The following is a 144,179-nucleotide window of genomic DNA, read 5'->3' as shown; positions in this document are numbered from 1 at the left end:
TTTAAATATCTCATCTGATGAATGCTTGTGAAGGCAGGGAAGCTTAATAAAGTTTGCTAATGTGAATAAACTTTTTATTCCACTCAAACAGATAAGGGTAGAACAGAATTTGTGAATGTTGTGTATTAGATCCCAGGATTGGATTTGGCTCTGATGCTGAACAGCCTGGTGATGACTTTTCACCTTCAGAAACAACAACAATGCGCACTTATATAGCGCCCTCCATTGCAGGGTAGTGTCTCAGAGCGCTTAACAGTGGTGGAGCCTGACTCCGAGCCGGGGGGAGGGGGCAAGTGGCCGTAAGCACAGTCGAAGAGGAAAGTTTATAGGTGGGACTTGAAAGAGGAGAGAGAGGGGGCAAGGTGGGGGTATTGAGGAAGACTGTTCCAGAGTTTTGGGGCGTAGTGGCTGAAAGTGCGACCTGCGATGGGTAGGCGGAGGGTGAGAAGGATGAGCAGGAGGCCAGTTCCGGTCGAGCGGAGGCGCCGGGTGGTGGATTGGGGAGTGAGGAGGTCAGAGAGGTAGGGAGGTGCCAGAGAGTGAATGGATTTGAACATGAGAGTGTGGATCTTGAAATCGAGGTAGATGAAAGACTGACAGCCTTGTGGAAACTTTAATTTGTGAAAGCATCTGAAAATGTCCCCGGGACTCATCCACTGCAAAAGCAGTGCATTTTCTGAGGTAGCTCAGTCAGGCTGGGTTATCAGATTGCACGTGTTCAACAATCTTGTTCAATTGGTTGAAGCAGTCGGAAGGAATTTGTTTACAAAATACGATGCAGGTTGCAAGGAGGTCTGAAAATTATAGGAATTTTTTTGCTGTTGGAATTGTATTAGCTATATGTACAGATATATACAGTAAGCTTGTTTTATATCCAATGCACCAGACGATTTGATAGTTGATAGTGCGGTAAACTCTTTAGCACTGTTTCAAACCGTAATCCACAACAATAATAATATAATAATCCTTGCATTTGACATAGCACCTCATAGTGTTAGCCTGGCTTGGTTGGTAGCACTCTTGTCTCTTGAGTCAGAAGATTTTGGGTTCAAGCCCCACATTGGGACTTTGAACTCACATATTGTAAGGCTGTGTTAAGGCTGCATTGTTGGAGATGGCAGTCTGACTTTACACCTCACTGCTCTGTGGTACCTGATGAAATTCAATCAACAACTGGCACTTAAGATTTATGATGGAACAACTTAGTAACTATGCTTCTCCCCTCTTCGGAAAGAACAGCTGAGATCCATTGTTTTTAATATGATAGCTGCTTTACAGCAGCTTTGTTTGTGTCAGAAAAGGTGTTGAAACAAACTATAATGCGGACTTCAGTAGTCGCAAGCAGAATAACTGTCTCTGTTTGCATGTGCCTTGATTGATTAGTTCTATGTGTATTTGATAACAGATCACTTGGAACACTATAAATAGAAAGGCAAAAGAACTGGATTATGTTCAATCCCCACGGTACCGGTGGAAATTCTAAAGTCATGGGACTATCTTTTATATATTTCATTCTGTAGTTTTAGGTTATTCACTCTTATGTTGTATTCCCCAGTTAACCGAGTCTGCTTTCCATGTACCCTATGTTCTCTTCCTCCCTATGTTCCCTCCCTCCTTCACTGCGCTCCCATCTTTTTACCTACCTTTTTCTCCCTCTCTGCCTTTATCTCTCCGAAAGCAACACAAGTCTGTGCACTCTGTGGATTGGTTGCTTATTCCATCAGAGTAGCGTATGATTTAACGATCTTAAGTCTAAGAAACCTCCGGACATTATCAGACCTAGGCTATAAATTTGGATGAATGTGGTTAGTTGTTGACATCTTTGATATTCTGTGACATTTTGAGCATCAGTGCATTCAGGAGGAAACAATGCCAACATTACAAGATTGGTTCAGATGAAGAAGGCCCTCCAGGCCCATTTGATCTCATGCTTACAGAATGCCCACCCCACCATCTTTCCATCACAGCACAAAGCTGTTTTTCTTTTTTTAAATGAGTCCAGAGCTTAGCCTCAACCAGCCTGTCTGGTAATCTGTTGTACTTGTTAATTATCCTCTGGGTAATTTAAAATGTTTTTCTTGTCTAAGGTCCCCACTGAGATATCTCCTTTCAAACTGAACAGAGCCAGCTTTTCTAATTGTCACTCATAACTCATTCCTCTAACACATCATCTGTGTTGCTCTCCTCTGCACTGCCTCTAGGGCCAAGGCAGCCCCTTTTGTCATGGTGACCAGAACTGCGTGAAGTGCTTTAGGTGCCCAGATATCATGCTCAAGCTATAGAACTTGGTTCTCTAGCTCTGTGCTCAATTGGCTGCTTTGTTTCACGTACAAAATACACAACTAATTCACTTTACGGTGCTTTCTATGAAACGCTTTGAGACATCTCAAAGACAGGATAAAGCACTATATCAAATGCAAGGATTATTATTAACAGTAATAATATAATAATCCTTGAATTTGATATAGCGCTTTTCACGCCTTCTAGATGTCTCAAAGCGCTTCACAGAATATACTGTAAAGTGAATTGACTGCATTTTTGTGGGCGAAACGCGGCAGCCAATTGTGCACAGCAGTGTCCCACAAACAGTCGTGGATTGAAGTGACCAAATTATTATTTTTTTTTCTTGAAGGATTATTATCAGGCGTGTGGAATAAGGAAACTTGCCCAAGATTTCGCCCTGCCGGGAATCAAACCCAGATCTCTCGCTTGTGAGGCGAGTGCTCTAACCACTGAGCCACAGGACTCCACAATTATTATTATTGAGTATAACTTCTGAGGATCTGAACTAAACTGATTTGGCCACAAAGGCAACATCCTGTTTGCTTTAAGTTTTTTTTTTCTCTGTCACACTATTTTGGCATGGTAAGCAATGAGCCAACTAACACTCCGAGATCTCTTTGAGTTTCGCTCTTGTAAATTCTATCCAATGCTTGTTTCATGAAGGAGAAAGGAATTGTGGGGTAAGGAGGGATGCTAGGGAAGAGTTGGGAGTTAGGATTGGTGAAAGATTTAATTTCGACACTGCTATGGACTGTAGTTGGGTAAAATTATGTTGTATGGTCAACATAATTTATGTGCCTAATAAACTAGAATCCTCTTTAGTCGATTCCATGTAATTGTATGTAAATATAACTCACAACAAAAACTATGCAAATAATGAAGTCAATTTTTTTTAATTAAACTAATCTTAGTCTCAACTTTTTCTAAAAGTGTTCAAACAGTGGGGTGAAAATGAACATAATCATTTATGCATTAAAGTGCTCATAGAAACTGAGTGAGAGTTAGTGCTGTACATATTTAATAACAAGCTGATGACACAATACATTGTAATTTTTACCGGCTATATCTGAGCCTGTGTGTGCAGCTCTTTACTTGAATTGTTATGTAATGAAAGCATGTACGAAACCTTCACACACGCTTTCATTACATCGAGGCTTGACTCTGCAAACTCCTTGCTTGTTGGCCTCCCCAACTCCTCCCTCCATAAGCTGCAGATCATCCAGAACTCTGGAGCCCGTGCCCTCTCGCACAGCGGGCTCCATGACCCTATCACCCCCATCCGACTCCAGTGGCTTCCCATCACACAGAGGTTACAGTTCAAGATCCTAGTCCTCACCTTCAAACCCCTCCATGGTCTTGCTCCCCACTACCTCTGTGACCTCCTAACCCCCTACCATTCTGCTCGCTCCCTCCGCTCAGCGGGTTCTGGCCTGCTTCATGTCCCCCGCGTCGCTCACCCCACCATTGGCAGGTGGGCCTTCAACCACTTTGCTCCCACCCTTTGGAACTCCATCCCGCATCCTCCGCCTTTTCCCTCTCTTGCCACCTTCAAGACCCATCTCAAGACCTTACTCTTCAACCGTGCTTTCGATCTCCCTGCTTCCCCCCCATCCCCTCCACCCTCCCCAATCCTGATACCTAGCTCAGGTCCGAAACTCTGACTGACCAGCGCCTTGGGATGTCCTCCTGACGTGAAGGGCGCTATACAAATGTAATTTTGTTGTTGTATAAGATGATGGATGCTGAAGTTTGTTGTATTGTAGAACTGATTAAATATATTCAGTTTCTTGAATGCTAATTTTGTTTTCAGATTTTTTAACCCAAGTTGTTATTTCTAGAGGCCATACATTGATTGTGTTTACTGGGAAATTCAGTCCTACAACTTGTTGAAGGCATTGTGATATTGTTTCCAGGTCAAATCCCTGACCCTGTTTGTAACGCACTATCCTCCTCTGTGTGAGCTGGAGAGACTGTATCCAGAGAATGTCCGGAACTATCACATGGCCTTCCTGCTGAATGAGGAGGAGGATGAACAAAAAGGTATGAAAGTTTCATGTCTGATAAACTGAACTCTGATGCTTAAGATAATAATAAGAGTCCTTATATTTAATGCAGTCTTTTTGATATAATAATGCAAGAAATATGGAGACAGACACATTAAGCAAGTGGACAGAACTGTGGCACAGGAATTTAATAATAATACAACAGATTTCGATTTGCATAGCACCTTTAATGTCGGGAGGATGCCCCAAGGCATGGTCAAAGAGAAAGGGTTTGAGCTGCACCTTGATGGAGATGAGGGAAAGGGCAAGTTGTAGGGACTCTGGAATGGAATAATTTGCACACAGCAATGTCCCACAAACAGCCTTGAAGTGTACATTGTCCTCTCTTCTATCTAGCCTCTAAACTGTCATTCTGACCATTGAAACCTTCATCAATAATACTATGTTGCTTTTCTCAGAACATTTTTGTCTTGCTCCTCCTCAGGACCAAGTACACATCCTTATATTCTCCTGATGTTCCCTTGAATACTCACTGTTGAAATTAAAACCTGTAGCAACTTTCTTATCCTGAGACCCTCAAAATTGTGAAACTCTCCCCACAATTTTCCCATCTTCCTGCAACCCACAGGCATCTAAATGTAAAACAACAACAAGATTCCATTTATAGAGCGCCTTTCACATCAGGAGGACGTCCCAAGGCGACATTACAAAACAAATCACCCAACCATCACTACATGAGTATTCTCATTGTTTCACCTATTCTTCTCAATCTTTGCTCTTCGCATAGGCTTAGCAATTGTTTTTCTTTTTAACTAATGTGAAAAACAATTAAACCAAGCAGTTTGGTGTTTTGACTCAAATATATCTGGTGATAGTGGTGTCTTCCTAAAGCACAATACATTTTCAGTTGTAGTTGCACATTGTCTAGACATTTTACCCTAGGCAGTAGTCATTCCTCTACATGCACATAACGTCAGACTTGTCATCTGAAACTAGATTTTGCTGCTTTGCTTGGCAAAGCCAAGCCAAACAGTTCAATAGCACAGGCCAGTATAAATTCGTAAATGCTGCTTTGATTACACAGTACATCCTTACTTACTTCACAGTATGACAAGGAAAGCTTTCACGCTTTCTTGTTATGTACTCATTATTGACAGATACCGGAATAAAAAGCTATTCAACTGTTGATATTAAAGCTGCCTGTGCAGACTCTGAATCGGATTTATAAGAATAGAGGCAAGCAAAGTAACAGAGGGATTTGGGTACAAGTCCTGCAAGTTGTAGGACCAGGAAACAGACAGTTAACTACCAATACCAAACTCGCCCCATTATGCACGGGGCAATTTGATGCATACCTAACACCATTAAACCACAGTGCGTATCAGTGATACCTACTTTATACAGCAGGACATTGGAGAAAGCTTTCCCAGTTCTTTGAATACCCAAACAGAACAGCCGAAAAAAACTTTCAAATTATAGTGAAACTCTGTCACTCCAAGCGAAATACAGTGGTTCAAATTACTACTTTAATGGAGTTGACAAGTTTTCCAAAGTACTCTTATCTCGAAAAGTACAAAGTATTTGAATAGCCGGGATAAAGAGTGAGTGCAGATATTGAGACACACACACTCAATGAATTGCTATCTCACATGTAGACAGCGTTTTGGACCACAGAGTGAGCGGTGGGAAAAAATGAAGGCACATGGTTTTGCAGTTGCAAGAGAGCATGACTGAGGGGAAGGGAGAGATGGTGTGTAGGGTGATAGAGGAGTAAATGAAAGTGTCACCAAGGGATTGGCTCTTCCTGAAAGGGAAGGGAGTTGGTGTCTGGGGTTGGAATTGTGATGTTGGTGGAAAAAATCCTGAGTATTAACCTGGATGGTCAGGAGGCTGGTGAAATGAGAGAAAGGAATCTGTCACTGTTGAGAGAAGAGGAAAGAGAATAAGAGTTGAGGGGTGAAACCAGGACCAGACAGCCGTTGTGATCACTGACGTTGGAAGTGAAGCTTCGTGATTAGTGACTAGGGAAACCCTCTCGAAGGATAAAAAATGCCCTTTTTGAAGCTCTGGTGCAGGAAGTGGAGTGATTAAAGCTGATGGGTCAGAGACGGAGAAGCTGAAAGGAATGGAACCTTTGCAGGAGAATGAGTGGGAAGAATGAAAATCTAAGTAGCTGTGGGAGTCTGTGGAATTGTAATGTATGTCAGTTGTAAGAACATTATCTGAGAGAGAGAAAAACGTCAGGGAATAGTTAGGGATAAACTCAGTTAGGGATGAGTGAGGGCTTGGTGGAAATGACAGGCATAGTCTTTGAGGCAGTTCCAGATCAGAGCAAGAGGAGAAAGCAGCACTAAGTCAGTCATCAGAGCAGTAAAGGAAGAGGTTAGGAGCTAGCCTGAGTAGTGCTGGAACAAAGGGGTGTTCCACCTAACCTACCGAAAGCACAGGTTCCCACGGAGCTCAATTAATCTGGAGGATATGTTTGGAATAGAAAAAGATTATTGCAGCTCAGGCAACTGTAGCTAATGGAAAAGGCCAGTCAGGGAGTTGGGTAGTGGGGAGGGGGTGGTTGGTCAAGGAAAACGCCTTCTGTTCAGCTTTCCGGTCTAATCTACTGTTTTGCTGATAGCGGTACATGGAGACATTTCCACTTGCATGGTCAGACCGAATTGTTCTCGCTTTATCTAAGTCCTCTCATGTTTCAGGCACTCAGCACAGCTCACAGTAGCAGCATACAATATATATTAATGCCAGTAAACAGAAAGGATGTCCACTTGTTGTGCTAACTTAACAGCTTCCATTTAACACGAACCATAATGTGCATTTTTAATATTCCAGTCTTGAACACAACATAGTTGTGTCAGAAGGCAAAATACTGCAGATGCTGGAAATCTGAAGTAAAGAAGTCGCTGGGAACACTCAGTAGGTCAGGCAGTATCTATGGAGAGAGGGAAGTGAGATAATATTTCAGGTTGATGATCTTTCGTCAGACGCTGCATTGTATTCACTACCGCCTGACTTGTTGAGCGTTCCCAGCAACTTCTGTTAATTATTATAGTTGTGTCAGAGTCGTTGATGGGGAAATGTATACGCAATTTCCATACTGCTTCTAAAGAGTTAAAGAAAATAAAATCTCTAGTTTCTTTTGTTGAAGTGACAGGAGCGATGAGAATTTCTTCAGACTTGATTTCCTTTTGGCCCAGTGTACTTTTTGGATACTCTGGGGGTGAAGATTGTGTTTTATTCTTGAATTTTTAAAGCAAGTTTCCTCCATCAGCAATTCTAACACAACTATGTTGGGTTCATGATTGGAATATAAAAAACAATCAGATCAATCTCTTGAACTGCACTTTTTTCAACATCTCCCTCCCACTACCCCCCACCCAAACCTCCAGTGCGGGTACTCAGTCAGTTGTATGAGGTGCTTTGAGACGTCTTCCCTAAGTGAAAGCTGCTGTTTAAATGTAAATTGTTTTTATTAGCAGTCTTACCTGTACTTTCACGTAGAGAAGACGTGAAAAGCGCTATAGCAAATGCAAGGATTATTATTATTATATTCTACTTGTGCTGAGATTCCAGTTTCCCATCTTATCTTTAACAGCTGGAAATCCACATGCAATTGATGCCAAGCATTAAGAAACTATTCCTTCCTTAAAACAGTCTCTTATCATCATGGATTATGTATTAGAAGATAAAGATAACGATTGAGGTTCATTGTGTGCATTTCTAATTTATTATTATTCTAATAACAGGAAGCTGTTATTTTCTGCATTGAATACAATAACTAATATGCCACCTTTATATACAGAATAATGAAAAAGCAGCAACTAACTACAATACTTCAACCTAATCAAAGGGCTCCAGAGATGGTGTGGATTCTGAATACGTTCTGAACTTTTAGATTTCATCCTTATACCACAACTTTTTATCTGTTGTACCTGACAGGGATATCACAGCCATGGAGGTGATTCAGCAGTAATGCACTTGGGTGATACAAGGTTATAGTTCAATGGACATGCATTCTTGCTGGAACAGAGAAGATTGAGGATGAAATACAAGTTGTCAAAATTAATGTTTTTATAGACCAGATGGAAAATCCACTCATCGTTGCAAGGGAAGATAAACAAAGAATTAACACTGGAAGATATTTTGCTCTTATTATTTTACTCATTTCTGTTCCAGCAAGAAAACCCCTCCACAGAACCATAAATGACTTGGACCTAAAGTTCTGCTAAACCTTTATAAGTCACTGGTTAATCCTCAGCTGGAGTATTGTATCCAATTCTGGGCATCACACTTTAGGAAGGATATCAAGGCCTTGGAGAGGGTGCAGAGGAGATTTACCAGAATGGTACCAGGGATGAGGGACTTTCGTTATGTGGAGAGACTAGAGCAACTAGGGATTGTTCTCCTTAGAGCAGAGAAGGTTAAGGGAGATTTAATAGAGGTGTTTAAAATTATGAGGGGTTTTGACAGAATATATAGGGAGAAACTGTTTCCACTGGCAGGTGGGTCGGTAACCAGGGAGATAGATTTAAGATAATTGGCAAAAGAACCAGAGGGGAGATGAGGAGACATTTTGCAGTTCTTGTATTGGATAAAAAGCACCTTCATTTCTTCTCTACTTTTCTTTAATAAAGCAAAGCAAGAGAGGGCGATTCAAGAAAAGATAGAAATGTTCTGCATGAAAGAGGCCCATTTGGTCCACCACATCTGTGCTTTTGCTACTTATATCTCCTAAATCCCCTTTTTATTAATCCCTTTTTCCTAATCTCCCCATAGCCCTTAATGTTTTATATAGGTGTTTTGTTTAATCCGGTATTTTTACTGTCAAATGATGGTCAGCTTTTTGAAATATCTCCTTAATTGGGTTTCTTCAATACGATAAATTATGCTGGGGAAAACAAGCTGAAATGTTCATGGATTTGGGATCCAGATTTTCCTTATAATAACTTGCTGGGAACTATAAATGGATAATTCAAGAACGATGTAGGGTTGGGAGCTGACAAGGAAACAGTGTTCTGGTGAGCCTGATCTGTACAGACTATGTTTTGGAAGATGTTACTTCCTGCTCTGTCTAGGATTAGCTGGGTTTTTTCAGTTTCACTTTAGTGTAGTGTTGAACTTCTGTCCAGCACGGAAAATGATAATTCGGCCCAACTAGTCTTGTTTATAATAATAATCCTTATAGTTTATAATTATACTGCACATGAGTCCCCACTTTCTCCTTACCACCTCCCTTTCCCTTCTATTCCTTCTCTCTCATCTGTTCCTTTCTCCTTGACAATTGTGATGCTATCTATACTGACAGTCCACATACCTATTCCCCTTTTATAATAATAATTAATAATCCTTGCATTTAGTATAGCGCTTTTCACATCTTCTAGATGTCTCAAAGCGCTTCACAGCATATACTGTAAAGTGAATTGACTACATTTGTGGGCGAAACGCAGCAGCCAAGTGCGCACAGCAGTGTCCCACAAACAGTCGTGGATTGAGTGATCAAATTATTTTTATTTACTAAAAGTGCTGAACTTTACACGTAAGTGAACCTTTTTTTTGGTACGTTTCATCAAACCGTTTTCTGCGTGGTGTGCAGTTTAAATCCTGCCTGCGCTTTGTTACACTGTGGGAACAGCTGTATTCACTTTCCGACACCAGCCATCTGGTTTAATTGTTTGCCTGAAAGAAGATTGACTGACACACCTGCCCTTTTAATCCGCACAGGATTGGTGGAGAAATTGCAGCCGGAGTTCATCACTTTCCTCTATCAGATGACTGAGGGGGCTGCAGCTTGCAGCTATGGCTTAAACGTGGCCAAACTGGCCCACATGCCTGATGAAGTACTAAAGAAAGCTGCTCAGAAATCCAAGGCACTGGAAGGCTTAGTGAACATGAAAAGGTATGAACGCCCGTGATCCTGATTTAAGAATTACAGGAATTTTTTTTGTTCTTAAAAAGCGTCTTGCTGATTTTTCTCAAACTTTTAAGCATCTTGAAAGATAAAAAAAAAACATTTAATTCTACTTTTTTTTGGCTCGCCTGGCTTTTATAAAGCTTTGTGCATTAAGATTTTACATCTGTTACCAATATTAAAATGTCAACCTGCCAGCAGCAAGGTTGAGGTTAAGCAAACTTCGAGTATTCTTACTGTATCTGATAAGAATGTTCTACTTAAGCAGGGATGATATTTGCCAAGACTTGAACGCTGATTTATGAAGTCCAGAAGGCATATTGTTCAAACTGATATATTATTTTCTTCCAGTGTGATGGCTAAACATGCACAGACAGATGCTCCATATTTCTTGTGTTTGTCCTGACCCTTTTGCATATTTATTTGGCAACCTGCTGCTTGCTGACCCATTTCTGTGGTGTAACATTGAACTTCGAGACAATTTTTTCAAGATTTCTCGTGCAATAATTTATAAGTCATAGCAAACACACAGGTGCTTCATCCAGGGAAACTGATAAACAGTTCAGTGCTGTGTTTACCCTGTGGTGCAGCTGTCAGCAGATGGGGAACTGCCAGATGCTGTGACCTCTGGAGACTGGATGCCTATCAGGACACTCGGAAGCAGCGAGTCCAGTCCCGACGTCTCCAGTCCAGCTCTTTGCCGCTTCTCAATGTCTCTGGGCTATGGGTGGATCTGAGCTTTCGGTTCAGGCCGGCGTTGTGGTTTCCCACCGCTATTCTGCTGGATCTTCCCCAGTCAATGGTGATAGACCATAGGAACAGTAATAGGCATTCAGTCCCTCGAGTCTGTTCCGCCATTCTATTACAACAACAACTTGCCCTTATATAGCACCCTTCACGCTGGGCGGCGTCTCAGAACGCTTAACAATGGTGAAGCCCAAGGTTGAGCCCGGGGGAGGGAGAAGGTGACCGTAGGCGCAGTCGAAAAGGAAGGTCTTCAGGCACAACTTGAAGATGGCGAAGGGATTGAGGGAAGGGGAAAAGGGTTGAGGGAGCGATTAGATCATGGCTGATCTGTACCTCAACTCCTATTACCCACCTTTGCCCACGTCCCTTGATACCCATACCCAACAAAAATCTACTCACCTCAGCCTTGAAAATTTGAATAGATCTAGCACCACAGCCTTTTGGGGGAGAGAGTTCCAGATTTCCACTACTCCTTGTGTGAAAAAGGATAGTGGAAAGTACCCGAGAATTACCAAGATAATAAGCGTATGCTGAGGTGACAGTGCTGTAGTGTGTATGGTTGAATTATTGGCATTCTCTTCTCTGGGTCAGAAGATGTTTAGAATATTGTGTTAGTATTGGTCAGCCCACTTTAGGAGGACAACAAGGCAATAGAAAGGGTAAATTTACTAGGTGATATCGGGGATGAGTGGTTTAGGCCTAAGATCAGAACCTGGAGGAACTTGTTAGTGAACCAGTGACTAGAAGGCATCAATTCAAGCGAACAAATGGGGAGGTTGGGAGAATTTGTTTCACACACAATGTAGTTAGGATATGGAATGCCCTGCTGGGAGCAGTGGTTGTGGCAGAATCCATATTAGCTTTCAAAAGGAATCTAGATGGATACCTAAAATAAAAGGGAGGTAAATGGGACTGAAAAGATTGCTCTGTAAAAGAGCCAGCGCAGACATAATGAGCTGAAAGATCTTCTTCTGGGATGGAACTTTCTATGATTTTTTGATGGGGAGTATAGCCTAGGCTGATGTTCCAGATGCAGAACTTGAGGGATCGCTGAATTATTGTGGTGTGGTCCTTTGGATGAGACATACAATCAAGGTCCCATCTCCCATTTTCCTGCTCTGATGATTCAGGTTTATGTTAACAGTCAATTGGTCCTTGCCAGTATTTCTTTCTCATTCATATTCAGCAAAAATACAATCTCATTCATTTCGTTGATATTTATACAATGAGGAGGTTAAAAAACTATGTGCTGTAGCAGTGATGTTTGATTGCAGGAAAATATGCCTCTCAACGTCAATTATTTTGAGCAGAGAATCCCCTGTACATCACAAGATCTCAGATTTCATCAGAGCCAGAGTTTTGTGATTCTGTCTAATGTCTAATTATGGGGAGTTTTGATAAAAGTCGATAGAAATTATTATAATAAGAAATTATTTCCACTGGTCAGAGAGTCATTGACCAGAGGCATCACTTTCACATAATTAGCAAAGGGAGAGGAGGGAGATTTTTATACACACCAAGGTATTTGTCTGTGGAATGCCCTGTCTGGTACAGTGGTCGAGGTAGGATCCACGTTAGATTGTAAAAGGGAACTGGATAGATATCTCAAAAGTAGTAATTTGCAGTGGTATGGGGAAATGGTAGATCAGTGAGATCTTTCTGTACATATATGATGGGCTTATGATTTTCTTCTGTGCTGTAATTTTCTATGGATCTATGGTAGAGGTGATCCATGTAGCAGACGGAGGTTTTGTTTCCAGCGGTCATTTACACTTTTTCAGTCTTGTTCTTGATGCAGATTAGTTGTTACATTTGCCTGTATATCAACAGTCACTACACATCAGAACAAGCAATTATGTGAAGTGTTTTTTTGATGGGAATGAGCTGCATTTGCAAATGTTTCTTTGAAAAAGCACAATTTTTCAGAACAATGGAAAAGCTAATCATCAGTGAAGAATACCATTTACCTTGTTGGAGTGAATAGTCCAGGGAGTCATAACACAACTTTTAAATTGTATATTCGTGTCTATAGATCATTATAACACGCTATATCAAACACAAGTATTATTATGATATAGTTCCTTTCACGTTGGAAAGAAGTCTCAAAGTGCTTCATAGAATTTACTTATATGGTAATAAATATAAGTATTTGCTTTAAATTTTCTCTTCTGGTGAACTGCCAGTTTACTGCTTAGTGTATGTTGCCATAGAATAAAATGTCCTAGTTTCAGAGATACAATGGTACAAAATAAGTGTACTGCGACTATTGCCTTGTTCTATATGATTATAGGTTCAGTTTTGTAGGTAAACAGAATGAATCTGAAGCAAATAGGATGCTTAGTTTATTACAGAAAGTCCAATTATTTGCGATTCATCTGATGATCCCCAGTGTTAGAGGAATGAGCTATGAGAACAATTAAACAAGCTAGGGCTCTTTATTTTTGAGAGAAGGTCACTCAGAGGAGCCACATAGAGATGTCTAACATTTTAAATGGAATTGAAAAAGTAAACCCAGACCAATATTTCAGAATGCACCAGGAAAGTAGCACAAGAGGACATGGGTTTGGAGTTATGAAGGGCAATTTCAGGAGAGAGGCCGGAATGTTTTTCTTTAATCAAAAGTGTAATTGCTGTACAAATATAAATTTGTTGTTGTTGTAAACACTGTAGCTGGTCGCCAGAAAGGGTGATTGAGGCTAGGAGTTTGATGCCATGATGAGAGGGTGGTAAGAATGCGTCTTTTGGAAGGGATGAGATCAGAAGAACCATCTTCATCTGAAAACCGATCTTATGGCCTTATTAGGTACAAATCTGGCTCAGTTGGAGTTGAGTCAGAAAGTTGTGAATTCAAGGCCCATATTGGGACTTACAGCTCATACTGTAGTCTGACACTTGAGTGTAGTGCTATTTCAGATGAGATGTTAAACCAAGGCTCTGTCTGCTTTTCAACAACAACAACTTGTATTTATATAGTGACCTTCATGCGAATAACATCACGGAGCACTTAACAGCAGTGTGGCTCGATCCCGATCCAGAAAGGGGATGGAGGTGGTTGAAGGCATGGTTGAAGAGGTGGGATTTGAAGATGGGCAGAGGGGCCAAGGCAGAGGGATCGAGGGAAGGAGTTCGAGACATTTGGGGCATAGTGGCTGCCGTCTAACGGGTAGGGTGGTCCCAGCTGGACAAGAAGTGGGAAAGCTTGCCTGACAGCGATATCAATGGTTTTAGCTGGTTAGACTCCAGCAGTTCCCCAGTGCACACTCTGAGGTCCTCAAGCTTTGGCCTCCCGCACCTAATACTTTTCGGAATTAGTCCAGCAGAAGGCATCCCTCCAGGAAGAGAGTGTGCCTTCCATTCCAACAATCTATCTCTGGAATTCTCAGCCTGGATTGAATACTCTTAAGCATGGTAATGGGTTTCCGCATGTTTCTTAGACACCTGGCTGGCCCCCAACCCCCCAAAATGCTGGTTTTAGCTGGTTAGACAACCGCAAAGCACACATCAGGGTCCCCAAGCTCTTGCCACCCTGTGCCTAATACTCTCCGGAATTAGGTAAGCAGGGTTCATCCCTCCAGGGGTAGAGTGCACATTCCATTCTAAACACGGAAATTTCATACATGTGCAAGTGACAGGCATGTAGCTCTGTTTGGTTTAGATAAATACGCAAAACAAAAAAAATAAGCAAACAAAAAAAATAAGCAAAGCTCAAAACAAATAACACGACAAACCTACAAACCTGAGCCCTTTGAAGTCTCCCTTTTAGTATCGTGCCTGTGATAAAGCGATACAAATATTCACATTTTTCTAACACCTCGTCTAAAAGGACAGTGTTTCGAACCCACAACCATATGTTGTGTTCATCCATTTTGAACACCTCCTAGGCTCTGACGATTTGTGCCCAGATTTAGTGGCTGCTTGCAAATGCTCTTTATGTGGGATTGATCGTTACAAAGAATGTAATTAGATTTTTCTTGTTTTTCTGTTATGTAAACCCATTTGATTTTGCAGAACAAGCTGCACTATGACAAAAATAGTTTGCCATCTGGTTGTGTGTTTTTCTTTCTCCTAAGATCACATCATAGTGACACTCAGGAGGGCAGTTGAGAGTCAAAGCAAGAGCATGACAAGGAGAATTATCGTGAATTAACTGTTGTAAAGCTGCTGTGTTTAGTAAATAGGTTTGGACATTTTTGTGTGCGAGTTAATAGCACGGTAGTATTTATTGATGATAAATGGATGCAGAGCCCACTTGTACACAACTGTAAGAACATTGTCACTGTTGTGCCTTTTCACACACTGTGTGAGCACAGAGCAGGAGACATGGCTTTCAACAGATCGTGAACCTTTGTAATAAGATCTGAAGCACACAACCTTGTTAACTGTTTTAATTCCATGCTAACCTTTTTCTTGTATATTGTTTTCTTTTCAAGAGCTCAAACTGTCATTTAATATGTTCTGCCAAAGCCTATTTCAGTTGTTGAAACACTGTCTTTTAATAGATGTAGGTGCATTGAGACTGTCAAGGACCTTGGCTTCTCTTTCAACCCAATAAATTCCAATAAAACCTATCACTTATCCTTTTAAAGTGGAGCACTATCACATTTCGGACAGAAGGTTGTGGGTTCACTTAAGCTCATCTCGTCTGATATTTCAGTGCAGTATTGGGGAAACACTGCATTGTCAGGTGCCACCTCTCAGATAAGATGTTAAACTGAAGTCCCATCTGCTTGCTGAAGTGGACATGAAACACTAGGCTTTTTTTTCAAAGTACTCCAACTACAACGTGCCTAAGTGTAAAAATAAAGTGTCACCAAAAACGTAACTTGTATATTTTGGTTATGATGCCCAGATATTAAGTAAACCACATGAACAAATGTTCTGGAGATAATTTCATTGATTGTATATTTTATTTCACCCACAAAATTCACTTTACAATATATTGTCAATTCACTTTACAATATATTCTGCGAAGCGCTTTGAGATGTTTTAAAGACGTGATAAGACACTATATCAAATGCAAGGTTTATTATTATTATTGTTCTGGTTGTACCATGAGTTTAATTAGGAACTGAAGGTAGAAGTTGGAAAACTAATTTCAACAGATCTTTGAACTTGTGAAAGTGCAGTACAGAGAACTCTAGATTACAAGAGACTCAAATTGATCTAATCTAATCAGTATAGATACTAGCTTCCGATAACAGCATCAATCTTTTTCTGAAATGAGTCTAGTGTCCAGGCCTTCCTTGCAATCTATACATATTGTTAATTACCTTCTGTATGAAGAAATACTTTGTGGTATCTGTTGTGAACTTGTCTTTCATGAACCTGAACCTGTGCCCGCTTGTTTTTCTACCTTGTCACTAAAAACAAAATATTCCAGGCTGTCGATCAACCTCTAGCTCATGTGCTGCAGGTCTTCTGCTGCAGCACGGGGTAAACACAGAGATTAAGGAGGTAATTCCCAATTGTTAGTATATTTACTGATCTTGGCTAGTAAGAATATTGTATTCTCCACTGATTTGTAGGTTATGGACCTTATAATGGGAAATTATAAGATAAGTTCAAAATTGAACTGTAAACTCACCACCAAAGTCTGTAAATTTACTGAGGATCAAAGAATTGCCTCTTAAGAGTCCTTGTTGACAAACTAACAGTAACTGTGATGGATTGATTGACAATTTGTCTGACATTAAAACATTAAAACAGTGGCCTTAAAATTAAGATTGTGCAGAACTTTGGAGGGTTCTTAAATGCACTCATAATTCGGAAGTCAGTTTTAGACAGTTCTCACCAGCCTGCTTCAAATTTCTCAAACTTCTTAACTAGATGAATTTAAATCCTGTGCAATCTTGCATTTTATGATAAATGGTCTTAAGGTGTGATTCCCAGGTCGATAGTTTGAGTAAACTATCCATGTTTACTCTGTGAATATTTCAACATATTTATGGTTCTGAAACCATTAAGACAATCAGACATTCTTCCCACTTTATTGTCAGCTTTGAAGTTTGGTCGCAAGGAATGATATATAATTAGATATGAAAAACTTGGCACTTCAATTGTGCTTGTCATATAAATTACAGCCAACTCTTCATGCTGTGTGTATCATGTGTCACCCTATTATTATTCTTTCTTTTTAGGAAGAAAATTAAATCCTTCATTGAAGTCTGGAACATAGACAAAGGAAAAAAATTGAGAGGCTGGGTGGCGGACAATGAATAAATGTTACCTTTTATTTAAACAAATGCAATTATGTGATACTTTGATTTTATGTTTAGCTGTGGGAGAACGGTAATGTCCTGCTGGCTGTAATTGAATGCCAATGATGGTGTTTTACTTGCACTGTTTATTAGGGTGATGGTGATGTGCTTTTACACTTTAGCCTCTGCTTTTGCTGGTTTCCCTCCTTTATGCATTTTGCAAGGAAGTTCTGAATCATGTAATCATTGATCATTTTGCACAGCATTCAGCCTGGTTTGTAAAATACTGTAGTCACTCAATACTGAACGCGATCACTACTGAATTTAGTCAATGAGTTGAGAAATTGCATTTTGCACGTTTTTTTGAAAAAAATGCAGAGGTTTTTTGCAGTGGCTTATATGCCTAAGCCATTTCTAAATGTCTTGACATTGGACAAGGGTGTACTTTTTTCTCCCCCTGAAATTAATTATTGACAAAAACTTAGAGCATTGTCCAAATATATCACTGTATTTTGTAAAACAAATGATGGCTAGTCTTTTAACTGAGAGCAAGCTGTTTTTTAAATAAACATTTCACATCATTTGTTCTGTATGGAACCCGCCATCAGTGAGAAAATTCCTATGACTACTTGAAAGCTGTTCCTCTTGAAAATGTAACCTAATGCATAAAAACAGTTCAGAACTTATGAGATGTTTTGTAAACCAAACAAAATAAATTGTAAAAAATTTTCTTTGTGCTTTGTAATTTATTTCTTGTGCAGTCACAAACTATAGTTTCCGTATGTCTTTTATTGCTGTTTCCCCCTCTGCCTTTTGTGCCAGCAGTATTGAATGCTGGGTGGGCTTTGTGCAGCGTTCCATCAGTGGCAACCACTCTCTCGTATCTCACCCTGTCAAATGTGCTTTGTGTGAGCACAACTATTTTGGTCTATTTGGTCACCGGGGTCATCCTAGCACAACTTGTCTTCACCCCAGACCTGAAGTTCCACTTCGTCAGAGCCTATTTTGTCTTAAAACTTGAGGCTAAACTTGATGCTGACTTTGAGAATTTCCTACAATTCTACGATATCTTAAGTTTTAAGATCAAATGGTCTTACAAGCTAAGACCAGGTGAAATTTTAGGCTTCTGCTACTGAAAATCAGACATGAAGCGCTTTGGGACATTCTGCTGACATGAAAGGCGCTTTATCAAATTCAAGGATTATTATAACAAAAATGCTTCTTAGCATTAAACCTCTACAGTTTTAAGGTGTATTTGAGCCTGGCTCCGCAAAAAGTACATTTTACCCTCTTAAGTTAGGCTTCTTATTGGCTGGTCCAGTCATTATGGTCAGTTGCCTCCCTCACCACAAAATGGCACCAGCCTTGGCCCAGAACCAAAGTACATAACCTGATTCCTGCTGTTGAATGGCAAGAGACTTGTTAAATGTGTTGGTCAGTGATGTCTGATGAGAATGTCCATGTTAAACTGCAGAAGAAGGACTTGTAGCAGTGAGAACAACCAGTAAGCAAACTTGCATAGGGTCTCTGTCGGAACCTCCCCTCCTTTAGATCCTGCAGGGCTTGTGACCTTTCCAAAGGAGGGAAGCAAGGGGAAAAAAAACACAAAGGGCTGTCATGTTGTTTATCTTGTAATATAACAGAAACTTGAGAGTTATTATCACAAGTAAGAGAAAATGATTGAAATCCCTCTGTAACTACAATAAGTAATGCCCACAATCACAGATGGACATTGTAATGCACTAGTGTCTATTTTCACAGAATTCTCTCCCTTGTGACAAATCATCGGGTGTTGTACAAGGATGAGGCTGTTCTGTTTGATGCAGTTCAATTAGCCCTGACATGTCTGTTGGTTAAATCCCATCCTACATACACATGAATCTGCTGACTGCGCGAACCTGGACCATGTTCATTAACAGGCTTGCCTTCAGGCACCTTGGTACAGTGATGGGGTAAGAAATCATTTCAGTCTTATGTATGGTGTAAAAAAAAAAGGTGTTCCAGAGAATGTTTCTCAGGTTGTAATACGTAAAGAAGGTACGAATGGTAAACCGTAGGAGGGTTTATAACATTATCTCAACCCCTCCATATGTTGCTTCCTTGAGACACGCTCTAGACTGTATTATCCATTATAAGCCGGTTTAAACATACACTTATCTGTTCATTACTGTCCACAGAAAATGTGCTTCAGTCCATAATCCATCTTTTAACACAGTTTAAAGAGACATTGTCTGCTAATCCTGTGCAGAAAGGCTGAAGAAATATGTATTATTTTTATCATCGTAACATCACTTAGAAGTCCTGGGATGATACATTTCACTGTAATTTATGTCGGATTGTATGCTAATGAGCAAAGGTAAAAAGGTTTGACAGCCCTTCTTCATGAAGGTTGTGGTTCATGCTGCTGAATTTAGCCCACATGTCAGCCTGAGTGGCAGTCTCATTGATAAACCAGCAAACTATTGAGGTCTGGTTGGAAACCTCTGATAGCTTTGATGATAATAAAAATAATTCTCGCATTTGATATAGCGCCTTATGTCTTCAAGATAAGCATGTACTATAAAGTGTAGTCACTGTATTTTGTATTTGTGATCCAAGTAAACAGCAAGTGAAGTAGCCATTCTGCTAACCAAGTATCTATCTAGATTCCTTTTAAAAGCTAATATGAATTCTGTCTTAACCACTCCTCCCTACAGGACATTGTGGGTGAAACGCGGCAGCCAATTGCTCACTGCAGTGTCCCACAAAGAGTCGTGGATTGAGTGACCAAATTGTTATTGCTTTTTTTTCTTGAGGGATTATTATCAGGTGTGTGGAGTAAGGAAACTTGCTCAAGGTTTCGCCCTACCGGGAATTGAACCCAGATCTCTGGTTTGCGAAGCGAGTGCTCTAACCACTGAGCTACAGGACTTCAAAACAGGATGGGGGCGAAAGGGCCACGAAGCCTAGTGCAGGAGAAGACATGGGCTGCAGAGACGTACCCCCAAATTGAAAGGTGCTACAGTAAACACATGTGAGTTGCTGTTGTTGTATCATAATGTTAATTAGTGCAGCAATTGTGCGATTGTGTGAATCACAATATTGTGATTGTGTGTATATTACTCTAATATTTATTTGAATCTCCTTGCCCTTGTGATAATATCTGCCTTACCAATAAGCATGGATAGAATATAAGTATTAAGGTTTATCAGAGTGAAAAGACAATAATAATATATTGATAATAATCCTTGCATTTGATATAGCGCCTTATCACATCTTCGAGACGTCTCAAAGTGCTTCACAGAATATACTGTAAAGTGAATTAACTGTATATTTTGTGGGCGAAAAGCAGCGGCCAATTGTGCACAGCAGCGTCCCACAAACAGTCATGGATTGAGTGACCAATTTATTATATTTTTGAAGGAATTATTACCCCTGGAAAAGCGATACACCAATTGACTAACAAGCGGGTTCCTAGGGTTACAGGATATATCAAGTAGGAACAAGTGGGGGATGGGCAGATAAACATATTTTTATGCGTGTTTTTAACTTAGATTCTCTTTGCCTTAGGATGCAGAAGAACCTAAAATTATCATGTCACAAATGGAAATAAAATTGATACCACATGTCAAAGAAATGTTAAGTCTTTCTCCCAGTTATCCTGTTTTATATTCCCTTCCTAATCCAGATTCAAATGAATTAGCGACTCATCATGTTTTTGAGGCAATTGATGTTTCGTTTGTCCTACACCATATATTTTCATTTCTAATCCTTTATGTTTTTTACAGCAGCTTCAAGATGTTTATTTTTACGTGAAAGGTGTCATATAAATGCAAGTTGTTTTTATTATATAACCAGATTACAACAACACAAAATTGCATTTGCATAGCGCCTTTCACGTTGGGAGGACGTCCCAAGGCGCTGGACAATCAGAATTTCGGACCCGAGCTGGGGGTTGGGAATCAGGATGATTGAAAGCAAGGTCGAAGAGGAGGTTTCTTGAGATGGGTCTTGAAGGAGGCAAGGGAGGGGGTGAGGGATTACAGGATGGAGTTCCAGAGAGTGGGGGCAGAGTGGCAGAAGGCCCGGCCGCCAAAGATGAAGCAGGCCAAAGCCCGCTAAGTGGAGGGAGCGGGTAGGATGATAGGGAGGTTGCAGAGCTAGGGAGGAGCAAGACCATGGAGAGCTTTGAAGGTGAGGACTAGGATCTTGAACTGTATCCTCTGTGTGATGAGAAGCCAATGGAGTCAGGCGAGGATGGGCATGATAGGACCACGGAGCCTGGAACCCGAGAGGACATGGGCTGCAGAGTTCTGGATGATCTGCAGCCTGTGGAGGGAGGAGTTGGGGAGACCGACAAGCAAGGAGTTGGCATAGTTAAGCCTCAATGTAATGAACCCGTCGTGTATGAGGGTTTCGGTGGCCTGCCGTGTGAGACAGTGGCAGAACTGGGTGATGTTGCGGAGGTGGGAAAAGGCAAAGTGGGTCATGGCGCAGACATGGGGTAGAAAGGTTAGTTGAGGGTCAAACAAGACACCAAGGTTCTGGCTTAGTAAGGTGGAGTGTGCATCCAAAACTAATGTAAAGAACAAGAAAGGCTATGTATGGAATCACCTGAAACACTGTTGCAAGAGAGGAGGGACTATAATAATCCTTACATTTAATATAACCCCCTATCATGTCAGCAAGACAACTCAATGTTTCATAGGATTTTTCTGTAAAGTGTATTGGTTAGGTATTTTGCAAGCAAATGAGGAGCCTATTTGCTTAGTGCGATGTCCCACAAATAGCCATGAAGTGAAAGACCCAATTTTATTTGGGGGATTGTTAGCCAGGACAGCAGGAGAAACTCCCACTTCTTTCAAATAGTGTCATTGGGATCTTTAACACCCACTTCATGGCTCTTTGTGCATACATTGGATGCTGCAGTTGCCTAAAAGGTAAATCCTGTGAAGCATTTTGAGATGTCCTTAGTGATGTGAAAAGCACTACATCAATTGGAAGGTCTGTTTTCGTTTTCTACCTTTCTCATCACTGCAGTTCATGCCCAATCCCATAAGGAGAAATGTTGTCTACAATTCCTCCAAATCTCATTCACCCTAGTTTGTGTGGCTCAGCAAAGAGCTCCACACTCCTGCAACTCCTCCCTATATCCATTCCCAATAAACCACCTCAGCACCTCACTGATGAGATCAAGTGGATTAACTATGCCACCTCCTGCAGGGTGATGGAGTAGAAGTCCTTTCCAGCTTCACTATGGTATTAATAATTATCCTTGCATTTGCCTTTCACATCGGAAGGACGTCTCAAAGCATTTCACGGGGTTTACTGTAAAGTGTAGTGGCTGTGTATTTTGTAGATGATTGAAAAGTAAACCTCCAGAGCCATTTTGCTTTTTGTACAGACTGTTCCAATTAATTATATTTTTAATATCATTTTATCTGTTTGAAATCCTCATTTAGGTTTTGTTTTCCAAAATGCCCCAGGGAGGATGAGTCTAAAAATCAATGCAAATTTTTGAACTTTTTTTTTAAAAGACCAGGCCCATTGTGGGAGTTGGGGTGATCTTGCCTGGCCTTATTTTTAAGGAGTTTCTGCAAAACATGATGAAGAATAACAGAATAACATCTAAGTGTATTAACCCTGCTGCCCGGCAATGAAACTGGTTATGTAAAAGGAAGATTCCAATTTGATTTACACAACTTAACATAGATCATAAGAACTTGCTAGGCGAAACAAGACCAAGGTCCATCCAGTTTGCCTTCCCCCATCCTAACAGTCATGTGCACATGTCATGTCCCAAACTGTATACTGTATCCCAAGATATTGTTTCTTAACAGAAATCTTATTAATAATAATATTATTATTATTATTATTATTATCTGTCTTGAAAGAAACTACATTTTCTGCTTCCACCGTTTCCCGAGGGAGCCTGTTCCATATGTTTACTACTCACTCACTGAAGTAGTGTTTCCTAAGAATAAGAACTTCAAAACCAGGCATGATGTTCTGCTGCAGTGCAGGACCAGGGGACAAATCTGCCCTTTGGATTTGAAATGCTCCAAAACAATCATTGGAAAAAATTCCCTTAGGTTTAGCGATAGACCATGGGATGAGATCATGAAGGCATGTAGGGAATGGTTAAACTTGATAAAAATGACAAGAAAATATTCAACATAAACAGCCAGAGGTAAAAATGCTGGTGGTATATTCTTCACTCCACAATTGTAAAGCTTCTTTGCTCTATTGCTTCTCAGTATTTTGGAGCTGCCTTCTCAATGATTCCCAAACCATTTCTAGCAACACTGCCAGAGGATATTCTGTCAGAATTACTTGTTTTTCTAGTTAATTGACTCTCAAAACAAAATCAATTTTGCAATAGAAATATATTTATCTTTCTATAGACTAAGCTTACAATGCAGTTACAAAATTGGCACGTATTGGTTTTTAAACTGCAGGGAAGAATAATTGATGCTTTTTTGTTTCATTAAAATCAAATCATAGACGAGTACAAACATTTCCATAAAACAGAAAAGGCAGATCAATTAAGAGTAATAATGTGTGCTTTCCGCTATGAAATTATCTTTATATTGTTGACTGCCTTTCTAACGTGTTTACCCCTGTGATTGGTTGGCATTGTATGTGTGTTTCATTGTTATTTGCCTATTGTTATGTTATGTATAAAACCCATCACCATGCTTAAGAGTATCCATACTAAACAGAGTTCCACATATCCCATCTACACATGAAAATTTCCATGAATTGGAATGATACTCTTCCTTGTATTAGGCACTGATTGTCAGGAGCCAAGGCTCATAGAATCATAGTCGTACAGTACAAAAAGAGGCCATTCGGCCCATCAAGTTTGTGCCGGCTCTTTGAATAGAGCAATTAATGTCAATCCCACTCCCCAGCCCTTTCCCATAACCCTGCGAACCTGTCCTCCTCAAATACCCGTCCACCGCGTTTTTAAAAGTAGTTATCGAATCGGCCTCGACCACCCTTTCAGGCAATGCATTCCAGATTCGAACAACTCACTGCGTGAAAACATTTCTTCTCACCTCCCCTCTGCTTCTTTTAGAGACTATTTTGAATCTGTGACCTCGAGTCACCGACACACCCACCAGTGGAAACAGTTTTTCCCTTTCTAACCTATCAAATCCCCTCATGATTTGAAGACCTCTATTAGGTCTCCTCTTAACCTTCTCTGTTCCAATGAGAATAATCCTAACATCTCCAGCCTTTCCTCATAATCAAGATCCCTCATTCCTGGTACCATCCTCGTAAATCTCCTCTGCACCCTTTCCAATGCCTTAACATCCTTCCTATAGTGTGGTGCCCAGAACTGGGCGCAGTATTCTAACTGAGGCCTAACCAGTGTTTTATATAGGTTAATCATAACCTCCTGACTCTTGTACTCTATGCCCCTATTTATAAAGCCTAGAATCCCATATGCCCTTTTTACAGCTTTATCTACCTGTTCTGCCACCTTCGAGGATTCATTTACCTGAACCCCCAGGTCTCTCTGTTCTTTTAGCCCCCCTTAAGATTGTATTACCTATCCTATATTGCCTCCCCTCATTCTTTCTACCAAAATTCATTACCTCGTATTTCTCCACATTGAAACTCATCTGCCATGTGTCTGCCCGTTTTATCATTCTGTCTATGTCTTCCTGCAGTTGGCTACTATCATTCTCACTGTCTACTACCCTACCTTGGGGACACCAGAGTATGTTCTGGGTACTCTTGGAGTTTGATTAGTTAAAACCACATAACTCGCCATTTGCAAGCACTGCCAGGTAAGCTTTCCCACTGCTTGTTTAGATCAGACCACCCTACCAAATAGAACTTCGGCTTGCAGGGTTAACAGTAGCTGTGAGTGGGAAGAATCTATATCTCCAGTGACTGGTCTCCCTCTCCAAATCCTAGAGATGCGCCAGGATGGCTGGACTGTCATGAACCGTAGAGTACTGCAGACTCAACTGATAAGCGAGACTGCCACAGAGGGTTGGCTTGAATTCACCATTCCTTTGCCATGCCTGACACCCTAGAGCCAGTTAACAACCACTTACCTCCTCCCATCCTTCCAGGAGCATAATCACCAGTTGGTCATTTAACATCCTTCAATGTGGATTACCTGTTGTTTAATACGTAGCAATCTTTTGGCTTCAAGTTACGTAGCAAAAAATATTCCGGAAATTTTCTTGTTATTAAATCTAATTTCCTTCCATCCCCCTCTCCTCTCTTCCCTTAATCTCTCTGTCAAGCGGAACCATGGCTGTGTGGGAATGCCCCTGCTTTGCCACCCACTCAAGTGATGGCCTCACAGAGGGTGACCGAGAAAATGGCTGCGATAAAGATAAAATAAATCACAAGCTCCCAATTTTTTTTCCCCCAAAAAAACTTTTTTTGGGCGATTTTTCTAAATTCATCACTCAATCCATAACTGTTTGTGGAACACTTCTGTGCGCATTTGGCTGCCGCATTTCACCCACAAAATATAGTCAATTCACTTTACAGTATATTCTTTGAGATGTCTCGCTGACGCGAAGCTCCTTGGGACATCCTCCCGACGTGAAAGGCGCTCTATATATATAATTTTGTTGTTGTTGTAGTTCTTATTCACTGACATACCATACAAAATTACATTTGTAAAGCGCCTATCATGTCGGGAGGATGTCCCAAGGTGCTGAACAGTCAAAGATTAGGACCCGAGTGGGGGGAGGAGGGGGGTTTGGAATCAGGGACGGTGGAAGGCGGAGAAGGTAGGGGGTGGCCGAGGGCACAGTCGAAGAGGAGGGTCTTGAGGCACATCTTGAAGGAGGCAAGAGAGGGAGTGAGGCGAAGAGAATGTGAGATTGAGTTCCAGAGGGTGGGGGCAGAGAGGCTGATGGTCTGACTGCCGATTGTGGGGTGGGCCCAGGGGGACATGGATCAGAGGAGGGAGCAGACAGGTTGTCAAGGGGTTAACAGGTTAGAGAGGTAGGAGGGGTCAAGGCCATGGAGAGTCTTGAAGGTGAGAACGAGAATTTTGAACTCCATCCTCTAAGGGATGGGGAACCAGTGGAGCTGAGCGAGGGTGGGTTTGATGGGGTCATGGAGCCTGGTGCGGGAGAGTTCTGGATGACCTGCAGCTTGTGGAGGGAAGAGTTGGGAAGGCAGACAAGCAGGGCATTGGTGGAGTGTGCATCCTTGGATGCTGATGCTGGTAGGCTCTATGGAACATAGGGGAGCTGTTAACTAATAATAAAGCCTTAATAATAAAATGGACTATGATTTTTTAAGTAAAGGTATATGACATGACATTTTAATCTTTTCACTTCAGATGGTATTTGATCTCTAAATATCTAATATCTGTTTATTTTCCAGATTTAATAAAATCATAGTATCTTACAGCGCAGAAGAAGGCCATTCGGCCCATCATGCCTGTGCTGGCTCTTTGACAGAGCTGTCCAGTTAGTCCCACTTCTCCGCTCTTTCCCCATAGCCTTGCAATTTTTTCCTTTTCAAGTATATATACCAATTATACTTACTTATATATTCCAAAAGCTGCAGTTTTCTATTTATTTATTTGCAACTTTCAGTGTAACAAGCAATAAAATTAATATTATACCATTCAAAATTATAACCTTGCTTGCTTCTTTTCACTTGTAAGCAACCCTGATGTACAGGATAACACAGTGAGGAAGAGTATTATACATTGTGGCAATGCAGGTAATGCTTTGGATGGTTCTAATGCCTGCAACGACAGCCCATTATTTAAACACTATTTTCATTACCTGAACATCTCAGGCTGTTGTTTCAGACAATCACACAACGTTGGTGTTACAATTTGAAAGATGTTACAGAACTCTCTTCTATTAAGTCATGCACACATTTCATATAATTATTTTTGGTCAGCTGGGTGTCTTTCACATGCAGAAACTCATCACCATAAGAGGTTAAGAGCATCCTAAACCAGACTGAGCATTCCACATGTTCATGTAAGCAGACTCTTGTGATCTGGGAATATCTCACACATTCCCTTTAGCAATATTACTTTTAGAACCACGGCCAATCTTTTGTGTTTATGGGAATTTGTGCTTCAGGCCGAAGTATTGAAGAGTGAAGTATTACGGCTTAATGCAAACTTGTGCCAAGGAAAGAAAATAATAAACACAATCAAGCACAAACTATAGATTACATTTTACGAGGTTAATTTGTTTTGAAGCGTAGAATGTATTCAAAATGATAGAGAGTGTCAGCCTGGCTCAGTCAGTAACACTCTCACCTCTGACTCAGAAGATTATAGGTTCAAGCCCCACATCAGGACTTTGAAGTCACAGTCTAAGCTGACACTCTAGTACGATGCTTGGGTTGCACTACATGGTCAGAGGTGCAGAGATGTTAAACACAGGCCCCATCTGCCTGTTCACATGGACGTTAACCCGATCCACCCGCCCCACTATTGGTGGGAGAGCCTTCAGCCACTCTGCCCCCAACCTCTGGAATTCCATCCCCCAATCACTCTGCCTCGCCCCCTCCTTAGCCTCTTTCAAATCCTGCCTCAAAACCCTCCTCTTCGACCATGCCATCGGTCACTCCCCTCCCTTCTCCCCCCCTGACCCCAGCTTGAGTCTGAAACACTGTACACTGTCCAGCGCCTTGGGATGTCCTCCCGACATGAAAGGCGCAACAAATGTAATCTTGTTGTTGTTGTTAAAGATTCAACAGCAGTATTCAAAAGAGAAGGGAGTTTCTCCTCGTGTCCGGCCATTAACCCTCCATTTAAAATTTGTCATTCACTTTGTTCTGTTTGAGGGATATTGTTGTATTCATGTTGGCTGTTACATTTGCAACGGTCACAAAAGTAAATCCTGTGTAATGCTTTGAGATGTTTCGACAACATAAGACACTATATCAAATACAAGGATTATTATTATAGATTTCATCCTCAACCCACATTGTCATGTGATTTATTTATTTATTTAACTAAAATTAATGAATTCCGGAAGCCCATCTCTTTCTTGTTCTTTCTAATAGTATGAAAGTTAGTAATAATTTCCAATAAGGAAAACCTTTTTACAACGTCTTGAGTCCTGTGGTTGTCATTGCATTTATGTTCCCTGAAAGTTACAAAGCTGGCAAATAATGGCGATCATCCTTATAACAATAGTTATCAGACCGGTCCTCCCAATCTATGGTGTATTGTCATCCAATGTATTTTAAGAATGACTGAACTGTATGTCTAACAAATGTCCATAGTTCTAGCTGTAACATTTAAAAAATCTATTTTATAATTAAATTACAAAGCAGGTCACTTCACTATTAAATGTAAGTTCTTCACACAGTGCACTGTGTTTCTGCCCCATAATAAACCATAAGATTCTCAATTTGGGTTAAAATGTCCCTATTCGAGCTATGAACTTTCTGTTGTGGCTTTTCACCATTTCATTTCTGAATCAAAAATGGCAGAACAGGAGATGTAGAAAAGTCTGAAATCAAGAAAAATATTGAACACAATATTGAAAATATGTTTTAACTTTCTTCATATCCTTTCTGCACAAAGGTACATGTTTTTGTTGGGGTGTGGCTCCATGGGCAACCTTATCTAATGTGCTCATCAGTCATGTGCACAGATAGTGATATTAAATATTAACAAACAGGAGAGTTTTTATAATTTTCATACCTTGTTAAATTTATTTGCACTGAACCAGCTTTACAAAATGACATGATAAACACTGTAAGGCAATACACTAGTATACAGAAAAGAAGGCCATTCCCCTCAGCTTCTATCTGTCATAAAATATCAGTCCACAATGCAAGGAAATTCTTGTTTTGATGTCTAAAACATGAAAACCTTTCTTTGATAGCACAATCCGACTATTCTATAAGGACTGTCCTTTTCAGAGACTATTCTACAGTGGGGGAATGCTGAACTTTGAAGTGCTTTGGTAGCATCAGTGTGCAACTTGCATTCATCAATGTCATTCAGAAAAAGAAGAAATACTTGATTATGATTTTAAAAGTTGCCTTTAATGGTGCCCACATTGAATGTTTAATTGGAGCAAACGGTTAAAAATAGAAAATAAAGGAAAAGGTTTGGCTTGCAGGTTGCCAAACACTGCTCTCAAAGTCAAGCTTTGTGGTGTTAGCTGGTTGAATTCCAGCAGTACCCCAATGTATACTTTGGGGTCCCCAAGCCTTAACTCTCAACTATCTGTGCCTAATACTCTCTAGAATTAGGTAAGCAGAGTGCATCCCTCCAGGGAGACAGTACATGTTGTATTTCAGACACAAGGATATTCCTTTTAAGACAGTCTTAAGCATAGGTTTCCACATGTATGAAACATGAAGAATGACTACTTGAAATAGTTACCAAAGAACTCCTAACAAGGTTATTACAATAGCAATTTACATTTATATAGTGCTGTTCACACAGCTCAAAGCAATTCATACAGCTCAACATTAAGTGGCTATTAGATAATTAAGTGTCCTGCTAAAATGATTGTTGAAGCAGAATCCATATTAGCTTTCGAAAGTGAATTTCACAAATACTTGATAAAGAAAAATATCATATGACATGGGGAAAGGGCAGGAGAGTTGGACTTAATGCAAAAGTATGTTCAAGAGTTGACACAGGCACAGGCAAGATGGGCTGAATCCTTCTGTACTTTAAAATGTTGTGAATCTATGACTGTTAACTGGTTGAACAAAGGCCATCAACCATAGGAACATAAGAAAAGGAGTAGGCCATTCAACTGCTCAAGCCTGTTCTGCCATTCTTTTAAATCATTGCTGATCTGTACCTCAACTCGAAACACCCACCTTTTGCTCCAATATCCCTTGATATCCTTACCTAACAAAAATCTATCCACCTCAGTCTTGAAAATGTGAATGGATCCACAGCCTTTTGGGGAGAGAGAGTTCCAGATTTCCACTACCCATTGTGTGAAAAAATTCTTTCTGATTTCACTCCTAAATGGTTTCACTCTAATTTTAAGATGAAGCCCCCATGTTCTATCGAATCCCTTTATCATTTTAAACACCTCAATCAGATCACCCCTCAACCTTATAAACTCAAGGGAATACAGACCTGGTTTATGCAATATGTCTTTTTATTGGATGGGGTCATCAAACCCACCCTCGCGAGGCTCCACTAGCTCCCCATCCCTCAGAGGATGGAGTTCAAAATCCTTGTCCTCACCTTCAAGGCCCTCCATGGCGTTACCCCCTCCTACCTCTCTGACCTGCTGACCCCTTATCAGCCTGTCTGCTCCCTCTGCTCAGCAGGCTCCAGCTTGCTACATCACCCCGCCCAACCCACTCCACCATCGGTGGTTGGACCTTCAGCCTCTCTGCCCCACACTCTGGAACTCCATCCCACATTACCTTCGCCTCGCTCCTTCCCTTGCCTCCTTCAAGGCACGCCTCAAGACCCTTTTCTTCAACCATGCCCTCGACCACCCTCCTACCCTCTATGACTTCCATCCTCCCTGATCCCAACCCCCACCCCCCCATCACCCTACTGTTCGGGTCCTAATAATCCCTGACTATTCAGCACTTTGGGATGCCCTCCTAATGTGAAAGGCGCTTTACAAATCTAATTTTGTATTGTATTGTATCTATGTCCTGGAGGTGAAAGGCCAATGTTCCATCCAATTCCCCCATAGAATATCCAATTAAAGCAAAGCTCCAGATTTTTTTTATATAGCTGTAGCAAAGTGCCACTGTTTTTATTCCAGTCAAAATGTCCCTCAGAGTCTTTTGTTTTTCACAATACCTGATTGATCACAAGGTCATTTTATTTATTAAATCCTTAAATAGCACAAGCCATGTACGCCACAATCCTCAGGAGGTAGTTCTATACTTCTCTCGGTTGTATACCTAGTTATTATGATGGGTTATTGTGTGAACAAACAGAGTCAGGTGTTACTAGAGGACGCTGAAGGAAACTGTGGGTATATTTCATACAACAGCATATAAACTAGATTGTTGGTCATCAATGGAAGCACATTGCTAAGTGTCCAAAAATGACAAAATCAAATGCTTTGAGCATTTCATTGTTATTCAAAGAATTTACGATAGTTTCACAACTGATCAGTTTTCAGATTTTTTGGGTTAGCCAAGTATCTGACATGCGGAAACCTTTCTCTGTGCTTAAGCGTATCCTAACCAAACTGAGATTGCCTTGCATCCCAAGCACTGTCTGAAGAGCTTTCCTACTGTTTGTCCAGCTATAACTAACCTGCCTGTTAGGACTTTGACGTGCAAGTTAACAGGAGCTGAGTGGAAAGAGTCCCACCCCTGCATCTGCCCCTTCAAGTCCTACTGATGATCAAGTCTCGCTGGACAGTCATCAGCAGTGCCCTGGATTACTACGAGACTTCCCCAGAGGGCTGAGTTAATTCTGCCATTTTATTGCCAAGCATATCACCTTGGAGCTAGTTCAGCAACAAGTAGACCCATCTCACCCTACATGCCAGGAGGATAGTCACTAATTCAGTGGGACCTTGAAGAGCGACCAGATGGACCAAAGTACACGTCACGCCTTCTCAGCACGATCCCAGTGTCCAAACAAAATTTGCGTCCACCACAACCCCTAGTGACTGATAAGAATCAACAATTGGGACCGATGCCCGTTATTTTCAGTTTATAATCTAGCATCATTTTAGCAAATCATTTATTTTCTTCGCTTCTTATCCTTAAGTTGGTGACCTCCTGTCAGGCCTCTGGCGATTTTGATTTGACACTGACTGCAAACAAACACGCTGAAATTACTTCCCCCCTGCTTGTTAGGGAAGTTCTTTCTACAAACCGCATGGCTGAAAGGGGGAGAATTTAGAGAGTGCAGCATCACAGGGTGACTCAGTATATTGCAACAGCAACTTGTTGCTTGTTCTGTCTGCTTTCTGTTGATGTGGCAGCTTGTTACATAGATCCTGTGCCATGTTCCCAACTGCCATCTGCAGTCATAGGTTTTCATGCTGACTAAGAAAGGGATTAACAGTGCAATCAAACATACAATGGGTTTATCAGGGCTGGGATAGTGAGTAGGACTCAGCTGTGATCAAAGAAACAACTCTGTGGAACGGAACCCACGATTTTTTAAAATTGTTCTGACTGATTCATGGTTGGGATTCAGGAAAAGGAGAGGGTGGGGGTGATAATGTGAAGGGGTACAAAGACTTTAATGAGTCAAATGACATACAAGAATGAATGACTGTGTCAACATCTTCAAACGTTTAATTATGCAATTAGGAATTAATTGAGTTTTAAACTGTTGGGAACAAATTTGTTCAGTAATTAACTGCTGGGTTGTCTGGATAGTTCCCCATTAACTAATAGCCACAGAAGGTTGTCTCTGCATTAGCAATTTTTGTCATTTTCATGTTCTGCCCACAAACATACAATCACTACATTTCATAGTGAATCCTGTGAAGCGCTTGAGATATCCTTTCGACATGAAAAGGCGCTATACCAAATGCAAGGAATAATATTATTATTGATGCATAGTTGCCTCTGTAATTTTCAAACAATATTGTATTCAGGAAATAGTACTTTCTACACTAAAGTGTGACTAGGACTAGATAGAAGGACATTATTGCATTTGCAATAATGATCATTAAATTTGTAAAGCTATCATAGCATTTATTGATCCCAATCATATTTTATTTTCCTATAAAAATTAGGCTAATGTGAAAGTACAATTTATAGACTTATTATTTTGTTTAGAAGGGAACTGATGGGAATCAATTGGGAGTCAATGCAAGTTAGTGTTGGGATCTGAACACTTGTTTATCTCCTCTTATTCTTATTACTATAATGTCCAATATTTTTCCAAAACAGATTAGGAGGATGTCCATTTGAGGGGAAATGATAGCGAGTACACCACCTGTTGGTTGAGCCAGAACATTACATTTATCTTGATACTATTTGCCTGGTCTTGTCTGACAGTAGAAGAGAGAATAAATGCAACAAATGTTTTGCCCCAAATGGCTATTTGAAGAAACTCCCTTCTTTTAAATATAGAGAAAAGGCAGGGTACTGGGAGTAGAAGACAATTTTAGACTTGAAGGGCCGCATCTGATGCTATAATTTCTGTGATTCTGAAGCAATTTGCAAAAGTCACAAATAGATTTGCAATGTATGAATTCTGAATGTGTCTGTGTTTGACCCACTGACCCACAGAACACATCAGAGCCCTGGGCTGAAGACAATCTAAATGTTTAACTTTTGTGAAGTTGAATTGTGGATCAGTGTGAGAGTTCTAGCTGGTTTGCCCAACTACTAGCAGGATTCACCCAGCAGAGATGTCATCTTGACTCATTTGATATCACTCACCTTTAGATCAAAAGGTTACGGATTCAAGCACCACAACAGGACTGGAGTCCACCATAACCAAGGCTGACCTTTCAGGACTGGATTGGGGCAGTGCTGCATTGCTGGAGGTGCCATCTTTCAGATGAGAAGTTCAAGATCGCTTCCCATGACACTATTTAGAAAAGGAAGGGAATTTCTCCCAACAATCCTCCAGATAAATTGGGCATTTGTCGCCTTGCTGTTTCTGGGACTTTGATGTGCACAAATGATTGCTGATTGCAATGTTTGCCTGCAGTCACTACACTTGACAGTAATTCCTGGAAAGTGCTTTCAGATGTTTCGACCTGATACGCTGTTATAAACCAGCAACTTCCTTCTTTCTCGTGAAACAATCATTTCGCAACCTTTGCGAATTTGACGCCTCTACATTAATATTCCTAATAAGCATTTCTACTTCAGTAATGTCCACAGTAGCCAAGTTTGGATACCCGTACAGTTTGAAAATTAAATGTTAAATAAGTTCAAATGGAATTTAAACGTAGATCGGTATGAATGTTTAATAATTGACTATTTCTGGCCTCTTCCACAACACACACTTGGCATTCTCCGCGTGTTATTCAACAATAATACCTTTTGGGAAATAAGAAAAAAAAATGCAATAAAATAAAGAGGCAATTCTTCCCAGTTTGGTGGAGTGGCTTCGATTTCCACTCCTTTGCATTTCACGTGGCAAAAGCCCAAAATATAACAGCGCAGTACTTAAAAAGGAAATTAAAACGAGAGAAACCCCAAGAGATGTGTCAGCACTGAATACTAAAGCTGCACTTGTACCAATGGTACACAGTGTGGTGGCAGTTACATGTCGCCTGTTGCGACCGATGCAGAAAGACTGTAGGGATAAGGGAAACATAAAGGTACCGGTACCAGAAAATTTTAATGTGTACAGTACTGTGTATGTGTGTGTGTGTATATGGTCCATATACCCGCACTGTGAGCTGCTGAGCAGTTGTGGGCGCGCACTTTTTTTGTGCAACAAATTGCAGAGCCCAGAAGTTGTTGTTTAAAGGTTAGTGTGAGCACCGGCACCGGGGGGGGGCGGGGGGGGGGGGGGGGGGGGGGCGGGGCGGGGGGGGGCTACAGCCACACACACACACACACACACACACACGGTCAAGCGCCCACGGGCTGCACTGCGCGGATCGCACGGGGTCGCTTTGAAATAAAGTGCGGACAGCGATCTTCAGCAACTTGTACAGTGCACTATCTCTGCTGCTCCGCCTGTCCTGCCCTGCCCTCCCTGCCTGTCCTGCCCTCCCTGCCTGTCCTGCCCTCCCTGCCTGTCCTGCCCTCCCTGCCTGTCCTGCCCTCCCTGCCTGTCCTGCCCCCCCGCCTGTCCTGCCCTCCCTGCCTGCCCCCCCCTGCCTGTCCTGCCCCCCCCTGCCTGTCCTGCCCCCCCCCTGCCTGTCCTGCCCCCCCCCCCGCCTGTCCTGCCCCCCCCCCTGCCTGTCCTGCCCCCCCCCCCTGCCTGTCCTGCCCTCCCTGCCTGTCCTGCCCTCCCTGCCTGCCCCCCCCCCCTGCCTGTCCTGCCCTCCCTGCCTGCCCCCCCCCCCCTGCCTGTCCTGCCCCCCCCCCTCCCTGCCTGCCCCCCCCTGCCTGTCCTGCCTGCCCCCCCCCTGCCTGTCCTGCCTGCCCCCCCCCCCCGCCTGCCCCCCCCCCCCCGCCTGCCCCCCCCCCTGCCTGTCCTGCCTGCCCCCCCCCGCCTGTCCTGCCTGCCCCCCCCCCCTGCCTGTCCTGCCCCCCCCCCCGCCTGCCCCGCCTGCCCCCCCCCTGCCTGTCCTGCCCCCCCCCCCCCTGCCTGTCCTGCCTGCCCCCCCCCCCACCTGCCCCCCCCCCGCCTGTCCTGCCTGCCCCCCCCCCCGCCTGCCCCCCCCCCCTGCCTGTCCTGCCTGCCTCCGAGGGCTGCCTGTTTGCACTTGGAGATCCTCAGAGCAACTGTGTGTGTGTGTGTCAGTAACCTGAGCCACACAGGGGAAGAGGGAGGGGGGGAGAGAGAGAGAGAGAGAGAGGGAGGGGGAGAGAGAGAGAGGGGGGGAGAGAGAGAGAGGGAGGGAGGGGGGAGAGAGAGAGGGGGGGGGGGGGGGGAGAGAGGGAGGGGGGGGGAGGGAGGAGAGGGAGAGAGGGAGGGAGGAGGGGGGAGAGAGAGGGAGGGGGGAGATCTGTCGCTTTAAATTGGTGTCAAAGCCGATTACAGCTGATCTCCCACGTGATTCCCTTTTACCTTCTGTTCCCCACACACACACAGACAGGATTTTCCTTCAGTCTTCCTGTCTTTCTCATGTGTGAGTGAGTGAGTGAGTGCTCACCACACTCTGTGTGTCAGTGTGTGTCAGTGTGTGGCTGTGGGTAGGAGTTTATAACCAGACTTCTCTCTGTCTCTCTCTCACATCACATCTCATCCCTCGGAGTTGGCTCTGGATGTCTTCCCCCTGTGTGAGTGTGTGAGTGAGAGTGTGAGAGTGTGTGAGTGTGTGTGTGAGAGTGAGTGTGTGAGTGAGTGTGTGAGAGTGAGTGTGTGTGAGAGTGTGTGAGTGTGTGTGTGAGAGTGAGTGTGTGAGTGAGTGTGTGAGTGTGAGTGTGTGAGTGAGTGTGTGAGTGTGAGTGTGTGAGTGAGAGTGTGAGTGTGAGTGTGTGAGTGAGAGTGTGAGAGTGTGTGAGTGAGTGTGTGGAGTGTGTGTGTGAGAGTGAGTGTGAGTGAGTGTGAGTTTGGAGAGAGAGATCACTGCACTTTCTGGAGATGCAGAAGCCCTTCCACAGCGCAGTAACCGTGAGTGAGTGAGTGAGTGAGTGCTCTCTCTCTCTCTCTCCATTCATTCCACACTCCGGAGGAACCAATTTACAACTGAACGATGGTGGAAAGGAAATAGTTCTTTATATATATATATATATATATATATACATACATATAAGAAAAAAAACTCCCCCCTTTTTTTTCCCCCCCAATTCCCCCCCTCCCCCCCCCTCCCCCGAAGTGACCCGCGGACGGAAGATGCAGAAGAGCGTCAGATACAATGAAGGACACGCTCTGCACTTGGCGCTCGTTGCGCGCAAAGAGGGGACGAAGCGCGGGTTCCTGAGCAAGAAGACGGCGGAGAACAGCCGGTGGCACGACAAGTGGTTCGCCCTCTACCAGAATGTGCTCTTCTACTTTGACAACGACCAGAGTCACAGACCCGCCGGGATCTACCTGATCGAGGGCTGCACCTGCGAGCAGGTACCCGCACCCAAACCCCCCGCTGTGGGCAAAGAGACCCCGCACAAGCAGGTACGGCTCTCACACTCACACTCACTGCCTGTCCTCTCTCTCTCTCTCTCTCTCTCTCGGTCTCTGTCTGTCTAAACTGCCCGTGGGATCAGCTACTGGTTACTTACTGTACGGTATTTGTCTATGAAGCACATCTCTCTCTCTCTCTCTCTCTCTCTGTGTGTCTGTACCTGTGTACCAACCCACCCACCTGTCCTATCCATCCATCCATCCATCTACCTGCCCATCTGCCTATCCAGCTCGGGATTTCTAGTGAGTATATTCTGTGAAGCGCTTTGAGACGTCTACAAGACGTGAAAAGCGCTATATCAAATGCAAGGATTATTATTATTATTATTATTGCTATGTCTCTGTCCAGCTATCTTCCTGTGTTATGTCCCAGTGTTTTATCTATATGCCTCTCAGTTTATCTGCCTGAACATCTGTCTGTCCAGTTGATCTCTTTTCTGACTGTAACTGTCTGATGCTTCGGTCTTACAACTGTTCCAACTAAAAGGATATTTGCCTTGGAAGCAATTCTTAAGAAAATGTTTACCACTGAAGTAAAGCCATAACATGTAATGTTTGACTCGGTTCAGTTAATTCCAGAATGGGGCAGATTGAATCATTCTAACATATTGGATGAAATTTCACCTGCTTTCATTAAGTTTTTCTTTACATTGGTAGTAAAGTCCCAGACATGTCACCCAGAGAAGGACTCCTATTTAAGTAGAGTTAACAGTAGAAATCGGCTGGTAATTCTGTTCACACTTGTGTGACTTCTGCAGCAGAAGTGAGCATGTGAGACAAGTTACACAACACGCCTTTTTGTATTGAGCAACGTTCCTTGACCCGATGTGCAGTCGCTTAGCTGTGGAGCTTGAGTAAAGAACCATAAAGATAAGCTTCGGCTTTACTCGTAAACTGGGGAAAACAATTACTCGTGCAATAGCGTGTAGGGATTTAAAGGCACAATTCCCAGCCCGACTGTACAGTAAACTGCAAAGCCCCAATGTGTTTTCTTTGTCACAGTATTAAAGTAACCAATAATGTATCCTATCAGGGTAGGGGTGTGATTTACAGCCTATGTATTTATTAGCGGTCAGATCTGAGTGCAACCCTTCAAATATTGAAAGTAAATAAGTGAACAGTAAATAACATTGCTAACTAACATAAAACAACAACAACAACGTGCATTTATTTGTGTCCTTCACACCAGATGGGGTCTCGGAGCGCTTGACGGGGTCTCGGAGCGCTTGACGGGGTCTCAGAGCGCTTGACGGGGTCTCGGAGCGCTTGACGGGGTCTCGGAGCGCTTGACGGGGTCTCGGAGCACTTGACGGGGTCTCGGAGCGCTTGACGGGGTCTCGGTGCGCTTGACGGGGTCTCGGAGCGCTTGACGGGGTCTCGGAGCGCTTAACGAGGTCTCGGAGCGCTTGACAGGGTCTCGGAGCGCTTGATGGGGTCTCGGAGCGCTTGACGGGGTCTCACAGTACTTGACGGGGTCTCGGAGCTCTTGACAGGGTCTCGGAGCGCTTGACGGGGTCCGGAGCGCTTGACGGGGTCTCGGAGCGCTTGACAGGGTCCGGAGCGCTTGAACAATCATCAATACAGTAGCTCAGTTTCCAGAGTGATTGGGTGAGGTTAGCCCAAAGTGTTGAGCAAGACTGGCAAATAGTGAACCTTTCACTCCAGCCCTCTGAGGGAATTCTCAGTCACAAGGTTTTTTTTGTGTAACGCTGCTTCTGTTTACTGTGAGACTTAATTTGTATTTTGCCGCCCAACGTAAAACGTGTGTCCAAAGCAATTTGAAACGAGCCATATATCCCTCTACTCAGATCATAATGTGAATTGTTCAGTTGCCATCTGATTTGTTTTCTTAGAAACATGTCATAGTGGGTCATCATGACACGGTATGTCATAGTATGTCAACAAGGCATTATATGTCAGAGTATCTCACAAGACAGAGTATGTCAACAATATGTCATAGGATGTTGACGTTACACTGCATATCATAGCATCTCGATATTACACTATTTTATAGTATGTTAACATGGCTCTATGTTATAGAACGTCAACCTTAGATTACTACATCAATATTAGACTATATGGCATAGTATGTGAGCTTTACACTATGTTATAGGATGTCAACATCGCACTGTGGTGTAGCATGTCAATATTATGTATATCATAGCATGCTAATGTTACACTGTATGCCAACATTGCACTGTGTAGGCTTTGCATACTGTAAACACGATAATATATTTAACGAAATTGAGCAAATAAAATAATCCACCTGTTATTACAAAATATTGAATACGTTTTAGGAATGATTCACCAATCCAGCAACTAAATGTTGAAAAGCAATGTCACTTTTAATGTGTCTATCAGAAGCTTGCACTCAATGCCCTGAGTATTACAGCAAGATTGTGGTTTTCAGTTTCGTGACCTGAAGGACAACACATGTGGTTGCTTCCATGTCCGCTGTTGTATTAAAAAAAAACAAAATGTTGCAAAGTTATGTCATTTGCCCTACAGTCAAATACCATGTATAAATAGAAATGTATACACCACGTGATCTATCTTTAGTGCCAGGGAGGAGAAAACACTTGTAAAAATAATCAGCCTCTATGATTTTCCAGTAATTATTGTATTTACAGTTATGTTACTGTGCCAGAGGCACAGTTAAAGGTGTCCGCAACATTGCATAATGATGTGTTAATCACCATTTGATCTTGCTTTCCACACCACTGATGGTTACGTAATGGAATTATAGATAAATACAGTTGCAGCAGTATTTATCTAGTGTAATAATATTGAAAACAAACCTTAGCAAGATAAAATGTGATACATGTCGCCTTTATTTAAAAACAAATGCTGCCTACATTCATGTAACACACATATCACCTTTTCCAAAAAGGAATGAGTGTTGTGTGCTTGCATTATTGTTTATTGAAGTGTCAGTGTACTGAGTTTAATATCCACCATCTCTGAAAAAAATACAGTTCAGTCAACAGGAAAACAGTGGAAACCTAGCAGTCAGGTAGCTGTATAATTGAATTCATTCAACCAAGAGACACTTCTATGATAAAAGGACTGTGATATGTAAAACCTTTCACAGCATTTAGTGAGGGTCTCCTACAGCTTTCCTTTCTGACTTGGGAAACTGCATAGCATTTAAAGGCAGTTGTTGCTGCAATTCTTTGGGTAAAATATTGTAATAGAAGGCTGGGTGGCCCAGGAGTAGTCGAATTATACATCAGTAACCCCCAAATGAACAAAGGAGTTAATGTTTTTATATTGTGCTTAACACGTCAAATTTCTTAAAGTAATTACCGTCAAGTGTAGTAACTGTATTTATAGATTACCTATGCAGCTGCTGTTGTACCAACAAGGTCCTTTAGAGAGCCATTGGGGTAAATGATCAATTAATCCAGAGGCTTGTTAGTTAGGACAGAGGAAGAAATTCTCTTCTCTTTTCAAATAATCTCGCAGGATCGTTACAGTCTTCAGGATGGTCCAGTTGGCGGCTTGTGGGCCGATTTCATTTTCCCCTTCCCTCCATTTCATCTGGACCACCCACTGTCTCCATAACCCGTAAATGTTAAGTTATGTTTCTGGAAGGGAAACACAAAAATAATGCCTATGCGACCCACAGACGTTTGTCAAATAGGGCATCCAACCCTCAGCAGCCAAAAGGTTGGACCACCCTTGCCTACCTGAATAGAGGCAGAGGTGACCTTGTTTTAACACCTCATCTGAAAGATGACATTTCCAAAACCATGGGACTCCCCAACACTGCACTGTAATGGCAGCCTAGACAATGAACTCTCAAGTCCGAAGTAAGGGTTTAACTGATAACATCTCTGCATCTTCTGATGCAGAGATGCTATCAACTAAATCAAATTCACACCAAAATAATATTAACTATAAGATTAGCAATACTTTTATAATATTGCACACCGATATATAATACCTTTTGGATAAGATAATATTGTTATCATCTAGATTTTCTTTTCAGTTTATTTTTAATTATCTGCTTTTGAGATAGGTGTAATTCTCTGCAGCATATCCATTATTTTCTGACGGGTGGTACAGTGGGCAGCACAGTCTGGTGGTTGTTCCATGAGTGTCCATTCTGGGTTCCAGGTAATGATGAGAAGTGTGATATCATGTGGCCAGGGCTCTGTGTGGAGTTTGTGGACTAATCCAGATATGTTCCAACTGCAGCAGCTCTTGTGTTCCTTGCACAAACCTGTCATAAGAACCGACAATGCCTGTGGTGCTGTTTCTAAAACTGGGATATAATTTGTAGTATTTTTTAATGCTACTTTGGTCTGAATCACTCCAAAAGGGCTCCTCCTGACAACTGGAGAAATGTCATATTGACCCTTAGGAACATCTGACTTGATTTACCTCTGGAGCGGAGTTCCTGCAGTCACTTAAATTCACAGTAAATTAAATTCAAATGTACTCGGGAGAACTGACAAACAGGCACATCCCTTCACTGCTGGAGAGGGTGGACTCTACCGTTTCACTTTGCTTGCCTTGGGATTGATTCCAGGAAGAGCTTTATTTTGCAGCCTGTCAGAAGAGATACCGACTTCATCATTGTATATGTGTGTTGGGGATGGGGTGGAATGCAGTTGGAGAGTGTGTTAATATTGTGAAGAATACTGAAGTTTCCTAAGGTGATGCGGAGCTTTCTTGAAGGTTACATGCTCTTGAGCTTTACCAGCCATGTTAAACACTTTATGCCCATTGTAGAACATGTGGTTACTAATAATCCTTAATAATTCTTGCATCTAATATAGCACTTTAGAGTTTTCTGTAAAAATTAATAATTGTGTTTTTGTAGGCAAATGCCAATGTTCACATCAGCATTCACAGCCACAAAGTGAATGGCCAGTTTTTTATCTGTGGGATTGTTAACCAGGAGACTGGGAGAAACGCACTTCTCTTTTCAGATAATACAATAGGTTATTGAACGCCCACCTAAACAGACAAATTGAACCTCAGTTTATCCTCTGGACAATACCTTGGACAATGCAATACTCCTTCTGACATTGCAATGAAGTGTTAGTCTGCCCGAGACTATGAGCTCAAAATTCCAATGTGGGGCTTAAACCCACAACCTTTTGATTCATAGGCGAGAATGTTACTGATTGAGCTTGTTTGGTACCTGATTGAGCTTGTTAAGTCAAAGATCTCCTTCATGTTTATAACCCAAGAGTTTGCAGCTCTTGTTGAGGGTAGCAGGCAGTATAAATTCCTAATATATCACTTTTCCACTCAGTGGGCTCACCCTTGTTTGTGGTGGTATCGTAGAAGTATGAAGTGTTAGCCTGCCTTAGTTGCTAGGGACCCTAGGCTTTGGGATAGATGGTGGTGTGTCAAGCCCCACATCAAAACTTTCAGTTACATAGTTAAGCTGATCTTCCAGTGCAGTTCTGGGAGATTACTGCATTGTTAGAGGGTGGCTGTGATATCCATTCTAAAGGATGTAAAGGATGCAATTCTGATACAAAATGTACCACTTGCATTTCTGAGGTTTTTTTTTAACCACAAGAACTTACACTAATAGAATCTGGTGAGGTATAGATAATAGAGTATACTGAAACTGGGCGAAACCTTAGGCAAATTTCCTTACTACACACACACAAGTGCCACTGTTTACCCAGCAGTAAGTAGGAACCCGCTTGTTAGTTGATTGGTGGATTGCTTTCCAGGGGTAATAATCCCTTCAAAATAATAATAATAAATTGGTCACTTAATCCACGACTGTTTGTGGGACACTGCTGTGTGCAATTAGCTGCCGTGTTTCGCCCACAAAACACACAATCGCTACACTTTACAGTATATATTGTGAAGCGCTTTGAGACGTCTCGAAGACGTGAAAAGGTGCTATATCAAATGCAAGGATTGTTTATTTTTAAAACTGAGGTACAGGAGATATACAGAAGCTGGATGAATTAAGACAGGCATTACTGATCATAACTGCAAGTGAATTTCAGGCAATGCTTGATATTTTCCATGTTAACAGAAATGGGAAACAGTCGGCAGGTTTGCCAGAAAAATTCACAATTGATAAACACATTACAAAAAATCTCATCTTCAAATCTTCTCAAATGAACATTATGGAACATTGTGGAGTCCTGTAGCTCAGTGGTTAGAGCACTCGCTTTGCAAGCGAGAGACCTGAGTTCAATTCCAGTCAGAGGGCGAAACCTTGGGCAAGTTTCCTTACTCCACACGCCTCCAAAACCAAAACCAATAATAAGTTGGTCATTTTCAATCTACGACTGTTTGTGGGACATTGCTGTGCGCAATTTGGCTGCCGCGTTCGCCCACAAATGTACAGTCAATTCACTTTACAATATGTTCTGTGAAGCGCTTTGGGATGTCCTCCCGACGTGAAAAGCGCTATATCAAATGCAAGGATTATTATTATTATTATTATGTTAAGATTCAATTGTGGTGCACATCAGCATTAGATGGTTGAATGAGTGAGCTTTACCAAGGCAAATAGAAAGCAACTCATAGATCTTTTTCTTTTTACACGCACATTGCATTTTATAGGTAATCGATCGTTCACTGGCGCTTCACTATTGACACTGATAATTATTCTCCTGCTACTTCTGCACATTCTTCTCATGCTCATTTTGTGAGAAATGAACACGAGAAGAATGTGCCTCACCTTACCCAACCTCCTGCAATTCTCACCCATACTTCCTGCAACTCCCCTCTTACTCGCCCAAGCTCTTTTAAATTTGCATTTATTGCCTGGATTTCCTCTTTTATCTCCCACACAGATAGTTATTATTTGTTTCCATTCGGAGGTGAAGTGATCTAGATTCTAGACCATTTTGTCCTCTACCTCCTCTACCTCCTCCTCCTCCTCCCAAGATCAAGCACCCAACACCTATTATATGGAATTTTATGAAATACTCTACCCTCAGCAGTAGTGTGCACACTTGGCAGGTTGGGCACCTGTGAGAATTTCAACTCTTAGTCATTGTATCGTATTGTGTTACCATGTGTTACCATGCTATTTCTGAATTTTGGTTGTAAAAATATTTTGAATTTCCCAAGCAAAATTTGCCTAATAGTTACAAGACAAATATATTGAATTTAATAGTCAAATTAAAACAAATTAGATGGACTGTGTGTGGTCCTACCTTAGTATGTAATAAGTGTCAGCCTTGTTCAGTTGGTAGCACTCTTGCCTGCGAGTCAGAAGCTTGTAGGTTCAAGCCCCAGGTCAATGAGTCTCATAGACTTGACTGACACGCCAGAGCAGTGCTGGGTTGTTCTGTATTATTGGTGCTGCAATCCTTCAGATGAGATATCAAACCAAGGACTTATCTGCCTGTTCTGGTTGATGTTAAAGATCCCATGGTACTATTTGAAAAGAGAAGGGAGTTTCACCTGTTGCCCTAACCAAATAAAATTCATTACTCACTTCATGGCTATTTGTGGGGCATCGCTGTGTGCTAATTGGCTGTCATGTCCACCTACAAATACACAGTCACTTTACAGTACGCTTTGCAGTAATTCATGTGAAGCACTTTGATATGTCTCAATGATGTAAATGGTGCTATTTCAAATGTAAGGATTATTATAGTTCAGTCTGTATAAGCCAGAGGTAATTCAGTCATTGTTTTTTTTCTCCCCCAGATAAAGTTATAGAATACTTACAACATAAGAGGCAACTCACTGTGTTTGAAAGTGTTATCTCACACTGGAGCTATTGTATCCACTCCATTCTCAGCCCCCTGCTCTTTCCTCATATACTTTTCCTCACATATTTATCCTAGTTCCTTTTTGAATCCAGTTAGGAACATAAAGACAGATTGTAAAAGTTCTTACAAGTACATAAAAAGAAAGAGACTATCAAAAGTGAATGTGGATCCATTGCAGGCAGAGACAGGAGAAATTATAATGGGGAATAAAGAAATGGCAGAGTCATTAAACAATTATTTTGCTTCTGACCTCACGTTAGAGGGCACTGAAAACCTACCGAAAATAGAAGGGAACCTGGAGGCTAATGTTAGTGAGGAACTTAAAGAAATGAACACCAGTAAAGCATTAGTACTAGAGAAATTGATAGGATTAAAAACCGATAAATCCCCTGGACCTGATGGCCTGCATCCTAGGGTTTTAAAAGAGGTGACTGCAGAGATAGTGGATGCTTTGTTTTTGATCTTCCAAAATTCTCTGAATTCTGGAATGGTTCCCAGTGATTGAAAGGTCGCAAAGTAATGACGATATTTAAGAAGGGTAGGAGACAAAAAATGGGGAACTATAGACCAGTTAGTCTGACATCGGTGGTAGGGACATCGTCATGGGACACTTAGAAAATCAGAACATGATTAGGCAGAGTCAACATGGCTTTACGAAAGGGAAGTCATGTTTAACAAATCTTATAGAGTTTTTTGAGGATGTAACTAGCAGGTTAGATAGGGAGGAACCAGTAGATGTGGTGTATTTGGATTTCCAGAAGGCATTCCACAAGGTGCCACATAAAAGGCTGTTGCATAAGATAAGAGCACATGGACTTAAAGACAATATATTAGCATGGATTGGAGAATGGCTAACAGGAAGAAAACAGAGAGTAGGGATAAAATGGTCCTTCTCAGATTGGCAGGATGTGACTAGTGGAGTACCACAAGGATCAGTGCTTGGTCCTCAATTATTTACAGTCTATATCAATGATTTAGGTTAGGAAATAGAACTTATATCTAAATTCGCGGACGATACGAAGATAGGTGGGAGAATAAGCTGTGAGGATGATGAAGAATGCAAAGGGGAATAGACAGGCTTGGTGAGTGGGCAAGAAGGTGGCAGATGGAGTATAACATGGGGAAGTGTGAAGTTATTCACCTAGGTAGTAAAAATAGAAAAGCGGATTATTTCTAGAGGGGGAGTGACTAGGCAGTGTTAGTGTTCAGAGGGATTTACATGTCCTTGTACACCAGTCACAAAAAGTTAATATGCAGGTACAGCAAGCAACTAGGAAGGCTAATGGAATTCTCTACCGCAAAAGGCTGTGGATGCTCAGTCCTTGAACATATTCAAGATTTCTAAAGGATAGAGGGATTAAGGGATATGGGGATAGGGCAGGTAAATGGAATTAGGTTAGAAGATCAGCCATGATCTTATTGAATGGCGGGGCAGGCTCGAGGGGTCGAATGGCCTACTCCTGCTCCTATGTCTTATGGTCTTATAGTAACGGACTTAGTGTCACCAGCTATTTTAAAACCAATACCTGTCAATTTTCTTGTAAAAAATATTTGTTCTACCCTCTCCTTTATTCTTGTGATAATCCTCAATTATACAGTTAATCCTCAACTGTTACTGATTCACCGATCAGGAGAAATAGATTTCCTTTACTTACCCTATCAAAGTCATTAATAAATTTGAAAATCTCTGTTAGAATAAACAAGGCAAACCGCTATATTGCCAAATCAGTTAAGATCATATCCCAGAAGTTATACTCAAGCTGTCCAGTGCTGTGATCAGGCCATATATAGAGTACTGCGTACAATTCTGGTCAGCATGGCATAGGGGAGGTGCCCTCACGATGAAGACAGTGAAGAGAAGAACAATAAGGATGATTCCTAGTGTTAGAGGAATGAGCTTGGAACAATAATTAGACAAGCTACACTTCTGCAGTCTTGAAAAAAAGGCTTCTCAGAAGGTATGTTAGAGGTATATAAGATTTTAAATGAGATTGAGAAAATAAACGCAGGATAAGATAGTATCTAAATACAGATTAGGTCGTTTTCTTTTAGGAAATAACATTATGGGATATAGTACATAGGTAGTTTGGGACATATGTGCATGCGATGGCCAGGAAGTTGGAAGGCGAACTAGATGGACCTTGGTCTTTTTACTTCTAGCATTTCTTAAGTTCTTATGATAATACTTTCGGATGCACTGAGACAGCAGAACAAGAAGATTTAGATTTAGATTTGCAATTTAGATTTAGATTTAGATTTGCAATGGACAAATTCAGGACAGACACTGGGAAGTATTCATTTTATCCAGAAGGTAATTCTGGGAACAGGTTACTAGGTAGGATCGTTGAGACCTGAAAACTGGATTTAATTTAAGAACATCTTATAATCCTTGCATTTAATGCTATGATGAGAGAATGGTAGGGTGGGTATCTGTAAGGATGAGATCAAATTGATTGAAGGGCATTATTCATCCTAATCAATCTTGTGAGATGTAATTTTAACATCTGCTCCACAGAAACCAGCCCTAATATTTTAAGACTCACCACATAAAAATGGCTGAGATAAGGAAATTGCTGAGATACAGCAGATGTAGAGAAACTGGATAACAGGCATCACTGATCAGAACTGCAAGTGGATTTCAACTATACTTGATATTTTCTATTTTAAAATAAATAAGAACACATTAGAGAAATTCACATTTAATGACCCCAAAAATATACACCTCTAACACAGATTATGTTAAGATTGAATTTATTGGTCCAGTATTAGATGATTGAGTGAATTGAGATTTTCCAAGGTTTATAGAAAGCAATGGATAGATCTTGTTTTTACATTCTTGAGTTTGCACCATAGCACATTGTAAAGATAATCATTGAACACATCTAGATACTCGCATTCAAATCCCTCCACACCTCATCCTTCCCAACCTCTGTGACTTCCTGCAACTCTATTGACCTGGCTGTTCCTTCCACTCAATGAACTCAGCCTGCTTCAAGACCTCTGCTTGATCTTCCCCACCATTGATGTGTGAGCTTGAGCCATGGGTGGTGATTTGTGCACAAATGGGCTGCCATTTTTGCCGACAAGTAAGGTCACAGCACTTCATAGTAAAATCCTCTGAAGAGATTTGTGACATTTTGATGATGTGATACCGTGCTATATCAAATGCAAGGATTATTTCAGATGTTTGGGGAAGAACAACTGGGTTTATAGTGTAATTTTAAAAATACAGATTGACTTGTAGAATTGATTGGATCTACATTGATTTGAGTCTGCTGAATCCTACCAATTCTTCGGGAACACTACTGTTCTGGGCACTAGGTTTACCGCACTGAGATTTATCTAATCTGGAGCAGGGATTATTTACTACTTAATCCCATTTAACAAACTTTGGAATAGAGACTTTCCAATATTTTAACATGGGATTACTCTCAGGAACAGCNTTTTTTTCAAACTCAGAATGTCAAAATTTTGGAATACAATTTCCTATTAAAATAAAACCGGTTAGATTTTACTCGGACAGTTAGTAATATTTCTTTACACATTACTTCTTTCCCTGAATCTTTTAAATTCTTTAGCAGCCTACAAATAAATCAAATAAACAAATATACCAAATGCAATGATTATTATTTATTCTTATAAATAATATCTTACTGTTATACTCAAAGAATGTGTTCAAATATACCTTTCTAAACAGTTAACAATTCGTGATTCTAGTCTCAGGAAAATGGGCGCTTGAAATGTACTGTAAGTAATCAATCTATTGTTTAAAGTGTAGGCATGTGTCATGTGTAAATCATTACAAGAGAAAGGCACAGAACTGGAAGACTGAGTCCATGTTGCAGAGTAACTGAATGGCTCAAAAAATTTAGAGGAGGTGCAAGTCGCTTAATTGAAATAATTTGAATAGATAAGAGACAAAAGAACAGGATCTTGTTGATAGCAACAAGAGGAATCAAAATAATATTTCACAGCGATCTGCAAACATTTCAGGTACTGCTCTTCCACCCTACCTTCCACCCTTCACACCCTACTTAACTCCCTATCTCTGCCCCCCCCGCCCCCCAGCTATCTCACACACTCCATCCAGCTATTCACCCTCCCCCTGCTCCCCCCACCCATCTCACCGCCCCCCCCACGACCCCGCCTCCAAGTGAGCTATGTGAAGTGCACTCTCCAGACATGAAAGGCGTTGTATAAATGCAAATTGTTGTTGTAACACAGTCAAAATAATTGGAGTCTGGGTCTTTGCTGTAGGATATGTCCACAGGGTGCACTGTTTTGCATAATAATATGATTCACTCCTATTCTTGTTTTGAAATGAATTTTTTTTCATTTATGATGTAAATCAATTTATGTTTCAAGAAGATATAATTCACATGTTTATTAATATATACATAAAGCTGTGGAATATTAACTTAGACCCAGGAGGCCCAATGAAACTAAAAATAATGATAATTATTCTAATCCTTGCATCTGATATAAAGCCTTATCGCGTCATTGAGACATCTCAAAGTGCTTCACAGAATATACTGTAAAGTGAATTGACTGTATTTTGTGGGAGAAACGTGGCAGCCAATTGCGCACAGCAGTGTCCCACAAACAGTCATGGATTGAATGATTATTATTAGGGATAGTTATCCCTGGAAAGTGATCTACCAATCGACTAACAACCAGGTTCCTACTTACTGCTAGGTAGATAGAGGTGTGTGGAGTAAGGAAACTTGCCTCAGGTTTTGTCTCGCCCGGGAATTGAAAATGCGCGCAAAAACCTGCATTCGTTTTAATGCACAGAGGAGTTGCCACTGAGACCCCATTGAATGAGATTGAAGGCAGTCAGAAGTCAGTTGTGATCTTTGCTCTTTGCAGTCCCAGGTCTAGCAGGTAGAACATTGTATCATTTCCACCTCAGGTGGCGCTTATTCCTGTGTTGAGCTGCAAAGCATAAACACTGTTTTCACACATAGCTCTTGCTAGCATGAATTGTTGCTGAATCAGATGGCAGTGCAGAAACAAAGCATTTGCTTTGGTTATATAAGAAAATGTAGAACAGGAAAAGATCCTTGGACCCATCCATATCGCTGCTTCCATCAGCCCGGATGCAGCAACAACAACAACAACAACAAGTTTCCATTTATAAAGCGCCTTTCACGTCAGGAGGACGTCCCAAGGCGCTGCACAGTTGGCTCATGACCCGAGCAGGGGGGAAATGGTCAGGGTGAGGGGAGGGAAGGGAGGGAGCGAGGAGGGGGAAGAGAGTCGAGAGGGGAGCTGAAGGCTCGGTCAAAGAGAAAGGTTTTGAGACCGGCCTTGAAGGAGGAAAGGGAGGAAGCAAGGCGAAGGCACTGGGGAATGGAGTTCCAGAGCCTGGGGCTGAGAGGCTGAAGGCCCGACCACCGATGGTAGAGCGATTGGGGCGGGGGACGTGGAGCAGACCGGAGCCGGAGGAACGGAGGGTACGGGCAGGTAGGTAGGGGTTGGAGAGGTAGGAGGGAGCAAGGCCGTGAATGGCCTTGTAGGTGAGGATGAGGATCTTGAAATCAATCCTCTGGGGGATGGGGAGCCAGTGGAGGCGAGCGAGGGTGGGAGTGATGTGGTCCCGAAGCCTGGTGCGGGACAGTACACGAGCTGCAGAGTTCTGAATGACCTGCAGCTTGTGGAGGGAGGTGGCGGGAAGGCCGGCGAGGAGAGAGTTCCCATAGTCCAGCCTTGAGGTGACAAAGGCGTGAACCAGGGTTTCAGCAGCGTGAGGGGTGAGGTAGTGCCGTAGTCTGGCGATGTTCCGGAGGTGATGGAAGGCGGTGCCAGTTGTGGTGCGGATGTGAGGGAGAAAGGACAGCTCAAAACGCCGAGGTTCCTGACTGGCTTTGAGAGGTGGAGAGTGCAGCCTTGGATGCTGATGGTGTCAGCGCCTGAGGTGCGGAGGCGCTGACGTGAGCCAATCAGGAGGGCCTCGGTTTTTCGCACGTTGAGCTGAAGAAAGTTGTCTCTCGTCCAGGACTCGATGTCGGACAGGCAGCTGTCAGGACATCGGTGGTCGTGGAGTTGAGAGTAGAGGAGGAAAGGTAGAGTTGGGTGTCATCCGCATACATGTGGAAGTTAACTCCATGTCTGCGGATGATGTCACCGAGGGGGAGCATATAGAGGGTGAAGAGGAGGGGACCGAGGACAGAGCCCTGAGGGACACCACATGAGACAGTGCGGGGGGTGGAGGAGAAGCCATTCGTCGAGACAAAGTGAAGACGGTGAGAAAGGTACGACCTAAACCACTCAAGGACAGTGCCTTGAAGGTTGAGGTGGGAGGACAAGCGGTGGAGTAGGATAGCGTGGTCGACCGTATCGAATGCTGCCGATAGGTCGAGGAGGACGAGGAAGCAGAGGGAGCCCTGGTCACAGATGGTCAGGATATCATTGGTGACCTTGACCAGGGCAGTTTCTGTGCTATGGGCAGCACGGAAACCTGACTGAAGGGGTTCGAAAAGTGAATGGGTGGAAAGGAAAGAGCGCAGTTGGGAGGCGACAACTCTTTCCAGGACCTTGGAGAGAAAGGGGAGGTTGGAGATGGGCCGGTAGCTTGATAGCTGCGACGCATCAAGGGAGGGTTTTTTCAGGGTGGGCGTGATGGTGGCAGTTTTTAAGGGAATGGGGACAGAGCCAGAGGAGAGGGACAGGTTGATGATGTCGGTGATATGTGGGGCAAGAAAGTGGAGCTGGGAGATAAGGAGTGGAGTGGGGATGGGGTCAAGGGAGCAGGTGGTTGGTTTTAGGGATAGGATGAGTTTGGTGACAGAGGGTGGGGAAACGGGTACAAAAGTGAGTAGGGGAGGATGGGTAGCAGTCGGAGTGTGGGAGTGAGGGGGTGGGGTGTTGGTGGATGTTGGAGGGGAAGTGACCGCGGAGCGAATTCCCTTGATCTTGGATTCAAGGAAATCCAGCATCTCCTCGCAGTGAAGGTTGGAGGAGATGACCTGCGCGGGGTGGCGGGGGGGACGGAGGAGTCGGGTTGTGGTGGAAAACAGTAGCCTGGGGTTGTTCTTCGCCTCCAGGATTATCCAATTATGCAATATACATTGTCATGTATCCTCACTCACTTCAAGATCCTCAATCTCGTATTCAAATCCCTTCACTCTCTGGCACCTCCCTACCTCTCTGACCTCCTCACTCCCCAATCCACCACCCGGTGCCTCCGCCCAACTTGCACCGGCCTCCTGCCTTTTCCCTTGCAACCCCTGCCCCACCATCGGAGGTTGTGCTTTCAGCCACTACGCCTCAAAACTCTGGAACACTCTCCCTCAATCCCTCCGCCTTGTCCCCCCTCTCCCCTCTTTCAAGTCCCACCTGAAAACCTTTCTCTTCAAGTGTGCTTACGGCCACCTTCCACTTCCCTGGCTCGGAGTCAGGCTCCGCCACTGTAAAGCGCTCTGAGACGCTACCCTGCGTGGAGGGTGCTATATAAGTGCAAGTTGTTGTTGTTTTTGTTGTCATGAATTCTCTAAATTTAGTTCCTCTTCTGAGGCATGACTAATTACAACTAAGTGACAAAGGTAATATCTATACTTCACATAGTTTCCTCCCACATTGAATTATTCCTCCTCCCTCCCCTCCCATCTCATTCAAACTTGTGCCCCCCCTCTCCTTGCTTTCCACTCCGACTTGTTCCCCTCTCTACCCTTCCTTTTTACTCACCTCTGTTCCCCCTCTTTACCCTGCCCTCTCACTCATACGTATTCCCCTTCCTTCTCCCTCCCCGTCTGGGCCTTCAACAGAACCTTGGTTCAGGTGTGCCAGGATCAATGGCCATCAAAGTATCGCTCAGCTCCCTAAAAAAATCCAACAACTCCCACGCACCCTGCAGGAGGCTTGATTGATAAGTGTTCTGCAGGTATTTTTGTTTTTTTTCAAAAAACTGAAATGCTTCATATTGGCTCTCACTCCTTATAAGATGGGTTATGTTCAGTAATTTATACATTTTTACCTATTTTTAGTGCAGCAGTCTTGGTAGTCCAGTTCTTGAGCCAGGCAGGTCTGCAGTGCTCTTCGAGTAGCATCATTGGATTTATAATGTTCACCTGAAGAGGACACAAGAACTCAGATTAACATGCCTTTTGAAAGATGGCACCTTTAACAATGTAGCATTCCCACAGTCAGCGGCAGCAATAGGACTGTGTAACCTATGCTATTATAAGAGGCTCCAAGCCAGTCAGGATCTCCGAGCGGCTCCAGTGATAAGATTTGGTTTTCTTTGTCTCGTAAAATGCAGGGGCCCCGTGTAAAGGTTCAATTTGGGGCAACCGCATCCCCAGTAGAGGGCCTTGGGACGTCCTCACGACGTGAAAGGCGCTATACAAATTTAATCTTGTTGTTGTAGAGCACTGGAGTGGTAGCTTGAACTGTGAACTCAAATCTCAACATGAGGCTTGAAGCCACAGTCACCTGACCCAGTGGAGAGTACTACCAATACCGGTGTTAATTAATGCATCGCATGTCACAACTTTCACTCCATTCCTGCTAGAAATGAATAGGAAAAATATATTCTTTCTAATGAAAGAAATATCAATATGTTCCAAAAGTACTGCAGTATTCTTTTAAAGAAGGAGACTCGCACCAGGTAAAGGTCATTCAGAAGAATTATTTAGTAATGGATACAAAACATAATAACAATTCTTGAATTTGTTCAGGTGAACATTAAAGATCCCAGTCATTCACTTTGTGGCTATTTGTGGGACATTGCTGTGTGCAAATTGGCTGCCGCGTTTTTCCACAAAATACACAGTCACTGTTATATTATAATAATAAAAATAATAATCCTTGCATTTGGTATAGTGCCTTACATGGGAGGATGTGCCAAAGTGCTTCATAGGATTTACCCTATTTGTGTATCTGTGGGTAACATGGCAGCTAATTTGCACACAGCAGCGTCTCATCTGAAGGATGGCAGCTCCAACACCGGAACACACATTCTAAAATTTCACTGGAGCCTCAAAGTCCCGATATAAGGCTTGAATCCACAGCCTTCTGACTCAGAAGCAAGGGTATTACCAACTGAGTCAGGCTGACACAATACAGTCGAACTGAAGTAAAATTATAATTATTTCATTTGGGATCTTGTGAGTGTTGATATATGTTTCAGATTCCTGCTGCTGCAATGTATTCATTAAACTCACTGATTATTCAAGGTTCACACAAGGCAATGGTACATTTCACTAATGGAAATTGTGCACTGCAAGTCAGGTAATGGGGTGTAACCGAAATTAGATACAGTACTGTGAAGTCCTTTAGCAGCCAAAAGCAAGGTTTGAATCATATAGCTTGGATTTTTTTCACAACAAATTTTATTTTAAAAATTCTGGCACAAACGATAGATTTTCATGAAATTGAAAGAGCAATGATTGCAGATCATATTTGAAATAAATGGGAGAAAGGGTGTTTGCGTGAATAGAGTTTTTGGAAAAAGATATTAGAGATCTTCAAATCCTTCATGATTTTCCCTGTAAATAAAATAATATACGTACCTGTGTGTTATCTGTGCAAACATGCGTTTCAGTTTGTAATATTCTGCTCGTTTTATTTTCAGCATTACTTCACGATAATCTTTGGCCATGAAGGACAGAGGCCACTGGAGCTTCGGATTGAGGAAGAAGGTGACTGTGAGGCGTGGGTAGATGCTATTCAACAGGCCAGGTATAGCCATTTTATCTTGCCTGCTTGGGTTCTGTTAAATGGTTTTATTAGCAATGGCCTTGGTGGCTTTACTGATTCAAAAAAACACATGTTCAACTGAACTGGGAACGTCATTGAATCTTGGCAGACCACTAAGGCTCCTTCTGAATGAGAAAATGAGAGTGAACAAGTGGAATTGATGCCCTCCTGATGTGAAATGTGCTACACAAATGTAATTTTTTGTTGTTGGAATTGAACCTAAGTGAACCCAACTCTATCTCTCTGTCTCCATCCTCGACTCCAGGACCATTGCTGTTCTAACAAAATGTCTGTCAGACATCAAGTCCTGGATGAGAGCTAACTTTCTACAGTTGAACTTCAACAAGACTGAGGCCCTGCTGATTGGTTCTTGTCAGCACCTCCACATCTCAGATGCTAACAGCATCACCATACAGGGATCCACATTCCATCTCACTGAGCCAGTCTGGAACCTTTGCATCTTGTTTAACCCTCAACTGTTCTTTCTACCCCACCTCCATGCCATGACCCACTCAGCCTTCTCCCACCTCCGCCATTGCCTCGCACCTCAGGCCGCCAAAACCCTCATCCACACAATTCTTACACCTAGGCTCGACTAAACCAACTCCTTGCTTGTCGGCCTGCCCAACTCTTCCTTCCACAAGCTGCAGATCATCCAGAAGCTTGGGTCGAAGAGAAAGGTTTTCAGGCGGGACTTGAAAAGGAGAGCGAGGGCACAAGGCAGAGGGATTGAGGGAGAGTGTTACACAGTTTGGGGGCATAGTGGTTGAAAATGCAACCTCTGATGGAGGAGCGGAGGGTGCGAGGGACAATCAGCAGGCCAGTTGAGCGGAGGCGCCGGGTGGTGGATTGGGGAGTGAGGAGGTTGGAGAGGTAGGGAAGTGCCAGAGTGTGAATGAATTTGAACACGAGCGTGAGGATCTTGAAGTCGATCGGTTTGGTGATGGGGAGCCAGTGGAGCCTGGCCAGAACTGGTGAAATGTGGGTACGGAGTTTGGTCCAGGCAAATATGCAGGAGGCAGGGTTCTGAATGAGCTGGATCTTGTGAATAGTAGAGCTGGGGAGACCGGCGAAGAGTGCATTTGAGTAATTGGGTTTTGACTGCATTGGTTGAACTCCAGCAGTACTCCAACAGACACTCCACATAGTGGCCCACAAGCCTTGTCCAACACATACTGTTGAGAAGTAGATGAGCAATTAGATAAGCAGGGTGTGTCTCTCATAGTGGGGAGAGAAGGGGGAAAGAGAGACAGAGGTGACTCACATGCCAATTTTCCATGTTTTTGCTTTGCTTATCATTACCAGCAGTGGTCAGCAGGAAGCTGCTCTTATCTATGGCTTTCCTGAAGAAGTGTTTTCTATGTGCCAGTGTAGTCACAACTGTGGGCCTGGAAACGTACCATTGGTGGTCCCAGAATTTCAGCTGCATAGAAAGATTTGTATAACTGCAAACATCCACTCTCTCCTCCCCAAAATAGTTATCCTTATGACTCCATGGATTCCTATTGGCCAAATATATGATTGACATTTACAATGGGGTTGAATTTAATGATAATAACAATAGTCCTTGCATTTGGTTTAACGCCTCATCACGTCAGAAGGGTGTCTCTATTTGTGACTGTGTATTTGTCGGCAAAGGTGGCAGCACAATTGCGCACAGTAATGTCACACAACAGCCATGAAACGAGTGACCAATTTTAATTGGGGGATTGTTGGCCAGGACACCCTTCTCTTTTGGAATAGTGCCATGGGATCTTTAGCGTCACTTAAACAGGCAGACTGGATCTCACATCTGAAGGACAGGATCTCCTACAATGCAGAACACCCATAGTGCTGCATTGCAGTATCATCTTAGACTATGTGAGTTCCCGATGTAAGATTTGTGGTACTTCTTAATGGATTCCTTAAAGTAGATGGAAGTCCATCGAATTTTGCTCCAACTCATATCTATTTTTGGAGTGAGATTTTCTCAACCTGGTTTGATGTTCCCTTGACCTGAAGTGATATAACTGACCTAGTCTCAATAACTAGCAGAGATCACAATCACATTTCTTAATTTAGAAATCCATTAAGAAAGGAGAAAAATTGATCCCTGATATTTCCATTAACTTTTAATAAAATCAGCTTTGAATAGAGCTTTTTGCAAATAGATTATGCAGACTATTTTGACTCATCCACACAATATACATTTCTATCCATTTATTGCAGTGCAAATTTTTCAAAATGATTTCCAACCCTGTTAATCAATATTAATTTCATGTGCTGCATTGAATGCTCATTCACTGAAAATTGAATTTAAAATTGTTCTTTAAAAGAGCCAATACAGATACCATGGGCCGAATGACCTTCTTCTGTGCTGTAATTTTTTATGGTTCTATGATCTTTATGACTTCTTACAGAAGTACTAAATGAAAACTTTAGCTTAGGCTTTCTCACTTGAAACTGACTGTGCTCACTCAGAGATAGTTCAGCAAGATGTAAACAGGAGCGGCAGGGAGTGAGGTAAAGGTTCACCATCCTGTAAAAGACAGCAGAGCTGGGACTAGCCCACCCTGTTATTGCTCCCTGTAGGAGCAGTTACACAGGCGACAGGGGTGGGACTGGTTGGCTATATAGTGTATGTGTATGGGTTTGTGTTTGCAAGGTTTCCGGGCATGTGTTTGGGTAAACGTGTGCGTACGGTGCACATCGGGGTGCCATTCGATAGCGGCAAGTGTGCCTTATTAGGGTGTGCGCGGGTGCACACATGGATGTTGTGCACACTGGGGCGAGTCCTGACTGTCTTAAAGGGAGCTTCCCAAAAAATGTGTGCACATCCTATGTGCTGTGAACCTGTCCGCACTTCCCACTAAGAGGGTGAGGATAGGGAGGGGGGTACACGACCCCATTTGTAACTGCGCTCTACAAAGGGCAGCAGAACCCCGAGGTGGGGATGCCTTGGTCCCTCTACCAAAGTGAAGTGCGCAGAGGCCCACCCCCCCACACGTCCCCCGCCACAAGGGGTTGGGTCTGCTGCGTCCTGTAACGGGATAATAACATGTTGCATCTTTTTTTTTCGGGTTTGATATTATCTGAGATAAGCGTAAATATATATCAACAAATAAATATATATTTTGTAAAAAAAGGGATATAAACAGTCAACTCTCTCACATCATTTTTTCACCACTCTCAAGACCAATATTTATTTCTGCCACGGTACCCAATGCAGTGTGAGGTTTGTTCAAGCACATGGTAAAACCGAGGTCAGAGTTTGGGTGAAATTGAAATCAAGAAGATCAGAACTTCTTTTTATAGCTATCTAGGTTAAGTTGGACAGACTCAGGAAACCTTTCTCTCTTTTCTGTAAACTACGTGGAGTACAGATAACCAAAGGAGAAGGCCTGAGATTCTGATATTTGTATCAATTAGATTCAGGCAAAGCTCCAGTGGAGTCAGTACGCAAACATGTCACTATATTAATCACAAATGCAACTGAATTAAACGACTTTCAATTTTATTTTGTGTTGCAGTTTAATCTGCATTTGTGCTTTTAACATAAAGATCAAGCCTTAAATCAAAATATGTATTGAGTTGGAAAAGGAAAGGTCTCCCCACTGCAATCTAGTTTAATTGTCATACACAGAGAAGTGGAGGCACTATATAAATAGTGCCGTGGGTCTGAAAAGAGAAAGATTTATGAGTGTACAGTAATGGAACAAGGAGAATCTAAGATATAGGTGTTTAGTACCTCACTTGAGGCTGTGTTGAAGTTGTTTAGATTATAACCTGTATTTCATCTAACTGAGAAATTGGCAGAATGCATAATGGTTTCAAGCCAAGAATTTGATAGGGGGAGGACATGTTTGCAGGAGCAAATTCTCATTAGCAAAGTAAAACATTTCAGAGAAGTAAAGCAGATTAAACCAAGGCAGCAATATCTTACATATCTTTTTGAATATGAATTGAGGTACCGGATGCAAAAATAAATTGCTATTGTTTTGATTCTGAAAATTTAGCATGGCTACTTTCCTAGGTAAAAACAATGTATTGTTTTAAGAAGAGATTTTTATTCATTGGTCAATGCAGGTAGCATTTGGTTATTCAGCAGCGAATGCAAGTTCTTCTGTATATTGGTCAACTAGAAAACCCTACCAACTGCAATTATATTCTCCACTGTCTGTAATTTCCATCAATAGGACCAGACAAATGTAATGTGAATGTGTGTTTATTCAGTAATATTGCCAGTATATTAAAACGACTACCTAGATATCAGTCAGCTTTACTGCAATTCACAATGCTTTTTAAAGGAGACAGAGTATGACAAGGCCATATGAAAATCTCCTGTAACAGTGAGCAGATAAATTACTGAGTCTGTATGTGGATGCCACTGTCTAAATTTACAGAATGAGTGAATGTGGCTTTGAGTCAGCTGACGAGTACAGTGGTAAAAACATAGAACCATAGAATTTACAGAACAGAAGAAGGCCATTCGGCTCATCTGTCTGTGCTGAATCCCTCAAGAGCAATAAAACTGATAGAGTTAGTTAATTCCCAGGTGATGTTAGGAAGTTGACTGCAGGCTCCGGTGACAATTGCATTCGTACTTTACAAACACATGGAATAATATTTGGTTAAATGAAGAGTTTCAAAATTTGGAAAGTTTTTTAAGGGATAGGGAAAGATTATTCCCATGGCTTGGTAAATTTGTAATGTGGGCATTAGCCCAGGATTTTGCCCTCAAGGAGAATTAGGAGGAGGTTAGAAGAAACATTTTTATGCACAGGATTTTGAGGATATGAAATGCTTTGGGTCAAGTGTCTGTTGAGGCTGAGCTCAAATACACATTTAAAAAGAGAACTGGGCAATAATGATAATAACAATGCTTGCATTTGACATAGCACTTTTCACGTCTTCTAGACGTCTCAAAGCACTTATAATAATCCTTGCATTTGATATAGCGCTTTTCACGTCGGGAGGACGTCCCAAAGCGCTTCACAGAACACACTGCAAAGTGAATTGACTGCATATTTGTGGGCGAACGCGGCAGCCAATTGCGCACAGCAATGTCCCACAAACAGTCGTAGATTGAAAATGACCAATTTATTATTGTTTTGTTTTTTGAAGGGATTATTATTAGGCTCTGTGTGGAGTAAGGAAACTTGCCCAAGGTTTCGCCCTCTGCCTGGAATTGAACTCAGGTCTCTCGCTTGCAAAGCGAGTGCTCTAACCACTGAGCTACAGGACTCCACAATTATGCGACAGAAAGTCACATTGTGTGGAACATTTGCCCTCTTGTGACATCATGAATAGAGAATCAATTATAAGCATCACATTGTATTTAAAATTCACCAGTGTTAGAAACATTTTTAGGCAGAACGGCTGTGTAGCTGAGGAAGAGTTTCAGAGAAAATTTCACAAGAATTTCAGTAAGCATTTAGTATTACTATTATTTACGTATCAATTTCTGTAAAGCTAAACCCTGTAGCACTCCACAGTTTTTCAGTGTAGAGTTTAACCGGTAAAAATAACTAAAAAGAAACAAACACATTTCTTCCATTTTGAAGAGATTCAATTGAAAATTGAGATCAGACTGGATGTACCATATGACTTGCACATTAGTGCACATCACTGGTCACCCCCAAGTACCTGTGAGCCACAGAAACCAAGAGGGAAGAAGAGTTCTTTAGAAAGTGAATTGACTGTATATTTGTGGTCGAAACGTGGCAGCCAATTGCTCACAGCAGTGCCCCACAAACATTCGTGGATTGAAGTGACCAAATTATTATTGTGTTTTTTTTTGGATTATTATCCTTCACTTTTTTTTGCCAGTATTACCCAACTTACTATTGGTATCAATAATTAAAATGCTTTCTACTGTGTAATATTCCTGTGAATTTGTCATCTCAAATTGTCCCCAAGCGTACACCTTTGAAGAGGAAGAACATTAAATTATATAGGGAAAAAGAAGGGAATAAAAATTATAGTTAGTTCCAGTGGTTGACCAAGTACCATCTTTGGCTTTATGGGACCAAATGGCCTTCTCCTAAACTGTAATGTATATAATACTTATTCTTTACAGCAACTACTTGCATTAATGTACGGCCTCTCACTTAGATTAAAGTCTTGGAATGCTTTACAAGGCCAGACCCCAAGCAAAGGAAAGGAGGAGGTACCAATAGGTACGTTCAAAGAGGTAGGTTTTGAGATAGGATTTAAAGAAAGAAAGAGAGGGGTGAAGATGGAGGGGTAGAGGGAGGGAATAGCAAAGGTTAGGGGCCTAGGGACCGAGCGAAGTGTTTAATATTTCATTACTATTTTCTCATTGGTTTGAAGGTCAATAGTCTTGAAGAGTCTAAATTTTGCAAAACAATTGCTGTGTATCTTTTGGTGGTGAGTTACTCTAACCTATTTAATTATTCTGGAATTTGTTGGCAGTTACTTGTGGGTATCTGTAAGTGATTGTCAGAGTTGGTCAATGTTAGCCAGTACTCGGTAGGTGACTCAATGGACACGTGTCATCCGATGCCTGCCTGCCAACTGGCCACCTCTGGCTGTCTTTTAGACAACTACCAGTAAGTGGACACAGTCTCCTGGCAGACTCCCACTACTGACAACCTCCCTCAGTCTGATCAATTGTATTCACTGCTTTACACTTGCTTACTGACCACCTTATGTTGATTTCTTTCTTGTGTAGATATTTACTGTCTCACATCTGCTGCTTATAGCTTCCTTTATACTTTCATCCACCTCCTACTCCCCAATTTCTCTCTTCCCACTCTTGCCTCTTCCTTTTCTTTAATCTTCTAGTTTCTTCTTTGCTTTATCCGAGCCACTTGACTGACTGACATTCTGTTTGCAGTTTGGCCTCTTCCTGACCTCTGGGCACTGTTCCATTGCTAATGCTTTCCAGCACTTTCCAGCCACTTACACACGCTGAAGAGCTTTGCGCTTGTTGTTTAAACCTTTCTTCTGCTGTAAGTGTAATAAATTTCCGTTATTTTAGAAAAACTTCACAATATTGAAAATGGTAAAGACATTATTGTTCCATTGCACATATGATTGGAAGTATGGATGGAACCAAAGTGGTTTGAGTTGGCCGATTGTATTGAACTGGGGAAAGTTTGGACAGAGGGATTTGGAAAGATTGAACGTACTGTAAAAACAGGCATGATAAAATAGCTGACTTCCAGGCCATCTGATTGCCACTAATGTCACTTCTTGTACACTGCACGTGCTCGATAAGGGCAGGAAGTAATGTAAGTGATGCTTTCTGGTCATAGCATGCATCACCAGTGCACAGGAAGTGTGTCAGTGCTACTTTCTGCGTGGCATGTGTTAGTGATGACCTGACACTCTGAAGTCAGCCATTTTATCGCAATGACAGGATTTGAATGGCACAATATCAATATTCAGTTCAGAAAATGTGTGGGTCCACAACCGAATCACACTATAATTGAACCTGCATAATTGTGAGTTGTACTATCACAAGGTTGTCCTATACAAAGCATTAAGACTGGGAAAGAAGAATCAGAGGAATTGAAAAAGATCAAGCAGTAAGATTCTTGCTACCTGGCAACCAGAAAAAGTACATTGCTGTCAAAGTTCTGTTTTAAGCAGAGAATCCTACGTATGTCATACAGATTCACGAGTTTTCAGTTTCCATCTGAAGTCTTCACAATATTTTCTTTAATCGTTTCTCTTTCCAATCCTGTACAGTCACCTGCATTGTACACTAACATTAAACCTTTAGTCTTCTCCTATTTCTTCTTATACTTCCCTTCGGTGACATACTCTGATGGTTTGGAGTCAATTTCTGTATGTATGCTGATGACTTGCAGCTCTACCTCTGTGCTTCTACCTTGAATTTTAGCTCTGTTGTGACCACTTGCCTGGCACATTTCAAGTCCTAGATGAGTCTTAACTTTCTCAGCTAAATGTTAACAAAAGAAAAGACATTTTGTGCGTCTCTTGCTGGAGATTCTTTGCCTCTGGCTCCAATTCCATCAACCTTTCTGGCTGCTTGATCCAACTGACAGAGCCAGTGCATAACCTTGACATTTTGGTTGACACCCAGGACTGTTTCAAATCCTGACTTTCTTCTTCCATTTCTGAATCATTGTATGCTTTACATCCTTATCTCACCTCCCCTGCAGCCAAAATCTTCATCCAGGCTTTTATTACCTCAAGCCTAGCTTTCTTCTTGCTGGCCTCCCTAGTTCCATGCTCCATGAGCACCTCCTCATACTAACTCTGCAGTATATGTTGTCCCACACTAGACTTCACATGTTATTGCTCCAGCAGATTAACTTTAGGATCCTTGACCTGACCTTCAAATATCTTCACAATCTTGCCCTAGCATGTACTCTGTGAATCCTCTAGCTCTATTCTCCTCTCTGCACCCTCCACTCAGTCTATTGCTTGATCATTTTCTCTGCCCTCCCCTCCCCCCCCATATGCTCTCATTCTCTCCCCAAATCCTTTTGACCATGTGCCTTTTCTCTCTGCCTCCTGTTAAAATGATATCTCTTTGGCCATGTCTTTGCTCAATACAAACATTCCTCCAGCATGAAAGGTGCAACGTAAGTGCAAGTGACCTACAAATACACTGTTGCTACACTTCATAGTAATATCCCCTGAAGTGCTTTAAGACCTATCGACAATATGATAAGTTGGCCTTGATGAAATTATGCAATTTACAACTTAGAAAAAAAATGCCTGAGACAGCATCAACTTGCATTTATATAGTGCTCATCATGCGGATAGCACCTCTGAGCACTATATGAAATGTAAAGATTATTATAAGATTAATAAAAGTTGTTGTTTCCAAAATGTGAAGGGAAGAAATATACTAAATTGTTGAGAAGCACATCTGTAGCCTGCTGTGCAACATGCTGAGCAAAGTTAACTCAAAAAGTGTCTCCATGATTTATTCATAAACGGTCTCTTGCAATACAGCGCTGGTGCTCTCTGCAACACTGAGGATGCTTTTTGACAGTGTTTTTATGACCTTTACCTTTATCTTGGCATGGCCAAGTCATTCTCTTGCTTCCAATAATTCCTTGCAGCATGTCAAGGAATTCCCTGCAGCAAAGAGGTTGAAATTATGTTCCAAACATTTATTTAGGGAGTTATAGGAAATAAAGTGTTAATTTTACATAGAAAATCTCTGTGAGGCATGAGAACATGTTTTTTCTGGATACGGTACCCACATCCGGCCACGGAAAGGCCAGAGATATCCAACGTGTCTTAAGCATTATTTTATTATCAAGACCATGTGTATACATATCTCTTTAGAAAAGCATAGACTATGTTGATGGTGGATACCACAGACATGGTAGAAATAGTTCTGATTAATACATATAACAATAATAATAATTGTTACATTTGCTTCAGCACCCTTCACGTCAGGAGTACATTCCAAAGCGCTTCACAGAATGCACTGCAAACAGATAACGTTGAAAAGACTTAGACATCATTTTATTTTTTACAAAAAATTGAGACTCTAGTAAGTTTTACCTGAAATAAGTAGAGAGTTGCTAAGTTTCCTATTTATAACTTTAATACATCACAACTCAGTGACTGGTAATGGTGCTTTTATAAAAAGCTTGTAACTGATGTAAGACATAACAATAAGAATAATCCTTGGATTTGATATACAATACCAAACTACATTGTATAGCCCCTTTCACATTGGGAGGACGTCACAAAGTGCTGGCCAGTCAGGGATTTGGGCCCGAGCTGAGAGTTAGGATTGGGGAGGATAGGAGGGTGGCCAAAGGCTTGGTCAAAGACAAGGGTTTCGAGACAACAACAACAAGATTCCATTTAGAGAGTGCCTTTCACGTCGGGAGGATGTCCCAAGGCGCTGGACAGTTGGGTTGGGACCCGAGCAGGGGGAAATGGTCAGGGTGAGGGGATGGAAGGGAGGGAGCAAGGAGGGGGTAGGAGGAGGAGCGAGGAGACGCGCCTGGAAGGAGGCAAGAGGGGGAATGAGGTGAAGGGAATGTGGGATGGAATTCCAAAGGGTGGGGTCAGAAAGACTGAAGGCCCAACCGCCGATGGTGGGGCGGGCTGGGCGGGGGACGTGGAATAGGCTGTGGTCTGCTGAGCAGATGGACCGGACAGGTTGATATGGGGTCAGCACTTACAGAGATAGGAAGGAGCAAGGCTGTGGAGGGCCTTGAAGGCGAGAACGTGGATTTTGAACTCTGTCCTCTGGTGGATGGGGAGCCAGTGGTGCTGGGCGAGGGTGGGGGTAATGGGGGTCACAGAGCCTGGTGCGGGAGAGTACACAACCTGGAGAGCTTTGGATAATCTGCATCTTGTGGAGGGAAGAATTGGGAAAGCTGACAAGCGGGTAGTTGGCGTAGTCGAGCCTAGATGTGATATAGCGCCTCAACAAGTTTTCGAGATATCTCAAAGCCCTTCACAGGATATACTGTAAAGTAAATTGACTGTATATTTTGTGGGTGAAAGGTGGCAACCAATTTTGCACAGCAGTGTCCCACAAATAATCATGGATGAGTGACCAATTTATTATTTTATTTATTTTTGAAGGAATTATTATCCCCGGAAAAGCGATCCGCCAATCGACTAACAACTGGGGTCCTACTTACCTATACAGAGGCGTGTGGAGTAAGGAAACTTGCCAAACATTTCGCCCTGCCGGGAATCGAAACCACATTTCTCGCTTGTGAGGCGAGTGCTCTAACCACTGAGCTACAGGACTCCACAATACAGAGAAACCCCATTGTATGACCGGGTTTTGGGTTTATAAAATTGGATCCTGCATTATAATATTATATATTATAATAAAAGTAACAGTCAATTAACTTTACAGTCTTTTCTGTGAAGTGCTTAGAGACGTTTAGAAGACGTGAAAAGCACTATATCAAAAGCAAGGATAATAATAATAAGTCCGTGAAAATACCAATGGCTATATTCCCACTAAATATTCTTCTGATAATTGACTCCCATCATTTTTCAATTATTGAGGTCAGGCTAATGGGTCTGTAGTTGCCAGGTATGGATGTCACCTTTTTTTCAAAAAAATATTTGAACTACATTTGTTTGTTTCCAATCTGTTGAAATCTCACCAATGGTGATTGACTCGCTCATAAAGTCTGTCAACTCGTGTTTCTTCTCTGTGTTGGAAATTGAGCAGGGTAGACAAAAGATACTATACAACAACAACAAAAAATTACACTTGTACAGCGCCTTTCACGTCGGAAAGACATCCTAGGGTTCTGGACAGTCAAGGGTTTTTGGACATGAACTAGGAGTTGGAGTCAGGAGGGGTGGAGGGAAGTGGGGGTGCGGGTGGAAGGGTGGACGAAGGCACGGTTGAAATGGGAGGTCTTTAGATAGGACTTGAAGGAGGCAAGAGGGATTGGGGGATAGAGTTCCAGATTGTGGGGACAGAGATACTGAATGCCTGACCGCCAATGCTGGGGCAGGAAGTGCGGGGGACCTGAAGCATGCCGGTGTCCGCCGAGTGGAGGGAGCGGACAGGCTGATATGAGGTTAGGAGGTTGGAGAGGTAGGGGGGAGCAAGACCATGGAGGGCTTTGAATGTGTGAAAGATGGTTTTGTTCTCTGAGGGATGGCGAGCCAGTGAAGCCAGGCAAGAACGGGGGTGATAGGTTCGCAGAGACTGGTGCGGTAGAGGATACGAGCTGCAGAGTCCTGAATAACAATTTGTGGAGTCCTGTAGCTCAGTGGTTGGAGCACTCGCTTTGCAAGCGAGAGACCTGAGTTCAATTCCAGGCAGGGCGAAACCTTGGACAAGTTTCCTTACTCCACACGCCTAATAATAATCCCTCCAAAACCAAAACAATAATAAATTGGTCATTTTCAATCTACGACTGTTTGTGGGACATTGCTGTGCGCAATTGGCTGCCGCGTTCGCCCACAAATATACAGTCAATTCACTTTGGCTTTGGGACGTCCTCCCGACGTGAAAAGCGCTATATCAAATGCAAGGATTATTATTATTATTATTAACATACAACTTACAGTTTCTCTGGAACCACAATGTTTTGATCATAGTGAGCATTACGAGCTGATGGATTACTTCCAACTTGTAGACAAACAGCAGATAGAAGCTGTCAGTGAATGTTACTTTCTGTCTTAAGCTATTTATAATAATAGGAGTGACATTTGATTTTCATTCCAAACTTAGCCATTTGTTAAAGTGTTGTACTTTCACTTCATCATTGAAATGCAAACTGCTTATAGAAGCACTTCAAATGAGTCAGAAACACCAACCCATGTCGGGCCTTTGAGTTTACAGACTCACAGACTAGGGGGAAACGCCAGCGCAGTGCTGGGATGTGCAGCGTTGTTGGAGATGGAGTCCTTCAGATGAAATGTTAAACCGTGGTCCTGTCTGCTCATTCAGGAGGACTTTAAAGATCCCATGGCATTACTCGAAATTAGAAGGGAATTTCGCCTGCTGTCCTGCCAACAATCCTCCAAGTTCACTTAAAATCCACTTCATGGCTGTTTGTAGGACATTGCTTTGAGCAAAATTGGCTGCCCCAATTGCCTACAGAAATATATTCATTACATAGTAAAATCCTGTGAAGCACTTTCATACATTCTTGATAACGTGATAAGGCACAATATCAAATACAAGGATTATTATTATTCTATTCAAGGAGCATTTTACAACAATCAGAATTTGGCCAAATCTTAAAACTGGCCCTAATTTTCAAGCCGGTTTCTGAGTTCTTTGAAGAATTGCAGGACACTGATTTCAAAATTAAGACTCTTATCAACAATTTGCCCTATGTCCCAGATGGATTTCTCCCCATTATTTTAGAGCATGAAAATGTTGGATATTTCTTAAATTCAGACTTATTTTGAGGCTGATTTTCCATAGGTTCTTTTAAGACTTTCAGTGTAAAGTTTAGAATTGTTGAAAATTTGCATACTCTGAAAGGTTAGAGTCTAGAACGAGATGGAATTTCACAATCACTGAAGGGATTGAACGATGGAAGCATTAAAACAGTGGGGCAAGTAGCAAAAACGCCAGCATTTCTCTGGTGCTTGCTGCAGCAATTATATCAATTCATCACCTCACAGGCCCAGCCACATATAAAAAGATCATTGGACAGATGAGGTGATTTAGTTTGTTAGGTTCCAATGAGTTCATGAATATCAAAGCTGTACATCCCTCTGAAATGTGCCCAGCAGGCATCAGGCTGCACTGGATATGCAAATAGTTCCACTCAGTAGATGAAGCTTCAGGATGTAAACAGGATGGTGTGGAGCTGAATGCATCTGGCTATCTATCCATCCTGAATGCTTACTCGCTTTATCACACACTGCTCAAAGCAATCAAAATACTACCATCTGTGTGCTGATTATTCCGACCTCAGTCCCTCACTGTTTGAGCTTTCTTTTCATTGGAGAGGCCCAAAGCCACCTGAAGGAACAACACAACATATTCAAAGCAACTGGTGGCTAAAAGAGTGAAACAAAATCTCCGCTAAAGCCAAAACACTGTGAACCTGGCACAGCCAGTGAAACTGCAGTTCAGATATGGCTCCCAGACATTGGTGCATAACACTCATCAGAAAATATTTAGTAGGGAAATTTCAAATCACATAATAGAATACTGTAATAATGTGTCAACTATATGATAATACGCTATTATTGAATGGAAGTTAAATGCGTGCCACAGGCCTGTTTGAGGTGTCCTTATTCAGACACATCAAATGAAAGAATATTACCCGTCCTTATCCTAATAAATATTAAAATGATAAATTGGTCACTCAATTCATGACTGTTTGTGGGACACTGCTGTGCGCAAATGGCTCTGTGTTTCGCCCTCTAAGTATACAGTCAATTCACTTTACAGTATATTCTGTGAAACGCTTTGAGACGTCTCGAAGATGTGATAAGACGCTACATCAAATGCAAGAATCATTATTATTATTATTATCATCCTGGCTCTCAGGATGGTAGCCTGGGAACTATCTGCTGCAAAGAGTGCAATTTGTCCCTTCACATAAATGGTATATCTTGACACATATTCTGAAGTAGAATTGGCAGCAAATTATCTATTGTACTGACTATGGCAACACCTAGGGTTCCACATCTATTACACTATAGGTGGTCCTGCTTTCACATCTGAAACTGACCCCCAATCTCTGGAACTCTTTCCCGGAGTCCCTCCAACTCCCTCACTTCTTCTTTCTTCTCAAAATCTTCCTCTTTGACTGGGCCTTTGGTCATCTCTGCCCACCACCCCCCAAACTTGCTCTGCCTCCACCTCCAGAGTGCCAACCTATATGGGTTATTTGATAGGTATTATCAGAGTCCCAGGCCGTTCTGGATAAAGTTAGGTTTATGAAGGTGGAGCTAGGAATGCATTAGAGAAATCATTGCTCAAATTGACAGAAGAATGGATTTGAGCTCCTGCAGCAGTGGAGGTGGTGAGATAAGAGTTGTGAGTGAGAGGAGCATTGGAGGGATCCTTTTGATTGTTTTCAAATACTGTAAAACCTTGTTACAAAGTGTTTCATTTTTAAGCAGGTTCACTTTTTGCATAGTTGGGGTATGGATCCAAACATTTACTTACCCAAATATTCCAAATGAGTAGGCCCACTCCATTGGCACGTCAAAGCAGGGAAAGCTAAAATCATCAGGTCGAACACTGACATCACCTCCTGCATGTAGCACATATGCAGTGCACAGGAAGTGATATCAGCAGCGATCTAATGGCCCAAAAGTCAGCCGTTTTGGTTTCCCCATGCTAGCGGTGATTTGTCTTTCTGCTCATATATTAATAATACTAGCATTTGATTTATATTTTACAGAAACTTACTATAAAGTGTAGTAACTGTATTTGTAGGCAAGTGCATGAGCAGTGAAGGTAGAGAGGCTGTTTTAACAGTGTTTTAACACTGGGTGGGATTTTATGGATCCCAACTACCACACTAAAACATGGCTCCTGACTAATGATGTGCAGTGCACCAGCTCTTCTCTTGTTGCATAAATAGCATCAGGAAATCTTGTGGTGCTGGCCCAGTCATGATACTGCAGAGAGCTGACAACTTGCCACATCTTTCACGTGTTGTGGATGATATATCATAGAATCATAGAATTATGCAGCACAGAAGGAGGCCATTCGGCCCATCGTGTCTGTGCTGGCTCTTTGAAAAGAGCTATCCAAATCAATCCCACTCCCCCACACTCTCCCCATAACCCTGCAAATTTGTCCTCCCCAAATAAGTATCTACTTCTCTCTTAAAAGTTGTTATCGAATCGGCTTCCACCACCCTTTCAGGCATATGCTAGCATGCATGACATCCTCATCAGCTAACTGCTCTGTGTGGCCTTGGACTGAACCGAGTCTAAGTGCAAGAGATGCATTTTGTCTGAAATCAATTAATCTTATGGTTGATTCACTCCTATAAAAAGGAGCTGATTACATATCTGTTGAAGAGTAGGCTTGATTATTATACATGTTAGCCTAGACACTGATAACCTCTGCTCATGTTTTGTAAGATTTAGCCTTGAGTTACGTTTATTTATTGAAGCTAAATGTCAAAATGTAGAGTTACACTTTATGAAGGTATCACAGGTACCCCAAAAGTGGCTTGAGGCCCTACATTACACTAGTGCAACATAGCCTCACGATATGGCCCACCAAACACTTGCACCAGTGCAGGTAAGTCCGTGCCAAATCATTGCTGTGTTTCCAGAAGCTACAAAGCCACAATACCCATGGCACGGCCATAAATGAAGACAAATCCAATAAAGAAAAATTATTTGTTTGGATGACCAAAAGGCTTGGCCGACACTGGTATAGTGTATCTAATGTCAGGAGGACCACTTTGAGTTAGTGAGGGAGTGGGGTACAATTTGTGGATTTCCTAAACTTGTTTTGTAGTGAATCTAAGGAAAGCTTTTATGAACCATGAGGTTACTCCACTTACCCCAGTCTACGGGTAAGTGGCAAAAATGTTGCTTTGTATTTTAGATGCCAATGTTGAGTCTAAAATTTATAGAATAAAATTATCACTTCAGGGTAAAAAAAATGGTGGCACTAGTGGTGGCTAAGTGGATCAAACCAACTATTAGGAGAATGGCGCTACCTGCTAGTGATCCTAAATCATTCCTTAGATAACAAACAAAACAAGTTTAGGAATATCTCAAATTTTACTGCAGGGCTGGTGGACTAAAGTTACTGAGGTGACAACTTTGTAGTTTTAAAGCATTGTAATGCAGAGACAATGTTTTCTGTATGTATCTCCTGAGTGTAATTCATTAAAAAGTGACAGAAACAGCCCCACAGCCACCAGAGATGGGAATTTCAAGATATGAACAAACAAAATCACTGTCAAAGAAGTTTAAGCAAAAAACTTAAAGGGCAAGGAAAACCCAGGGGGGAGTATTAAACCTTAATTGTGCATTTTCAGTGGGCTGCCAGGCTTATGCGAAGCTCCCTCTCTTACAGTAAATACAGCAATTCCAGCAGCTCTCTGTCAGCGATCTTCACATTTCGAGATATTTTATTGAAGGTAGAAATTAATTTGATGTGAATTTCATTTTCTATGGAAGTTCGGGGAGTATTGTACTTTCACTACAGTATTCCCTCGAGACTCTCCTTTTCCTTTAAGGAAATGAAACAAAGTTTTCAATGAGCTGTCCCACTGGGAGTATGGTCAGGCTCCCTTGTTTTACATGCTTGAAATCTTTGAGATGTGTTTAAAGCAGGTGGCAACTTTGCTGGATCAGTTGGTAGCACTCTTACCTCTGAGCTAGAAGGTTATTGGTTCAAGCCCCATATTAGGACTTTGAACTCACAGTCTAGGTTGACACTTTAAAACATTGCTGGGGGGAGTTTTTATATTGTCAGTGGTGTCATTCTTTGGATGAGAGGTTAAGCTGACGCCCCGTCTGGCTGTTCAGGTGGATATTAAAGATCCCATTGGCACTTGAAAAGAGAAGGGAGATTCTCCCACTGCAATGGCCAAAACCAACCCCAAATAAAATTGGTCATTCATTTCATGGCTGTTTGTGGGACATTGCTGTGCATAAATTGGCTGCTATGTTGCTCACAAACACAGTCACGACACTGTACAGTAATATTTTGTGATGCTCTTTGAGACATCCTCCTGACATGAATGGTCCAAAGATTATTATATTGTATATGATAAATCTATTAGATGGCAAGGTTTATGAACAGTTTAATCTGTGGACTAATATTTCATTGCTGACAATGTCAGAATTGTGGGTTTCAACTAGTTGAAGACTACAAATGAACCAAGGAAAGAAACATCTAAAACGCCTTTGCAGCTTAAGTTAATTGTACCAAAAGTTCTATTGTCAACATAACTACACAGTTGCTCTTGTTATTTCAAAATTATCTCCAAGTGAGTGGGTGGGGAATGCTTGTTTAATCCAGTCACCACGCAAACAAAATCCTCAGGAAAACAGACTTCAGGAATGGCTTGTGATACTGTAAAAGTATAAGCTGATATTCTGTGTATCCATGCATCAAAGTAAGGCTTAACATAATGCAGCCACTAAGGCAAGCAAGGCCTAACATAAAGCATTCACTTGGGCAAGTGAGACCTACACAATGGCATCCACAAACTACAAATATGGCAGCTTGTGGGGCCTTCAAAAAAGACTGAAATCAACAATACAACATCTTGAACTATATAATGCTCTTCATGTGGGGTAGCATCTCAGAACACTTAAAAATGACATAGTTTGACGCCAATCCAGGGAGAAAAGAGAGTAAGGTGACCATAGGATTGATATATCTCTGCATATAGTGTTATTAAACATTTATATACATATATATATATTACATATTTATTATATAGATTATACAAAATAGATCCCAATATTGACTATCCAATAACAGTACAGGAGGAATGAAATGGTTAAGCAGAGAGATATTCAGATATTCAACAAAGCTGAATTCCAGTCACAGGTTGTTCTTTCACATGTCATTAGAAAAAAAATTAAGTGTCTATCCAATCGTGGCAGATCCTTAATTTCAGTCCTAATTTAGTTTATGAAGTTATTTATAAGAATTGCGGAAAAACAGCTTCCAAATTAACACTGAGTTTAACACAAGTTTTTCACAATACTGTGTGATATTAATGGTCTAAATTAAAATGGTCTAAACAGGCTAAAACCAGGTGGAATTTTGGCCTGGAATGTGTTCAGAAATTCCACAGTTTGGGCACATTTTTTTGTACACTTTGTGTACAAACTGTGGCATTTTTACATCTCAAATCACAGTTAATAATAATAATCCTTGCATTTGATATAGCGCTTTTCACGTCTTCTAGACGTCTCAAAGCGCTTCACAGAATATACTGTAAAGTGATTGTATATTTGTGGGCGAAATATACAGTCAATTCACTTTACAGTATATTCTGTATATACTGTAAATATTCAGTTGACTTTTGTAGCACAAAATATTTCATACACCAGTTTGCAAGACTGGTTTTGAAACTACTGAATCTTAAATTCTGTCTTGGTATTAGTCAGTAAATTTACTCCAATGACTTAGTATTTCCGAGTGTCCAGAATTTGGCAAATTGGTGAATTCAGTGTTAATTAAAAGAAACTTACAGAAAACCGGATTGATAATTAAGAAATTCTGGATGCTCTGAAATGCTAAGACAATAGAATAAATCTAAACCCTGATGGAATTTGCATAAAATGACATAGAATGATTTGACACAGAAACGGGTCATTCAGCCCAACTAGTCTGTGCTAGTGTTTATACTGCACACGAGCCTCCACCCCTATTAATGCCTTCTCCTATACCCCTCTATTCCCTTCTCCCTTTACCTCATGTAATTCTATCCCATGACAACAAAAACAATCTGCATTTATATATGTATGAATATGTTTTTTTCGGTGGGGTATCTGGGTGTCTGACACATATGGAAACCCATCACCATGCTTAGGAGTATCCAAACCGAATTGAGAATTCCATGTATCCCACCTACACATGGAAATTCCACCGATAGATTATTGGAATGGAATGCAAACTCTCTCCCTGGAGGGATGCATCCTGCCTACCTAATTCCGGTGAGTATTTAGCACTGGTTGGCAAGAGCCAATGCTTGGGGACCCAGAGTATGTGTTGGCGTATATGTATAAATGTTTACTTGGGGTATCGTCTCATAATGCTGAACTATATTAGAAGGGACATTTGTGCTGATTTGCATTCACCTCTGTGCTCTTCTCCTAGTTACTGTGACATTATGATTGAGCGAGAGGTACTGATGCAGAAGTATATTCACCTGGTTCAGATCGTGGAAACCGAGAAAATTGCAGCCCATCAGCTCCGCCAGCAGTTAGAGGATCAAGACACGGAGATTGAGAGACTAAAAGCTGAGGTGTGTCAACCAAACAAACCGGAACACAAAAAGAAAGTGCTTCTCCTGTTTTTTCCCTCATCTACTTTTGTCACTTTTGCAGCTTGTCTTTCTTTCTATTATCTGTGTGCTTGTCAGTATCCAAAGGCTTCACGAGAAAGTAATCGCAGATCTTCAGCGTTGACAGAAAAATCCCATCAATGAGATTTGTATGGCACAGTAGGATTTTTTCTGTCATCCCTGGTATCTGGGTTTGAATCTTCAGTGTGATTGATTAGCTGTAATAATTCTGTATTGTGAAAGCAGTTGGGGGCAGTTGCAGCCTGATTCCTAATTATTATGGACTCACAGCATAAATATTTCCTTAAATCAGCATTTTGTGGAGTTATTCCACCTGGGTCTAGATTTACTCTGTTTATGTTACATTTTAGAGTATCCATTTGGCAAAATTTTCAATTCAGTCTTCTGGGTTTGATTCCCGAGCAGGGCGAAACGTTGGGCAAGCTTCCTTACTCCGCACGCCTCTGGTTACCTAGCAATAAGTAAGAACCCCGTTGTTAGTCAATTGGAAGATCCCTTTTCCGGGGATAATAATCCCTCAAAACAAATTTGGTCATGTCTGTTTGTGGGACACTACTGCGTGCAATTGGCTGCTGCATTTTGCCCACAAACATACAGTTAATTCATTTTACAGTATATTCTGTGAAGCGCTTTGAGACATCTAGAAGACGTGATAACGCCCTATACAAAATGCAAGGATTATTATTATTAAGTTTAACCTAAATTTACAGGCTTTAAAATTAAGACATTATTTAAGAATTTGACAAATTATGGAAGATAAATTCTAAAATGCTACCTAAATAGAATGAATATAGATCAGGTGGAATTTCTTCCCTTTAATTAACAATCCCACTCATATGGGAGACAGAATGGCTTCTGAGGGAATGAAAAATGTATCGATGGTAAGATTAAAGAGTGCTCCTCCGAGATTAGAGCAATGTAGGAAACTACAACAACAACAATTTGCATTTATATAGCGCTCTTCACAGGGGGCAGTGTCTTAGAGTGCTTAATACGTCTAGAGGACGTGAAAAACAGAGCGCTTTGTGACGTCGAGTGAACGTGAAAAACGCTATATCAAATGCAAGGATTATTGTTATTTTTATATATTAATAAACCTAACATGGGATTGCTTGATACTGACATTGGGTCCTGAAAATGGAAAATAAAATACTTAAACAAAAGTTGGTATTCTGAACATGCACCTTAAATGTCACTAAGCAGTTCATCCCGGATGACATTATCAAATAACAGAATGGATATGAGAAGAGTGATATTTGTAGTGATTGGTGAAGCAAACCTTATGGTTATTATAAAAGGGCTTGCAGTGTGAAAGTGCTTAATCTTCTGTTGCAGCATTGACTTTGGGTAAACTTTAGCTGCCAATGAAAGCAGTCAATTGGCAGATTTAATATGGACAAATGAAGCTACAGGCCAGAGTTCTGTTAAAAAAATAAGAACAATAGCACTTAGCCACTATGATTTTAAATTTATGTTCTATACCGTGAGTATTTAATCATAATAAGCGATCTATTAGGTGGCAGAAGTAATAAAACTGTTTCATTGGAACAGCTTGTGAGTTTGCTTCAGCGATGTAATTTCTTTCTATTATTTTTTATCACTAAGATTGTTGCCCTCAACAAGACTAAAGAACGGATGCGTCCTTATCAGGGGAATCAGGAGGACGAAGATCCTGATATTAAAAAGATTAAGAAGGTAATTTCATCTTGCATTTATAGAGTAGCCTTCACATTGGATAACGTCTTGGAGTGCTTAAAGATAGGTAAGTGGTACTGAAAGGATTGCTCTTTAAAAGAGGCAGCACAGATACAATGGGCCAGACACACGGGCCAGATGACCTTCATGTGTGCTGTAAATTTCTATGGTTCACAGTGGTGGGGTTGGATGGGAGAACGGGGAAGTGACCATAGGTGAATTTGAAGAGGTAGATTATACAGTGGGATATAAAGACAAATAGGGAAAGTGTGAGGAGTAGGAATAGAATTATGTTAAGCGCTCTGAGACGCTACCCTGAGTGGAGGGCGCTGTATAAGTGCAAGTTGTTGTTGCTGTCATATGTGGTTCCAGAGATTAGGAGCGTAATACCTGAAGGCTTGGCTATTGATGGTGTCACAGAGGGGGAAGGGACGCACAGCTTGCCTATGTTAGCTGAGTGAAGAGGACAAGCAGAGGAATGGTTACAAGATGATGATAGAGTTAGGGAGGTCCTAGCGCCTGACGGATTTGTACATATGGGTGTGGACCTTGAAGTTGATCTGTTGGGAGTCAAGGAGGCTGGCAAGGCCTGGGGTGATGGGCAGGAGGAGTTTTGTATGGGTGTGGATACAGAAGCAGAATTTTGGATTAGCTGAATCTTGTAGATGGTGGAACTGGGGAGACCAGTGAGGAGTTTATTAGAGAAGGCAAGGTGGGAGGTGACAAAAGTAAATAGTGAGTGGAACTATTTCAGCATGGAACTATTAAACTCTTGCCGTGTATATTCTGCAATCATACATTGTGAATAGAATTTTCTGCACAAGTTACCGTTTACAACATAAGTAAACGTTATCCTATGAAAAGTCAACATTTCTAATCGGCTTAAGTGTTTTATTTTATTTGAAAATTAATAATGAAGAGGTCTTTCAAAACGTAGGTATTGCACACCTGAATCTCATCATATTGGGTTACTTAATAATTCCTATTGACTCTGGAACAAAAACGCAAAACAATATCAGGCAACATTAAACCCATTTTTGAAAATCTCTTCCCCTAATTCTTTACACATTAATTGTGTATGAACAAGATACGCTATGAAGGTATGAAGACCTGTGGGAAAGGATTTTTCTCATTTGTGGTGTGACTGTAGCTTTTCATAAGTTCAATGCTTAGCATAGTATTTACCATTAGGTATGCAGGGTGTATGTCAGTGGAAAATAAAGCAAGTCACATAGATTCAACTGACATCTGTTTTATTCCAATAAGAATAAATGTGCAAGGAGGGACACTAGGCTCTGCACTAAGGTGATTAGAGCGCCATCTAAGGGTTCAACTAATGTTCAAGCATTACCATTGCAATTGGTGGAGAAAATAGGTTCCACACTAAATTTTTCACAGTTTTCATTCTAATAAGATAAGCTGTTTGATTTGTTAAGGTATAATTTTCATAAAATCATCCTTATTCAATAGCTAATAAGTATTAACTAAGCACAGGTTTATAATGCGGTGTATTCTGCAGCAGCTTGTAACTGGAAATGTTAAATGTAATTTTAAAAATCCTCTCATTTGATGTAGCACCTTATTAGTTAGTCGAGATGTCTCAAATCGCTTTGCAGGATTTACGAATGTGAGCTTTCTCATTTTCTTTAAAAACACTACCTGTGAGTCACCTAACTTTTTAAAAATAATAGTCCTTGCATTAGATGTAGCACCTTATCATCAAGATGTATCAAAACACTTCACACTTAACTACATACAGTTTTGGTCACCGTGACATAAAGTCCAAGCCCTAGAGGTGGTGCAGTGAAGGGCTGAACAGCTTCCTCGTGTTCCTATGTTGTTCCTATGAGTAATGTTAGAAGAATGAGTAGAATTCAGAGTTAAGGGTGGGAGACTGAAGTAAAGCAAATTTTGTAGAAATAGAGAGTGTTTGCCCTGATACATTGCATACAGATATTGATTGGCACATTGGTTGAACAGCAATGGGATCTATGGAAGGGGGTGAGTCCAACTAGGAGCAAAGGGCATGCGATTAAACATAGAGTACCTTGGCTTTCAAAAGTATTAGGAAGTTAACAACAACAACAACAGCTTGCATTTATATAGCGCCCTCCATGCCGGGCAGCATCGCAGAGCACTTAATAATAATCCTTGCATTTGATATAGCAACTTATCATGTCTTCCAGATATCTCAAAGCGCTTCACAGAAAATACTGTAAAGTGAATTGACTGTGAAAAAGAAAGAGGCTTATACAAATTATAGGTCTACCATTAGTGGAAAATCATGAAATATATCGAAGACATAGAAAAGTGGCAAAAAGAGAAATTAGAAAGGCTAAGAGAGAACATGAAAAAAGACCATCGCAAATATTAAAGGAAACTGTAAACTTTTTAGAAGCAAAAGGGTAGCTCAATTTGAGATTCGGCCACTTAGGGATGAGAGCAATAATTTAGTGATTGAGAAAGAGGGGATGGCAGAGCTATTAAATAAGTATATTGCCTGCGTTTTCACTGAGGAGATTAGTCTTCACCTATGAGACATTTCGCCTTCTCATTCAAGATCTTTTAAAATTATGGCAAATTTTCAAATTCAATTTGAATTTGGAAGCTGTTTTTCTGTTGTCTGAAGAAGAAGGAATGCACAATCATAATTTTAATAAATTAAAATCAAATTAGATAAAATGATCTCCCAAGCAAAGACTAGGTAGAATTTCTATCTTATTTTTTAAAGAGGTCTTATCAGCAAAAATAGAAATGTTAAGAGATTCAAAGTATTTGCACAGTCAATGTTTTTGTGACAAAAATAGGACAACCTACATTTGGAATATTATTCACCACCAGTCAAAGACAGTACCATTAGGCACATAATGAAATAAAATAAAATATTAGTCTGGTAGTCTGAAAATGATTGTGTGTAGGTGTCAGGTGCTAAAACTGACAATGCTTCTTCATTCTCCTTGATTTCTTTTCTCTCCTATTGATGTTTATAGGTTCAGAGCTTTATGAGAGGCTGGCTATGCAGAAGGAAGTGGAAGACAATTGTTCAGGACTATATCTGCTCTCCCCATGCAGAGAGCATGAGGAAGAGGAACCAGATAGTCTTCAACATGGTGGAGGCGGAAGCAGAGTATGTGCAGCAACTTTACATCCTGGTGAATTGCTTCCTGCGGCCTTTGAGGATGGCTGCAAGTTCAAAGAAGCCCACGATAAGTCATGACGATGTCAGCAGCATTTTTCTCAACAGGTAAATAGCAGTGTCTGTAACAGGAAAAGGGAGTTTGAAACAAGGTTGGTGGAAAATCACATTATCATTGCTTCTTTGGCAAGGTAGAGGATCATGCCAGAGGCTTAAACATGTTATGACAAAATGTAACCAGCAACCCAGCTATGAATAAAAACATATTACAATAACAAACAACTTGCTTTTATATAGGGTCTCTCTCACAGGGTAAAGTCCCAGAGCGCATGATATCATTAATGGAATTAAAACAAAATGCATTAGGAAATGGTTTGAATCAATTCAATACAAATTTACATCATTATAGTTAAGGCTATCCAGATCAGACTGAGAGTTCCAATATCATTGCCAACTACACATGGGCATTTTCCCATGTCTGAAACATGGAAGAACACACCCTGCTTACCTAATTTGGAATAATATTAGACTTAGGTTGGCGAAAGCCAAAGTTTGGGGACCCCAGAATGTTGTTGCGTTACTGCAGGAATGTAACCAGCTAAAACTGTATAGTTTGTCATTAAGAGCACTGTTTGTCAAGTTTCCCACTGCTTGTCCAGCTAGGAACACCCTGCCCGTTAGAACTTTGACTTTCAGGGTTAACAGTAGCGGAGTGGCAAGAATCCCTGTTCCCGGTTAATCTATTGCCTGTAAGAGTCTCACATGAAACAAACTTACAAACTTACATAAGAAAAAATGGAATGAGAAATCAACATTTGCCCATCAAGCTCATTCCTTCTAGAAACCCTAGAAAATCAACTTATCATGGACTTCACCCCATCCTCTCTATCTCCCTAAATCCCAAAGACACGCCAGATCATTCATCCAATCCTATATCTTCTCTATTGAAACCTGGGCCCCTTCGCTCCACAGACAACATTCTCTGTTTCTAGTTCCACCAGCACAGAAATCATTGTGTCCTTCGGAGTAATTGTTCATCACACTAATCTTTAGATCCTCAAATAATGTTCCTGATTTTACCCCAGCTCAGCGCAGGGCAAGGATGAAACTTGGAACCTATCTGTATGGCTCAGTTACACACTGGGAAATTGCTTTACCAGCTGAGCTGCCTTGTAGGTTTACTTTAGCTGAAATAATGAGTTTTTGATTACTCTTAAGAACTGACTCGATCATTTTGGTCCCAGTGGAACAATTAAAAAGGGTCTGTTTTGCTGATTTCTTTAAAATAGATAGCTGTTCAGGGATTTACAGTGAGGTCATCCTTTGTGTTGATGTTTGTGGTAAGATAGCCCCCGGTTGAGCTAACAACATAAGGCAAGCCACTAATTGAAAAGCTGCACCGTCAGAAGATCCACTAATCCATTCACACCCAATACTAGTGCATTTCAATAAAGGATCCACTGCAAAGGTTAATGATGAATACTGCCTCCAAAATTACCTCCGATTTTTTATTCAGTTGCATAATTACACCAGTCAGTAGCAACGCATCCTCACAGGCTGGTGTTAACCTGAAAGCTGCCACCTCCAACACATGATCCAGTCATCCAGAAGAAAGGAAAGAAAATAAGTCGTGTTAATGACGATTAGTTAAAGGAAATGTCTAACATATCATCCTGACACCAACACACCAAGGAAATCAGGTACCATACTGAACGTATCCACAAACCATCAACACAAAGGATGAATTCACTGCACATCCTCTGTGGAACTAAGCAGACATCTAAATGAAAAAACACATAAATAGAATTTCTTAACATTGTGGGAGATGTTCCAGAGTGACAATCATGTCCAACTGTGAGAAATCTGTAATACTTTCTTTTCTTTCAGCGAAACTATCATGTTCCTTCATGAGATATTTTATCAAGGATTGAAAGCACGGATAGCTAACTGGCCAACTCTCATATTGGGTAAGTATTTTTTAAATAACAAAAGGAAGATTTTAGTACTGCATTTCTTATATTACCTGAACTAATAATATATGTGGAGACAAAATGCTCGAAGGTACAGTTACATTCTGATGCCTTGAACAACTGATCATAATTTTGTGTAAACCAGGAATATAAACACTACTCAAAATGTTCACCTTTCAGACTGTGCTCAACCCTCAGACTCTGTTTACTTGGACTCCACTCACCTCTCACTCTCCGCTTACAGATATGGACAAAAGTTGCCTAAGACAACAAAATCAAAATTATATAACACATAGAGAAAACATATTTCAGACTTGTAACTTTAAGATGGATTAATATTCATAAAGTAACTGGTATCAGTATGAAAGAACACAAATTCAGTTGAAATAACTTGTGCTGGCCAGAAATCTCCAGATGAAATTGGCCATTCACTTCAAGGCTGTTTGTGGGACATTGTGCACAAATTGACTTGCTGTTTGCCTGCCAAATCCTCAGTGACTACACTTCACAGTAAAATCTGTATGGTGTTTTCAGTCATCTCAATGATGTGATAAAATGCTGCACCAAATGCATGTATTATTATTATTAATAATTATTATTAATAATAATAAGATACAAAACAATTACTTTTCTTCATAAAATAATTAAAAGAGATTAAGTAGTGGAAATAAGAGCTGATTCTTCACATAAACCTGCTAGAGAACCAACTTGAGAGGAAGAGTGTCCCACCATTACAGGTTTCATTTTATTTTGGATTTGGTCATAATATACGTTTGGGTCAACAATTTGCTTTAAACAGTGGAAAGTGCAACACACTGAAATATCACTGGCCACATGATTGAACAAAACACTATAAACCATAAGAAATTTCAGAAACAGGAAAATGTAATTTGGCCAAACAAACCTGGTCTGTTTATCTCAATCCCACCTTCCTGGGCTTCTTACATATCCTTCTATTCTATGTTATTCCAGATTTAGACTCGTTTATCATATTGTCTGGGTTTAATTCATACTTTTTATTTCAGGTATTTTGTTCTCAGGATGCATGTACTAGACAAAGCAATAGAATATGATACATAGAATTCCTGCACGGAAACAGGCCATTTGGCCCAAATAGTTGAACATTTGACTGCTGGTTTGAGAGATATTAGAGTTCCTCATTAACTCTTTTTTTAATTTGGTAAAGAGCTGTGTTCCTGCTCAATTAGCAGGTGAATCTGCAGTCATTAGAACCATAGACATTTTTTTACGGCACAGAAGGACATTCGGCGCATCATATTTTTGCCGGTCCTTTAACAGCAATCCTTTCAGTCTCGTTTTGCCCATGGAACCTTGAACTTGGTGTGTAGGCCTGGCTCAGTGGTATTTTAGACCTATTCTGCTTTTGTCAATTGTGACAGATGGAGTTTGGTAAAGGGAGATGGGCTCATTTTAACCCTTCATTAAAATGCAAGTTGTTATTATTTATGCTATATAAATGCAAGTCATTATTGATACAACAACAACAACTTGCATTTATATAGCGCACCTCATGCAGGGTAGCATCCAGGAGTGCTTGATAGTGGTGGAGCACGATGGTGAGCCAGGGGAAGATGACTGTAGGCACGGACAAAGAGGAAGGTCTTCAGGCGCGACCAGAAGATGGGGAAGAAAGGAGCAAGGTAGAGGGAAAGAAGAAGAGTACTATTGATAATATTGCCTACATCGTGTCACTGATTTCCTGTTGACTTGGAGATTGCAGACATTCCTGGCAGGTTAAGAGTTAACACTGGTTTTCTGCAGCTTTTGCAGTACTTTTGACATCCTGGCTGCTGATTAGAAGTACAGTTAATCAGGCACCACCAACCATTTCCCTTTTAAAAATCTGTGAGTTTTTTGCAAGGAGAGAAATGTCAGCAGCTTCTAGTATAACTGTAACAAAAAGAAATGGTAAGCACAGCTTGCAAAACCACATCTCACCAAAGCAATTCAGAATGATTGTTAATCTTTAAGATGTAAGTGAGTACTCCCCATTTGCTTCACTGATAGAAATATAACAAATCTTAAAATTGTAGATCAAATTGTTTCCATGGATACCAAATATTTTGGTTGCTTTTGTAGCCATTGAAACTGTGCAAAATAGGCGCTGTGATTAAATCTAATGACTTTGTTTCCTTTTCCAGCCGACTTATTCGATATTTTATTACCTATGCTGAATATCTACCAAGAGTTTGTCCGAAACCATCAGTACAGTCTGCAGGTGTTGGCAAACTGTAAGCAAAACAGGGATTTCGACAAGCTGCTGAAACAGTATGAATCAAATCCAGCATGCGAGGGACGGATGCTGGAGACCTTCCTTACATATCCTATGTTTCAGGTAAAATCTAGTTTGGGGGGAGGGATATTCAAAGCAAGCACAGACATCTAGCCATGTGGAGTGTGAGCATAGGCCTCCAAGTTTACGAGGCCTCTATAAGACTGCTAAGGTGCCCCAGATCTATTCTGTTTAACTTTGTTTTAAACTGAGAAATTTGTCTGAAGGGCCAAGGCCAATTCTGCAGCGGGAAATAATAAACCCTAACATTTGGTAAAGAGCTTTTCATGTCTCAAAGTGCTTCGGAGGACACACTGTAAAGTGCAGTGACTGTGTGTATTGTAAGCGAACCCAGATTAGGAATGTTGAAAAGATTTGGAGAGAAGATGAGATCAATTGGAAAGTAGCACAGCAATTAAGCGGTGACAAGCTTAAAAGCCTGTTAATTAGCAGTGGGGAAACTTAGGGAAGTTAGGAGTTCTACAGTTTCAAGATCCTGGGAAAGATTAGGATAGAATATAATTTTATGTAAGAATAGAATGCGTTCTGATTTGACACAATATCTGCTGCTGCTCTCTGTGTTGAAGGATGAAGAATGTGTAGAATGATATAGATGGAACTAGGGAACAAACAAGGGAAGAAACTTTCAGGTCAATAGCAACATAGAGAACAACAAGAAAGGTTGTACAGAAAGTGAGAGAGAGGTCGGAACTAGAGATGAGAGATTAGAAGCACAATTTCAGGGAGAGGTTAGACACTGTAGATGAGAGGGAGAAAGAGAGAAACTAGCAATCATAGAGAGGTTAGACACTGAAGATAAGCGAGAAAAAGATTAAACACTAGAGAGAGAGATGGGCTAGCTACAGGAAATAAGTGGTTAGCGTTGAGAGAGAGACAATGGATAATAATAATAATCTTGCATTTTATATAGACGTTTCAAAGCTTCAAGACGTCTCAAAGCGCTTCACAGAATATACTGTAAAGTGAATTGACTATATTTGTGGGTGATAAGAGAGATATTAGAAGCTGGAGATAAAAGAAGGCTTACTTATCAGGCAATAAGCTTTTTTTCTCTCTTCTGTTCGGAAGTGAGAGAGAGGTGCTAAAAGAGCCTGCACAAATATTGGATCATTATTGAGGTTCCTGTGTCTATGAGGATTTTTGTGAGAATTCAATATTGCCTTTCCTGATACATAAAAATGCAATACATAAAAACTGAATCAATGCAGTGTTTTTGTAACCATTGGTAAAACCATTAATTACAAAATCACACTGGTTATTATTAGCTCCTAATAATAATCTTGTACCAAACTGCTACCTGACATCTGAAGCTATTTTGTTTGTGACATTTATTTCATTATTTCTTAAAGTTCAAATTAGATCAGCCTCTCTGATCAGCCAATCTGGAGCAAGTGCCAAACTGAGTGGTTGTTTCTAATACTGAAAGTTCTGTCCCAACTTCCAGCGGCAAACACAGACAATTGTGATGTTTGAATATGTCTAAAAAAAGCATGACATTTCTCAGCTTTCTTATAATAAAATGATAATTGCCACATTTGATATTGCGCTTTTCTCGATATTCTTCCCAATGCATTTCACGGGATATACTATAGAATAGGTGACTGTTGTTGTGGGTGAATATGGCAACCAATTTGCACATTGCAATGTCCCACAAACAGCCATGAAGTGAATGACCAATTTTATTTGGGGGATTTTGGCCAGACGGACACTAGGAGAAATTGTCTTCTCTCTCTCTTAATGTTTTCCAATAGGTTTTCCTGGCGCGTGTGCAATTTGTATCTAGATGGGCAGTAATAATATACTGTATTACCCTTAACAATACCCTTAGTAATCTTTGCATTTCATGTACCTTCTTTCATCCGTGGAGGATATCTCAAAGCACTTTCAAGATTCACAGCATTTGCCTGCAAAGTACACAGTCGCTACACTTTACAGTAAAATCCTGTAAAGAACTTTGAAATTTTCTCTCCATGTGAAAGGCACTTCAAATAATGCAAGGATTATTTTATTTTTCACTTCATTTTTACTGTAAAACATGGTGAGATGACCTTTTTGGTCAAAATAAGTTAAATAGAATTATTTTCTTTTTAGCTAATCCAGTCTTATTCACAATTTCAAGAATTACAAAGTCTCTGTCAAACCACCAGAGAACATTAAAATAATGGGTTTGTTGCCGGATGTGGCAGTAAACTATTTAGACATGGGGAGTAATCCAGCCCACAGCAAAAGATTAACCAAATGTGTTTTTATGGTGAATGTTTGCTGTAGAGGATACAATCACTTTAGTTTAACGACCACATTTCTCTGTTATCCAATTCCAGATCCCACGGTATATAATAACACTACATGAACTCTTGGCACATACGCCACATGAGCACGTGGAAAGAAAAAGCCTGGAATTTGCCAAGTCAAAACTGGAAAATTTATCAAGGTAAGATAGCAATTGCATATCTGGACACAAAAGGTGAAGCACTCCACCCTGTAATAATAAATTCATAGTTATTGTTAGAAAGAACCAAATAGATTGTACATGTAGTATTATTGATATGGCTATCCTAAGTGATTACTTAGGAACTAGAGAAGATCAGGAAATATATCAATCTACAAATTGAATGTGGACGTGTGTGGCAGTATAAAACAAACATAAATTGGTCACTTCAATCCACGACTGTTTGTAGGACGCTGCTGTGGGCAATTGGCTGCTGCATTTCGCCCACAAATATACGATCAATTCACTTTACAGCATATTCTGTGAAGCGCTTTGAGCCATCTATATCAAATGCAAGGATTATTATTATTATTGTTATAGGATACTTCCCCTCCTGCTTTACTCCCGCATTTGCATTCAGCATTTGCATTTGTGGGCTGAATCGAATGACGTGGTGACCAGTCCACGCGTGCACACTTACCGGCCAATCATGAGAAACGTAGTCTTGACTCATCTGAAATCCTTCAGCTCAGTGGTTAGAGCACTCTCATCACAAGTGAGAGACCTGGGTTTGATTCCTGGCAGGGCGAAACCTTGGGCAAGTTTCCTTGTTCTACATATTTCTGTTTACCTAGCAGTAAGTAGGGACCCGGTTGTTAGTTGATTGGCGGAACGCTTCCTCGGGGATAATAATCTCCTCAAACAAAAAATAATAATAATTTGGTCACTCAATCCATGACTGTTTGTGGGACACTGCTGTGTAAAATTGGCTGCCGCAAATATACAGTCAATTCACTTTGTGGTATATTCTGTGAAGTGCTTTGCGACGTCTAGAAGAAGTGGAAAGCACGATATCAAATGCAAGGATTATTATTATTATTATTGTTATTATATGCTGTTTTGGATAACATTAATATACATAGTCCAACACAAACCACATAGGGGCCTCAGAGTTCACAACGCAATTTTCAACAGTCTTTAAGATTAATAATTTAGAAATGAAATCGAGTTTATTTTTTTTAAAAAAAACTAAATTATATTTGATCAGTTCATCCACAATCCTATAGATATCACTAGATTAAAGGATGAAACTTATGAACAGTACAAGATCATACACAGTCACAGTGAATGAGAAGATCATTGGCAAGCCTAAACTGGAACTAGCTCATCCACTGGAGATAATGACTCTAACCTGAATTCTCTGCCCATCCCTATATCTTATAGGGAATGTTTACCGAATTCTCTATTAATACAGTTATGGTCTCAGCTTCAATAGCCACTTGTGTCAAAGCATTTCATTCATGACATTTCTACACACTGGGTGCAAAAGATTTTAATTCTTCATTGGAAATCGTGAACATTGGCCAGCTTTGTCAAAGCCTTCAGAGCTTTGAAGACCAATATTAAATTAACTTTTAGCCTTCTGTGTTTATCTGAAAGCAGACCAAATTTGTGGAAAAAATAATTCTGTGGGATGAGAGAAGCTATTTGTAGGAAGAATGACTGTAGATCAGAAAGATTTGACATTTTTAAACCTAATTGTCAACAACAACTTGCATTTATAATGCTACTCCTTCACGTGCGGTAGTGTACTGGAGCGCTTCTCAAATTGTCAATCGTACCTAAATTAAGTGCTCCAAGACACAACCTCACACAAAGGATGCTATGTAAATGCAACTTATTATAATAATAATAACAATAATCCTTGCATTTGATATAGCGCTTTTCACATATTTTCGACGTCTCAAAGCGCTTCACAGAATAGACTGTAAAGTGAATTGATCGTATATCTGTGGGCGAAACGCAGCAGCCAATTGCGCACAGCAGTGTCCCACAAACAGTCGTGGATTGAAAATGACCAATGTATTATTTAAGTTTCCTTACTCCACACACCTAATAATAATCCCTCCAAAACAAAACAATAATAAATTAGTCATTTTCAATCCACGACAATTGACTGCCGCGTTTCGCCCACAAATATAAGGTCAATTCACTTTACAGTATATTCTGTGAAGCGCTTTGAGACGTCTTGAAGACGTGAAAAGCGCTATATCAAATACAAGGATTATTATTACTATATTATTATTAGGCGTGTGGAGTAAGGAAACTTGCCCAAGGTTTTGCCCTGCCTGGAATTGAACCCAGGTGTCTTGCTTGCAAGGCGAGTGCTCTAACCACTGAGCTACAGGACTCCACATGTTGTATTCTTGTTGTTGTTGTATTCATACCTTCACATATTAAAAGAATATTCTGGACAATTGGTCAAAAAAGTGCAAAAAAACTTTTATTTTTGATCAACCAGGTATCTGACATATTGGAAACCCATTACCATGCTTAAGAGTCTCTAAAGCAACTTAACAACAACAACTTAGATTTATATAGCGCCCTACACGCTGGACGGTGTCTTAGAACGCTTCACAGTAACAGATCCCGGGGCCGAGCCAGGGGGAGGGGGAGGAAGATGACCAAAGGCCCGGTTGAAAAGAAAGGTCTTCAGCCGAGACCTGAAAATAGGAAGAGAGGGCGCGAGGTGAAGTGAGTCAGGAAGGGAGTTCCAGAGCCTCGGGGCATAGTGGCTGAACGCACGGCCGCCGAGGGTGGTGTGGAGGACTCGGGGGACAAGGAGGAGGCCAGACCCGGAGGAACGAAGGCAACGGGCACTGTTCTGAGGAGAGAGGAGGTCAGAGAAGTAGGGGGATGCAGAGGAGTAGAGGGATTTGAAGACAAGGGTGAGGATCTTGAAATCGATCCTTTCTGGGACAGGCAGCCAGTGCAGTCTAGCAAGGACTGGGGTGATCGGGAAGCGGAGTTTAGTGCGGGTAAGAATGCAGGCGGCAGAGTTTTGGATGACCTGGATTTTGTGGATGGTAGTGGAGGGGAGGCCGGCGAGAAGGGCATTTGAATAGTCCAGCCGAGAAGTGACAAAGGCATGGACCAGGGTTTCAACGGCTTTTGGAGTGGGGTATTGGCGGAGACGGGCGATGTGTCGGAAACTGGAAGAAAGCGGTGCTGCTGAGGGACCGGATGTGGGGGAGGAAGGATAATTGGGGGTCAAACCTGATGCATCAAGCTGCTCTTAAAATAAGTCAAGTTAAGTGTCCTGGCCTCTCCAATTATTCCTGGCAATCTGTTCCTGTTGTTGATTACTTGCTGCATAAAGAAAACCTTCCTAGCATCTGCCCTGAAATTGCTCTTTACAACTCTAAGCCTATGTCCTCTTGTTCTACTACTTTCATACTTCCCAAAGTACTGATCTGGATTTATTTCTTCAGTCCTATTTAAAATTTGGTACATCTCAATGAGATTTCTTATGAGTCATCTTCTCTCAAGACTGAAGAGCCCTAGATTGTCTAGAATTTGCTCATTCGCTCATAGCTCATTCCTCTAACACTGGGGATCATTCTTATTGCTCTCCTCTGCGTTGCCTCAAGACCCTGAGCAGTTTAGATTGTAGGTTCTTGAGGGCAATCTGTGTGTTATCCTCTGGGAGGCTTGGCATTTCCTTCTCTTGGTAGCAGTGTTTGGGATTTGAAGTGTTGCTCAGTGGAAGCTCTGAGGTATGAAGTGGAACATTTGCTCACTCAGTTGTTGAAAGTCACATTCAGTTTTCTCATGACAATTCTGCCTCTTGCGAATTCAATTCAAACCTTCAGTTGATGTGTGGTATCTCTCTCGGTGAGGATGTTTACATCTTGTTTTCAAGCTGAGTAAAATTCCTACAAACCAGCCACAAAGTCCCTTTTACTCCCTCTGTCAGAGCCTAGCCTAGGGAGTATAAGCCCTCGTTTTGGTTTCTGTTGAACGTAATAAATTTCAATGTGCTTAAATCCTAACAACCCGGCTGCTCCGTCCACTCAGCGGGCACCGGCCTATTCAGGCCCCTTGCCCCATTATTGGGGGGCAGGTTTTCAGCATATCTGCCCCACTCTCTGGAAGTCCATTTCAGAGTTTGTTTGACTCACCCAGAGCTGGACAGGCTGGATTTTTCTGGTTGGACCTCTTGCTAGACAAACTGGCCTGTAGATGGACAGGCTGGGGAAATGTGTATTTGTATACTATTGTTCTCTTAATCATCAGTTCGTCATCATCAGTTACATTCGCATCCCACACAGAACATATATGTCTTTTGATCGTGCTGCTTCTGTTGAAAGGGAACGATACAACTTGAATTCCCAGATTCTTAAGACTCCCAGAAAAGCCTGTGAACTGTGTGGTCTGAGTATTCAAAGGTGAATCAAAGCATAGTAAAAATAATATATAATATAATAATCCTTGTATTTTGATATAGCCCCTTATCATGTCTTGGAGAGTCTCAAAGCACTTCAAAGAATATATTAAGTGAATTGTCTGTATTTTGTGGGCGAAACGCGACAGCCAATTGCGCACAGCAGTGTCCCACAAACAGTGGTGGATTGAGTGACCAAATTATTANTTTTTTAAGAGATTATTACACCCAGAAAAACAATCTGCCAATCGAATAACAACGGGGTTCCTACTTACTGCTCGGTAAACAGAAGCATGTGGAATAAGGAAACTTGCCCAATGTTTTGCCTTGCCTGGGAATCGAATCTGGGTCCTCTCGCTTGCGAGGCAAGTGCTTTAGCCACTAAGCTACAGGACTCCATTTCAGTCAGCTTTTGGTTTCCCCTACATCTTGTTGCCATCTGAATTATGCAAAATTCAGTCAGTGATGGAACTGGTACAGATACTTGCAACAAGTGATGGGCAACAGCATTGAATTGCTGGGCTTTAGAACAAGGAAAGAAGGAAGATAAGACTCTGATCATTGACCAACACAGGATTATTAAACTTTAAAATCACTGATTTCAATGATGAAGAAAAACTGAAGTGACACTCACTCAGTATTATTGATAATAGTTAGAGAGGAGGATAAGTTTTGACTTGATCATTTGACACATAATACATTGTAATAATGTAATAATAGTGCTCACTAGAAAACGAGGCACATCTGTTGCTAAGTAACCTTAGTTTATATTAATATGTCGTGTGTGCAACCAGTTGTATTGATTTCTTGTGATTCACTGAGCTGGGAATCAAGCATAAATACATGTCATAGACTAAATTGCATTTAATGATCTGACTGCTGTGTATATGTTTAGAGTAATGCATGATGAAGTGAGTGACACAGAAAATATTCGGAAAAACCTTGCAATAGAGAGAACGATTGTGGAAGGATGTGACATCTTGCTGGATACAAGCCAGACTTTTGTACGCCAAGGTAAGTGTGCCTTTTACCTAAAGCTTACATGTAGTCTGCTTGATAATCCTTGCATTTGTATTTAATACTCCCTGCGTTTGACAGGGGGCCTTTCATGTCGGGAGGACATCTCAAAGCATTTCACAGGATTTGGTGTACAGAGTGGTAACTGTGAATTTTGTAGGTGTTAAAGAAAGACTAAGATGTAATGTGCAATAACACAGAGTGAAAGCATGACGATTTTAGTGTGAATTCCAGATGGTTGCCTATTGTGTAAATCCTTGAAAAAACTGTGTGTGATAGTGAATAGATATATAAGTGACTGGATAACTTACTGGATACAATCCAACCCTTCAACAACAACTTGCCTTTAAATAGTGCCCTTCAGCTGGGATGGCATCTCAGGGCATTCACCTGTGGACCTCATTTATTATCCAAATCAGACTGACTGAATTGAAGTTCTCCATTCTCTTCCAGCTATAAGAATGCAATAGATACAGAATCACTTGAGGAGTTTAAAAGAAGGAAAGATATTTAGGCAGCAAAAGTATTAAGAGATGCGAGAAAAAGATGGAAACGGGTTTAGAAAGATCAAGAGCTGCCATGATTTTACTATTAATAGGTTGAATGACCTGCTCTTCCTATGCATTGAGATCCTTTTTGTTTTGTTTTAGGCTCCTATTTCATTTTCCAATAGGTTTTGTGGTTTGATTTTGAGGTCACTGTGAGAATAAAATGCACTCAGATTACTGAAGGACTAAAAATGTCTGTCTTTCTGCAGTTTTTTGCTTGACTGTAATTTTAGGTTGGCAGGTGGTTGGCAGATTGAAATGGGCCTGTCATCATTGAATAATGCGTGGGTGGTTAGCATGTTTGATAGTGTTTGGTTAAAGGTTATAACATCATTCTGTCATTTAACCACTTCACCAGCATTACTCTATATTTGAACAAATGCTACTTTTGATGACAGTGAAATAAACTAAATTAGGGGAACTACGTTCAACATGTATTATTTATTTGTAAAAAAAATTACCAGAAGGAGTGTGTTTTTTAGTCTGATACGTGGTGGAAACCCTTCGTAGTGCTTAAGAGTTTCCAAACCAGATAGAGAGTTCCACGTATGTATGGAAATCTCCATTTGTCTGGTATAGAGTCCGCACTTGAGAGGGACATACATTGTTTACCTAATCCGGGTGTTGGGCCGGGTTGGGGGGAGTGAGTTAGGTGCAGGCAGACAAGTATTATGGCTTGGGGACCCTAGATTGTACAGTGAGGTGTTGCTAGTTTAATTAGCTAATTCCACACAACACCAACTATCTTCCTACTGCTTGCACAGCAAAGACAACCCTATCCCATGAGGGCTTTGGCTTGTAGGGTTGCAGGACCTGAGAGGAATGTCAGTCTCCAGTGGAAGACTGGATGGTGCAGTGGGTTGGCACACTGGGTTTCCAATACTTGGTCTTGGATTTGAATCCAGTCTGAACTGGTAGGATTCTCCTCTTAGCCAGAAGGACCTTAGTGAAATGAACCCATCAACAACAACAAACAACAACTTACATTTATATAGCAGTTTCAGAGACATTGGGATCGGAAAGAATGAAAAGGACAGCAGCGTGAAGGTGGAACGAGGAGGCAGAGAGAGCCCTGGTCTCAGTAGGAGACAATGTCATTTGTAACCAGGGCAGTCTTGATATTATGAGCATTATGGAAGTCAGGTTGGAAGGGTTCATGCAGGGTTTCAGAATAAAAAGACTAACATTTTACGTTTTGTTTGGACATATCGATTTCAACACTCTCCTTCATGGAATCTGACCGAAATCTTTCTGGCATTCCAGGTTCTCTTATACAGCTCCCTTCGGTGGAGAGAGGGAAGCTCACCAAAGTCCGTCTAGGCTCCCTTTCTTTGAAGAAGGAAGGAGAAAGGCAGTGCTTCTTATTTACAAAGCACTTTTTAGTTTGCACAAGAAGTTCCGGAGGAAAGCTGCATCTTCTGAAGGTGCCATTTAATTCTTTTTAAGCCTGTTTTTAAATCTGTTCTCCCCCCATCGCTCCCCCTCATACACCCCCCGTTGCATTCTACATTGGGATCGAATTAACAATGCTCGCAAAAGAATGAGAAGCTCTATTTGAAATTCTGCGAACAATCTGAGCGCTCGGATGGGGGTTGCTGATTACTGAAGGACACAAAAAAACACAGTAGGGTTACAGAGCAAAACAGGTGGCTGTGGTTTGCTCTCAGACCTTCTTCAGGCTTTGGTGGCTTTCGGAAGTCGTAATTAGCATTTTGCAAATATCACAACTAGAGCCATCAATAAGGTTAGCGAAGTGCTCCTCAGTAAAGTGGTAAGCTTCCTGGCAGCTGTATTTTGTGCAAGGCAAGGCATGCACATTACACTGACTTGCAAGACTTCATTTCCAGTTCGATCTTGCCTCAGCACAAGTAACCAACCGTTTTCCTTAGACATATTTTGTCAACCATAATAATAATAGCATCTAATAAACATGAAAACTGTTGTGTCATTGTTTTATAGAAGCAGAATCTGGACCGGATAACATATTTTTAAAATCTATAAAATAATAATGCTTGAATTTGATATAGTGCCTTATCACGTGCTAGAGATGTCTCAAAGCACTTCAGAGGGATATACTGTAAAGTGGTTTTGACTGTATATATTGTGGGCGAAACTCACATTCCGTTAGGCACAGCAAAGTCCCACAAACAGCCATGAAGTGCGTGACCAATTTTATTTGGGGGATTGTTGGTCAGGTCAGGATTCCCCTCTCTTTTCAAATAGTGCCTTGGGATTTTTAACGTCCATCTGAACAGGCAGACAGAACCTCGGTTTAACATCTCAGCTGAAGGACTGCAACTCCGACAATGAAACCCCCTTCTCCCCCAGCACTGCATTGCAGTGTCAGCTTACTCTGCGAGATTCCAAGTCCCGTGCTTGAACCCATAACTTTCTGACGCAGAAGCGAGCCAGGCTGACACTTTTAACTGCATTTTTATGAACCTGCACATGCATTTTTCAGTATTTTGGCTTCTTCAAGTAACTTATATAATGCTCATTGTCTCAGTTATAACTTGAGGTAGAACATATTGTATCGGCTTTCTATTCAAACACACCTTGTGTGGGTTTACCTGGTTTGTAGTTTCTCTGGGTCCTGTTGGAACGTCAGAACCACTCTGCGGGCAGAGGAATGAGGGTAGGGTGAGAGCATATTTGAAACCTACATTTTCCAATGTTCCTTATGCTGTTTTGGAGTCACAGAATTATAGGTTGAAAAATGTTCCTCTTTTAAGTGGCAGCATCACTGGCTCCTTGATGTGAGATACATTTTGACTAAAGTTTCCCATGAATTCACAGGGCAAATCTTTATCAGCCACTTACTTAACAGAGCAAATGAGAGCTATAACAACAATTATACAAGCTAGGGCTCTTCAGTCTTTAGAGAAGACAATTCAGATGGGACCTCATAGAGGTGGATAAGATTTTAATGGGATTGGAAAAATAAACTCGTATCAATGCTTTTGGATTCATCAAGAAAGTAGAACAAGAGGACACAGGTTTAGAGTTGTAAAGAGCAATTTCAGGACAGACACCAGGAAGTTTTTCTTTACACAGAGGGTAATTGATGACTAGAACAGGTTGCCAGGAAAGATGGTAGAGAGGCCAAGATACTGGATTCGTATAAAAAGCAGTTTGATGTTGTGATAAGTGCACTGTGAGCTGGATGTTCTGGAGGCCCGTGAGATCAGATGGGCCAAAGGGCATTCTAGAGAGAAGCTAAATGATTTCCATACTGACTGCTGCTGCTTTTACTTTCTTTAGACTGGAGGTGTTCTCTCCCTGATGGACTGCACTCTTATAGAAGAGCCTGACTCCAGTGAGGATGAATGTAAGTACAGTCAGTATTTCTGCAGATCATGAAGCCATAAATAAATGAAATTCTGCATTGCTCTTTAGTGGCTAGAGGCTCAGGTATGGCAACATGGGGAGCGTGAGCTACCTTGAAGTTGGTTTACTATCAAGGCAATTCGCATGTAACCGAATGAGACTAATTTGACACAGGGGATAACCTCACTCACCATCAAAACAGATTCCTACAGATTTTCTAGTTATTAAGATTGTACTTTTGATTTATGTGTGCTTTTTAGGATGGTAACAATTGTCCTTTATTTTGGTAAGAATTACTTGACAAAAATCGAGACTCAGGCAAACCTTAGCATTAAACTAGTATTAAGCGTCACAGGAATCTCTTACACACACTTGTGAGATCCCAACATCTTTACAATGCCCGAAAGTCAGATGGAGCAAATGTTTGCGTGAGGGTGTAGAAAGTACCAATATTGGGTATTGCACGAGACAGTAGACCATGTGCGTATATTTGTTATATTTGGTGGATTTCATTTCAAAACTGAAGTCGGTCTCTCTACTTTGAAAGCTAATAATCATCTACAAAAATTTTAAATATCTTCAAATATGGGGTATACTTTAAAAATCTTACTAACAATCATCTTATACAACTTCTTTCTAAAACAGAGTATGTAATAATAATTATCCTTGTAACTGATGTAGCGCCTTTCGCATCAGGAGGATGTCTCAAAGAGTTTTACTCTAAAATGCAATGACGCCTTTGTAGGTAACCATGGCAGCTAACTTTTTGCACAGCAGTGTTTCACAAACAAGTGTGAGGTGACAGCCGTATACAAACTAAATCAATTTTGAAGTTGAGAAAAGCCTTTTTCTGCTGAAGTTTACCCTTCTTGTACATTAAATTTCCCATTTTGGTATTGAATTGCATGTTGAATAACTATCGATTGACTCTATTGCCTTGCTTAGTCAATTAATCCAAACATTCAGCACTTTGAGAAAAGATATTTTCCAGATATTTGTTCAAAATGTACTTTGGGCTAACTTATATTGCATGTCTTCTGCTCTGTGCTCTTGGCTCACTTTGGATGCAAGGTTTGTGTTATGTGCACTATCCAATAGGTCATATACTTTTTGGTCCCACCTTCTCTTCAGTCTGTCATGCTCAAATTTTCCTTTACACTTGAGACCAGTGATTATAACCTCAATTAGGATATTTGATAGAAGTGATAGTAGACAAGGCCTCTTCAACAGTCCAATGGGAACAAACATATGCAAAGGAATCAAAGCTGAGTCAAGGACTGGAATATTCTCTTGCTCGGTCAAATAGGAAAAATGCTATTTTGTCACTTTTTCCAAAGTTAGCTTTCAATATTTTCTGCTCGGTGTGCTAACTTTTATTTATACTTTTTAGCCAAAAGCTCTGGACAGGTTTTTGGGCACCTAGACTTCAAAATTGTGGTCGAGTCTCCCGATGCTCCACCATTCACTGTTGTGCTGTTATCTCCATCGCGACAGGAAAAGGCTGCGTGGACAAGTGACATTAGTCAGGTAATTATCCTCATAGCCGCAGTTCAATGGAACATTAGGCTCCCAATCACTCATCATGATAGGGACAAAGTTCTTCCCACTCAGCTCCTGTTAACCCTGTAACACCTTGCGTGTAGGGTGGTCCTATCAGAAAGTGTTTTGAATGGAAAGCTATGCAGTTTTACCTGATTAAGCTCCAATAGTACCCGAATAATACACTCTGGGGTCCCCAAGCCTTGTCTCTTGACAACCTGCACCTCGTACCCTCCAGATTTACATCCGGAAGCAGGGTGTGTCCCTCCGGGGAGAGAGTATGCGTTCCATTAGACACAGAAATTTCTATGTCTAAATGGCATACGTGCACTCTTAGTCTGATTTGGATACACTGATGGGTTTCGCATGTGTCAGGCATCCAGCTGAGGATTTGGATGATCCCAGCTATAATTTCCAGTCAGTCAATTTCACCAGATTGGCACAAGCTGGCCTCAGTTCTCACCAGCTCGAGAGGAGACATGTAAGAATCAGCCAGGTTTCCCATTCCTAATTGCTGTCCAGCAACTGGAACATTTGTACATGTGGATATGGAATGAAAGTTGGAACAGGCTTTGTTGTGATACCTTCTCCCCCCCTCCCCACACATGATGTCTGCCAACAGTGACAATCACACACGAAGAATGGCCACTTGGGATACATACAAGAGGGTGGTCAGTGCATGTGGAATGATAACCGAGCACATTAGTTTTCAGGAGAGGAAAGGAAAAAAATAGAAGTTAAAGGAACACCCACCCCTGCAAACCATGTGGTTCATAAAATTATTTTAGATTTCCATTTTCTTCCTTAGGACCCGAAAAAGGAAAGTTTTTTGAATCAAATGGATAGCCAGGCTGTCAATTGGTCATTCCATTTTTAAACAGTAGAAAATAAGAGTGCAAAAGAGTTTCAGATGAGGAAGCCCTTTTAATAATAATAATCCTTGCATTTGATATAGCGCTTTTCACGTCGGGCGGACGTCCCAAAGCGCTTCACAGAACACACTAAAGTGAATTGACTGTATATTTGTGGGCGAACGCGGCAGCCAATTGCGCACAGCAATATCCCACAAACAGTCGTAGATTGAAAATGACCAATTTATTATTGTTTTTTTTGATTTTGGAGGGATTATTATTAGGCGTGTGGAGTAAGGAAACTTGCCCAAGGTTTCGCCCTGCCTGGAATTGAACTCAGGTCTCTCAATTGCAAAGCGAGTGCTCTAACCACTGAGCTACAGGACTTTTGGCCCATTTGAAATCATTCTTCCATAATACCCACCCAGGAAGAACGCTGGTATTTATTGCAGGGTGTGAAATCAAAATGCCTGTAAAGGTATCTCTATTGATTTATTTCTAACTGTTTGCCCTTGGTATTTGACAGTGCATAGACAACATAAGATGCAATGGTCTGATGAACAACGTGTTTGAAGAAAATTCAAAAGTTACAGTGCCTCACATGATTAGGTAAGTGTGGTGCCAGGGCATTAATTACAGTAATTACAATATGCTGTTTGTTAGCAAGTATGGTTCTGGTTTGTTAGTTAAAGCATATTAATTAGCTTGTTATAGATTAATAATGTGTTTTATGCATCAGTTATGGTAGGTTTAAGGTGTTTATTAGTAAGTGTGGTATAAAAATTACAGTGAACCATTGTAATGCCCTTTAAATAGAGTCAAAGCAATCGATAAATCTAAAGGAAATTAATAGAGCTAATTAAACAAAAAAAACTCAGAAATAATGAAAGTAAAGGGCACAGAAACTGAAGGTTCTGCCATTATAGTCAGTTATTCAAACTTCCTATCACCTGTTAGGTATTAACAAAACAACCCATTAATCTGTTTAGTTTAATTGGGATGTCCTCCCGACATGAAAGGCGCTATACAAATGTAATCTTGTTGTTGTTGTATGATGCGACACAAACAACTGTCAATCTTAATCTTCAACCCAAATCTTTCTGACATATGGTTTTGAGGTTACATCACATGCTGTAGAATATATTCCTCATATTGTACAAAAGTGTAAAATGCCAGGATTTTTCCTTATTTCCTCAGATCTGATATCCGACTTCACAGTGATGATATTGATATCTGCTTCAGTAAGACACTGAACTCCTGTAAAGTGCCACAGATTCGCTACGCCAGTGTCCAGCGACTTCTGGAGAGACTAACCGATTTGCGCTTTCTCAGCATTGACTTCCTGAACACCTTCCTTCACACCTACCGTACATTCACCTCTGGACTGGTGGTCCTAGAGAAACTGACTGATATCTACAAGAAGCCATTCACCTCCATCCCCTTCAGGTAAGATCCAACAAAGCAAAGTCTTAATACACAAGTTCTTACTTAAGTAGTTCATAATTGAGGGATTTCCTGACCTTTGATCTGATGTGCTTCTGAAATCCAAAGAATCACTTTTGAAATTTCTGCATTTTAGACCTTGCAAATTAACACTGAATATAATAATTTTCCAAAATTCACAGCAAATTAATTGCTGATAATTTTCAACTGGAATGAGTTACCAGAAAAAATGGTAAAAGCCAGAACCCTGGACTCATTTAAGAAACAACATGGTGCTGTAACGGGGAGATGATAGGGTGGTTTTGGAGGTTGAGATCAAATGGGCCAAAGGGTGTTCTTATGGAAACATCTCTTGTGATCTTGCATTTTAAGACAATAATCTAAGACTTTCAGTTGTTAACTGACCTACTGTGGATTTCTAGCATCTGTGGTTTTCCCCTTGTTCTGAAAGATTTGGACGGGTACTATTTTCTCTTCTCTTTGACCGAGCCTTCAGCTCCCCTCTCGACTCTCTTCCCCCTCCTCGCTCCCTCCCTTCCCTCCCCTCACCCTGACCATTTCCCCCCTCCTTGCTTCCTCCCTTCCCTCCCCTCACCCTGACCATTTCCCCCCTCCTCGCTCCCTCCCTTCCCTCCCCTCACCCTGACCATTTCCCCCCTGCTCGGGTCATGACCCAACTGTGCAGCGCCTTGGGACGTCCTCCTGACGTGAAAGGCGCTTTATAAATGGAATCTTGTTGTTGTTGTTGTTGTTTAATAGAAAAGCTCAATATCTGCTCTAATTGGGACTAAACATATTGCAGATAATGTAGCGGCAGTGTGGATAATGGGCTGGCTGCGTGTGCATATGTGTGTCTCTCTCTTTGGTTCTCTTTGGTTCTCTGTTCTTACCTTGTTCTGCTGGTTCAGACCCACTTTGACACTAGACTTCCAAATATCACACCTGGCATTAACCTCCAAGCATGCTGCGGTGTTCAACACAATACGATTTATATCGCTCCTTGTACATCTGGAGGACATCTCAAAATGTTCTACTGTAATTTGAGTCATTTTTCTGAATCTGAAAAATAAACGTTTTCATTCCCAGGTCACTGGAACTATTTTTCGCGACTAGTCAGAGCAGCAGGTCAGAGCACATGAACGATGGAAAATCCCCTCGATTGTGCCGCAAGTTTTCTTCGCCTCCTCCGCTCTCAATCTCCCGGACCTCATCTCCCATCCGAACTCGAAAACTCTCCCTCAGTTCTCCTGTGAATTCTAGAGTAGGAGCTCTCGACCTTTCCACCACCTCCTCCTCCACCTCCTCCTCCTCCTCCTCCACCTTGAGCAATCCTACCTCTGCTTACACCCCAAATACCTCTCCACCTCCCGTAGCGACTAAAGTACCACTCGATCTCAGCAAAGGCCCCTCACCCCCAGATCAGATTCCCCTGTCGACAGAGGAAAATTCAGAGCATCCCCGTGTTGATATAAGCAAGTTACGAAGAAGCTTCAGGAGAGGTACAGAAAATACTTTACTTTGGTTTAGATTTATTAACTTTTTTCTCACTGTGATAGTCCCTTGCTTGAATATGTTTCCCTTCCGAATACAGTATTTGATTTGCATTATAGCCTATTGGGTCATTCAGTTGCTACACATGCTCCAGGCAACAGGACGGGTGGGCTGTGACTTCATCAATGCCCTTAATCTTGGTCTTTGGTAGTTCAACAAATGGATTTTCAGTTTTACAGCTTCCCCATTGAACTGCTTAAAGTCAGCCATCTGTGTTCACAACTTAGACATGAGGCTAGAATGGTCTTGTCTGTTGACAGCTATATGGACAAAACCAGTCCTTAGCAAACTCCTTCAGAAGATGTACCTGAAAATATACTTCTGTTCAGCAAGTAAATCACCTCACTGAGGGGAGACTGTCGAGTTTTGCTCTCAATGAGATGACATCAAACTGGTTCCATTGAGGAACTGAGAAATTTCCCCTGATTGAATTCAATGACTTTAGGCAGACCTGGGTCACAGATCAATCCATGAGCAAGCATCGCACCGCACCACATTGCCTAGCCAGCCAGCGTGCGTTGGGGCCAATTTGACCAGCAGACCAGAGGTTATCAAGGTAGGTTGTTCAATGACTGCCATCACCTGAGCATCTGTTGTCACACATGCTTGCCACAAACTGGGAGAGCCTAGATGCAGGTCTATGGGAACAAACATGACCAAGAAATAGGAATGTAGCAGGAAATTCCAAATGTCAAAGAGCCACACTTTTTATAAAAAAAGGGAGTGATTGATTATCAAAAATATATTGATTAGTAGTGGTGAGCCTATATTTTGGATAACCTTATAGTGTCCATTTGTTTGCCTTTTTTTACGTATTTATTATTGGTGGTGTCTGTTTTTCATTAAAGATGAAATAAAGATGAGATAGCTCACAGTTAGATGGACGCCAGTAATTTTTCTGTGCGATTTATATTAAATCTAAAGATCAACAAGCAATGCCCTTTATAGGGACACACCTTTAGGGGATTGCCCATGTAAGCTGTTCATAGCCCAGCTGTGAGGAGATTGCTCTCAGTGTTTTCCAAAGTTCAGAATTTTGATCCATTTTCACTGAACATTTTCTTCAATTTAATTCAAAGCAAGAGGCAACTGAATTCATTTACATTTTGAAGGCATTTGCCACAAGAGGGTACATCTGTCTTGCTAAGTAATCCAATAACATGAAAGCCAATTGATGTTGCATCATTATTTGGCAAAATGTATTCTGCCTTTGAAAAAAATCCACGATGAGAGCATCATAGAAACTATGTTATTGGAACAGGACAAGTTAAATTCATTAGGTTTCTGAATGAAGTCCCAGCATGGGGCTTGCATTGTTTCTAGAAACATAGAAATAGGAGTAGGCCATTCAGCCCCTTGAGCCTATTCTATTACATTCTATAAGACCATGGCTGATCTGTACCTCAAGTCCAATTACATGCCCTTGCCCCGTATCCCTTAATACCCTGACCTAACAAATATCTCTCCACCTCAGTATTGAAGATGTGAATGGATCCAGCATCCACAGCCTTTTGGGGGAAGAGAGTTCCAGATTTATACTACCCTTTGGGTAGAACAATGCCTCCTAATTTCATTCCTAAATGGCCTAGCTCCAATGTTAAGATTATGCCCCCTTGTTTTGAATTCCCCCACCAGAAGAAATAGTTTATCTGTATACCCTATCAAATTCCTTTATTATTTTAAAAACCTCAATCAGATCACCCATCAACTATCTAAACTCAAGAAGTTGCACTGGTTAAATCTCCCCTTGTAAATTAGGCAGGTTTGGATCTTGAAACAAACAGAAGGAATACAAATTGAGAGTTTTGTAGAGAGAAAAAAGAAAATTTACACAGTGGTTTCTTGAGCTCCTGCTGGATGTAAAGGGGGTGGAGGTTGATGGCTGTAATACAATAGAGGATGTGGCATATGGCAAAACCATATGGCAAAACTCAAGTAGTTTCTGTAACATCATCTGCACCCTGCAGTTATGTGAGGATTTGAGCTGCCTTCCAGGTATCTAGGATTATATACCAGGTCTCAAAATCTTATATTTATCAGAATCTGTAAAAGATGTAGTATCTCAAGGCCACACTATTACACAAACAAGGCTGCTGCTCCCTAGTTTGTTGTGAATCAAAAGGGAATTACACCTCGTTGTGATGTAAGCAAACCCAGCATTATTCCAACCCATGATTGGTGTTCGGGGTTTTTTTTGTTTTTCCCCCAGAATTACTTGGTTATAAAACTCAAGGTCTACCCTACTTTATCTCTCTGCCTCCACCCTCAATTCCAGGACAACTGACATCCTGAGAAATTATCTGTCTGACATCAATTCCTGGATGAGAGGCAACTTTCTACAACTGAATGACAACAAGACTGAAGCACCTCAGGCACTGGCAGCATCAGCGATCATGGTTGCACACTCCACCTCACCAAGCCAGTTGGGAACCTGGGCATCTTGTTCGACCCTCAACTGTCCTTTCTCCCCCATATAGTGTCATGACCCGCACTGCCTTCACCCACCTCCGCTACATTGCCCGACTTCACTGTCTCACCCCTCATACATGCATTCGTCACCTGAAGGCTCGACTATGGAAACTCCCTCCTTGTTGGCCTCCCCAACTCATCCCTCCACAAGTTGCAGATCATCCAGAACTCTGCAACTCGTGTCCACTTCCACACCAGGTTCCGTGACCCCATCACCCTCGCCCGGCTCCACTGGCTCCCCATCCCTCAGAGGATAGAATTCAAGATCCTAATATGGATTCTGCCTCAACCACTGCTCCTGGCAGGGCATTCCATCTCCTAACTACTCTGTGTTTTACCTATAAAGTAAATATGTCTCAAAATATTTTACAGAATTTCTGTAAAGTGTGGTGACTGTTTATTTGTTTATTTGTAGATGAAAATGCATTGGAATTTTACTCATTGTTCTGGGTTCAAAACTAAATTCATTTAACAGTATTCATCCTTTGTGAATAGCTGAGTAAATTATTAACTAGCTAGTTTATACAAAGGTATAAACCTCTCAATGCTTACATCAGAAAGAGGTTGTAAGGCCTTTTCTTTATTATTTATATAACTGTATCCTTTCCTTTATAAACTTCATTAAAAAGGAACATTTTGGTGTTTTGGTCACCAAAAAAAAAGCCTAACATTAAAAAAGGTTCACTTTTTTGTTTCTTAAAAAATTGTAACAACCCTTTGCATGTGGCGTATTCAGGCATCCGACAGAAAACATTTGTTAACAGCGTTCTCCTCAGACAACAGCTACTCAACCATCATGGTAAGATGTATCTAAGAGTTTTAGATAAGTCATTCAAAGTAGTAAATTACACCTAAGAAAGAGTTAAGGCTGGAGATTAGGAATTAGGTTGCATCTGTAGAGCAGTCAAACTTTGCTTTTCTAGTTTATGAAATTATTTTGGACTCTTGGTGGATATTATGTATATTGTGTAGATATAATCTATCCAAGGGAGTGAATTTTCTTGTTATTTGTACAATTTGATAGTATTGTCTTGCATCAGAATCCAATATGTTAATGCCTTAGCTCACAAAATCTAATGCTGCCTCATTCCACACATAATACAAATTGATATGCCTTTGGGATTTTTATCTTTAAATAATATTTGGAACCCTTACCTGTTAATCTGAAGTAAGCAAAAGTACTATAAAGAAAATTCACTGGTAGATATGTATTATAAACCAGCCAGTAATATAGTCATAGGCTTTAGACAGCAATGCATTGTTGCATTGTTTTCATTGCTTATCGCACCACTAAAGCCTTCAAAATATGGTTACTGTCTTTGCAATTCACTGAGAGGTATCTATTCTCCTTGTAAGTACTATTTTTGCCTCTTTCTGTCTGCTTTTCCATTTATTAGTTGAAGCTTGCATGTGCAGTATTATCAGAACATAGTGGGCACTCCCCAGATATTAATAAACACTATTTAGGATCATCTCACTATAATCAGTGGTGCTGGGTAGATGCCAGATAAGGGTTTTTATTGAAGCTGCTCAGAATGGATCTGGGTCATCACAACAGTTTAGTGAATTTGTTGCATAAAACACAATTTACTATTTAAAGGTATTGATAGCATTTTTCAATCACATGTTAATTTACCCCAACATCACAATTTTAATTTTTTTCAGGTTTTGCTGTAAAGAGGGAGTCACATAAGCTCCACACACTCAACAGTCAATTTACTGTAGTGAAAGGTTATTATAAATTAACATCAGAATGAAGTAAAGCAAGGCCATTTCAATAGGTCTTTACTACAATGGTGCAGTAAAATATACCAATGGTGCTGATTTATTCTGAGTTGAAGCTGTTCAGTAGAAGCGTCAGTGAACCTGAATTACTAGTAATCTGTTTACTGTGTGGGAGCAGTACTCTTTCAGTGCTGTGACCCTTCTGTTATCCACTACTCAACCAGTACTCAGCATTGGTGTGTTGCAGAAGGTATGTTACAATTTTAGAAGTTGATAACTGTCGGTGTAGATTGGTAGGACATGCTACCCTCCCATGACGCCTCTCACACTGTTCTTGGTACCAGCCGTGAGCTGAGTGTAAGTCCCTTTTGGGGTTACTCTTGTAGACTTTCTGTCAACTGCTTAGAGAATGGGAGAGGTTGAGAAGCAGCTCACCTCTTAACTGGGGGTTGGTGCAGGGCACTGGGACAAGATTGGAAAAAGCAGATAGGACAATTGTCACTTTTGATACAAACAAAAAAAGACTATTGGGTCCTCAGGATAATTGTAAAAGTAAAAAGAGACAAATGGGGTATATTTTACTTTGAGTGCTAAAAGTAGATTTTTTTTGCTACAGTTTTACAATGGATTTTACAGTTGGAAAGTCAAGAGAAATTGGTGCTGTATTTTATTAATTTAAAATAACTTCCAATAATTACCCCAAAATATACTTTTGAATTGCATGTTAAGCAATCTCAGGGCTGCAATATTGTGTTTCCTAGCTTCGAGCTGCATCACTGTTTTTCTGATAGCATATCCCTGGCGTGGGAACTCCAACATACCTTGAGACTTTGTGCGGTACAATTCATTTTCTAATTTACCTAAAAACAAATCGAACTAGAGATTGTGCTTGACCCATACATGTTTGATGATACATAACTGATTCGCAATTCTTTGCAATGCTAAATCTTTCAGTATGTAAATGTCTAAGTTCCCTGTTATCCAATCTTTCGTTTTCTCATTACCTTGTCTGTAGGTTACCTCAGCTACTATCCCCCTACTGCTTTTACTCACTCCTTCCAGCATTGGATTGCCTCGGAGATCCTCCTCACCTTTCGGTCCCCTGCACTTTGGTTGCTGGCTGCCTCCAGCTGGATTCCTCTGGTCCCTCCTCCTACCTATCTACATTTAGGTAACATGCAGGGTTCAGCTGCTTCCTGCTCCCTTCATGTCCTCTCATTTGCTGCTGCTCATGACTACATACAGCTTTCTGTTCACCATCTTGTGCTATCCAACAAGGGTGGTGGGGGGGGGGCAAAGAATGGAGGAGGATGAAGGTAAGTTGGGTCTACCTTGGGGTCAAGCTGACTCTGAAGTAACAGGGCTGGAGAAGAGAGAGTAGAGCTGATTCAGCTTTGTGGGGAACTTGATGATCCAATAACTAACAGAGGAATCTGCAGTACTCCAAGGCATTGATCTTGCTTAGGTCACAAGTGGACCTTAGAGTAGTAGAAATATCACTGGGTTTGAGGTTCACAATCAGCCTGAAAATTCTTTAATGGCTCTTTAAGGGTGGTTCTAGTCAGACAAGCAGGAGGAAACTAACCAGTGCCCCATACTTGTAATGGATTTAGCTGGTTAACTTCCAGTCGTATCCACAGTGTACACTTTGGAGTCCAGAATGCACTGCTACCAACTTGCATTCATACGTTTCTGAGCTTAGATAGTGAGGTGTGAACCTCCTGGGGGAAAAGTTTGTGAGGAACTGGCAATAAGAATCAATGCTTCTGTGTATTGTCACAAGCTAAACCCGGAGACTATTAAGCACAGAAAGAAGTACAGAGCTTGTCAGACATCCACTGGCCAACAACAAACTGGGTATGTATTCATCCATTGCATGGTTGAAAATTGGTTGAATCTGCTGCCCAAAGAAAACTTAACCTGTCTTTTCCTCACCTACCATTAAGTGTGTTCGTGTCTCCATGCCGTTCCCCTAACACTGGCTCCCTCAGCTTGACTCCTTGTGTTTATTAATTGACTCCAATCTGCTCCCCTTCCATGGGATTGTCACTCATTGCTATCTGTGTCCTCATTTACCACCTTGTTATGAGTTATTTCCGTTCTTGCCAAGATTTTTCCTCTGTCTCTGTTTTACTCAATGGTGGCATTCTGTTTCCTCCCCATCTTCTGATCACTGGTTTCCCTCTCCTGTTATCTGGTTTCTTGATTGAATGATGACTGACATTCACATTGTGGGCTGACCTCTTCCTAACCTCTTGGCACTGTTCCACTTCTGGTGCTTTCTAGCACCTCACTCACAATACCTTTCCAGATAGGCATGACTGATGGATTTTGGATTTGCTGCTTTCACGTTTATGCCTTTCATGTCCTCTCAACATGAAAGATGCTATACAAATGTAATTTCCTATTGTATTTTACTTTAACACAGTTTTTAATGCAGCTTATAATTATATATTTAGTGCATACGTCTCTTGTCGAGCACTAATGCTTATTCAATTATACACAACCACATATCGCTGAATTACAGCCTACCATAAACCCCTACAAATGCTGTTGTAAAATTTAACCAGATATTTATTTAAAACGGAGTCTTGAGTTAGTGATTTAGGTATTCATGCACCCAGTGACGACTTTATTTTAATGCCAAATATGCAAAGTCTCACACTGAATCATAAACTCTTTCCTACTCGCGCACACTAAAAGCAATCTTCAGATTCAGGCTACATGCCTGTCTGGACTAACTGTTTCTATTGGATCCATTATACACTGAATACTAAAAATCACTATCACCNTTTTTTTTGCTAAGCCTTATTAATGAAATTTCCCATTGCAAAGATTTAAAAAGAGTTCTATTTTTAGCAATCATTGTATGTTAGACCTTGAGATATAGATAATACTTTGCATTTACTCCTGTTGGACCTTTACACAATTTAGCATTTTCAGGCTCTCCTGGGAGGTTAACTTGCCTCTGGTGTTTACCATCGGTGACCAAGCTTTCAGCCTCTCTGCCCCCACACTCTGGAACTCCATCCCACAGTCCCTTCGCCTCGATTCCTCCCTTGCATCCTTCAAGGCAGGTCTCAAGACCCTTCTCTTCGGCCGTGCCTTTGGTCTCCCTCCCACCTCTCTGCCTTCCCTCACCCCTACACCACCCCTTCCTCTATGCTCGGGCCCCAACATCTGACTGTTCAGGGCTTTGGGACGTCCTCCTGACGTGAAAGGCGTTCTACAAATGTAATTTTGTTGGTGGTGGTGGTGGTGTGTGGTAAGACCTGAGAAAATCCGCCCATCTCTGATTCTGTGGAAGGATGTAATCTGTACATTGATGTGATCAATACATCTCTGGACACTTGATTCATTGGTGTGCTGATTTCTTTACTATTTCACCAGTGAAGGTCAGGCACATGATGGTGTTGGAAGGCATTAGGATTAAGGAACAAAACTGATGGGTTTCAGAGTTTGCAAATCTATGTGAGAATTCCTTAGCACTTTCTACGATTTGTCCTCTGCCCATTTACAGACTGTGCGGTTACCCCACCCGCTGTTAAAAACAAACTTGCTAAGGTGGAATTTTTTAAAGATAAATAATACAGATAAGACCAAAAAGCTAGTTAAAAGTTGGTGAAATACAAACAGTAAAGCAGGAAGGGCAGAGTTACCTGGAAGAGGATGTGCACTACTCAGAGTTGGAGTGGGAAACTTAAAGAAGTAATTTGTGCGTTTTACAATCTAACGGGTTCATTTTGTTCATGTTTGTCTCAAGTGTATTTTCTCTCATGTCTAAACACAGGAAAGTATAGGAACTCATAAGTACAAAGAAATACGCAAATAACCAGCTGTTATTTGGGAGTGTTGGTTACTGATTTCATAACAATTTCAAAAACTTGCATTTATATAGCGGTCTCATGGAGCTTAGCATCTCAGAGCAATTAACCGTAGTGGAGCTTGATGTCAAGCCAGAGAGAGCGGGGAGGTATCCGTAGGCACAGTTGAAGAGGAAGGTCTTCAGGTGCGATCTAAAGATTGGCAAGGAGGCAGCAAGTTGTAGAATTTAGAGCATAGTGGCTAAAAGCATGTCCACTGATGGTGCAGAGGAGGGGATGAGGGACGTACAGGAGACCAAAGCCAACTGAGAGAAGGGGATGGGTAGAGGAATGGGGGGTAAGTAGGCTGAAGAAGTAGGGATTGCCAGGGCATGAAGACATAAGGGAAAATACACTGAGACAAATATGAACAAAATGAACCTGTTATATTGTAAAACTCCCAACTCACAAAAACGCCAACTCTGAGTAGTGCACATCCTCTTTCAGGTAACTCTGCCCATTATGTCCTCTTGCTCTCCTTTTCTTTGCTTCCATTAGTCTGTTACCCCTTCCTGCTCTACTGTTTGTACATGAGTGTGAAGATGTTGAAATCAATCTGTTCTACAATAGGGAAGAATTGAAGCCTGGCAAGGACTAGGGTAATGGGATTACAGAGTTTGGTGTGGGTGAGGATATGGGTAGCAGAGATTTGAATTGATTTGATGAATGGTGGTACTGGTGCTTTGGAAAAATCGAGGAAGCATGGATAAGCGTTTTAGCTGTCTCAGGTGTGAGGTGCAGTAGGAGGCAGGCAATATAACAGAGGTGGAGTAAATGGGTCCTGATCAGGGACCAGATGTGAGATAGAGAGGACAGCTGTGGATTGAACCTAACACCTAGGTTGTGCGCAGCTTCAGTGAGTCTGAGAAATAGGACAAGAAGGTTAAGGATGTCAGAGGGCAGTGAGGGTGCCCTCATTCCTTGTACTATAACAAAAAGGATTTAAATGTATACATCTATACCAAACTGTAATCCTAACTGTTTATCTCCTCCCTACCCAAGGAGGCTAACTGCTAACTGCAGGGCCTTCAGCACCATTGTAGGTGAGATCAACTAACTCAGCACAGACCAAGGATGATACTAGACTGGTGTGTGTAGCTCAGTAGCCCACTAAGCAGAGTGTATATATCCACTGAACTATTAGTGAAGCCCAAATGAGTCTTATCTTTCTCTTCCTGTGAATGTATACATAATAAGAGCTGATGAGACTGTGGGAGAGAGACTCAAAGTGAAGGATCTGAATTAAGAACTGCAGAGAGACTGCCTTTAACAGAAGCTTCATTTGAGCTATACGAAGTAAGTCAGCTCTCGCACTTCGCTAAGTCCTCAAGTTACGTCTCCCTCCAGTGATGTTAGCAACACTCACTGTATTACAGCAATATTTAAACAAATCAATGAAAGCCATCAGAGAAATCTAGGAGCATATTGAAAGCAACCATCACTGTGTTTTGAAAAGAGTTTTTTTTTATGGGAGACTCCTCTGGAAGGGAAGCAGAAAAATATTGCTTATGTGTCCTGTGGACATTTCTCAAATAGGACATCTGGCCCTCAGCAGCCACCCTGGTGTAAGTCATGTGAAAAAAGGTATATTATGTACAATGCGAAGACCTTGTGTAAATGTACAGAGGGAAATATGGGTACCCTTTTGTAATTAACATTCAATGAAAATAATCTATTATATAACTAAACAACTCTATCCATTCTCTGGTTGTTAATCACGTAACAACAACAATGTGCATTTATATAGTGCTCTTCCCATAGGACAGTATCTTGGAGAGCTTCACAAAGATGGGGGTTGGATACCAAGCAGGGGAAAAGGAGGAGTGGGATTCCTGTAATTCCATCTGTATACCTGCATTTACACATGGTGATACATAATGGACCAATTTTCAATGGCAAGTAATGTGATTATGCATATCAGTACAACTGACATCTTAGTATTTGTAGTCAGCAAATTTGTAGTAGTTGTACACAAGAGTACTTTTGTCAAACACTTTTTAATATAGTATAATAGAGTAGAAAGTACCCCTTTAAGCATTTGAGGTTTCAGGGTAAGGCATGTTTTCTCTTGGAAAAGTTTCCATCTGATTGTTTTTATATAGGGGTATGTCAGACATTTCTTTCTGGTATTTATAATTGTGTGGTACAAACAGTGCAAAGTCCATTGAAGGATGTCCAAGAATTTACTGCTGACTGATAAAACTATTGGAGAATTTTGAAAGTTACCAATATTACCACGTAATACCTGACAATGTATCTGGAATATGTTGAAAGGCTAACAAACTTGTTGGAGTGTCCCAGAATGGTTACACAGTCGGCAAAACTCCTCTGAAGACAGAAAACCTGAAATAAACCCTGAAAACGGTGGAAATGCAGAGCAGATCATTCAACATTTGAAAGAGAAAGATAGGTTAAAGATTTTGAATGACTGTCTTATCAGAATGTGACCAACATTGTTGTCCATTGAGGTGTACGAATCTTACTTTATTGTAGTACACTTAAACAGATACAGCATCGATACAACAATACCATACAAACAACCGGATTGAAGATGTTTCAAGACCTGTTGCTTCATGAAATAGATCACATTTTCTTTTTTCAGAATCGGTCTGCGATATTAAAATTTAGGTTTATGACAGAATGATATTTTGCACTATTGTTTTTGACCAAGAATACGTCATTTAGCAAATGAAAAGAAAACTCACGTAACAGAACAGACTTTCCATGGAAGATTTTGGTTTGTTACGAGCGAAAAATGCCATTTTCAGCTTCAATGTGATATATTTACTAAATGTTACTTTTTGGTAGCAGCAGGTCTAGAGTCTCTGTCTTTGGACAAGACAATTCCAGAAGGGGCTCAGACTGTCGAGGCAGCAGAAATGTCTCCATGTAGATCTCCTTCTACCCCACGGCATCTCAGATTCCGGCAGTCAGGAGGTGAGGGTACGTGTATTCCAAAGGAAAAAAGAATATAAGGAGGAAAAGAAATGTCTGCAGCGATTTATGACATTTGCATTGCAGCATTAAGTCTACATTAGGTTATGCAAGGTTACGACACATCACTCCTCGTGTATTACAAGCAAAGTTTCCAACATGTAACATACCTCTATTACACCTTAAGCCCTCATATTTTAACTTGTACAAATTAACTGAGCTTTTGTGTTTAAAGTGGATTAGAAATGCTGGTAGCTAATGTGACACATAAACTTAACAGTTGCATTTACTGAGCAATTGGGATGAACAATCTTTTGGCCTATGTTGTAGCCTGGGGCTGCTTTAAGTTGCGTATATTTGAACTGTTAGTTCACTTTACATCCAAAGCTTTCCAACCTTCCAATGCCTTCCAACACATGCGGAAATCCATCATCATGCTTAAGAGAATCCAAATCAAAATGAGAATTCCATGCATCCTACCTACAAATGCAAATTCCTGATGTATTGGAATGGAATATGTACTCTATTTCAATACACATGAATCTCGGTCTGTAGATGGGCTGGTGTGTCAGTACAATAAATGATCATGGCAATACTGAGCAATAGGACATGGATTCACTCTTACAACTCAAACATGGTCCCTGTACAGATAGGGAGCCACCAACAAAAAAAACCAGGAGCTTGCCTGCTGGTAGGGAAGTAAGGAACTCAAGTGATTTAGTCAAATGGATTCTTGTGCACCACCTCATGGAAAGAGTGGTATTCACTGTTAGGAGCATTTTCCTGATTATCTCTGCAGGGTTATGAACATGGGGCCCTTAAAATGGAAAACCCTTTCAATACAAAAGTGGGGAGAAATCTATATAATCTCACTTTGCTGGTGGACAGTATTACTAATGTTTCACAAGTTGTCAGATGCTGCAATCTGCATATCACGCACATGGTGATATGTAAAATTCCTCCATAAATTCTTTTCGTAATTCCTGATGGATGCCTGAATAAAAATGCAGTTGCTTCTTTATAAATGAACAGATTATCAGTGTGTGATAATACGTTATCAGTGTCATGCTGAAGGTTTTTACAGTCATAACCTGAAGATATCTCATGCACTTCCTCACAAAGTATACAGTATAAGAAATTTCTTAACACCTTTTATAAATGCTAAATGAATTGCAATTCCCACAGTGGTTTAGCTAACTCGTTAGGTCAAAAGACAAAGACGTAGGATAGTTTGCTATTTAGTATCGTAGCTTTTGCTTAAAATAGATCTGCAGAGTGGTAGAATTAAGCATGTCCTTTGTGTGATTTGAATGATGCAGTTCAGTCTGGTGTGATGGGAGCCGGCTGCAGAGAGATGGACAATGCACGCTGCTCTGTGTCTCCTACTTCAGCATTCGCCATTGCCACAGCGGCAGCAGGACATGGAAGTCCGTCAGCCGAAAACACAGGAGTGCAGGAAAAGTTTAGACGAGTTTCTATGGGAGGTAAATCCACCCTCTCCTATTCATTTTATTTATCTTAGTCAATTAATGGGATGGAAGTAATCAGTGCCTTACTGATGCCCCATTCCTTAACACAGAATACATCTTTTCTTATCAGTGCATTCCTTTGGGAAGTTGGATGGGTAGCCTGGATACATACCCTGGGCTACCTTGAAGTGGTTCAGCGTGTTACAGAACTGACCTTCAGTCAGGCTCTGCCTCTGTTAAGCGCTCTGAGACGCTATCTTGTGTGGAGGGCGCTATATGAGTGCAAGTTGTTGTCGTCGTCGTTATCCTGTGCTTCTCCACAGTGAAATAGTGATCATGATTTCTTTGTTTTTTAAAACCTTTTAATGTTCCCTCGATGGCCTCAGTATCCCAGATCAGTGAGAGGAACATCAGGCAGGAATCCCAATCCTGATTGCTAATCAGAGATCTCTGTAAGAAGGTACACATTTGTGGTGTCAAGTAAAGCAGGATTATGCTCAACAGCAACATAACTTGTCAACACTCACTGACAAGGCTCACACAAGAACAATAACCACTTAGGTGAGGCACTTGAGAACACCTGGCACAAGTGGAACCATACTTTAAATAAATGAACAAGGAGACTAAGGCCTTCAACAGAGATTTGGAAGAGAAAAAATTGTTTAAAAAAAGTCTTCATCTGAAGTGCATCTATATTGTTGGTAGAACTCGAGTGGCTGGAACAAGTAACATTGTGGTTACAGACTGCATTGTGAGTTAGGCTGCAGACTTTCCTGGCTTCCGGGATGCATGATTAGCCATTTTGTGAATCTATCAAGTCAAATGACTTCCAATATTCACAAACTGTGAGTCACAATTAACACAACAAATCCAATTTATGAATATCCCAAATTAGATCCCAAGAACACCTTTACAGAAAGTCTGGAAACCAAACTTGCTGTGTGGTTTGTAACCAAATTTACTTGTGTCCTTTCACATTCTGCCAATAAGGGGCAGGCATCACTTAAGTCACTGATAGTCATGTCGAGATCATTATGTTTCAGGCAGGAGTAGACCATTGGTCTGTCTAATAAACCCATCCAACTTCCCAAAAGATTCCTTTATACATTAATCTAATCACTAAATAACCCTGAATCCTTTTAATTTCCTTGAAATGTCTAGTTCCTTTTCTGAAACCGTTATAGTCCTTTGCTCTACAACCTATGTTTGTAGTTTGCTCCACATGCTATTGTACTTTTACGGAAGGTATTTCTCTCGCATTTCTGATTTGCTTTTGTTGCCCTTTTGTGGAGCTTGTCCCATAGTTTTGGATTTGCTACACAATAGAAAATATGGCCTTCACCCAACTTTTCTAAAACCTTCATAACCCTTCTATCAAATCTTCTTTTAGCCTCTTTATCTAGATGAGAAAAATGCCCTTGGCTGGAAATTCTTACTTGAGTGCTCTATCGCCTAAATTTGGGAATTAATCTAGGCCTCCGCTGTATTGATGTGACCTGACTACCAAACCTCCAGGTTTCACTCTCAGTATTTCTTCACTGGGATTATCACTCTGATCACTTGACTAAAATCATTTACATTTTTCTATCAAGTGTCTTCTTTCCATCAGCATGCCAGATCACTATTTCTAATTAATTTCCAAACTGGCCTTTGGGAGCAGGTTACACCTTCAAGATGCAGGATTCCCAGTTTCTCAAATATTCTTCCATAGGTATTGCTCTGGTATACTATGGGTCATTTTGGTCATGCTGTTAATTAGAACAGAGTGGCTTAAATTTTTCCACTTGAAATATTTAAGCTTTTTGTTGCATAATACTGCTGCCTGTCTTTTTGTACCTCCTCCAAACGTAAAATAATGGAATCAACATCTTTCAATTGGCAGCACTCTTGTCTCTAAGTCCAGAGAGTTGTGGGTTCAAGTCCATTTTGCACTTGCAGTGTAGGTTGACACTCCAAAGCAGTGCTGTGGGTGCCATCCTTCGGATGAGATGTAAAACTGAGGTCCCACCTGCTTTTCAGATGGATGGTAAAGATCCCACATTCATAAAGAGAAGGTCATTTAATAAATAATAATAATAATCCTTGCATTTGATATTGCGCCTTATCATGTCTTTGAGGCACCTCAAAGCGCTTCACAGAATATACTGTAAAGTGAATTCACTGTTTATTTTGTGGATGAAACACAGCAGCCAATTGCACACAGCAGTGTCCCAACAAACAGTCGTGGATTGAGTGACCAAATTATTATTTTTTATTTTTTGAAGGTATTATTACCCCCGGAAAAGTAATCCGCCAATCATCTAACAACCAGGTTCTTATTCACTGCTAGGTAAAGAGGGATAAACATGTCCCTCAGTGTCCTGGCCAATAATCCTCCAAATAAAATTGGTCACTGACTTTGTGATTATTTGTGAGGTATTGCTGTGTGCAAATTGTCTGCGCAAATTGCCTACAAAAACATATTCACACATTTCACAATAAAATCCTTTGAAGAACTTGAGACATTGCAACAACATGATAAGGTGGTATATCAAATGAAAGGATTATAAGTGTTATTGTTATAATGGAAGCAGAACAAAAAATCTTCTGATATCAGCAGGGAAGCCAAGTGGGAACACTCACTGTTCAAAGTGCTTTGCACAAGCTATAGAACACAATGTGATCATTAATATGTGTTTTGCATGTAGAGAGTTATCCTCTCATTTCAAGCATAACTGGACCCATCTCCTTAGCCCTAACCCTAACTCTAACCTAACTTGGTTTACTTGGCAGAAGTTTCATATCTGGATCAAAAGGCTGTAAATTGAAGTCCATGTTGGAATTTAAGACCATAGTAAATTTTATATTCCAGTGAGGTGCTGGGGGAAGATTGGATTATTATTGGATTATCTTTTGTCTTTTGAGGCCCTGACTGCTTGTTCAGATGGTTGTAAAAGATCCAATAACACTTTTCTGAAAGAGAGATAATTCTCCAGGTTTTCTTCTTGACAATCCTCCAAATTATTGAGGTATACATTGAAATCCACCTCATGGCTGTGGAATCTTGTTGGTGCAAATGACTTCTGTGTTTGCCTAAAAAAACAGTCACTACATCACCCGTGAGGCAACTTGAGACATTTCAAAGTGATGGGCACTGTAAAAATGTCTTACTTTGGTGGTGTAAGTTATGGCAAGAGGCCAGTCAGCTCCCTGGATGGTTCTGTTTGATTTTTTTCTTGGGCCTGCACTTCCGACCATTTTGGGAGCTAATCTGGAGCCACCCAATCCCAGGAAAAAAGCAGCACAACTGTCTATTGTTTACGCTCCAGAATACTTTCCTGAGGTTGGGCACTTCAACTTTCAGTCTGATCCTTGGTGCTCACCTCATAAAATTAAATGCAATAATAACTTGCATTTATATAGCATGGAATTTAGAGCGCGTGAGGATACGGGCGGCGGAGTTTTGAATTATTTGGATTTTGGCAATAGTGGACCTGGGGAGACTGACGAGGAGGGCATTGGAAGAATAGAGGTGAGAGGTGACGAAAGCATGGATGAGGGTTTCGGTCAGAGGCGGGCAATATGACGGAGGTGAAGGAAAGCAGTCCTAGTTAGATGTTGCGTAGGAAGGACAGCTGGCGATTGAACCTGACACATAAATTACCTACATGTTTGGTAAGTCTTGGGGATAGCTGGGGAGGATGAGGAGATCAGAGATGCAGGAGAGAAGATGTTGACGGGAGCCAAGGAGTATAGCTTCCATCTTGTTGACATTCAGCTGCAGGAAGTTTGCGCTCATCCAGGCCTTGATGTCTGACAAAGAAGCTGACAGAATAATAGCAGATCTGGACTTGCTGCTGGAGGAGAAGTAGATTTGGGTGTCGACATGTGGAAGTTTAATGCAGCTCCTTTGAAATAATGTGCAAGCATCTCCTCACTGTAACACCCATCATCGGAGCAGCCAGGCAAGTAAGGAAGCGAGTTCCAGGGAAAAAAACAACGATTCTTTGCTACAAGTAACATGTGAATTTCTGGCAATGTTTTTGTATTCTACAGTTTGAGGGAGTTCTTCAAAAAAATATTGGTCCTAGATTTTGTTTTCCTGTATAATGCAATGGTTTTGTTTCCTAATGTATAACAATAAAGTTGCAGTACTTATTTTCTATAACAATTTCTAATATTAAAAATAAATGACCCTTAGCATATTTAGTGTGTTGGTAAGTTCACTGTATCTTAGTGCTGTTGCCACAAGGACATTGGAATGTCAGGAAGAGATGGCCGTAAGTGGTTGGAATGAATCCTAATATTAGGCTTAGATGCAGGACTTAGTTCAGGAATGATAATAATTAACAGTAAGGGTTGAATAGTAGAGACTGATAAATATTCAAAAGTTTTTACCAGTGCTTATTGTGTGTTCATTTTGACTTCCATATTCTCAGTACTTGTTAGCAAGGATACTAGTTTATTGACCAGTGGAAAGCTTTAGGGGTAGATAACTTCCAAGAGTAGGCAAAACTACCCACCTTGGTGATGTACACTTAGAATGGGGGGAAATCCCGTACAAACCACACATTGCTAAGGTGGGTAACTTTATCATCAAATGGAAATGTGTGCCTTCCCCTAGCGTCCAAAGCCAGCGTGGTATCCTTGTTTCAAAGAAACAATCACATTTGATTTTGATGGGTCTGAATTTTTCAATCAATTGGAAGCAGACTAATCTGCTTTGGATAGGGACTGTGTCCTCAGTGCTAGTTCTGACTGTAGGTGTGAAGAAGAGGGGAATCTTAGCACTGAAATAATCTGCAGTGACTTCAGCTATTTACAGTGTTTATTGTGCGAAATCAGTGGTTTCACATTGACCAACCTCATTTCTTCCTACAATAAAATTATTAGCATTTAGATTTACTAGAAAGGATCGCTTGTTTTAAAATTGCCTGTGAACTTTGTTAATTAAATTCTTGGCCATTTTACGACGATGTGAATTGCTCATGGCTATACTTAATGGAGTTAATAGCTGGCTGTATGCTCACAGGGGTAGTTTAGAGCTCTGTAATTTATTAATGTTTTTTATATATTACTTGACATTCTTAAAATTCGAGGACTTAAAATTGGACGACTTTTTTTTATATATCCACTCAGTCTAAGTATGCAAATATAGCCATTATTCTTGAGGTAAGTTTATCTTGTCTAGTTCTGAAGCAAATGTCAAGTAGCTGTAAAAACAATGGAACAAACTGATAGTTCTGGCAAATAGATCATTACTCCACATTAACATGTAATTTCCCTAAACATGAAGAATGAAAATAGGCATGTAAATGATACATAATAATGTACTTTGGGATGTCTCCGATGTGAATATCGCTACATATTTGGTATAGCACCTTTCACATTCGGTGGACATTAAAGTGCTTCACATGATATACTGTAAAGTGTGTTTTGTGGCCAAACATGCCACCCAATTTTCCGCTCAGCAGTGTCCCACAAACAGCCATGAGTGAATGACCAATTTTATTTGGGGGATTGTTGGCCAGGGCACCGAGAGAAACACCCTTCTCTTTTTGAGTAGGGCCATGGGAGGTTTAACGTTCACCTGTACAAGCATACTGAGCCTCAGTTTAAAGGTTCATCTGAAAGATGGCACCTCCAACAATGCAGCAGTCAGGTGAACTTTGAAGATCCCATGGTCATTGACTTCCATGCTGTGTTTTTTTTTTGCTGTTTATGGGTCATTGTTGCGTACAAGTTGGCTGCCGTATTCATCTACAGAATACAGTTACTACACTTTGTAGTAAATTTTTTGAAGTGCTTTGAGAGATCTTCGTTATATGAAAGGCGCTGTTTGAAATTCAAGGATTAATATTATTATTTGATAAATTTATTGAGATTTATAACAGAAAACGTACATTAAAACCTCTTCCTCTCAGAAGCCCTCATCGCACTTCGCAAACTCATAAGTAAATGAAAACACAGAAGTAATTCACCCTTTGAAGAACCAGGTCCAGCTCAGTTCATCTCAGACTTGGTATTTACAGAAAGAGTTGCTGTGATGGTGACATTTCTTATGATGGTCCTTGGCGCTCTGTAATATCACCTTATTACAAGTGGGTTTACTGCTGTTTGCTTTTCTGTATTAAATGCTCCGATCCAGTACTTACTGGAAAGGTCTACTTCCCTCCATTTTATGCTCCCTTTTGCTTTTCATTTAATTTGGGGAAAATAAGAGTAAATGATACTCACCCAGATGAAGTCAAAGAGCCAAGTTTCACCTCTGCTTGTCTGAATTCACCCGCCCCTCATTCTAAGAATAAATATTATGATATAAAAATAAATATTTTCTCAACATTTGCTATGCAAAAAAATTAATATCATAAATGTGGCTGCAATTAAACTATCAATGCAATTAATCGGTAGAGTGACTGTGTATTTGTAGTGAATGCAGCAGACCAATTGCGCACTTGTACACAGAAATGTCCCACAAACAGTCATGAAACAAATGGCCAATTTTATTTGTGGGATTATTGGCCAGGACACTGAGAGAAACTTTTCGTTTTTGAATATGAAATGGAATCTTTAAGCCCATCTGTCCAGGCAGATGGGTCCTTGGTTTAACGTTTCATCTGTAGCCTGGCACCTCTGACAATGCAACACTACCGTGGCATTGCATTGGAGTGTCATCTTACACTTCATCTAACATCCCAAACACCTCAGACTATATAACGTTTTATTAATAACATCCCCTTATTCATTTTTATAATAGACACTTAAGAAATCATTTCCCCTTGCTCTAAATAAACTCTTTCACTACTTCAAAGAAAAATCCTAACTCACTCTAATTACGTAATACAATTGTTAAATTCTGAATGTTCACTGCTAACCTGTATTTGAAATGTGTTCATCTTTACAGTTCAGTTCTTTTACTTGCTTTTCAACTTACCTTAAACTGTGTTGATGTCTTTCTCATTTCTGTCATTTGGCATTCTGATGTGTATCAGTGAACTTGTCTACAGGGTCTAAAGGGAACCATCTAATTGAGTTTCATCCTGATAAAGATATTGTTTGATATAAATGGCACAGTTTAGGCCTACAGATATAATGGACTGTGCAGTGTGTTAAGAATGAGATGTAAATCACAAAGAATACGGGGAGAATGGAGGCTGAGTAATTCATTAGAAATTATAATGGTTCATTATAATGCTTCATTGGCTTCAAGTAATTTTTATATAAATATAAAACTATATAAATGTAATCTTATTGTTTTTGAGACTACCTATATTTTGCGTCACTTTTCTCGTTTTACCTGAGCTTTTGCTTTGTACTGATCTTGAAAAACAAGCTATTATGGAACTTACACAAATATTGAAAAAACAAAAACGTACCAATCTTGTGACATATTTGAAATGTGTTGGGCCTTTCAATATGGATATGAAAATAGGCTAATCTCGCATTTTGACAAGATTTGTATGTTGTGTTTCAGTATTGTGTGTATGGGCTCTGCAGTGGGTGTTTGCTCTGAGGGATGAGATCAGATGAGCTGAAGGGCTTCTTTCATACAAATCAATCTTGTGATACCACACTTCCTCTATTCCTGTGAAAGTACGCTGTCGTTTATGGCACTTATCACACACCATTTTCCATTTGATCCCAGCCCCCTCCATAGTTGAGTTTAACTTGCTGCTGAATATGACATTCTCTGCTTGATAGACTCTCCAGTATTTGTAAACTCCACCTACTCTCTTCCTACAGCATCAACTTGTTAATAAACAGTGACATGAACCCTAGACAAAAGACTAATGTATATGAAGGCAATGTATTGTTAAGTCTGTTGTTCTCTTACACTAAAAATATCCTTTTGTCCTTTTTTTGCAGGATTTAACAATACAGAGCGCATGTGTGATAAAGAATTTATAATCCGTAGGGCAGCTACAAACCGTGTCTTGAATGTCCTCCGACACTGGGTTTCCAAACACTCTCAGGTACAACTATTTAAATGCTGAGACACATTGCAATAATAATAATAATCCATGCTTTTGATACTTCACCTTTCATGTTGGGAGGATATCCAAAATGCTTCACAAGATTTACTGTATAGTATAGTGACTATATTTTGTAGAGGTGTAGGATCTGTCACACATCCAGAGGTTCACGTCATTGCATTGTTCCTCTGGTATCAGGAACCCCAGTGGAAGCCTAGATAGGAACCATTTCTCTCTCCCTGAGCACACACTCTATCCTGTCCTCGCTGACATCCATACACTGGGCATTCTCTTCCCAGAGGGACAAATCCTGCTTACTTAATCCTGGAGAGTTTACATTGACTCTGGTTGTCAGAGTCAATGCTTGGGAACCTCAGAGTGCATTTTGAGCTAATGTTAGAGTTTGACCAGCTAAATCCATGTACTTTGCCCTTACAAACACGGTTTGACAGATTTCCCACCATTTGTCCACCCTACCTGTTAGGATTTGGCTTGCAGTGTAACTGCATTAACAGGAACTGAGTGGGAAGCATCCCAGTCCCCAGTGACTGGTCTGCCCTTACAAGTCCTGCTGATGATCTATGCTGGCTGGTTTATCATGAGCAGTGTCCTGGAGTACTGAGGACACACCTGGTCCAGGAACTGGACTACTGAATCTGCTACAGAAGATTGACTTGATTCCAACAATCCGTTGCCAGACACATAACCTAGGAGCCAACTCAGCCACAATGTGAGCGCTCTTACCTGCTCTCTACCCCAGGAGGATCGTGCCCCACTTGCTGCTCTGGACTAGTTCAACACAAAACAGGACAGGATTCGTACTGTCAACTATCAGATCTGTGTGACTCAGCGCTGCATTGGGCAGTACTTCCATATCCCTTGGGCTATTGAGGGATGTGAATTATTTTATTTAAAATTGCTTTGTGATTTCAAGTTCTCTAATGGAGTGCATTCTATGAAAATTATCCATTTTCCCCTTGAGTCTTATAATAATTGTACTTTGCCTTAATGAAATTAATGGCTACAAAGTAATAGATGAATGGAGCAGGGTGCAGTGGATGGGGGAGGGGGAAAATACTTAACTGCTTGAAACCCTTTGGGGATTATGTTTTTTTTCCCAGAATACTACCAAACGTGCAAGCAGTCAGCCCAATTAGAGGCACTGCTAGTTTCTGCGGACTGGACTCTGACAGTCACTTTAGTAGGAAATCCATAGCTGCAGCTCTAATTGCAAGAAGTTTCAGGTCAATATGTCAAATCAGTTTGGTGAGCCAGGAGTATTGATGACAATTTGACATTACCTTGTGGCATTACTCCTCTTTCAGCTTTACTTTGTTCAGTGATGCTAAATAACAGACCAGATTCGAAGGGAGCTAGGAATCAACAAAGTATTGACTTAAATTAATGATGGGAATCATTACACAAGAATGTCCTCATAATGAGCTGTAGAGTCAGTATAAGCCCAATAAATTGAAATTATGCCTTCACTTTATGAACTGCTGTTTTTAAAATATTTCCTTGCCACCAAGACTGGGCAAAATTAATGAAGACACAAGGCTCAATTTCCAACATTTGCTTCATTTCTAAATTATAATGTTTAACAATATGTAGTTTCATTGAGACATGTATGAGGTTTTCGCCTAGAAAGCCTGATATCCACACTATTTGGGACCAAGTCTTCATTGTGGATATTAAAATAGTGTGAATATCAGCAGATATAAATGTTGTGTGCATTGTGTGTCTCTCTTTAATTCCAAACTGACCTGGACTGATCTCTCCACTCACTCTTCCCATTAACATTCATGTTCCTGCATCCCAATTTCACTTCACTGACCTCATGGCCTTTGGTGGGCTATCAATCCCGACTTCCAGATTGCAGTCAAAAACGGCTCTTGCTGCCAGCAGATTTATGTCATTCTGCCCTTGCTCTCTGGAACTCCATCCCAGAATTGCTCTGATTCTCTCCTCCACTCCCACCCCTCACCTCTCTCCTCATCTCGTCAAGGTTCATTTCATGATGGCATCCTCAGGTGCCCAAACAGTGCCAAGTGCTTTGAGATGTCCTGCTGATGTGAAAGGCATTATGTAAATGCATTGAGTGGGATTGCAGAGATATCAACAGGAATCACTACTTCTGAATCGATTTACAACTCTCACAAGTTAGACCCCACTTGCAGTGTTTGAAACCTGTTGAGAAATTTGGCATTAATACAAGGAATGTTGGTCTGATGGCTGCAATTAGAGCTCCATCTTATGGCAACAGACATTCCTACAGTCTGTGAGGCCTGAGATTGTGTCTGTGTAAGCACAAAAATGACAGAAAGCTTAAATCAGTGTCCATACCATTTATATAGTTGCGATATATAAAAGAGCAGGGAGTTTCTCCAGCTGTCCTGGCCGACTATCCCTCAGATAAAATCGATCATTCACTTCATGGCTGTTTGTGGGACGTTGTGCGTAAATTGGCTGCTGTGCTTGACTACAAATACAGTCACTACACTTTATAATAAAATCCTGCAAAGGCATACATATCAGTGATGTGATAAAATAAAAATACAGTCACTGCATTTTACAGTAAAATCCTGTGAAGCACTCTGAGATGTTCCTTGCATTTGTTATTACACCTTTCATGTAACAGAATTTCTCAAAGTGCTTCACAGGATCTTACGGTAAAATGCAGTGACTGTATTTTTTTTATTGTGTATTATGGTGTCACAACTTGTGTCAGCCTGGCTCAGTTGGCGGCACTTTCGCCACTGAATCAGAAGATTGTGGATTAAGTCTCATGCCAGGAGTCTACGTATAGTTTATGCTGATGCTCAGGTGCATTGCTGGGTATGTGTTGAATTGTTGGAGGTGACCTTCTTCGGATAAGACGTTAAACTGAGGTTGCGTCTGCCTGTCCAGGTGAGAGTTGCCACCTCTCCCATGGCACGACTCAAAAAAAGAAGGGAGTTTCTCCTTGTGTTCTGGCCAACAATCCTTAAATAGAATTAGTCACTCACTCCAAGACTGTTTTGTAGGACAATGCTGTGCACAAATTGGCTGCTGCGTTCTTCCACAAAATTCATACAGTCACATCACTTTATAGGATATCCTACAAAATGCTTTGAGACATCTTGACAACATGGTAAGAAGCTATATCAGATGAAGAATTACTTATTATTATGTAAGGGACTGTTCTTTTATAGGCAACCATGACAAGGCAAATGATCAATTAATCAGTGAATTATGGGCCATTGAGACTATGTAGTTTACTACTCATTTCTCTGGTCTTTTCCTAAATGAAGTTTTCTAATGGTATTCTTCAGATGATTATCCAATTGCCTTTAAGCGCTCAGAGACACCACCTCACATCAAGGGTGGTATGTAAATGCAAGTTGTTGTAAATGTTGTTTACAACAACTTAACATCATATAGCTATTTTAAATAAAATAATTTATAACCTTCAGTGGCCCAAAGAATATAAAAGCACTGCCCAGTGTATGGATGGATACATCTAAATGGGACTATTAGGAATACCTCATCACCAAAGGCCACTTTGACTACTAGAAATGAGACAAATGTATTTGAGGGCCAACTATTAGCCACTGTATTTACTGTATTACCAGCGATAAGGACGTAGGGAAATTCAAAATAAATTCAATGGCAATTAATTTAAGTGCTTTGTGACGTCTTCCCAATGTAAAAGGTACTATATAAATGTAAAAAATATTGTTATTCAGATGGGCATGGGATTATTGCCTTGTTTTATAAAGGACAGGCACCTCTGAAGGCTGAATGGATTAAATTTTAACTGATTTTGCACAATCAGTTTTAACCAGCCCAGATTTATGTTCGAGGTCAGTGTCTGTCGCTGACATCTTGAATAGAAATCCTTATATTGCACCAAACTAAACAATCCTACAGGCTGGCCTACCATCGAACGTCTCAAAGCGCTTCACGGTAGTAAAGTGCAGTCAACCTCAGTAGGCAATTTACACACAGCAGTATCCCACAAACAACCATGAACTGAATAATACATTTTATCTGGTGGAATTGTTGGTCAGGACAACAATTCCACCAGATAGTGGAAAGAAAGTCCCTTCGCCTTTTACCATGAGATAATTAAACTCATCAATAACAACAAATTTGTATAGTGGCTTTCATATCGGGAGGATGTCCCAAGTTGAACCTCCATCTGAACAGGCAAGCATTACCTTGTTTTAAAAGTCTCTTCAGAAGAATAGCAACTCATCTATGCAGTGCTCCCCCAGAACTGAATTCAAGTGTCAGAGAAGACTGTGAAAGCTCAGTGTCTCAAGGTGGACTTTAACCCACAACCCTCTGACTCAAGGTGAGAAAACTACCTAAGACAGTGTCTGATATATTTTGGAAGTGTATCAGGGAAAAGAACCAGGCAATTCAACTGAGTACTCAAAGAAAGGTGCCTGTAACTATACCTTTTAAAATCATGGATTCAATAGGTTTTAAGTGCTGGACTCTCATCTATTAATATTAATGAGTTTATTGGTGTCTGATTGTTTAGGATTTTGAGATGAACAGTGAGTTGAAGGCATGTGTTCTGGGGTTGTTAGAAGAAGTGATGCGAGATCCTGATCTTCTGCCGCAAGAAAGGAAAGCTACCGCCAACATTTTAAGGTAATATTTGTATACTTTGCTGATAATTCCAGGTAATGGTATGGGACTTCTGCTTTGTATAAGGAAGTAAAGTAGCAGACAATAATATTGACACTGTAAAAGCACTGCGTGCCATCAATTTACAGTTACTGGTTGTATTACTAATATTGGAAATTTACACCAACAATTAAACAGATGCGTTGAATGCCGACCTTATGTATAATCTTTAATATTGGACACACCTTTGAAAAAAAACTGAGGAATTAATGTACATTTCAGATCCTGTTGATATAATCCTGTTTCTCTCCACAATTATATCCTCCCTTTCTCTGCCTTGGTTTCCAATATTCCAGAGCTTTTTTCTCTCTGGTGTCTCGATTAAGTGAATAAAACGGAATAGGGAGGGGAGGAATAGCGGAGTAATTTGCGGAATTCCTTAATGCATTCTTTAACTTATTTAAGGAATATTTGAAGGAATAACAGCAGGTGGCACACCTTTCCAGGAAACGGTTTGTTCTCTCATTTTATATTTATCTGTGGAAACAGCAATATGTCACAAACAGGCAAAACGTGAATGACCAATATTCTGGAGGGTTGTTGGTCAGGACACTGAAAGAAACTCCCTTTTTGAATAGTGTCATAGGATCTTTAACACTTAAAAACAGATGAGCAAAACCTCGTCTTGACGTCTCATCCAACATTGCAGCAATTCTCCAGTATTGCACTAGGCTGTCATTTCAGACTGAGCCAGATTAACTGAATCAACTATAATAACTAGTTTTGCAACAGTGTTTTGTGTCAAATCAGCAGATTATCAAATCCGTGTTTCTTTAATAACAACTAAAAATATATTGGAGGTACAACAATTTTGATATGCTGATTATTCTGTTTTTCTGTGATAACAATGATGCAGTTACATCCTTCTAATATGCAGTAAACTCTCTGTCAGTGCGCTTTCACATGAAGAACTGGATGATGCACAGCTGAGGATGGAAGATATTATACAGCTGGTGAGTGCATCATTTGAGAAGTAAACCACGAATAAATCCAGAACTGTGTCATTTTGTCCTGGATGTTTAAATGCAGGATATTTAAAAGCAAAATTAGACAAGGACATAAAGAGGAAGGGTGTTAGTGGGTGCAGGAAAGCGCAGGGAATTGGGATGGATGGCTTCGCCTACAAAATACTCAGTCACTCCACCATACAGTATATCCTGTGAAGCTCTTTGAGACGTGTCGAAGATATGAGCAAACGCTATCACAAAATAATGAGCAAATTGTCTTCTATGTTCCACTTAAATGAAAACACTAAAAAAGAAACAGTATTGTCATTCAATAGACAGAAGTCACCTCCACTTTACACATAGCGGTGTTTATTTTTAGATATTAATTATGAAATCGAACTTTATATTCTCCCCAAAATTATTCCTATGCTCCCCCTCCCCTGCTCAGCAACTGGCTGTGTCATTATAAATAGCTCCTAGATGTTTTAAAAAAAAATCCTTGCATTTGGTATAGCACCTGTCACAAAAGGAGGATGTCCCAAAACACTTCACAAGTTATACTGTAAAGGGGAGTGACTGTGTTTTGTGGACGAACAGAGCAGCCAATTTGTGCACAGCATTGTCCCACAAACAGCTATGGAGTGAATGACCAATTTCATTTGTGGGTTGTTGGCCAGGACACCGGGAGAAATGCCCATCTCTTTTCAAATAGTCTCAAAGGATCTTTAACGTCTATCAGAACAGCCAGACGGTACCTTGGTTTAACATTTCATCAGAAGGACAATACCTTCAATACCACAGCACCACCTGCATTGCACTGGAGTGTCACCTTAGACTACATGAGTTCCAAGTGCCGACTTGAGGCTTGAACCCAGAAACTACCCTACGTGAAGGGCGCTATATAAATACAAGTTTTTGTTGTACTAATTTAATAACCTTTATAATTAAATAACTTTTCAGGTCCCCTGCATTTCCCACCACACCATTGGCGGTTGGGCATTCAGCCTCTGTGCCTCCACACTCTGGAACTATATCCCACAATCCCTCGGCCTCAGCCCCTCTCTTGCCTCCGTCATAACCCATCTGATTCTTCCTCTTTGATCGTACCTTTGGCCACCCTCCCACCCCCATCCGCCTGCCCTCCTCCCCTCCTGACTCCAACTCCCAGCTCAGGTCCGAACTCCCTGATTGTCCAGCGCCCTGGGACATCCTTCTGACGTGAAGGGTGCTATACAGGTGTAATTTATTGTTGTTGTTTAACTTAGATGTTGGGTGATACTACAGTCTAATGGAATGATAAGGCTTTTATAAAGCATCAAAAACAATTGAAAATAGATCGACTATAGTGGCATTGTAATTTAAGTGTGGTCTTTGACAAATTAATTAACTTTTTCCGCGAGCAGCAATGTTTCAAGTACACTCTACAGTAACTGAACCCAATTGCACTGTGCTATAAGGAATGTTAGGATGGAAGTTCGTGCATTCAGAGTGTGCAGATTTTGGCAAATTGTTGAATTTAGTCTTAACTTTGAAGATGCTTTTCTGTAGCTCTTCAAAAAATTACAGAAATCCAGCTTGAAAATTAAGATTGAACACAGACTTTCCTAGACTCGTGTGAATGTTGGGGGACATGGAGGGGCAGGAGCTTCTTAAGTAGTTTGTGGGTCACAGGTTGGCACCGTCGCTCTAATATAATAATAATAATCCTTGCATTTGATATAGCGCTTTTCACGTCTGCTAGACATCTCAAAGCGCTTCACAGAATATACTGTAAAATGAATTGACTGTATATTTCTGGGCGAAATACGGCAGCCAATTGCGCACAGCAGTGTCCCACAAACAGTCGTGGATTGAAAATGAACAATTTATTATTGTTTATTAATAAATATTATTAATATTAATATATTAATTATGTTAATATCAATAAATTTATTAATATTATTATTGAACATGCTGCCACAAGGAGTTGTTGAGGGAAGTAGCATAGATGTATTTAAGGGGAAGTTAGATAGGTACATGAGGGAGAAAGGAATAGAAGGTTATGCTTGAAGGCTTAGTTGAGGAAGGGCAGGAGGAGGCTCATGTGGAGCATAAACACCGGCAAAGACTAGTTGGGCTGAATGGCCTGTTTCTGTGGTATATGTTCTAATGTATTCTAATGTCCTAAGGGGCAATGCTTCACCTGTACAAAGTTGATTAAAAAGTAGTAAATATTTTATGATCTAATATTCTACACTCAAGGTTTATTTTCACTTATCGGGAGTTTTTCCAACTTGGCAGTATGTGCTTACAGTGGGAGGTTTCCATTTTAAGCACAAACTGCTTAAGTTTGGTTCATTCTCTGACCAGCAGAAATAACCACTTTGAGCATAACCTTCTAGTCCTCCAGAACTATAAAGTTTCTTCTGGCTTCAACCTTCTCAAAAATCCAGATTGTCACCAATCACATTAACACATTTGATATATCTAATGATAATTTAAACTAGAAAGAAGGAAAGTTAAAACCAGATAAATTCGTGCTATTCTTTTTATTTCCAAACTGCAATATTTAAACTTAGAACATGGATCCAATACTCTACAGAATTAGGTAAGCAGAGTGAGTCCCTCCATTGAGAGAGTACGCATTCTGTTCCAGACACAGGGAAAAATGTTTATGTGTAGGTGGCATACATACATGGAATACTCTAGTTTAAATACTCTTGCTCATGTTGATGGGTTTTTGCATGTGTCAGCAGACCAAAACAAAAACATTACACAAGAACAAAGTACAGTGAAATTTGATTCATTCAATATTGAATAATTGAATAGTGCAGATTATTGGATAGAATTCAGAGTTCTGGGAGATGAGCCTCCTATTATGTTTAGTCCGATTATATGAATAGTTTGGTTTATTGAATAATTTTTGCTGTCAAATTGAGTATTCAGTTAACAAAATTTCACTGTAATGAAATAGAACCACACTCATTGTTTATCATTCAGTGGAAGTGATGTAATTGACTCTTACCTGCTTAGTATTGCTTGTCCTGTCATGGTAAAAATAAAGTCTATAATATTATGTAAGAGACATTTTTCAGTCTACAAATTGTAATCTATTAGCACTAATTCATTTTGTAAAATTTGCATCAAGGGTTTCCAGTAAATTAAGTCTCCAAATCAGCAATGTACTAATTTAATCACAATTTAATCATTGCGCTTTTGTTGTACTAATCTGTTGCATAACCTGATGCTCTACAGACAAATGGCCCCAGGATGGAATCCTTTGAGACTCTCTCAGCCATGGAACTAGCAGAGCAGTTAACACTCCTTGATCATATTGTTTTCAGAAGCATACCATATGAGTAAGTTTGAGTTTTATTTTGGGATTGGGAGGGGTGGAAGTTCTTCTTTGTAAAAGTAAATCTGCATGCCTATAGAGATGTCCTCTTGGCGTGAAAGGTGCTCTACCAAAGTAAGGATTATTACTATTTTAGAATTATTATAGTTCCATCCAGGGAAATAAAAACTCTATGTTGGAGGAAGATTGTTTTTATTACAAGATTACACAAGATCACAAGCTCATTTGAACTCATCCTTAAAAATGCCCTTCCTGCAAACTGTTTCTTAAATGAGACTACTGCCCTAGCCTCATCAACTTTTTCTAACAACCTGTTCCAGTCATTTGTGGAGTCCTGTAGCTCAGTGGTTAGAGCACTCGCTTTGCAAGCGAGAGACCTGAGTTCAATTCCAGGCAGGTCAGGGCGAAACCTTGGGCAAGTTTCCTTACTCCACACACCTAATAATAATCCCTCCAAAACCAAAAACAATAATAAATTGGTCATTTTAATTCTACGACTGTTTGTGGGACATTGCTGTGCGCAAATGGCTGCCGCGTTCGCCCACAAATATACAGTCAATTCACTTTACAGTGTGTTCTGTGAAGCGCTTTGGGACGTCCTCCCGACGTGAAAAGCGCTATATCAAATGCAAGGATTATTATTATTATTATTAATTTCCCTCGCATAAAGAAATACTTTTTGGTGTCTGCCCTGATGCTGCCCTTTGCAGGCCTGATCCTGTGCTCTACTGATTTGGCATATCTGAAAGTATTATCCTGGGTTCACTCTCTCAACCCCATTTAGAATCTTGTATATCTCTATGAGATCTTATTATCTATGAGATAATTATTTGGGGAGGACAAGTTTGCAGGGCTATGTGGAGTCTGTAGCTCAATGGTTAGAGCACTTGCTTTGCAAGCGAGAGACCTGAGTTCAATTCCAGGCAGGGCGAAACCTTGGGCAAGTTTCCTTACTCCACAGGCCTAATAATAATCCCTCCAAAATCAAAAACAATAATAAATTGGTCATTTTGTGGAGTCCTGTAGCTCAGTGGTTAGAGCACTCGCTTTGTAACCGAGAGACCTGAGTTCAATTCCAGGCAGGGTGAAACCTTGGGCAAGTTTCCTTACTCCACACCCCTAATAATAATCCCTCCAAAAAAACAAAACAATAATAAATTGGTCATTTTCAATCTACGACTGTTTGTGGGACATTGCTGTGCGCAATTGGCTGCTGCGTTCGGCCACAAATATACAGTCAATTCACTTTACAGTGTGTTCTGTGAAGCACTTTGGGACATCCTCCCAACGTGAAAAGCGCTATATCAAATGCAAGGATTATTATTATTATAGAGTGGGGGAGTGGGATTGAATTGGACAGCTCTTTTCAAAGAGCTGGCACAGACAAGATGGGCCGAATGGCCTCCTTCTGTGCTGTATGATTCTATGATCTCCTCTGAGACATCTCTTTTCAAGGTTGAAGAGCTCCAACATCTAATCGTTCTTCATAGAACCCTCCTACACTGGTACACTGGTTATTTCTCTCTTCTGCATAGCCCCTATGGCTTAGGGCTTAGGTGACCTCCTTATAGTCCCAGCTCCAGTACTCCAGCTCCACTGGCCGGTGTAATCTTGTCTCCAGAGAGTGATGATGTATTTATTGTACTGGACCGAAAGTGGACGCAGAAATGATTTTTTAAAAAAAAGATATTAGCAATAGGTAGGATTGGAGGGTGGAAGAGGAGGTTGGAAGATTTCACGCTGAAGCTCTCCGATCTGGTAGAATGCAATAGTATTTTCCTAAGACTTTTTTTTGCTAGAGATCTGATGCACTTCATATTTAGAAATTGTTATTGGTGCATTAATTGGTGCAGGAAAGTACACTAGAAAAGAATAGAAAAAATAAATGCAGTAGAGAAATTTTTTGTTGTTGCTGGGGGCATTTCTAAACAGTGACAAATCCTTGTTCTGTAAAAATTCTCAGCTGTATTGGAAGAATTCTGTACTTCTGATTTCAAAAAGACTTGAGTTATAAAGGCCAGAACTAATGAGCGTAAAACTTTCAAAAGAGTAAAGCAAAAGCATGTGCTATCTTTACTTTGTCATTTTCTTTTCAGGGAGTTTCTTGGTCAAGGCTGGATGAAACTTGATAAAAATGAACGGACCCCATACATCATGAAAACCAGCAAGCATTTTAATGATGTAAGTGACCAGGAATTTTCCGAACCTCTGAGTTTGTACAGTGATTAAATGTTGCAGACAATTGTTGGTGTATGTTACAGAACAGGATGGGAAACTGACTCCCCATTTCCCCCTTGCTCAGACTCTCTGGGACAAGCCCAGTAAAGTCATTAATTATCAATAATAATAATCCTTGCATTTGATATGGCGCCTCATCACGTCTTTGAGACATCTCAAAGTGCTTCGCAGAATATACTGGAAAGTGAATTGACTGTATATTTTGTGGGCAAAACCCCCATTTAGAGATTTAGATACTAAATCTCAGTGTCAAAATGTTTCCATCTCATTCTTGCTGCATAAAAGCTCTGGGAATGGGCAGTGCAGTAGGATGCTGTCAAGGGGCAAGATTTTCCATTATAAACAAATAATGTTAAAAACACTAGTATTTTTAGTGATCAGAGCATTATAGACTTTTTAAGTGTCAGTCTGATTCAGATGGTATCATTCTCGCTTCTGAGTCTATTTTTTGATTTCTTTCTACATTGTGTCTGTCTGTTCAGCAGTACGTTAAAGATCCCATGGCTCTATTCGAAAAGAGAAGAGAGTTTCCCCTGGTGTCTAGTGCAACAATCCTCCATAGTACATAAGTCATTCACTCCATGGCTGTTCGTGGGCCATTCCTGTGCATAAGTTGGCTGCTGCGTTTGCCCACAAAACAATTTATCCCGTGAAGTGCTTTGCAATGCCCTGCTGACATGAAAGGCGCTGTACCAACAACAACAACTTGGATTTATATAGCGCCCTCCAGGCCGGAATGCGTCTCAGAGCGCTTCACAGTAATGGATCCCGGGGCCGAGCCAGGGGGAGGGGGAGGAAGGTGACCAAAGGCCCGGTCGAAAAGAAAGGTCTTCAGCAGAGACCTGAAAATAGGAAGGAAGGGAGCGATATATTACCAAATGTAAAGATTACTATTATTGTTTATAGTTCACTCTTGAAAGCTAATATGGGTTCTGCCTCGAACACCTTAACAACAACAAAATTACATTTGTATAGCGCCTTTCACATCGGGAGGGCGTCCGAAGGCACTGGACAATCAGTATTTTGGACCTGAGCTGGGGATCGGGATCAAGGAGGGTGGAGAGCAGTGGGGAAAGGAGGGTGACTGAAGGCACAGTTGAAGAGGAGGTTATTGAAACCGGTCTTGAAGGAGGTAAGGGAGGGGGCGATGCGGAAGGACTGCAGGATGTAGTTACAGAGGGTGGGGGCAGAGTGGCAGAAGACCCGCCTGCCAATGGTGGGGTGGGCAAGGAGGGGGATGTGAAGGTGGCTGGAGCCCGCTGAATGGAGGGAGTGGGGAGGTTGGTAGGGGGTTAGAAAGCTGCAGAGGTAGGGAGGAGCAAGGCCATGGAGAGCTTTGAAGGGGAGGACCAGGATCTTGAACTGTATCCTCTGTGTGATGAGAATCCAGTGGAGTCAGGCAAGGATGGGGGGGATGGGGTCGTGGAGCCTGGTGTGCGAAAGGACAAGGGCTGCAGAGTTCTGGATGATCTTCAGCCTATAGAGGGAGGAGTTGGCGAGGCCGACAAGCAGGGAGTTTATGTAGTCGAGCCTGGATGTTATGAATGTGTGTATGAGGGTCTCAGTGGCCTGTGATGTGAGACAGTGGTGGAGCCGGGCAATGTTGCAGAGATGGGGAAAGGCAGAGTGAGACATGGCATGGATGTGAGGTAGACAGGATAGTTGAGGGTTAAACAAGACGACATGGTTCCAGAGTGGCTCAGTAAGGTGGAGTGCACCTGGCAAAATAGTCCACATCCTAATCATAACAACTTTCATTTACATAGCACTCTTCACATGGGTAAAGTATCAGAGTGCTTAATGGTGGCGGAGGCTGACGCTGGCTGAGCTGGAGAGAGGGAAGAGGTAACCGGAGGCACGATTAAAGAGGAAGGCTTTCAAATGTGATCTGACAGCAGACAAGAAGGGGGCAAAGCAGAGGGATTGATGTAGAGAGTTCCAGAGTTTCAGGGAATAGTTAAAAGAACAGCTGCCGATACTGGAGCAGAGGGGTCGAGGGATGTATAGAACAACTCCTTACAATATCCTAACAGTCCTTTGCACGAAATAAAATCTTCCGATTCCCCCCGACCGTTAATTATGATAAATTGATGCCCTCTAGTCACTGACTCACTGAGCAGCGGATATCATCTAAAATTATGACCAATTGGAGGAAATTATTTGGAGCTGTAATCTTGCCTCAGAGTTTACTTGTACAATTCTCAATGTTATCTGAAGTACTGATTGAATTACAGCTGTGTAATTATTTCCTGCTGTCTATGCTCTGTGCGTGAATGAAAGTCATGACCCTCATTTCCCTCTGGACTGTAATTTCTTTTTCAGATGAGTAACCTGGTTGCTTCTCAAATCATGATACACACTGATGTGAGCTCCCGTGCCACTTCCATTGAGAAGTGGGTAGCAGTGGGAGACATTTGTCGTTGCATGCACAATTACAATGGCGTCCTTGAGATCACCTCAGCCCTGAACAGGAGCGCAATCTACAGACTGAAGAAAACCTGGGCAAAAGTGTGCAAACAGGTAATAACCAATGCCTTTATCACATTTGTCGAGCCATTTTGGTTCTGATTCCAAGGCTATGTCACATTGTAATGGATCCCAGAGAAAAGTCATCTACTGTCTAACCTATCATTCCTTTCATTATATTAAGTAGCTAATTCAAATCACACTTTAATTTAGTCTGCTCTGAGAAATATAACCCCAGTCTACCCAGCCTCTCATCATATCTAAGCCACTCATCCCAGTGTTAATCTAGTAAACTGTTGCTGGATACCCACCTAAAGCAAGTATAGTCTTCCTACAATTGGGTGCATGCAATTGAACACAGCACTTCAAATGAGTTCTGACTAACACTCTATGTAACAGAAGCAGCACCTCCTTACTTTTATATTCCAGACCTGTTGTAATGAAGGCTAGTAAAGTTTCAAAGATGTCTATGATTTGTGTCGGTTGTTAAGATTTTCCCATGAATTCTGTAATAACCCCCAGAGTATGGAATGGTTGGCATTGAAGTTGGCATTAAATTAAAGTGACAGTGTTTGTTTCCTGAGTTTCAATGGACAAAGGAGCTTGCCTGATGGTGAGAATCTCTGTCTTTTTCCATCTCACACATGAACTGGATTTGAACTCCGTTCCCAGAATCTCCGACTCACTCTACCTCTCCCCTCTTTCAAGGCAAGTCTCAAGACTACAGTCATTTTCCCCCTCACCATCCCCTCGCTCCCAACCCCAGCTTGGGTGCCCATCAAACACTGTGAACTGCTTTGAGACATCCTCCCGACACGACAGGTGCTACATAAATGTAAATTGTATTGTATTTTGGAGTTTAGATCAATAAGTGTGAAGAAATCCCAGAGTTGGTTCTACTTCAGTATTGAATGCAATTCACACATAAGACTGGGCATTGTATTTATATATCTAAAAAATGTATATAAACTGTGAGGTTACATTTTAAATTCTTTGATGATTGTCTTTCCATTTATTGCAGACGAAGGCCGTAATGGACAAACTTCAGAAGACCGTCTCATCTGAAGGAAGATTTAAAAACCTGAGAGAAACATTGAAAAAGTTAGTTCTGCTTTAAGGTGCCTTGTGATAAAATAAAAAGCTTCCAATCTCCATATTCCTATTTCAATGTGACATTTACTGAACAGAACTAACAATGTCAGCTCTTGTATGGATTATATGGTGATTTGCACTATATAGTGTGTTTCTCAATACTTTTGTGTTTATTAAAACAGTCTTTCCTAATGAAGTGACAACCATGTAATACAAAATCTATTCCTGATAATAAGTGCATGTCACAAGATCACAAGCAAAATACAGTCAAAGAAGGCTCTTTGGTTCAGAACTGTGTGTGAGTGGTGAAGGGAAAACTTGGCACATATCACAAATCTACTTGGTCGTGCCAGGTAGTTTCAGTTGGTAAAGAAAACAACTTTAAATCATTGTTAAAATGATTCTCAAATAGTTGGCAGGTGTTTGGTAGCTTTATGATTTCTGGGCAGTAATGTGCATCATTATTGGTGTCGGCGAAATAACACAAAATCTAATGCACGCCAGTCAAATAATCATATAAATAATTATTCATATATGATTATTCATGATTAATCATATTCATATAAATAATCATATTAAAATTGAATTTTAATCAGGCACATACTTGAAAAAAACAAACTACCATAAATACATGAGGTACAATCTGATGTGTTTAGTACCTTGTGAAAATGAACTGTTCCATCTTTTATAAATTACTAATCACATAATTTAATTGTTTTAAATTCAAATCTTTTGCTTCTTTTAACAGCTGTAATCCTCCCTGCGTTCCATACCTTGGGATGTATTTGACTGATCTAGCGTTTATAGAAGAAGGGACACCCAATTTTACTGAAGAAGGCCTTGTAAACTTTTCCAAAATGAGAATGGTGAGTTTGGAATATGTTAGGGACACTGACCATTTTGTTTCAATAAAATGTAACTGAGTACCTAGATTGTGCTTCAAGGGGAATTGTAGTCCCGTTAGATAGATGGACAGGAAAATAGTTTTCTCATAAGTTGAGCCTTCCAGCATCAACAACGCAATTGTTATAAAACATTTTTTTCTGTGCATGAAACTCCTTCCTCAACTCAAAACATTTTTAGCAGATAACACATTATTTATCCACACAGAGGCGTGTGGAGTAAGGAAATTTGCTTAAGATTGTTTCCTGAAAGACAATTTAGGCTTGAGAGCTATTGAGCAAATCCCTCATCCGGCTCAACAGAAACTGATAGGGACTGTTCTGTAATAATTGAAGCACCGGTTTGTTGTTTAAAAAAAATTCAAACCAAATTTTTTTCCTCTCTTTTAAATCCTGCGAGCATTATGTTTGTAGCTTTCGTTTCTCGGTAGTCGTATTTAAACATAAAAGTGAAGCCTTGAAATAATATTTTCTTACTTACAGTGTAACATTCTGTTTCCACTTCTGCTTAAAGATTCATTGTTGTTGTCAGGTTCTGCTCGTAGCAGATCAGGATACGGTTATAATAAACACTCCTATTTGAACTTCATTATTTAAGCAACTATTTATGATATTGTTATTTTTTTAACTGGCTCTGACCTGTTTCTATTTGTTTAGATATCGCACATTATCAGGGAGATACGCCAGTTCCAACAAACCCCATACAGAATAGATCATCAGCCAAAGGTAACTAACTGGGTGTTTGCCATCATGTCAAGAGTTCACAGTAGGACTAAGCTTCAGCTTGGGTTGCAAATCAGAGGCCATTTTCTTAAAATATAACATTGCGCAGCATTTTGAAAGATGAATTTCTGTAATAATAATAATAATCCTTGCATTTTGATATAGCGCTTTTCACGTTGGGAGGACGTCCCAAAGCGCTTCACAGAACACACTAAAGTGAATTGACTGTATATTTGTGGGCGAACGCGGCAGCCAATTGTGCACAGCAATGTCCCACAAACAGTCGTAGATCGAAAATGACCAATTTATTATTGTTTTTTTTGGAGGGATTATTATTAGGCGTATGGAGTAAGGAAACTTGCCCAAGGTTTCGCCCTGTGCCTGGAATTGAACTCAGGTCTCTCGCTTGCAAAGCGAGTGCTCTAACCACTGAGCTACAGGACTCCACTAATTCTTTTCTTTTGTAGTTCTTTTGAAGAGCTTAAATTAAGAATTTTACGAACTTCTGCGCAGTCTTAAACTCTGGGCATCAAGTAGGTGAATTTTAATACTTTAAATGGTCCCAGCAATAGTTTTAGGGAGTCGCACTCAGATTTGGACGTTTTGCATTGCAGTGGAGACTAAACATTGGCAGCTCATCCCTAAATGATATTCATCTGTATTTACAATATATGCCACAGAGTCATGGAAAACAGGATTAATGACATAATTTACAAGACTCTTTTGAACAGGCTGCTGAGAGAAAGGAAAATTTCAGCACACAGTGTATGCAATACGTTTCACTTGGCTATTCACACATTGATCCTATGTGAATGTGCCAATCTCATATCAGTATATAACTAGCACAGATTCAATAGATGACGGGAACGAATAGTATGAGTTATTTTCCGATTATTAGATTGGAGCTGCCACGGAATCCTCCAGTAACTGACATTTTTATTATTTGACTATAAAGGGTTCTAAAATGTGGGTCCAACTAATAGCCCGTGGCCAGACATGTCCAAATACTTTACAGGTATCCTTAATTGTATAATTGACCACCAGTGGATTGGAGTGACTGCATTTGTAGGCAGGTACGTCAGCTAATTTACACACAGCACTATTAACACTGTTCCAAAACACTCATGACGTGAATGACAATTTTATCTGGGGCATTGTTGGGCAGAACACAGGGAGAAACTTCCCTTCTCCTATTGAACAGTGTCGTGGGATCTTTCATCCTGTACAAACAAACGGGACCTCGGGATTCAGCCCAGCTATGAGCTCAAAGTTGTCATGCGTGGCTTGAACCCACAACCCTCTAACTCAGATGCAAGTGTGCCACCATCCTAGCCAGGCTGACCACTACAGATCAGCGACTACAAAACTGAAGATTTTTCCTTTTAATCATTATTTCTAATATGTTGCATCAATCTTGTTGCTTTTTTTAGGTTATTCAATACTTACTTGACAAAGCAGTTATTATGGATGAAGATACACTGTATGAGCTGTCCTTAAAACTTGAACCAAGACTCCCTGCATGAGCGGCAATACTTTTTTGTGGCTGCAAAGAGTTTGTAGCAGCTTAGTGTAACAAACCAAGTATAGATGCCATGCCTGTGGAGTGCAAGATATCTACCCAGGGATAATGCAAGCATGAGTTTTCTTCAAGAGGAGGTGGAATCTTACAGGGAGATTGTCCATGACACTTTGGACGATGGTGAACTTTGGGGTGAAAGTTTACGGTTGTAATTTTCCTTTCAAAAACAAAATGAACAATGCACGAAGATTTTGCTTCTAAGTAGCATGAAAACAAGACTGACCACAAGCTATTATTTCAAAATTAACAGAATAATTTTTTCTGCAAAATGCAGTTTAAGTGACAGGCATCAAGACAACTATCTTCACCTGGAAACATAGATCTTTAGTGTAAAATGATTCAGCAATTTTAGTAGCAAGCAGGGAACCGGGAGAGGGCGATGCTTTTGCCTGTCAGTCAGTGAAGAATAAAAAAATCTAAAGGACTTTCGAAGGCTTCTGAGAGAAATTTCTTTCTGAATAAAATTGTGGGCAAAATCGAAAAGGATCCTGTTGAGTTAATATAGAGCAACATGCAAGTGAAGTATAAACACATGGAAGTTGCCTCTATTTGTTTTACATTTGGACAGTTGGAAAATTTTAATCTTTAATTAGCTTTGGATGTGACGGAGGTTTGCTGTTGCCATCCTCAGAGAGACTAAGACACTGAAGCAGCTTCTAAAAACTTGAAAGGCTCAGATATCAGCATGAGATGAATGCGGAATCCCTATGGCATGATTTCTAAAGGACAAAATCTGCTTACTTGATATCAGTTTTGTTGTACACATTAGAGTATTCTTGAGAATACAGGTAATACTGCAATAGTCATTTGGGGTATTATCACTTGCTTAAACTTCAATGGGCCTCAACTTTATGTGTTGTAAAGTAGGACCAATGGAGAGTCCCTCGGTAATCTTCTAAGTGGAATGCTGCATGTTTTGTAATGTAAGGTAATGTTAAAGTGCGTCATGTTTGAGTTGGCCAATGTGTCTTGTTAATGCTATCCCAGGTGTCTTCTGGACCCAAGTGAACACTATGGAAACTGCCATAGACATTAGAAGGATTTTGACTGCTCATAATAAACAGCTGACTGTTTTAATAGTAGTCCAACTCTTCCTGAATTCATTATTGTTTCTCTTTCTTTTCTCCAAATAATGTTTCAGTAAATAGAAAGCTGAAGAGCCCTTAATGTTAAGGGCTTTGCTCAGGAACTATCTTGAAATTTAACATTTCATAAGATAAGTTTTGTTAAAAAAAACAGATAATTTTGAGCTCAGCAAGCCAAAGCCCTATCATGTAGGATACTCCCAGCTGGACAAGCAATGGGAAGTTTGCCAGACAGTGCTCTCAGTGGTAAGCTATGCAGTTTTAGCTGTTAAGCCCAGAAACAGAGCACATTTTCCATTTATTCCATTGCTGAAAGCTTTGCAGCCAATTCTGCTTAAAGGAAACGACCAAACCAGCAGATTAACATATCAATAGCAGCTTAACCACTGCTATAATAATGTACACAATACTTACATGGAGAATTACAGCGGCATGTTGTGTTTGAAGTGTGTCATGCAAAAGTGTCCTTCATTCTTTCTGAAAATATTTGTTAACTTGGGAAAATAAGATACTGCTTAAGCTATTTATTTACCTCTCTTCATAGAGTAACTATCAGGGTGATTGCTGGGTACACTGGGTAGTATACTGTCATAACATCCAGCATTGTTGCAATGAATATTTAATTGCAATGATCTGCCAACCCGGTTCACATCTTAAATCAAATGGCACGATGTGTTAACAGACAACACTGACAATAAATCAGACAAATATCCGTCACTCAGAACTAAGCCAGTTAGAATTGAGGACAGAAAGTATTTCTTCACTTGGAGGATTGTGAAGATGTAGAATGATCTGTCTCAGAAAACTGTAGAAAACATTCAATAGGGATGTTTAAGGAAGGATGGACAGATAACATATAGCAGTAGATGTATCAAGGGATATGATGAAATGTCGATCATTGGCACGAAAATATCTGCCAAGATCTAATAAACTGGTGGAAAAGGCTCAATGGGTTGAATGGTTTCCTCCTGTTCCTGCTTTTCTATGTTTTTATGTTTCTAGCCCAAGGAAAATCTGACACGTGATCCTTAATAAAGTGACCCTTCTGGAATTGTTGCTTATGTAGCCCATGGACATTTCTCAGCAGCCGAAAAGTGGGACCACCTTGAGCTGGATCATTTTGTAGCTGACTTTTCAGAAAAATAAATTGGCTAAATCTACGGGTAAAAGCTGCTAATTCTCTGGCAACTGGCACTGCATTCCTTTCCCCTTTCTTTCCTCCTTCTCCACCCCCAACACCATTACCAGTTTATTGACAGTCTCTTCCTCACCAAGGGCTGTAAATTTACTGACAAACAAAGACTTCCTCCCAAGTGTCTCTTAGAACTCAATGATAAAACAAAAAGTATTGGACGAGCAACCAAAAGACAAACACAGGTTAAAGTTGGAATGAAAGATTCACACAAATATTTATCTTGGTTTTTTAGTTGCTGATTGATTTGCACTTTCTGTTTTTAATTTCAGATTTTTTTACACTTCTTGCATCTCTTCAAATAGTCCAGATTGAAAATGTTCTTAACTGGCGCACAGTTGTAGAGGGGTTGAATTTCTACATGAATTTTCTTTATTTTCTTAGCATTTCAGAGTATACAGAACTTGACAGATTGTTGAATTCAATCTTGGTTGGGTTTCTGTAGTTTTTAAAAGAACTTACACAAAACAGCTGGAAAATTAACACGATTTAAGCTTTTGCCATATTCTGGATGATCTGAAAGGCTAAAATAAAATAGAATGAACCTAGACCCAGATGGAATTTCTGCCCAGAAGGTGCAGAGTGACACAAGCATCTCTTATTACCCTTTAAGAAATGTTGTCTTCATGACACAGTTCAGATGTCCAAGAAATAAAAGGTACTTCTTTTGGCTGTCCTTAACCCAAGATTACAGTCAAAAGTATATGTAAAATTTTGCTTTCAGCAAAAAGTATGGATGGACATTTCGACTGACAGTTTACAGAAGTTGAGTTTATACTTGTATGTCCAAGAACGATTCCTGAAAAAATAGCTTTTATCTCTTCTAAAACCTTAACAATCCATACTCTATTTATTTCCAAAAGGCCATTTGTAATAACGGCTACCTTTGTATGCAATGAAAGTTTTGTGAGTTATATCTTTTGTAACCTGTGCTGAAATAACCTCAAAGTGGAATGTCAGCTCAATGCTGAAAACTTTGCAGTGAAATTAGTAGCATTTCATAATAACAACAACAACTTGAAGTTGTATAGCGCACTTCATGTAGGCATTTGTTATAATAATTCTCACATCAAATACTTTGTGAAATGTCACAAGTTTACCCCCTACGTTGTACTTTCCAGGCATTTGTATAGAATTACATTGTCTGATATATGTGGGACGTCTAATTTGACTCTGGATGTAATAAAGAATAATAATAATTCTTGCATTTGATATAATGCCTTATCATGCCATCAAAACGTCTCAAACCGTATCACATGATTTACTGTAAAGTACTGCATATTTTGTACGCAAATGCAGCAGTTAATTAGCACATGACAATGTCCCACAAACAGCCCTGTAGTGAATGAGCAATTTTATCTGAGAGATTGTTGGCCATGACACTGGGAGAAACTCCCAGTATATGGTGATATCAAATGGGATTCATTAGAAATCACTGCATATTACCCCCTACATAACCCTTTATAAGTGAAAACATTGAAAATAACTGACTTGCACTTTTTTTTGTTCCATGTTGCCCAAATATTTTGACTTTAAATTTGATGATAGAAAAATACATTGAAACTGAAGCAACACAAACAAATTACATACGACCTACTTGTGGGGAGAAATTCTACCTGGGTCTGGATTTATTCTGTTTTACGTAACATTACAACATCAAGTACTTGCCAATTTTTAACTCTAAAGTCATTTTTTGTAGTTTCTTAAACACTTTCAAGATCAAGACTGTGTTTAAGAATTTGCCAAATTCTGGATGTTTTGAAATGCTACATTAGTAGAGTAAATAATAATAATAATCCTTACATTTAATATGGCGCCATATCACATCATTGAAATGACTCAAAGCGCCTCACAGGATATGTGGATATGTGATAAATCCGGACCCAGGTGGAATTTTTCACCCTTGTTTCTTTTATTTATTGTTGAATCATACGTGTTGAATATTGTTCAATCAGTGTACTTTTATATTGTTATTGGCTAAACAGTAGACATCAACACTGTGAAACATGCTTGAATGGATTATGCCAGCCATCATCTGTGGAAAAAGTCAAGTGTGCGTAGAATTTAGAAATCCCACATTGATCACTCATTGCCATAAATATTAGATAAAAGAGAATGGTGTCAAGGGATAATCTAGTAAAAAACAATCCATGGGGCTCACTCATTTAGTTCTTCCTCTGAAATACAACCTGCAAAGAATACTATAGTATTTTGTATTCGGCATTCGGCATGTTATTGGAATACAACAGTACTAACTGGGGTGAAAAATGGGGTTTCATACCAGATTTGATAATGCATTTAATAATTATTAAATTATATGAAATATTAAATTTTGCATCCCTTTATTTGTGTTCAAGCTGTTGACGTGATGTACATATTTTGCTCACATCCCCACTCCACTGCATTCATTTTTGTCATTGAATGAAAGCAGCTTTGGAAAACAATAACAGGAAGAACCATTAACTTCCTTGACATTAGATTCTGCCAATTTATTAACATTGTAGAGTTGAACTGAAGGGACCAATCCATTTCATGATGCCATATCATATTTAAAGCAAATTTTGTAACCTGATACGTTGTGCAGAACTTCTAAGTGTATATCAAATATAAGTTGAATTGCAGTTGTCAGAAATGTTTCCTTGAGCTATAATTCATAGCATGAGCCTGTACAGTTATTTTGATTCTATATATGTATATAAAATAAAATTCTGCTTTTGGCTGGATAGCAGATTACTGCTCCTTATGTCTTCAGTGTCCATTTTATTATAAATACTGGATATGTTATGGTGCACGAATAAAGTTTTTTTTCTCTCACAAGCGCCCGCGCACACATTATATGATTTAAATACTGCATTACTGACTCACTGCTGGCACCCCTTTTTGAAACTGTGTCTTTGTTGAAAATCCTTTGGGTTTTATTTCATTTTTGAGGGGTATTTCTGATTAAGAGTGATTATTATTTTATGAAGGTGATAGGATGACACTTAGTTTCAGTCTGCATCGTTTCTTTGCTCTATATTAAGTCATTCGCTGACAGGTATTGATGTACAAAGACAAGTCTCTGATATGTATAAAAATAAACTCAACTAAACAGATATAAAAATAGAATGAATGCTGACAATTACCAGAGGAAAAGTTTGGTTTGGAAGAGTGACTGAGCTCAACAGAACAAAGTGGCAGGATTGCCCTCAGTTGATAACCAATGGCAGGAGAATGATATTCTTACTTGCAGTTATTAAAGCGAGATTCACAATTACAATGACCTCATTGAATGGCTTCAGTTGCCACCTAAGTGGGAATATTATATATTCCATTAAACACCTTCTTAACTGCCTCCCAGCAGTAACAAATACACCCAGTGAGACTTATGTTGGTATTCTTTAATCCTATTGTCAAAATAGGACATATTATAATTAATGCTAATGAACATAAAGGTCTTAAATAGACTTTAAAAAGAGATGATCACATTTCATAGTATCTGACTTTTTTTATTGCTAAATAGTTCATAAAATGTATAGATATCTTCTGGATTTAATCGGGGACAATTCAATATATAATGAAAGCCCACGTGTGGATAATATGGATTTAGGCTGGGCAGATCGAGCTGCAATTCAAGACAATATGTCCTGTTCTCCTATCTGTGTCTCAATCATTTCTCTAGAGTGATACACATACCACTCATTCTGTCATCAGCAATGCCCTGGTTCAGGACCTGGTCTACCAAGACTACCACAGAGGATTGACTTGATTCTAACGTTACCAGGTTCGACCCCCAATTATCCTTCCTCCCCCACATCCGGTCCCTCACCAGCACCGCCTTCTTCCACCTCCAACGCATCGCCCATCTCTGCCAATACCCCTCTCCAAAAGCCGCTGAAACCCTGGTCCATGCCTTTGTCA

General features: G+C 40.7%; 2 protein-coding genes across 5 annotated transcripts in view; both read left to right on the top strand.

Annotated features, from left to right (window-relative positions):
* The window catches only part of msh3 (mutS homolog 3 (E. coli)), a 122,287-nt gene extending 104,429 nt beyond the window's left edge, over nucleotides 1-17,858 (top strand). For 3 of the 4 annotated variants that reach the window (XM_042334566.1, XM_007899764.2, XM_007899765.2), the window contains 3 exons: nucleotides 4,197-4,323; nucleotides 10,014-10,188; nucleotides 17,085-17,858. In XM_042334566.1, the coding sequence (XP_042190500.1) occupies nucleotides 4,197-4,323; nucleotides 10,014-10,188; nucleotides 17,085-17,166 (384 nt within the window). In that variant the 3' untranslated portion in view covers nucleotides 17,167-17,858. Of the gene's footprint in view, nucleotides 1-4,196; nucleotides 4,324-8,231; nucleotides 8,446-10,013; nucleotides 10,189-17,084 lie in introns of those variants that run through there. The other variant, XM_007899766.2, reaches the window with a different exon arrangement.
* An 18,613-nt stretch (nucleotides 17,859-36,471) lies between these two features.
* Nucleotides 36,472-139,084, top strand: rasgrf2b (Ras protein-specific guanine nucleotide-releasing factor 2b). Its single transcript, XM_042334559.1, has 27 exons — nucleotides 36,472-36,747; nucleotides 54,043-54,149; nucleotides 73,381-73,528; nucleotides 75,194-75,283; nucleotides 78,274-78,527; nucleotides 80,307-80,386; nucleotides 82,552-82,745; nucleotides 85,025-85,134; nucleotides 90,252-90,370; nucleotides 92,185-92,345; nucleotides 94,183-94,249; nucleotides 95,639-95,775; nucleotides 97,165-97,247; nucleotides 97,836-98,084; nucleotides 99,168-99,580; nucleotides 110,501-110,632; nucleotides 111,943-112,107; nucleotides 119,938-120,044; nucleotides 124,573-124,685; nucleotides 125,599-125,674; nucleotides 128,903-129,006; nucleotides 131,099-131,183; nucleotides 133,563-133,760; nucleotides 134,728-134,807; nucleotides 135,547-135,664; nucleotides 136,358-136,426; nucleotides 137,854-139,084. The coding sequence occupies exons 1-27, from the start codon at nucleotides 36,472-36,474 to the stop codon at nucleotides 137,944-137,946; spliced, it is 3,828 nt and encodes a 1,275-aa protein (XP_042190493.1). The 3' UTR covers nucleotides 137,947-139,084.
* Nucleotides 139,085-144,179: the final 5,095 nt, after the last annotated feature.

This window comes from Callorhinchus milii, unplaced genomic scaffold (assembly GCF_018977255.1).
Source record: "Callorhinchus milii isolate IMCB2004 unplaced genomic scaffold, IMCB_Cmil_1.0 Scaffold1, whole genome shotgun sequence".
NCBI lineage: Eukaryota > Metazoa > Chordata > Chondrichthyes > Chimaeriformes > Callorhinchidae > Callorhinchus > Callorhinchus milii.
This window is presented reverse-complemented; position numbering and strand designations above follow the sequence as displayed.

Excerpts from the sequence above, each read along its gene's own strand:
- rasgrf2b (XM_042334559.1), top strand. The coding sequence starts at position 36,472 with ATGCAGAAGAGCGTCAGATACAATGAAGGACACGCTCTGCACTTGGCG. Across the intron at positions 85,135-90,251 it reads AAACTGGAAAATTTATCAAG|AGTAATGCATGATGAAGTGA; the intron begins GTAAGATAGCAA and ends GTATATGTTTAG. Across the intron at positions 129,007-131,098 it reads TTCAGAAGCATACCATATGA|GGAGTTTCTTGGTCAAGGCT; the intron begins GTAAGTTTGAGT and ends TTTTCTTTTCAG.